At 41.0% G+C, this 144,179-nt stretch overlaps 1 protein-coding gene and 1 non-coding gene across 4 annotated transcripts; both read left to right on the top strand.

Moving 5' to 3' along the window:
• Positions 25,035 to 81,769, top strand: SP3 (Sp3 transcription factor). 3 transcript variants are annotated; one of them, XM_018064790.1, is made up of 7 exons: positions 25,035 to 25,574; positions 26,211 to 26,356; positions 26,836 to 26,970; positions 34,242 to 35,601; positions 71,576 to 71,768; positions 76,973 to 77,169; positions 80,018 to 81,769. In XM_018064790.1, the coding sequence occupies exons 1-7, from the start codon at positions 25,568 to 25,570 to the stop codon at positions 80,332 to 80,334; spliced, it is 2,355 nt and encodes a 784-aa protein (XP_017920279.1). In that variant the 5' UTR covers positions 25,035 to 25,567; the 3' UTR covers positions 80,335 to 81,769. The 3 variants fall into 3 exon arrangements, with proteins under 3 accessions (XP_017920279.1, XP_017920289.1, XP_017920294.1); XM_018064800.1 differs by having other exon boundaries at positions 25,460 to 25,574; positions 26,211 to 26,322; positions 26,952 to 26,970; XM_018064805.1 differs by lacking the exon at positions 26,836 to 26,970 and having other exon boundaries at positions 25,460 to 25,574; positions 26,211 to 26,329.
• TRNAS-GGA lies at positions 60,571 to 60,642 on the top strand. Its single transcript has one exon. It is a non-coding gene; the product is annotated as a tRNA-Ser (tRNA).

The following is a 144,179-nucleotide window of genomic DNA, read 5'->3' as shown; positions in this document are numbered from 1 at the left end:
TCTCGTCCTCTGAGTCTTAAGAGGACCAGGCCCTGGGGAGAGGAACCAGCTGTGTGCTGTCAGATCCAGGGAGACCAGGAGGACCACCAAGGCCAGCCTCCTCCACGCCTTGGCACCACCACCTCTCTTTTCAACTCCTTTCCCTTCGAAAACTAAACTGCATTCTCTAGGCTGCAGGACTCTATTTCCTGGCTCCCAGAAATCCTTGGTGTGAGAACAGGCAGAGGAATCTCCTGGGGTATAGTTGGAAGGAAGCGAGTAAGCTCAGGGTTGGATAACTTCCACGAGCAGAATCTTAACCCTGCTGCACAATGGAATTATCTGGGAGCTGTTGAAAAAAATTGAGACCCTCGGGTCCAGGTCTAGATTCAGTGCATCAGACTTGCACAGAATTTCCTTTGTTTGTTTTTTTGTTTTGTTTTTCTGTTTTGTATAACAAAGGTACTTTTGGTCACCATTCCTGGGTGATTCAGAGATGCAACCAGGGTTGAGCACCACTGATGGAAAAGCTGGGTAGCCTAGACACGAACACAGTCAAGGTTCCTAGGTGCTACATAACGGGCCCAAACCTGTTTCATCTGCCAGAGGCCCTCAGTTTGGGCCAGTCAGGCAGCTCTACTTGGTGGTGAAGACCTCTTTCTCTCTTTATCTACCAGATACCCCTTCTAACTTGTTCCAAGCTTGAGGGAGGTGGTCCTGGGTACAAAGAACCCAGTTCTGTGGCACCAGTATAGTAAGAGAGCTTTTGGAAAGTCAGCAGAGCACTGAAAGGAGAGGGAGCGGTTCGTTGGTTTTTTCTTGGCATTTAAAATAAAGCCCAGAGGAGGGATAGGGCAAAGACAAAGAGGGAAGAAGCAGAACTGAAACAACAGATAGTCTTGAACGAAAATGAAAGGATTCAGGAGATTCTTTCATTACCACCCCCACCCTTCACACCCACCACCCCTCACACCTGTTCTTTGAGACTCTGAGAGGATGGGGCTTTTGACTCTAACAATTAAAATTGCAAGTGGCCTTCCTTGGAAATCAGTCCTAAAATTCTGAATAGCTATAGCTCTGGCAGCTGCTTTGGGACAGTTATTTCAGTGTCCCAGAGGGAAGATATTTTGGGGTTTAATCCTTGCCAGAAATAAGAAGCTAAGGGAAAAGGAGAAACATTACAGAATTTCCAAAAATATTTTGATAGCAATGCAAAACTTTGTAGGAGGCTTAAAGAAAAGTTAGAGTACACTCTTATTTCAAGAACGCCTACTGGCTTTGCATGTTGGCTAGTAGATTAATTAGGTTACCCTGTGTTTTTGTCTGTAGAAGGACAAGTTCACAGATACACATGTGGAAGCGCATATGTATATACATGTGTGTGTATATGCCTGTGTACACTTATTTATAAATTTTTACTCTTACGATTTGTGTATATGAAATAGAAAAGTTCTGTTTAAGTTTTGAAATAATATAGAGCTTCTCCTATTTGAAAAAATAAAAGAGATGATATCAGGGTCTAAGTCTGGCAGTGAAACAGGGAAGTCTTCAGTCAGTGATGTAAACTGGGACTGCACATCTCAAGAAACCAAACATGATCCTACCCACCTGTGGTTGCCAGGGCAGTACTGGCCCTCTGCCGTACACAGGGACCTCTGGTGGGCCTGCTGAGAAGTCATGTGCTCCTGGTAGAGCTTGATGTCTCTTCCTCCAACCCTCTGCCCGTGACCAACTCTGGCTTCTCCTGCATTGCCTAAGCAAAGTCTCTTCTTTCCAGTGCATCCCAGTCTCAGTGGTTAAAGGATGCTGCTCCTCCCCAGTGGCCCAGGAATAAGGCTATTCTGTGGGTTCTTTACTGGGTTTAAGCTATTGTTTTGTAATATTTTGTTATAATGTGCTCATTTTCTCTCCAAGTACCCAACGGCTGTGTTGCACAAGGTGCAATTTTAAAAATAAAATAATGCTAACTATGCCCTGAAGGTCAGCAGATGCGGGCTGAAGAATTACTGCACTGTAAGGGAATCCCTCAGTTACATGCATACTCGTAAGTACCTGCGCGACCGTCGGCTTGTCTGGGCGGAGCTGTAGAATCAGTCTGAGATCAGAAGTACTCAAATGGCAAAGCTTTGCTTATCTCAGCAAAGAGGCGCTTCATGCAGTTTGGGACTAAGTCACAAACGTTTCCATGATGTGAAATGAAAGGAGAGGATGAGACAGCACAAGATTCTGCCTGCAGTCGAAGTGTGAGCCCTTTTGAAGGCTAGGCGGCTACAGCAATTGAGTGAATAATATCTTATCTGCTCCATAAAGTGTATATTAAAAAAATTCACCCCTTTGGCTCTTAAAAAAGAAAAAATGTATTTCTAAAATGATTTATTTCTGGCTGTGCCGGGTCTCTGTTGCTGCTAGGGGTTTTTCTCTAGTTGTGGTGAGTAGGGGCTACTCTCTAGTTGCAGTGTGCTGGCTTCTCATTGCAGTGGCTTCTCTTGTCTCGGAGCATGGCCTCTAGGGTGCACGAGCTTCAGTAGTTACGGCATACGGGCTCGGTAGTTGCGAATCCCAGGCTCTAGAGCAGAGGCTCAGTAGTTGTGGCACATGGGCTTAGTTGCTCTGGGCATGTGGCATCTTTCCAGACCAGGGATGGAAGCCGTGTTTCCTGCGGCAGCAGGAGGATTCTTTACCACTGAGCCACCAGGGAAGCCTCCAGTGGCTCTTTTTTTTTTAAAGAAAAGAAAAGAAAACAAAACTTCTCCTTGACAAGGGAAAGAAATTGTATTTTTTATTTAAAGAAGAAAGAAAAGTTATTTTTATTCATATGATTATATCTGTAGGAATTTTTTTTTGTTTCTTTGAATTTTAAAATATTAATGTTGGTAATATGCAACCATCGCCACCCCTCCAAGCAGTTTCAAGTTCATATTGTTGCTAAAGTTAAGATTGAGTTTAATTAGGAAAGTTTTCAAGTTGAATGTTCATCGATAATAAAATCTTATAGTTCTTTACAGTTTATAAAGCACATTCACATGCTTGCTTATTTAATTTTCGCAATGTAGAGAGGAAGGAAGATGTTGTTATTTTCTGTTGTTGTTTAGTCACTAAATTGTGTCCCACTCTTTGTGACCCCTGGACTATAACCCGCCAGGCTCCTCTGTCCATGGGATTTTCCAGGCAAGCATACTGGAGTGGGTTACCATTTACTTCTCCAGGGGATCTTCCCAACACCGCGATTGAACCCTGTCTCCCGCAATGGCAAGTGGATTCTTTACCCCTGAGCCACCAAGTAGGTTTTACTCTCTCTAGTTTATGAACAGAGAGGCCAAGGCTTAGGAAAGTTAAGGATTTTTGTCCCAACTCATAAAACTGGCACGTGAAGAATGTAAGACTTCGTATCCCACCCCCATGTTCTTCCTTAACCCCTAACTGATGAGTTTGGTAATGATTGCTAAAAGCTAATGAATTATGTATATGTGTCTTGCATCAGATGGTTTCTTATTAAAGTTTTAAAGTTTGTGAGAGTTCTTTAAAAGGAAATCTCGGTGAGTTAGGAAGCTCAAGCTTCCTATGGCTTCAGCTCCCTCTGTCCCATATTTGTCAGGTTTGCTGGCTCAAGCAACTGTTTTTCCTTATCCTAATATTGAATGAGATCTAGAAAAATTCTCTTTCCTCTTAGCGGAGTCCAGCCCAGCTGTGACAACATTGGACCCTTTCAAAATTGGCTCATCCTAGCAAACTGAGAAAGCAGTTGTGAAAACACATACATGGATTAATTTACGCAGCACAGATTTTAAAATTCTAACTTAACAATAGTCTGGCCGATAGAGTCATTAACTTTCAGGACAAACACCCAGCTCCAGTTCCTAGGCCTTGTTTCCATCCTGTTTGGGGTGGATGTTTGATTCCAAGGATTGTGTTATTTATCATATGATAGAAAAGCACTAGACAGGGAGGAAGGAGCCAAGAGTTAAGACCAGGTCCCCATGGGTGATGCTGGCAAGTCACTTTGCCTTCCTCCATCTCAGCTTCCTCATCTGAGAAGTACATGGGTTCAAATATCCATATCTGCCATATTTTCCTCAGCCTTTGTCCTGGAAGTCTCTCCCAGTAGTCACAGATTTCCAATGGCCAGGCTGAGGTGGTGAGGAAAATGTCATATTTAAGCATGCATACAAGAAAGGGTCGACTTGAACCTGGGACCCAGAAATGTAGAGACCCTGCTTTTCTGAAGACTTAGGGAGCTGAATACAAACTCATCTGAGGCCCAGAGATGCAAATAATGGAGACAAGCAAGATGAGGACCCCTGAGAGTTCAGACCTAGAGGATGCAAACCTAGCGCACGGGTTAACAGATGATGCCCGGATGGCACTCTTTGCTGCTGGAACGTGAACTTCACCAGGACAGCAGGGATTTTTGTTCTGTTTAGTGATGAATCTCACACCTAGGCACTCAATACATGCTGTTGAATGACGAGTGAATACTTCAAACCTGTGATAAGTTAAAGAAACAATGTGAGAAGATCTAATTTACCTAACTGCATTCACCCCCAAAATGCCCCCTGTGCCCTAAGGCTGGTCTCTGGACAGTTATGACTCACTAGCTAAGCTACTGTCCACATAGATGCTAAGTGGATTGGCCTTTTCTCCTTCTACTTGCACTTTCTTTGGTGTGACCCTTGTCTGTGCAATGGTTGGTGTCACATTTTTGGCTCTGCCCATCATCAATTAATAAACTTCCCCAGAGCAATCATACTGTACAATTCAGTCATTAAACTGAAATGGTCCACAAGACTACACAACCCTCCAGACTTGACTGTGGAGAACTAAGGGTGTGGTAACATGTGGATGGATATGTTTGTAAGTAAATATTAAACTGAGGTCGAAGAGGAGAAAAAGAGGAGAGAGCTGCTTTGTCTTTGCATATGCCTCGCTCTGATAATCAGGGACGGGCTCAGAGAAGTTGAGAAATTCTCTGCTTGGCTTGTGTTCCACTCTGCAAACAGTCTTAACTTTGTAAAACAAATTCATTAACATCATTGCACGTATAATAACATATTTAAAAAGTCAGGGTTTTTTGAACACAAGAAAAGCCTGACACAAACAGGGAATAATCCAAATAGGGTAACAGTGCTAGGAAAAACCTGGCAGCTCTTGAAAAACCTGCCTGGAGCCAGGGCCAAAAGGCTGAGCTGCGGTCCAGCCACGCCTCCTCGGAGGCAGGGCTGTTTCTGGTTCATACTCCTCTTCCTTATGCAGGTTCCGGCTGTTCTCTTTGGTTTATCTCCTCTTTAGAATTCGGCTCCACAGCTTGATGATTTTGCTCTTCTTTGTTTCTGTTAACAGTTGCTTTTTTTTTCTTTTCTATCAACCTCTGTTCCCTCTGAGTCTATGTCTTCGGATGAAAGATTTCCTCTTGGGTGTGCTGGCCAGGGCACTGAACTCATTGATTAGCCCCATGCATTCTTCCTAAGAGGCATGTGGGTTTACCTAGTTTGAGTTACACATGATCCTTACCCTTTAAGCGATTTACTACCAGGTAAACAGATAAAGCAGGTAACTATTGGATAAGGTGTAAAAAAGCAAATCAATTAACTATGACAATACATTGAATGCTTGAATATATTTAAAATGCATAATTTACAAGAAAATAGGGTTTGTTGCTTTTAGTAGAGAGAGGAAAAAGTCTGGCATATAGGACAGACTTGTGATCTGTCTGTTCATTCCCTCCTTCAGTAATAACTAAGTAAACACGCTATGTTGGACACAGTAACAGAAAGAAGATGGGTATGACACAATTCCTACTCTCAAAGCTTGTAGCTTGTAGAGGAGACATGATGTGTACACATGCCTGTCTAAAACACAAGGGGGGAAGCATTCAGTGTTTCGAGAGGTACACTAACAAGGCTTAGGCAAGGAAGCAATACTTTTTGGCTAAAGAGGAGGTGGAGACATTTGAGGCAGGCGTGAAGCACAGGTGGGATTTCATATTTTCAAGGTTTCACCAGGTCACTGATGCCTCAAGGTGAAAATAAGTCATCGCAACTGGCAACTGAAAAAATAGTATTTTTCTGGCTTTGGCCCACATCTATTATATAAACCTTACCCAATCTTCTTGCCCCGATATTTTTTTTTGGGTCTTACCAGTTATGAACTATTTGAGAATCATATCCTCTTTTCAGCATCTGAGAAAGTTATGGAACCTATTTCCAGAGAAATAAACGTATATACCCAGATAGTTACACACAGTTTTCAAGAGTTCGTGGACCCTTACAGCCTTCTTGGACTCCCGGGAATCCGTGATCTCCAGTTTAAGGATTCCTGATGTAGAGAGTCCCTGAAGTGTGGAAACCATCAGAGTTCAGAGCTACAGAGCAGAGTCTGACTGTTAGCACGCTGGGAGCAGCTCTCACACACAGAAGCCACAGTGTGTTCTCTGGAGTCCTCCAGAGAACCAACCTTGGGGGCCAATCTTGACACCAAAGCAGTGCTCCTTGCTGTTGTACACCTGTGTGTCTACACACACATGCATGCACACACAGTCAGAATGCGGAATGCATTTGTGCAGGGTGCACCTATTTTTTTTTAACATTTCCCTGGTGACTCTGATACCCCTGATGTGTCCCTCCACACCCACTGCCTTAGGATGTTATTATGGATGAGCCTCCTGCGTCCCTGGTGCTGAGACTCCTGCTTGGCAAACCCATCAGACATGCCCAGATGAATCTGAACCCTGGCTGTGAGCCCAGCTTAGGCTCGAGCTGGGACATCCCTCCACTCACCTTGCATGCTGAGTTAATATTGAAGCCAGATGGCAAAGTAAGGTCACCAACAAGGAAACTCTAGAAAGCAGGCCATTTGCAAGTGTTAAAATAATTCTGTCACAACTTCCGTGAGCAGGAGCTGGGCTGGAGCCTTTTAGAATCAGGGATGTGACCCAGGATGTTGAGTTGTTCTGATCTGCAGCTCTGGAATTAGACTGGGCCTCTGGGAGTCATGAGTAGGTGGGGGTGAAAACCACCTCCTTTCCCTATTTTGAAGGCCACTGAACGTCAGTGTGGTATCTCCCTCAGGACCAAGTCTAGATTACCGGATGTGCAGAGTAAGCATGTGTTTCTTACTCTGGGAGAAGGCAATCCCCTCTCCCAGTTGCTGCTGCTGCTGCTGCAGCTGCTAAGTCGCTTCAGTCGTGTCCGACTCTGTGCGACCCCATAGATGGCAGCCCACCAGGCTCCCCCGTCCTGGGATTCTCCAGGCAAGAACACTGGAGTGGGTTGCCATTTCCTTCTCCAATGCATGAAAGTGAAAAGTGAAAGTGAAGTCACTCAGTCGTGTCCGACTCTTAGCGACCCCATGGACTGCAGCCCACCAGGCTCCTCTGCCCATGGGATTTTCCAGGCAAGAGCACTGGAGCGGGGTGCCATTGCCTTCCCCGCTCCCAGTTGCTACTCCCACTTTAATCACAGCTGTATAGTTCTCACCTCATCAGATCCCCTTCTCAACTGGAAATGGCAAATCAAGGAGAACTGTGCCCTGGGGTATAGCGGTACTCCTTTATATTCGGAAGGCCAATCTGTATTTCTGAAGATAAACACCTAGGTCGTATACTCCAGCGCTGCTGCTGCCAAGTTACTTCAGTTGCGTCCAACTCTTTGTGACCCCATGGACTGCAGCCCACCAGGTTCCTCTGTCCATGTGATTCTCCGAGCAAGAATACTGGAGTGGGTTGCCATTTCCTTCTCCATCATATACTCCAGTACTTCCCAAGAATTTCTAACAGTTACTCATAAACACCCACTCTATCTGGGTATCAGGTCAGGCACTTCAGAAAGGAGCTGTTTATGGTGAGTTTGTGGTAGGGAGATGTTCTGGGAAATGTGTGAGGAGGAGGCCTTGACCAGGTTCCTTGATTCACAACACAAAAGCGACAATGTCTACTGTCTGTGAACCAAGAATTCTTCTTGCCTTATGTTTTTCTTTTCTTTAAAAAAAATGTATTTGTTTATTTTAATTGGAGGATAGTTACTTAACAATATTGTGATGGTTTTTGCCGTACATCAATATGAATTGGCCATAGGTATACATGTGTCTCCTCCCTCCTGTACCCCACTCCCACCTTCCTCCCCTGTTTTTCTTTTCTATTATTTTTTCTTGGCTTATATTTATGTAAAACTTTGCTGTGTTAAATGTTTACATTTTTTTAAAAAAAGGGAGGGGGAGAAGAAGTCTTTTGAATCTTTCTGATTCTTTTCTAATAACTTTCAGTCCTGACATCTGCCTTGAGATTGTCATGACTTTGGCAAGGAGAAGGAGAAACAGGAAGAGAACTGCTGGCCTCCCTGAACCTGACTTCAGAGCCCAAGCTCTCCTCTCTCTGTAGGAGCCAGGAGCCCCAGGGAAGGGCTTGAAGGCAGGGGGTGCTCACAGTGGGCTGGGAAGCCCTACTCCACACAGCACGAAAGCTACTGAAACAGATAAATTTGAGGCTTGGGAGCTGAAATGTCTTAAGAGCTAGTCTTTTTTTTTCTTTTTTTCCTGAGAGTTATTACTATCCTTGGAATCTATTTCCTTGGAGGTTGGTGGCAGCCAGAATTTGGCACTTTTCAGGGCAGTGTGCTTTTGAATTTGCTTTCATTTCTTTCTTTCCTTCTTTTTTCTCTCCTAAAACTTGGAGTTCTGAGGACTCAGGGCATTGCCTTATTAGGAAGGAGAACGTGTCAACCTGTGCTGAAACTGCTACATGACAGGGTGCCTAGACTCACCTGGGGTGCCCTGAGCAGGGACAAGCAGGATTCAGGGCTGAGCTCAATATAAAAACAAACCAAAACCATCTATCAAAGGCAGGAAACAAATGAGAACATTTCACACCTCTGAATATCGAAATTAAAAGACAAATTAAAAACTGGAAAAAGTATGTTTAAACATGTATAAGAGAAGCTTAAGGTCATCTGAAAGTGCCCCTTCAGGAGCTCCCTGGGGGCCCAGTGGTTGGGACTCCCTGCTTTCACTGCAAGGAGCGCAGGTTCTGTTCCTGGTCAAGGAACCAAGACTGCAAGCTGTGCATCACGGTGTCTCCCCCTCCTCTGAAAAATGCACTTTCACATCAAGAAGAAAATGGTGAATATCTTGATCTAAGGTATAATAGCGTAATAATGCACAGTATAAGAAATACAAATGGTACTAACTATATAAAAATGCTCACTCTGCCTAGTAATCAAAGAAATGCAACTTAAACAAAAAGGCCATATTTTTGATTATCAGATTGGCAAGGATTAAAAATAAAAACTGGGTTGGTGAGTATGTGGAGAAATGAGTACTTAATGAGTAGCTAGTGAGCATATATATTGGAGGGCAATGTGGCAGTGTATATCAGAAAACTTAAACTTGTGTGCACCCTTCAGTGCCGTAGATCTACTCAAAGGCATTTAACTTTAGGGGATTCCCTGATAGTCCAGTGATTAGGATTCTGCACTTGCAAGGACATGAATTCTATCCCTGGTCACAGAACTAAAATTCCACAGGCCACACGGTACAGCCAAAAATGAAAAAGGTATTAATCTTTAGGAAATTATCAGAGATCTGTGTAACTATTTAGCTACAAGGATGTTAAATATTATACCCATACTATGAAATATGCATGTATTAAAAATGATGTCATAGGTATTTAATTGTATAAAAGGATATTCATAATATATCAAATTTTAAGTTAGCTAAAATTAGCATATAACTGTAATCCAGTTTTACAAAAGAAAATCTGATGAATAGAAAGAAAGACTTCAGTTCAGTTCAGTTCAATCACTCAGTTGTGTCTGACTCTTTGTGACCCCATGAACCGCAGCACACCAGGCCTCCCTGTCCAACACCAACTCCCAGAGTCCACCCAAACCCATGTCCATGGAGTTGGTGATGCCATCCAACCATCTCATCCTCTGTCATCCCCTTCTCCTCCTGCCCTCAATCTTTCCCAGCATCAGGGTCTTTTCAAATAAGTCAGCTCTTTGCATCAGTTAGCCAAAATATTGGAATTTCAGCTTCAACATCAGTCCTTCCAATGAACACCCAGGACTGATCTCCTTTAGGATGAACTGGGTGGATCTCCTTGCAGTCCAAAGGACTCTCAAGAGTCTTCTCCAACACCACAGTTCAAAAGCATCAATTCTTTGGCGCTCAGCTTTCTTCACAGTCCAGCTCTCACATCCATACATGACTACTGGAAAAACAATTGCCTTGACTAGACGGATCTTTGTTGGCAAAGTAATGTCTCTGCTTTTTAATATGCTGTTTAGGTTGGTCATAACTTTCCTTCCAAGGAGTAAGCGTCTTTTAATTTCATGCCTTCAGTCACTATCTGCAGTGATTTTGGAGCCCCCCAAAATAAAATCTGACATTGTTTCCACTGTTTCCCCATCTATTTGCCATAATGTGATGGGACCAGATGCCATGATCTTAGTTTTCTGAATGTTGAGCTTTAAGCCAACTTTTTCACTCTCCTCTTTCACTTTCTTCAAGAGGCTCTTTAGTTCTTCATTTTCTGCCATAAGGGTGGTGTCATCTGCGTATCTGAGATTATTGATATTTCTCCCGGCAATCTTGATTCCAGCTTGTGCTTCTTCCAGTCCAGCGTTTCTCATGATGTACTCTGCATAGAAGTTAAATAAGCAGGGTAACAATATACAGCCTTGACGTACTTCTTTTCCTATTTGGAACCAGTCTGTTGTTCCATGTCCAGTTCTAACTGTTGCTTCCTGACCTGCATACAGGTTTCTCAAGAGGCAGGTCAGGTGGTCTGGTATTTCCATCTCCTTCAGAATTTTCCACAGTTTATTGTGATTCACACAGTCAAAGGCTTTGGCATAGTCAATAAAACAGAAACAGATGTTTTTCTGGAACTCTCTTGCTTTTCCGATGATCCAGTGGTTGTTAGCAATTTGAACTCTGGTTCCTCTGACTTTTCTAAAACCAGCTTGAACATCTGGATTTTTCATGGTTCACGTACTGTTGAAGCCTGGCTTGGAGAATTTTGAGCATTACATCGCTAGTGTGTGAAATGAGTGCAATTGTGCAGTAATTTGAGCATTCTTTGGTGTTGTCTTTCTTTAGGATTGGAATGAAAACTGACCTTTTCCAGTTCTGTGGCCACTGCTGAGTTTTCCAAATTTGCTGACATATTGAGTGTAGCACTTTCACAGCATCATGTTTTAGGATTTGAAACAGCTCAACTGGAATTCCAACACCTCCACTAGCTTTGTTCATAGTGATGCTTCCAGGATCTCTGGCTCTAGGAGAGTGATCACAGCATCATGATTATCTGGGTCGTGAAGATCTTTTTTGTACAGTTCTTCTGTGTATTCTTGCCACCTCTTCTTAATATCTTTCTCTTCTGTTAGGTCCCTGCCATTTCTGCCCTTTATTGAGCCCATCTTTCCATGAAATGTTCCCTTGGTATCTCTAATTTTCTTGAAGAGATCTCTAGTCTTTCCCATTCTGTTGTTTTCCTCTATTTCTTTGCATTGATTGCTGAGGAAGGCTTTCTTATCTCTTCTTGCTATTCTTTGGAACTCTGCATTCAAATGGGTATATCTTTCCTTTTCTCCTTGACTTTTTGCTTCCCTTCTTTTCACAGCTATTTGTAAGGCCTCCTCAGACAGGCATTTTGCTTTTTTGGATTTCTTTTTCTCGGGGATGGTCTTGATTCCTGCCTCCCGTACAATGTCACGAACCTCCATCCATAGTTCATCAGGCACTCTATCAAATCTATTCCCACTAAAAGAGCATAAAAGAAGGTTAACAGCTATAACCAGCTGTTTTTCTAAGATCGTAGAATTGTAGTTAATTTTTCTTTCTTGTCATCATCTCTGTTTTACAAATTTTCTCCAGAGATATATTTTCTTTCCACAGATAGAAAAATAAACCTTCATGGCATTATTTATTTAGTCAAATGTTGATACATTTTTACCCCCTGAGAATGGTGCTAGTGGAAGAAGTCTTATGGCTTCAAAGGTAACTTGAGCAATGAGCTCTGTCATTTTCAAATTTTAAATAAGAATTTTTTGAATTTTGAAGCAATTTGATTTTTCTCTCTGTGAAATTGTAATGTGAGAACTCTCTCTAGAACTAAAACAAATGCTTTAATCCCTTTTTAAAAATTAAAATGATGTTCTGAGGAAATTAAGGTCCACAATGACTAATGCAACCATGAAAATGAGCACTGACATTTGCAGAGTTTAAAAATAAAGTAGGGCCCCAAAGCCCATTATACCAGCCTACACATGAGAAAAACATCAGGCAAACCCAAATTGAGGGCAACCTTCTACGGAATACAATTACTCCTCAAAAGAGTCAAGGTTGCGAGAATCAACGGAAGACTGCGAAACTGCCATGGGCCAGAGGACATGAAGACAGGACAAAAAACACTGTGTGGCATCTCGAGTTATATCCTGGAACAGAAGAACCTTAGTGGACATACAGGTGAAATCCAAATAAAGTCTGGAGTTTAGTTGGAAATAACTCACCAATGTTGGTTTCTTAGTTTTGACGGCTATACCATGGTCATATAAGATGTTAACATTGTAGGGTGACTAACCACCCTGGTTTGCCTTGGGGAGAGACTTTCCATATATGAGATATACACTGCTTGTCTTTGTATTATCTTGCGGTTTATGTTTTCAGAGATATTTGTTTGCAGGGTATTCTGTGTGGTTATTTATTTGGCCTTTTTGTGCATTTACTCTTTACATACTTTAAAAAAGCTTTAAACAGTTTGTACTTCTTTCCATTCCATTGCTTTCTCCCTGGATTTTACGTGCTTTCAAAATATTCATTTCCAAGCCTTTGTTCACATGCTCTCATCTCCTGCTCTAAAAAGTTTCCATGATTGCTTAAACCCCCCTATGCATGGGTCCCTAACCCTAACCCTAACCCTAATTACAGAATCTTCCACTCTCAGTATCCTACTAGATTTTTTTTTTCTACTAGATTTTTTAAAGTGAAGGTTCTTACTTTTTGCCCTCTCATTTAAAAATCAAGGTAGGGACTTCCCTGGTGGTCCACTGATTAAAGACTCTGTGCTCCCAGTGTGGGGGCCTGGGTTCCATCTCTGGGCAGGGAATTAGGTCCTGCACTTGGCAATGAAGATCCGTGTGCCACAATTAAGACAAAAATTAAGACAGGGCAACAAAACACACACACACAGAATCAGCTTTTATTATTTATTTTTTGAAGTCCATTTTTTAATATTGTTATGACAAGAAATTCCAATAATTCAGAATCAGTATATATATATATATATATATTTAATCAAAGTATAACTGGCTGGGTGGTAAAAGAATCCACCTGCTGATGTGGGAGACCTGGGTTCAGTCTCTGAGTTGGGAAGATTCCCCTGGAGAAGGAAATGGCAGCCCACTCCAGTATACTTGCCTGGAAAATTCCATGAACCGGGAAGCCTTCGAAGGCTGCAGTTCATGGGGCTGCAGTTCATGGGGCTGCAAAGAGTCGGACACAACTGAGTGATGGAGTGCAGCATGCTCGGTCATCTAAAGGAGACATCCTTCTAAAACACAAGACTATGAATTTTTGACTACTAGGTTTTTTAAAACTGTAATTCAGATATTATCTTCTTGATTCTTCACAGATGTTTGAATTCATCAATAAAGTTAAAGGTGACTTGAAATACTGATAGACTAGAAAGCATGACTATGAACAAAGCTAGTGGAGGTGATGGAATTCCAGTTGAGCTGTTTCAAATCCTGAAAGCTGATGCTGTGAAAGTGCTGCACTCAATATGCCAGCAAATTTGGAAAACTCAGCAGTGGCCACAGGACTGGAAAAGGTCAGTTTTCATTCCAATCCCAAAGAAAGGCAATGCCAAAGAGTGCTCGAACTACTGCACAATTGCACTCATCTCACATGCTAGTAAAGTAATGCTCAAAATTCTCCAAGCCAGGCTTCAGCAATACGTGAACCGTGAACTCCCTGATGTTCAAGCTGGTTTTAGAAAAGGCAGAGGAACCAGAGATCAAATTGCCAACATCCGCTGGATCATGGAAAAACCAAGAGAGTTCCAGAAAAACATCTATTTCTGCTTTGACTATGCCAAAACCTTTGACTGTGTGGATGACAATAAACTGTGGAAAATTCTGAAAGAGATGGGAATCCCAGACCACCTAACCTGCCTCTTGAGAAATCTGTATGCAGGTCAGGAAGCAACAGTTGGAACTGGACATGGAACAACAGACTGGTTCCAAATAGGAAAAGGAGTACGTCAAGGCTGTATATTGCCACCCTGCTTATTTAACTTCTATGCAGAGTACATCATGAGAAACGCTGGGCTGGAAGAAATACAAGCTGGAATCAAGATTGCTGGGAGAAATATCAATCACCTCAGATATGCAGATGACACCACCGTTATGGCAGAAAGTGAAGAGGAGCTAAAAAGCCTCTTGATGAAAGTGAAAGAGGAGAGTGAAAAAGTTGGCTTAAAGCTCAACATTCAGAAAACTATGATCATGGCATCCGGTCCCATCACTTCATGGCAAATAGATGGGGAAACAGTGAAAACAGTGTCAGACTTTATTTTTGGGGGCTCCAAAATCACTGCAGATAGTGACTGCAGCCATGAAATTAAAAGACGCTTACTCCTTGGAAGAAAAGTTATGAGCAACCTAGATAGTATATTCAAAAGCAGAGACATTACTTTGCCGACTAAGGTCCGTCTAGTCAAGGCTATAGTTTTTCCAGTGGTCATGTATGGATGTGAGAGTTGGACTGTGAAGAAGGCTGAGGCCGAAGAATTGATACTTTTGAACTGTGGTGTTGGAGAAGACTCTTGAGAGTCCCTTGGACTGCAAGGAGATCCAACCAGTCCATTCTGAAGGAGATCAGCCCTGGGATTACTTTGGAAGGAATGATGCTAAAGCTGAAGCTTCTGTACTTTGGCCACCTCATGCGAAGAGTTGACTCATTGGAAAAGACTCTGATGCTGGGAGGGATTGGGGGCAGGAGGAGAAGGGGACGACTGAGGATGAGATGGCTGGATGGCGTCACGGAGTCGATGGACATGAATCTGAGTGAACTCCGGGAGTTGGTGATGGACAGGGAGGCCTGGCGTGCTGCGATTCATGGGGTCGCAAAGAGTCGGACACGACTGAGCAAGTGAACTGAACTGAACTGAATACCAGTTATAATGAATAAAATCTTCATTAAAGTTTTGTTCATTTCTTAAATACCCCTTTTCTCTTGAGTACAAGAATTATTGTAGAATTATTGAGTTTAAATTTCATGGAGGACAAGACGTAAGTAAATTCTATAGGAAAAAATGATCGAAAGTATCAGAAAGTTATGATTTAATTTAAAAAATCAGCATGAATTCACATCTTATCTGCCACAGTTATGGGAATTAATCTCTGGGTCTAACGACAAATATCAGCTCAGGGAAGCCATGAACCAATTATATGGGATCATGCAAAGAATGCTATACAAACAACTAATCTAGAAGTAAAGTATGGTATGGGGATGAACTACTTAAGTAGATTACACGTTGACTTTGATATCAACGTGTGGAATAGTTTGGGATGGATGGATTACAAAGCTCTAGGGATCAATATTAAGACCAATTTTATTCATTTTATTTGTCAGTGACTTAGAAGGAACATGCAGTAAGCTTGTCATACAAAACCAGAGGGAGGGACAGTCGATACAAAACAGGAATGAAATGACTTGAGTAGACTAGGAACATAAGCACATAAGTGGCTTATTCAGTTCAGGGTGGAGGAAATATGAAGTAGGAAGATTATCTCACAGTAATATGAAATCACAATGTTCAAGTAGAGTGAAAGAGTGCAAACTCATTAGGTGAGTAAATAAACATGCTATAAATAAAATAATTCAAATGCTATGAGTAAGAAAGGAATATTGGCTATTGAGTTTAAATATGAATATTTTAAGTAAAAACGTTGTTTCTTTAGTATAGTAGACTAAGAAAATAACTCACTGAAATATGTATAATTAAAGGAAAAATAATGATGCTTTGGGAATCCCCTGGCAGTCCAGGGTTAGGACTCTGAGCTCTCACTTTCAAGGGCCTGGGTTCAATCCCTGGCCCAGGAACTAAGTTTCCACAAGATGTGAGGTGGGGCCAAAAAAAAAATAATAATAATGACATTTGCTGTCAAGGATGATAGATCACTTGCATTCTGGGTAGTGCATCAATACCAGAAATATATTAAATTAGGTTGTAGAGCCACTTACTTTATGTATTATGCTTTATAATTTACATATACATTGGACATATTTTATATATATCAAGTGGTATATAATAAAAATATTTAAAGATTTCATTACAAATTTTTGATGATTTGTTCAGCTGATCAATACTAGTTGTGTGACCTCATTACAATCAGCAGGTCATATTATTAGCAGTTTCTCCATCAAAATAAGATGTCTGAAACTTTTACCTTAACAGAATCCAAATTTGTGGTGTATTGAAATCAGTGAGCCATTCAGTAGATGTTTGTTGATTATCTTTTCTTTGCACAACAAATATAATTGTTTCTTGTACTTAAATACGTCTCTTTTGATAAAGTGTAAAAATCTAACCTTTTCTAAGAGATTTGTCACATGTGTTTGGATGGCTGAGTTGCTCTGCTGTTCACCTGAAACTATCACATTGTTAATCAGCTTACTCTAATACAAAATAAAAAGTTTTTAAAAATCTAGCATTTTCTCTCTTGTTCTCTTTTGGTTACACCTTTATTTATTTGTTTATTCTGGGTCTTCGTTGCTGCGTGAGCTTTTCTCTAGCTGCACAGCTCTCTGGTTGTGATGTGTGGACTTGTCATTGCAGTGGCCTCTCCCGTTGCACAGCACAGCAAGGTCACTCAGTCGTGTCCGACTCTTTTGCGACCCCCATGGACCATAGCCTACCAGGCTCCTTCGTCCATGGGATTTTCCAGGCAAGAGTACTGGAGTGGGTTGCCATTGCCTTCTCCAGAGGACCTTCCGAACCCAGGGATTGAACCCGTGTTTCCTGCACTGCAGACAGATGCTTTACCGTCTGAGCAGGCTCTAGAGCCTATTGGCTCAGCAGTTGTGGTTCCTGGGCTCTAGAGCACAGACTCAATAGTTGTGGAGCACTGGCTTAGTTGCTCCAAGGCATGGGGAATCTTGGGATCAAACTCATCTCCTGCATTAGCAGGCAGATTCTTTACCACTGAGCCACCAGGGAAGCCCTAGCATTTTCTTTTAATATCTGAAATTCAAATAAGTTAATGTCATACCTTAAAAAAACAAAACTTCCAGTGGGACAAATGAAGAGCTGTTTTCTTTTCAAACCATACTCCTCTCCTTCCTTGAGAATCACTGCTTACAAGTCCCAGGAAAAGGGTGAGATAGCATGCTTGGGCACAAAATGTGTAGGATTTAAACAGTGATGACAACATGTTTGTGAATTAAGCGTAATATTAAGGGCACACAGACAGTTAAAAGCGAGAGAATTACTAATTGCTGGATGCAGTGGCTTTATGGAGACAAGGTTAAGGCTTGAACTGAGGCTTAAAGGCTTTTTAGAATTTTCAAGAACACAGGAGAGAGGGCACGACAAGCCTGGTGATAAAGGTTCAGGCTTCCCTGATGGCTCAGATGGTAAAGACTCTGCCTGCAACGCAGGAGACCCGGGTTTGATCCCTGCATCACGAAGATCCCCTGGAGAATGGAATGGCTAACCACTCCAGTATTCTTGCCTGGAGAATTCCATGGACAGAGAAGCCTGGTGGGCTACAGTCCATGCAGTCACAAAGAGTTGGACATGCCAGAGTGACTCACATAGGAAAGGAAACAAAAGGTTAGTATTCTCCATATTCTCTCTCTCTTGGTCTCTTCTGTCTCAGACTTGGCTTGAAGTGCTATAATGCGAGAAATATCCCATGCAAACTACTCCATACAATATTTTTGGGCTTCCCAGGTGGTGCTAATGGTAAAGAACCCGCCTGCCAATGCAGAAGGCATATGAGATGTGGGTTCAATCACCGCACTGGGAAGATCTCCTAGAGGGCATGGAAATCACTCCAGTTTCTGGCCTGAAGAATCCCATGGACAGAGAAGCCTGGTGGGCTACAGTTCATGGGGTCACACAGAATTGGACACGACTGAGCAACTTAACACACAGCACAGAGTGATTACATATAGGGCAGTGAAGGGTTTTGAGAGAGACCCTTGTATAGGTTAGATAATGGGAATCACTAACATTTTTGAGGCAATGGAAGGTTAATTTAGGGGTGGGAGCAGGAAAGTCTGGAATACTATCTAGAGCTATAGAAGTCCAGACAGGGCAAAGCATGCTCTGATTTCTTTCAGAAGGAGCCAACTAACCCTCAGTGATTTCTCAATTTGGAAGATACTCCCCTATCAATGCATATAGCCAGCTTTAGACTTTGTTATTTCTCTTCTATTTTATCTGAATGTGTGTATGTTTATCTTTCTTCTCATAAATGGATTATCTGCAGCTTGGAGGTAGGGGCTATGCACTATCTTACAGAATTTGTTGTTCAGTCGCTATGTCGTGTCTGACTCTTCGCCACCCCATGGACTGCAGCACGCCAGGCAGCCCTCGTCATCTCCTGGAGTTCGACCAAGTTCATGTCCACTGAATCGGTTGGATTGATGCTATCCAATCATCTCATTCTCTGCCACCCTCTTCTTTTGCCTTCAGTCTTTCCCAGCATCAGGGTCTTTTCCAATGAGTTGGCTCCTTGCATCAGGTAGCCAAAGTATTGGAGCTTCAGCTTCAGCATCAGTCCTTCCCAGTAAATAGTCAGGATTGATTTCCCAAAGGATTGACTGGTTTGATCTCCTTGCTGTCCAAGGGACTCTCAAGAGTCTTTTCCAGCACCACAGTTCGAAAGCATCAGTTCTTTGGCACTCAGCCTTCTTTATGGAATAAAGCTCAATAAATTACGTGGTTTCAGTGGGTAGCTGAAGGAGATTCTGCAGGAAAACTTGTTAGCACCTTGGAACTGGCTGCCAGTGAAAAAGAAAAGAGAGGAATGTGTCCAAGGCAATTTCATGTATGGGCATGTGAGAAAAGGATGAGGAAATTGCTGTCAGAGACAGGAATGTCACAGGGAGAAGGGATCTGGTTCTGTAGAAAGTTATGGGTTTAGCTTTGAACCTCCTGAGTTTGAGGTTAAAGAGACATTCCAGAGGAACTGACAGTGCTTGATGTAATGGAACTGGAACTCAGGGAACAGGAGACATACAGAGCTTGGGGATTGAATTTAGAGACGGCTGAAGTTGGAGGAACGGTGGTGCTTCCTGGGGATGAGTTTGTTAAGAAAAGCTCAGGGAATCCAAACCCAAGTCTGGAGTAACGTTCATCACTTAGGGGCTGGAAGGAGCGAAAGAAACCCTAAAAGTACACTGGAAGTATGGTAGGCAGTAGCCACATGCGGCCATCTAAACTTAAATTACGTGTGCTCCTGCTCATTGTGTCTGACTCTTTGGAGCCTCGTGGACTGCAGACCTCCAGACTCCTCTGTCCATGGAATTTTCCAGGGAAGAATACTGGAGTGGATTGCCATTTCTTACTCCACGGGATCTTTCCAATCCAGGGATCAAACCCTCACCTCTTTCGTCTCTTGCCTTGGCAGGTGGGTGCTTTACTACTAACCCCACCTGGGAAGCCCATAAATTTAAATGACTTAAAAACAATGAAAAAACTCATTTTGGGTCACAATAGCCACCTTTCAAGTGCTCGCTAGTCACGTGTTACTATAATGCAGTGGTTACTATAATGGATGGTGTCAACAAAATACTATATTAAAGATTCCAATGACTTCCTCATTGCCAAATCCATGGATTGCCCCTACCCTGATTCTCATTCTTTTTCAGCATTTGACACTGTTAATATTTCCTCCTTAAATTTTCTCCTCCCTTGAAAAGTCACCTGGCCTCTGACTTTCTCTCAAATGAGTATTTCTCTATATCTTTGTAATGCTGTCCAATAAAACAATCTATGATGCTCAGCCCCATCCAGGAGCCCCACTCAAAGTCCACTCATTAGAACAAAAGATACTCCCATCATCCAGGAAATTTCGAGGGATTTAGGAGCTCTGTGTCAAGATACAGGGTAAAAGACCAAATATTTGAACAAAAGATGCTCCTAGTGCCCTTATCACTCAGGGAATCACAAGATGTTAGGAGCTCTGTGCCAGGAAGGAGGGGTGGATGGGGGGACAGAGAGCAATATGTCTATTTTCTGTTATTTTATAGGCTCCCAACTCCCTGACCTGCATTTGCTTCTCTTTTTAGCTATGGGTTTAAGTCCATAATAGGCTGTTGGATATCTCATGGATATCCTGCTAGCACCTCCAACTCAACACATCTAAAATCAAACTCATGATTGTTCATCCCATACTCATTCAGTTTTTTATATTCTTTATTCCAGCTCATCTTTCCAGTTACTAAAGCTGGAAAACTTAGTCATATGTGAATCATCCTCTCCCTCCCCTCTACCCCTTCAGTCAATCAGCTGCCTGGCCGTGCTGATTTACTACCTCTACCATACACTCGTGTATTAATTTATTCTTTTTTGTTTAAAATAATGATTATGAAATATTTAGGCAAACAGGGTAGTAATAAACAACACTAGCATAAAATAGTATACTCAGCTTAGCTTAAGCAAAACTTGCAAATGCAAACAAAGAAAGTGAAAGTGAAAGTGAAGTCGCTCAGTCGTGTCCCACTCTTTGCGACCCCATGGACTGCAGCCTATCAGGCTCCTCCATCCATGGGATTCTCCAGGCAAGAGTGCTGGAGTGGATTGCCATTTCCTTCTCCAGGGGATCTTCCCGATCCAGGTCTCCCACATTGCAGGCAGACGCTTTACCTTCTGAGCCACTAAGCCCTTGGCAAATCCATTCGTATCCCATCCTCTTCTCCATGCCAAGGGGGATCCCCATTTAAAATTTAGATTCATCATTCCCATGCAAGATTTATAGTTCTTCTCTACATGTATCCACATATGGCATAGATATATGTTGTGTTTTTAAACCTTAGGTAATTGTGGTATTCTGTTTATCCTATTATAAGTTTTTTCACTTATTATTTTTGAGATTTATCTTTGATGAATTACCTGGTGGGCTGCCGTCTGTGGGGTCGCACACTGACGTGACTTAGCAGCAGCAGCAGCAGCAACACAGATTATTAAAAATGTTGAAATACATAATCCATCTTTTTTTGGAAAACTACAACAACTTAGAAATATGTCAGTGGACTAAGTTTCCTGGACTGACATGAAGATGACTTTAGAAGTGTTACAAATAATTGAGAAAATTTAGAATACCCAGGGATGGCAATAGCCTGGATAAAGAGAATGGGATTTCATGAATTATAATAATATCTGTCCTTTTGCACCACGGTGATATCATCAGTATGGAGCTTTAATGAAAATGAAGGTCTAACTCAGTTGGAAAAGGTAATCTTGAAAGAGGTGAGCTATCATTAGGTCAAAGAAATTTTATCATATAGTATTTATTGGTTAATTGTAATTTTTTTATTCATCATTCATTTTTCCACAAGATAATAGTCTTGACAGTTTTTTGGTTTAGTATTAATTAAACATCCACAGTGTGTTCTGTATTGGTTAGAGCATTCAAAATATATGACCCCTAACACAAGTAGTTCACATTCTAAGATTTACTTTAAAAATGATCGCCATTATAAATATGTATTGTTTTTACCTACTTTATTGTTTTCTTTATTTTTTCTCATCTCTTTATTTTTTACATAATGGATAAGTCTCTTAAGCTGATCATTTAAGACTTGATTTTGATTTGTGAGACTGACATGTGGATTTAAAGCCTGACTCCGCTATTTATTTGAAAATGACACTAAGTCTCAAAACCTTGCTAGCCTCGGTTTCCTCATCTATAGAATGATGAACCCATGATACTTATGATACTCATGATTCTTAGGGCTGTGATGGTTAAAGATGCAAAGGAGTTGGCACATAGCAAAAGCTCAAAAGTGTTAGTTCTAAAGGATAAGGCTTTTGAGGCATATTTTTGAGAAAGCAGGGAAGATGTGAAATATGAAAGAGGTTAAGTACACCTAGTCAATCTCAACTAGAATATTCCTGAAATATGTTAGTGATTACGTAAGGCGAACAAGTTGAAGATTCTTGAAATCCAGTGTGCACAGGTTAAAGAGATCCAGAGGTAGGTAAAAGGTGGATCAGGATCATAGGAACAAAGGTTATGTTAAGTAGACATGGATTTAGGTGCAACTATACAAAATTGCCAGAGAAGTCAATGGCACCCCACTCCAGTACTCTTGCCTGGAGAATCCCATGGACAGAGGAGCCTGGTAGGCTACAGTCCATGGGGTCCCTAAGAGTCAGACGAGACTAAGCGACTTCACTTTCACTTTCATGCATTGGAGAAGGAAATGGCAACCCACTCCAGTGTTCTTGCCTGGAGAATCCCAGGGACGGGGGAGCCTGGTGGGCTGCCGTCTATGAGGTCGCACAGAGTCGGACATGACTGAGGTGACTTAGCAGCAGCAGCAGCAGCATACAAAATTGCCACCTTTTTAGACAACAATGGGTGAATACTGGTGATTTTATATTGTTCACTTAACAGATATTCAGAAGGGAAGAAAGGTAGTAGGGACTGTGAAAGAAAGGGGAGTCCTTTAGGTGTGGTGCAGTTAACCAGGGCTGTCGCTGCTTTTAATACAGAATGGCTAAGCTCTTGCAGATGTGAATCAAGTATTATTTAGTGGCTTTTCTTTGGAAAGAAAAAGGGTACTGCATGAAGATGGGTGAGAGAGTTCATGACAGTGGGTCTATAGAAGTCTTTGAGGCACTCTGACATTCACCATAGTTTCCAAAAGATTTAACTTATAAAAACACATGTAAAAAAAAACAAAAACACACATGTAAGGTTAAAAAAAATAAGTGAGGAAACTGAGAAAAAGGGAAAATAAAGTGACATTCAGATCTCCTGCTGTGATGTAAACAGTGGCCAGCAAGAGGTTCCTCAAATCATCTTTGGAAAGAGGACAGTATAAATAATACCTAGCACAGTGATCCCTTTCTGATAAGCAAGTGCGATTTCTGAGTTCCTATGTAACGTAACAGCGGGTACCTTTGAGAAGCTATCTTCCACAGAGAAAATACCTTTTAATTAACACAGACTGCATTTCAAGATTTGGCTACAGTACTGAAATAGCTAAGAGAACATGTTCTTTTCAGAGACTACCTTCATTTCCAGGTTTCTTAAGATATTCCACAAGTAACTCTTTTCAGTGTGGTCTGAGCAGGTCCTCTGAATCTGATTATGTGGTAGTGATACTTTTGGTAGTTGAGTCTCTTAAAAGCACTGTAGTTATAAAAGTAGAATAGTTAGCTCTGGTAGGTTGTTACGGTTTTTTCAATTAGATTACATTAAGTGTTTCTGCATCTTGTCAGAATGGTATATGGACCAAAAACGTTTGAAAATGATTTTTTTTTTTTCATTTCCAACTGTCACTTGGTATCACTGAGGAAACAAACTGAGTTTCTGTGGCCAAGTACTTTGCTTCCTATGGGTGGCTACACTAAGGCTTTGTGAAAGGGGCATGGAAGTCGTATGCTTAGACTCATAAACCACATCCCCATTCCTAGAAAAGCACCTAAAAATGTACTATTCTCTACTCAGTACATCCACGTAAGTAGAAAAAGTGACAATGCTGTGACTTCCCTCCCTCTCTCCCACTCCACTAGTTTTCACTTGTCCTCGCTCAAGCTTTCCATCTCTTTTTCAATTATCAGCTTATTCTATAACACCTTCAGAATTTAAGTATAAAATGGTACAGGGTTTATACAATTTGCTTTAAAAAGTGATTCTTGTACTTATGTAAGACCCAAAATTGTGTTAGATCAACTTCATTCGTGGATTCAGAACTTTTTTTGTTTTTGCTTGTTTGTGGTTTTTAAGTAATTTCCTTGGGAATTCTATCTTTTGCACAATTAAGAGCCCATTAATCATACAATGTTTCTGATTCAGTGAGCAGAATATGGAAATAGAAGAAATGAGATGCAAACTCAGTTTTTCATATAAGGGTTTTTAAATTCTTGTCAGTGCACACAAAACCTTGTTCAAGTCTTTGGACTTTACAACTCCAGCCCCCAGTACAACTTTATTTACCAATCACAATTGGAACACTAATTTTTGGAGCCAGAGTTCTAATAAAAAGTGTATTGTGGGCACCATATCCATCTCTTTGAGTTTAACCTCTTTCTTGGCAATTAGATCCAGTGTGTAATAGGCAGAGATGTCTCTTGGCAAAACACACACAGATAAAATTGACGATTTCTCCTACCCCGATGACATCAAGGTATCATGGATGCCAAAGAGCAAAGGTGTGTTAACCTGGCCAGTAAGTGAAACGAGATTTCAAATGAATGGTCCAAGAAAAAAAAAAGATACTTCACTGAGATTCACTGTTTTAAAAATGTTGGCAATTATTGCTGGGATTTTTCAGATATTTCACTTGCTACCAAGACGATTAAATAATGTTTGTGCAACAAAACGATTATGACTGAATTTTTTTTTTTTAAGGATTCTTGTCCTTTTGAATATATACACTATATGTTAAATGAATTATACTTGTCTGTTTCAGTGCCACTGGCCAGAATGAAAGCTCTCCTGTGAGGTGAATTTCCAAGATTCCTGTTCAAAATGCCTGCTTCCAGGGTACGTAAAAGTGGAAGACAGTTTGGAAACCAGGGGCAAAGGGCGATGAGAACGAGGTGGCTCAGACTGAATCTAAGAGCTGAACGTGTGTGAGAGAAAATCCTCCTCCAGCCTCGGAGGGGGTGTCTCCCCCAATACCAGCTCCCTCCCCCCGGGCTCGCGGGGCGGGCCTGGTTTGCTCAGTAGCAGCAGCGGCCGCAGCAGCAGCCCCGGGGCTGAGCGGCAGCGGCCTCCCGGCAGCGAAGGGAAGCAGCGGCTCGGAGAGCGAGAGGCCCTGGGGAGATCCGGCTACTGCCAGGATGGAGGAAGCGTCGAGTGGAGCCCGAGCCTTCGGGGACGGGATCTCCAACCCAGCTCAGCTCCCCCACGGCTTGCCGGGGCGTGCTCCGAGCGCCTACAAGGTGGAAGAGGCCTGCGTTTTGCCCTGGCAGCGGCAGCCGACGAACGAGGCGGGCACAGCGGGGTAACAGGCTAGCTTTGGCCGCTCTCGGGAAGCTACGCCGCCACGGCCGCTCATTGTCTCTCCCCTTCCACCCGAGGGGCAAACAGGAAGCGTGCCGCCAGGCAGAGTGACGGACGGGCGTCTGGGCCAATGAGAGCTGGCGACGAAGAGCGTGATGGCAAATGAGCGCGGAGAAGAGGGGCGGAACTTCCGGGCGGGCTGTCACCCTCTTCCCCCCTTTTGGGCTGGAGGCTCCACCTTTTGTGTTTCCCGCACAGTCAATCAAAATAGGAAAAAAAAATCCCCGGACCGCTCCGGCCGTGTCCGCCGCCGCTTCCCGCATCCTCTCCCGCCGCCGCCGCCTTCGCTCCTCACCATGTGTAAGGCGGCGGGGAGCCCCGCCTGAGGTGCCCTATAACACACTATGACCGGTACGTAAAACCGAGAGAGAGCAACCCTTGCTGCTGCCGTCGCCGCCGCTGCCGCCGACAACAGCCAGCCGGGGGCTGCCTCCGCCGGCTCCCGGCCTTCTGTGTGCGACCGAGTGTTTGTGAGAGGCAGAAAGCCGCAATCCCCTCCGCCTTCCTCCCCTCCCCGCCAGCTACCGTCCACCCTTCAAGCCCCAGCAACGCAGTGTCCCTGCCGGGCCCGGGGCGGGCGGCCCGGTCCGCCGGGAGCGCATCCCCCTGTGTGCGGGCGCGGGCGGCGGTCGGGCGGGCGTGTGAGTGACTGACGGTGCGAGAGGAGCGAGCGCGAGTGAGAGCGAGCGGCGCGAAGGGAAAGGGGAGGAGAGGAGAGGAGAGGGGGCAGGGGCAGCGCGGGGAGGAGGAGGAGGAGGGAAAGAGGAGGAGGAGGAGGGTTACAGGCAGCGGCGGGCGGGGGCAGCAGCAGGAGGGGAGGAGGGAGCCGCCGCCGCCGCCGCCGCCGCCGCCGCCGGGGGGCGGGTGGGGGAGGGGAAGGGGACTCGGTCCGGGCTTTCGGAGTAATTTCGCCTCGGCCCGCGGGCCCCCTCCCTCTCCTCCACCCGCCTTCCTCCCCACCCCCACCCCCCCGCGCTGTGCCTGCAGCTCCCGAAAAGCCCGTGAAACAAGAGGAAATGGCTGCCTTGGACGTGGACAGCGGCGGCGGCGGCGGCGGCCACGGCGAGTATCTGCAGCAGCAGCAGCAGCAGCACGGAAACGGCGCGGTGGCGGCGGCGGCGGCGGCGGCCCAGGTGAGGAGCGGCTTAGCCCCGGCCCGGCTCCCCCCTCGCGCCGCTTTCTCCTCCCCTCGCCTCTCCCCTCCCTCCGCGCCTCTCTCCTCCCCTCCCCCCGCCCCGGGAGCTGCCCGCCCGAGGCGCCAACGCTCCGACCCCGCCCGCGCTCCCCCGCCCGCCGCCTTTTTGTGTGAGAGAGTGAGTGTGTGTGTGCGTGCTTGTGAGAGTGTGCGCCCTCCCGGGGGTGGGTTCCGGGCGGAAGGTGGAGGCCCGGCGCGCAGTCCGCCGCCCGCCTTCCCGCGGCCGGTGCGGCCGGTGTGCGTGCGAGCGGGAGGGCGCGAGCCGGAGTCGCGGAGGAGGAGGAGGAGAGCGCGGGCTGGCGCTCGCCCGGGCGCTGCCTGCGAGGCCAGAGTCGCACTTCCTGTGCGAGCGGCGGCCCGGCCCTAACCGCCACCCCCTCCCCTGTCTCCCTCTCTGAACCCGCCCATCGGGGGTAGGACACTCAGCCGTCACCGCTCGCTCTGCTGGCCGCTACCTGCAGCAAGATAGGGCCGCCATCGCCGGGCGACGACGAGGAGGAGGCGGCCGCCGCAGCCGGGGCCCCCGCCGCCGCCGCCGCCGCCGCCGGAGCGGTAAGTCTCGCGCGCGCGGCCCGCCCCCGCCGAGGCCCAGCGCCCGCCATCCCGGGCCCGCGGCGCGCCCGCCCGCCCTCCAGGCCTCCCAGGCGCCCGCGCCTGCCGCGAGACGGACGGCCGCGCGGCCGGGGCACCCTTTACTGCTCTTTGGCGTGCTTGGTTTGGATCAGAAGCTAGCCCAGGCTCTCTCTAAATTGTCACTGCAGCACCTCCATCCACATTCACTACAAAATGAAGTCTGAGAGGGTGGGGGTAGAGGCCTCCAAAATGGATGTTTGAGCAATTCATATCAGTGCTGAAAACTCCTTCGCCGAACGCTACAAAAATTTCAAGCACAGCCTATCGGCCATAGATAGTATCAACTACAGAGCCAGTGTCTTTAGCTTCTAGTGTTTTTTTGGACTTGGAGCTTTTTTTTGCTGGGAGTTACTAGATCTTACTGACTTAAATGTTAAAAAAAATTTTTTTAAAGGAATGAAGGTTTACTCTTGTATACAGGAATGAACACCTTTTGAGTGCTTTTTTAATGGCCGTTCCAAATGATCGAATTTTAGTTTTTGCAAGCTACTTAAATTTGCAGTAATTGTTCTTAAATGGAGTTTTAAGTGATCGTTGGAATCGGTGAAGTTATTTAGATAATATTTTGGTTTTTTAAGTTGAATAAAAAGAAACAAGTATGTGTAAGGGATTATATTTACATGAATACTAATGCAACCATGCTTACAGTTGAATTTGGTTGGCAAAGCTATATTTTCATTTATTGTGGTTGCTAGTCTGATGGAATGTGGTGGGATTCTTTTTGGGTTTTTAGTTTGTCTGGGGCAGGGGGAGGAGCTGGTCAGAGTTGGAGGAGGGCTTAATACAAATTAGCTATAAACAGTTTTTTAAGATTATTGTGAAGTTTACATTCGTTTGAATCTTTGTTGTTGCATTAGTTTAACATGTAGATGTGTTCACTTATTAAAATAATTGAAACCGCTTATATTGTGTGTTTTTTTAATGTGGATTATAGGAATTGGTCTGTGTTTAATATTTTGAATTGTCACTGTAGATGAAAAAGTTTGTTGTAGTGTGCAGGAAATTCTTAGTATTCCACGACATTAAACGTGAAGCTGTTGTTCAGCTGAATAATTATTGTTAAATATTGTATTTGTAATTTTAATGTTTGAAATTATACTGTAGAGGGATGTGAATAGATTTACTGACTTAAAAGTATGATTTTAGGTTTTGTTCTTTTGTAACCAGGTTGAAATGTAAAGGCATAAAATTGTGTATATGAGATGCATTGCTACTTTTAAACAAATTTATGAATTGGTAAACCTCTTTTATGAACTATGTCCCTTTAGGTCCACAGTGCCAAAAAAAAAAAAGTTAAAAAACACTACATGAGTAAAATTGCAAGGCAGATTGCTTCTACTTATCTTTTTAAGTATTTCAAATAAGAACAAAAAACTTTTTGTAACTGCAACTTAACCAAGTTTAGGTATCAGCTCAGTGAGGGGGGAGAGAAGTGAAGGAGGAAGTTAGGAGCAGAATATATGTGTGTGTGTGTATATATATATATATATATATATAAAATATATGTAAGTCTAACAGGAGGAATAGAACACTATCTCCAGCTTTAGCCTACTGTGGCCTTAGACTTGTAGGGAAGTTGTTTCCCTGCCTCTTCAGCTCCTCCTCTGAACTACCAAATCTCTACTGACATCACATTTCCCGCCAGATGAACATGAACCACAATCACTCTAAACACTTTTTCTTTGTATGTTTGACATCTGTGCATAAAATTTTTCACTGAGTAAAAATTAGTATGACTGTCTTGAGTGTGTTTGCCTTAGCAAACGGGAAAATTATTTTTCCAGTTCAAAAATGAATTTTGAATATGGACATCTCAGTAGATAAGAGAAGTTTTAAGTGATTTCATAGTTTTCCCCACTTTAAAAATGTGCTTGGATATTGTGACTTCCCTCAAATTACTAGGAATTATGAGAGATTTACGGAGAGCTTTTGTAAGTGTGCTCTCTAAAAATTTTATTTTGGGTTTATTTCGTATTTATAGAAAAGTTGCAAAGACAGAACTGAAAGTTACCTTTTATCCTTCACCCAGCTTCCTCTAATAATATAACTAACCATGGTTCATTTGTCAAAACTAGAAAATTAACATTGGTAATGTTATTAATTATAGACTTTTTTCTGATATCACTCCATTTTCTGTTCTAGGATCCAATTCAGGATACCACATTGCGTATAGTATTATTGTGTTTAAGGCCAAGTTTGAAATATACAACTTTCTACTTTAAACTTTTTAAAATGCAACTTTATACTAGTTTGATATTTTAGGATTAAAGGGGCGTTGAAAAGCCAATAGCCGAACTACAGATTTGCTTTACATATTTTCAGTTTAGAATTTGTTATGATTTGTGTTCATTCTGGATCCTGGCCAAGAATTTTTGGCACCCTCAGTATAGTGCTGAATAGGTCTAATCACAAAGCAGTCTCACCTGTAAATGTCCCACAGCATAGACTCTCAAAATTGATTTGATGGCAAGATTTTTATGTTTTATTATTTAAAGTTGTGTAGTTAGTAATCAAGAAATAGAAAAGGATGAATTTTATGAGGTACTAACTCATCCAGTTTACATTTGTGTGAACCTGTGAATTACTCATTTGCTCATTTGTTCTTTAGTATTAGTAAGCTGTATAAGTAAGTGTTAGGAAAGACATTGCCTAAATTTTAGTTTAACTTGTAACGTTTCATTTATTACATAAATGTTCGTGAAATACAAAGTGAATAATAACATATAAAAAAGGTTATTTTGACTGTTACTTCAAATAAGACTTACACTGTCATTGTAAGGAATTCATTGGGTAATCGATTTTGTATTTGTAGTCTTTGCTCTTTACTGTTCCCTTTGAAGATTTTAAGAAACTTCAGTACTTGCTCTAGAATGGTTCTTGTTTGTTTCCACCTTAGCTTCACACTTGTTTCCAGTTACTCTTTTCTTGCCTGTCTCTGGCTTTTGTAAAGTCATTTGTGGGAACTGAGGGGTTATTAATTCTTTCCAAATGGGATGTAATAAGTATGAATTTTTTCTTTTTTCCTTTACACAGTTATTACCTGAAAAGATAAACCCTTGGATTTCCCCCTTCTCCACCATCCCCCCATTTTATGCCTGGTTGCAGTGGAGAATGCCCTTGTAATGAATCTGCTGTAGTAATGTCCCAGGGCTGCTCTTGGTTGTGGTCTTTTTTTTTAAACCGTGTGATTATGTGTTTGTATACAGAGGGAAACTTGGACTACCTTCAATTACACCGTTTTAAATAATGCCAGTGTCCATGTTAATTGGTGTTTTGTCAGTAAGAATGTCAGAATTACTGAGAGAAGCACGCGTTTTCTCTTAGGATGTGAGCTTAATGTGGAGGGTTATCTTGACCCCAGAACTCTTGCCTGGCTTGTGTGTGTTTATGTCTCTGTCTACTGTTTCGAGTAGCCTAACATCAGACATTCTCACAACTTTTTTTTTTGGTCTCAGATGTTCTAGTGTATTTATTTTGCTGTTATACTACTGATGAAATTTCTGTTAAGAATGAATCATCTTTGTAGGCTTTGTGGTTTTGAAACATTTGGGGCATATTCTTTGTGGAGTTGATTTAAAACTGGTGTAGAGTTTTTCATTGAAGACACTAATATCTCAAGATCAGTTTTATTGATCCATTTTTTCCTATCATTTTCTTTGCAGTTATGTTAAAGTAAAATATTTTTATTTACTTAAAAAATATTTATTGATCTTTCTGCTAGGCACAGTTGGATGTTTTTCAAATCTGTCCCATAATCGTAGTCATCCTAAGGATACTTTAGGATTATATAGTGCTTTATAGTTTATAAAGCGTAACACTTTCTTTAGACTCTTATGACCTTGCAAGGTAATATTTTTCCCATAAGGAAATTGAGTCCTGATCTAAATCACCTATAATTCTAGGTGATTGTAGACTAGCTAGGGCTAGAACCCCGTTTTGAAATTTTTCTTTCCTAGTGCAATATACTCCTTCCGTCTAAGCATTTGATGTCTTAGCTTAAATCATGAAAGTCTAGTATTTTTCTGTTTCCGTGTTCATAAATATTTTTTACATATGTTTTAACCTTAGGTTTACTCAGAAGTTCAGATACATCATTTTAGCCTTGGTTTGGGGACTTCCCTTTAATTAATGGCTTGCGTTGTTGGGAAAAGTACTGTAGTTAGTTTCTGGAGAAGGGGGTGATTGCATAGTATGTCATCTGAATAGTTGTGTTTATTTTCAAGGAATTTCTTGAACTAGGAAGCTGTTCACTGATGGTTTAAGACCTGTTCTTATAAAGATTTTGTTAAAAGAAATACTCGGTGCCATAAATTTTAAGGATGAAAAGGGAAAACATGCCAGTACAGTTGTCCCTCTTATTTGTGGGTTCTGAATCCTTGGAGGTCTGCCTGTTGTATCTCACTTTATGTAAGGGAATTGAGCGTGGGGGATTTTGGTATCCACAGGGTCCTGGAACCAATCCCCCGTGGATACCTAGGGTTAGCAGTATTGTAAAATTAACTTATATGTGAAGTATCTTCTTTGATGTAAGTTGAAAAATGGTATATATAATGCTGGTCAGAAAAAATTCAAGTTCGATTCCCCAAAGAATAACCTAAAGAAAATAAGAGTTGGATTTGAAACACCATACTTTAGATTTCGGTATGAATGTCTTTAGTTTAAAATGCCAAGAGACTAAAATGAAATGTAAATTGTTACTCTAATCCTGTGAAAGATGACTTAAGCTTTTAACTTCTATACCAGGTAGAATTTGAAGAATCATACATGACTTTAATGTCCACTGCGTCATTTCAACAATTTAAGTTTGATAGGTTTAAATGTTTGTGTTTAAAAGATAGACCATTATTCTTGTTCAAGCCTGGACATTTGTACCTGGTCCCACAGTTTCTGTGACCTTTTTGTCTTCAGCCTTTCAGTCTCCTTCACTTGGTCTTAGTTTACCTTTATAAAACACAGATCTGATTGTACCACTCACTCTCCTCAAAACCTTTTATAGCTTTCATTCACTATCTGTAGGATAAAGTCCAAGCTCCTAAGTATGATCTATGAAGCCATTTACTACAGGACCTGCTAAAAATGTCTAGTCCTGTTCCCCATTATTTTGTTCTATGAATTAGTCTTTTCTGAATTCTCTCTTCAACTCCAAACTATACATTTTTTTTAAGTTTCTTTTTGTCTGTGAGTTAATTAGTTCTATACCTTAATGCCTATCTCTCTTCTTCCTAACTGCCTGCAGTGAAATCTTAAATTTTATTCACGATAACCTAAAAAATCTCTTCTGTGAAGTCTTGCCTTTTTTCATTTTTCTATTTCCCCAAAGTGTTTTGATCCTATGCATAGTGTACACCACTATTCACATAGTAGTATCATGTATGTGTATGTCTGGTTGGATAGATAGTGAATCACTTGAAGATAAAGATTGTATCTCATGGGCTTACTCATGGTTATTTCATCTTGGCAGATATGCTCAAATATTTGGAATTGAGTCATTAAACTGTGGTTCCTCCATTGAAATATACATTTCATCTGTGTGTGCACATGAAAATTAGGTAGTGAGTCTCTATAAAAAATTGAAAGGTCTTCTGGTTCTATAATATTTGTATTAAGTTTTGTGGAATGGTTTCCTTTGAGAGAATACTATTTGTCTTCACCTGTTTTTAATGGTCACAGACCCTCCCCCCTCCCCTGCCAGCCCCTTTGAGAATATGAAGAAACTCTAGATGCTCTCTCTCCACTCCCAGCCCTGTCTTCCAATTGAACTTTCTCAAAAAGTTGATATGCTGTTTTAGAGGATTCAGAGATCCTTTGAACCCCAGGCATGGACTGTACATTGAGAATTCTGGGTTAGGTATGTTCATGTTCTCATTGTTTAGTGATGTGTGGAGTTACAGGAAATCACTTACAGATCTAGAAGGAAATGGGGTAGGGATGGCATTATTTTGATGGTGATTAAGTCATACAGGTCTCATTCCCTGTGTGTTTACCTTTGGTCTTAGTGAGAGATAAGTATGGTATAGAATTTGAGGGCATGGATTCTGGAGTTAGACTGACTTAGTTTTAAATCCTATTTTGGACATTTGATAGCTGTCTGATTTTGTCTCAATTTTGTCATCTGTGATATGGGGATAATCATACTACCTCATAGGATACTTGTAAGCAATAGATTATATAATCTTACAAATTCCTATCATGGTACTTGGCATATAAAAGAACAGTTCAAATGTTAGATGTTACTGTTACTATTCCCTTAGAAATTTTACCCTTTGACATTAATATGTTGGGTTTTATTGCTTTGTACTTTCCTACATTGATATTTTTCTAGTCTTGTCTAATCCACAATAGAAGTGATACTTGAAATTCTAGCAGATAACAGAATTGCAAAATATAATGGCTAGTATCCTACGCAAACTTAAAGAGAAATAGTAGGTGAAGTGTCAATCCTCCAGCTTTTAGATTCTAGAAAAACCTTTTAGATGGACTTACTTTGCAGTGTGGTCATAGGGCAATAACCTTTTCTCATTAAAAATTTTTAAGGTCTCATATATTTTTTTAGTAGTACATGCAAAAGTAAAGAATTTGATGACTCACTGAAGGAAGCACCCACATCCTGTGTTTACTCTGGAGTACCTTACTACATGCCATGAAAGAGTAACTTTAATTGTTGGATTTAAAGTTGATAGCAGTAATATACAAATCTTATTTCTGATTCTAGGAACTGATGACACTGCTCTAATATGTTTCTTTTTTGTACACAAATATGATGCACTTGATTTAGTGATACGTTTTTAGTGGGTTTTATGCTTTTTGAACTCTCTTCCATGTTTGAGGTATATTTGGTTTGAGCTGTTCATAATCTTTTCTGCCTATTTCTACTTTTATTTTTAACTGTATAGCATCAGAGAGATCATAGATGAGGGATTGGAAAATCAGTTTGTAGTCATAAAATAAAGAATATTCTAATTGAACTTTTTTCCTTCTCAAATAGCTGGGGTTATCTTAGCAGTAACTAGCAAAAATTGAAAATGATAATTATCGTAGTTTATATAGTACTTCTGTATTTGAGCTCTGTTGTGTTACTAAGAGAACTTTTCAGGTGATAAGGGTTTTTATCATTTTTAAAGTTTTTTGAGAATTGGATTAAGTATGCTACAAATATATATCACATAACATTTTCTGTTTTCTTCATCCAGACAGGTGATTTGGCTTCTGCACAGTTAGGAGGAGCACCAAACCGATGGGAGGTTTTGTCAGCCACACCTACAACTATAAAAGATGAAGCTGGCAATCTAGTGCAGATTCCAAGTGCTGCTACTTCCAGTGGGCAGTATGTCCTTCCCCTTCAGAATTTGCAGAATCAGCAAATATTTTCAGTTGCACCAGGATCAGATTCATCAAATGGTACAGTGTCCAATGTTCAGTATCAAGTAATACCACAGATTCAGTCATCAGATGGTCAGCAGGTTCAGATTGGTTTCACAGGCTCTTCAGATAATGGGGGTATAAATCAAGAAAGTGGTCAAATTCAGATCATTCCTGGCTCTAATCAAACCTTGCTTGCCTCTGGAACACCTCCTGCTAATATCCAGAATCTCATACCACAGACTGGTCAAGTCCAGGTTCAGGGAGTTGCAATTGGTGGTTCATCTTTTCCTGGCCAAACCCAAGTAGTTGCTAATGTGCCTCTTGGTCTTCCAGGAAATATTACCTTTGTACCAATCAATAGTGTCGATCTAGATTCTTTGGGACTCTCGGGCAGTTCTCAGACAATGACTGCAGGCATTAATGCTGATGGACATTTGATAAACACAGGACAAGCTATGGATAGTTCAGACAATTCAGAAAGGACTGGTGAGCGGGTTTCTCCTGATATTAATGAGACTAATACTGATACAGATTTATTTGTGCCAACATCTTCTTCATCACAGTTGCCTGTTACTATAGATAGTACAGGTATATTACAACAAAATACCAATAGCTTGACTACTACTAGTGGGCAAGTCCATTCTTCAGATCTTCAGGGAAATTATATCCAGTCGCCTGTTTCTGAAGAGACACAGGCTCAGAATATTCAGGTTTCTACAGCACAGCCTGTTGTACAACATCTACAACTTCAAGAGTCTCAGCAGCCAACCAGTCAAGCCCAAATTGTGCAAGGTATTACACCACAGACAATCCATGGTGTGCAAGCCAGTGGTCAGAATATAACACAACAGGCTTTGCAAAATCTTCAGTTGCAGCTGAATCCTGGAACCTTTTTAATTCAGGCACAGACAGTGACCCCTTCTGGACAGATAACTTGGCAAACGTTTCAAGTACAAGGGGTTCAGAACTTGCAGAATTTGCAAATACAGAATACTGCTGCCCAACAGATAACTTTGACGCCTGTTCAGACACTCACGCTTGGTCAAGTTGCAGCAGGTGGAGCCTTGTCTTCAACTCCAGTTAGTCTAAGCACTGGTCAGTTGCCAAATCTACAGACAGTTACAGTAAACTCTATAGATTCTACTGGTATACAGCTACACCCAGGAGAGAATGCGGACAGTCCTGCAGGTGAGTCTTCTAAGTCATGTTATGCCATAGATAAGTTCACCAATGTGTTAATATGTAGGGAAATTTTTTCCTCTAAGTGTTTATCAGAATCTGGCTATCTTTAAAGATGATGATACATTTCCCTGTGTCTGTATAAAAAATCAACATCAAATTGTGTTCTGAATTGTTCTTCATTGAAAGATGATAGTTTTTGTAAGTCAAGGATTTATTTCTCTGTTACGCCAGTTACATTTGTTTCTTGTCACTCTGTTTTATGTATTTTCTTAACATCTGATTGGTATTCTGAAGCATCACAGAATTTTTATTTGTCAGGTAAGGTGTCTTGGCTGTCTTTGGTGTGATGTAAATTATATGTTTTATGCATTTTATTTGGTGGGGCAATCAGACTGGCATAGTGAAACTATGGTACTGGGAGTAGGTAGTGTTCATGCTGTCTTACTCACTAGCTAGCTGGGTGGTTGTGGCTAGGTTACTTTTACTCATACAAACTCAGGTTTCTCAGCATGTAAAATGTGCTTGTTGCACTATGTAACTATGCCTAGGGTACCTTGTAGACCTAAAATTCTTCGCTTCTGTGATAATTTATTCTTACAAGCGTGAAGTAGTTCCTAAACATAGGTGTGCTAGATATGTTATAATTGATAGTAGGGGTAGAAATTTCAGAAGTGACCTCTTGTTTTGTAAGAATGAAATAATACAATTTGAAAAGAGACAGTATAATCATTACTTTAGTAATGTTAATTGCTTAGTATTTTATTGAATGCTTTGTTGTATACTAAGTTCTTACTTTCACTCTTATTTTGTTGTTTTGACCCTTTGAAACTCAAGCTGGGAACTTGGATTTAATTTACTGAATTAATGGTATTACCCTCTTTCTTTAGAGAAATTTGTGATACGCACACAGAAAATGTTTCCCAGGTGACTCAGTTGTTAAGAATTCACCTGCCAATGCAGGAGACCTGGGTTTGATCCCTGTTTTGGGAAGATCCCCTGGAGGAGGAAATGGCAACCCACTCCAGTATTCTTGCCTGGAGAATCCCACGGACAGAGGATCCTGACAGGCATAAGGTCACAAAGAGTTGGACGCAACTGAGCACACACATGCACACAGAAAATTGGCATTGTCCTGAAGTCTTGATGTGTTCTTAGGAAGCTTTTAATTGCATTTGAGCCTTCTGAAGCGGTGCTTTAAAGCTGCATTCTCAAAGTATGGTCTGTGGACCAGTGAGGATTCCTGAGACCCTCTCAGAGGTCCTTGATGTCAAACTGCTTTTCATAATAATAGTAAAATTACTTGCCTTTTTTGTTGTGTTGACATTTTCACTGATAGTTGCTAAAACTGTTGTGTCTTAGCACAAATCAAAGCTGTGATGATAAACTGTAATAGTATCAGTATTCTGTATGACCATCCACTTGGAGTTAACGAAAAATGCTAGTTTCACTGAACAATAACCTTGATGAAGACATCAAAAGAGTTATTTTCACTAAGTCTTGACCCTTGAATGCTGCATGTCCTTTTTAAAATAATAGCTTTATTGAAATATAATTCACATATTATAAAAGTCACTCTTTAAAGTATGCAATTTAGTGGTTTATAATACAGGGACAGACTTGTCCAGCCATCACCAGTGTATAATTTTAGAGCATTTTCACCACCACCCCCAAATCCCTTCCCATTAGTAGTCACTCCACATTCCCCCATTCCCTGATCCCCCAGGAACCACTAATCTGCTTTCTGTCTCTTTGGATTTGCCGGTTCTATCTTACCAGTCGAATCATACGATACGTGGCTTTCTGTTTCTGACTTTCTGCATATTTTCAGGCTTCATCTGTGTTGTAGTCTTTACCAATACTTTGTTCCTTTTTGTGGTTGAATAATAAATATTCCATTGTAGGGATATACCACATTTTGTTCACTTATCCATTGATTGACAGCATGTCCATTTTTTAGCTATCGAGAGAATGCTGCTGTGAACATTGTGTACAGTTGTTTGATGTGGACATACGTTTGTTTCTTTTGGGTATATACTTAGGAGTGGAATTGCTAGATTGTATGTTTAACATTTTGAAGAACTACCAAAATGTTTTTCCAAAGTGACTGTATCATTTTACATTCTCACCAACAAAAGGGTTCCAGTTTTTCTACATCCCCACCAACACATCATTGTCCTCCTTTTTGATTTTAGACAATGGGTGTGAAGTGGTATCTCATTGTGTTTCTGGTTTGTAGTTCCTGCTGCATGCTTTTGTAATATTCTTTGTGATAAAATGGGAACTGTACTTTAATAAAGCACATACCAAAATAAGGTGATTATATTTTAAAAAACATATATTGTTTTCACTTGAGCAGTCCTATGAGTTGCAAGCTGAACTAGATGCTGTTCTCAGGAAATGCAATACTTGAAAGACTGACAAACTGATTATTGAGTGATTCATGTATTTAAGTGACAGATATTTTCTAAAAAAATAAGTGAGCCTGTCCTTCAAAGGAAAAAAAAACCTATTTGCTTCCAATGATAAAATTTGGACTTTACAGTGAAAATAAGAATTTAAGAGAACTACTATGAACTTGATAATGTATTAATAATAGGATTCTTTTCTGATGAGATGGACAGTGTTATATTAATAAAAAGGATTTTTTTGAATATTGTATTGTAATGAAATATATTTGCAAGATCTTTATGATAGTTCAGTGAACCAGTGGTTTTCAAATGACCAACTTATGTTACAAATCGTGCATGGGTGAAAGATAGACTAACAAGAAGCATATGGAAAGTTTATCAATATGTTTTCAGATTCTACACTGCAGCTGACGTTTAAGAAACTATCACTAGTCAGATTTGGTATAATATCAAAGAATACGCACATTTGGCTGAAAGACTATCAGATTACTTCTTCCTTTTCCAGCCATGTATCTTGATATTCTTCATATGCTTTAGCCGAAACCACATACAGCTGCAGACTGCAGAAGAAAATATGAAACCCCAGTTGTCTTCTTTTAGCCTAGACGTTAAGGAGATTTGCAAAAATATGAAACACGGACTTTCATTAACTTCTATATATATTTTGGGAAAATAGTTGTTTTTCACAAAATAGTAATTTGTGTTAACGTGTAATGGATTTATTGTTTTCATATGAATTGAAACATTAAAATTTTCTCTTAATTTCTACTACAGTAAATATCAAAAAATGTATCATACATGAACAAAAGCTTTTTAGGGACCTTAGTAATATTTAAGAGTTTAGAAGGAGTCCTGAGACCAAAACGTTTGAAAATGCTGGTAGAATGAGACTCCTGAAGACATAGTTTTTAAATCCAGTTTTTAAAGCTTCCACAAAGTTAAAATTATAGAGATCTGTACGTGTTAGAAAAACACCTCTAGAGAATTTCTTTGTGATTTTGTGAATTTATATTGGTCATGAAATTAGATTGATACAAAGCAGTAAGTGCTCAGTAATTTATTTCCAAAATAGTATCAAAATAGCAACACTGTTTGAGGTAAATGCAAAATTGAATTTTTAAGATGATGATTTAGTTGATTGAATGTTGGGCAAGGAAGAGTAAAATAAGCACTCCAGAAGGCCATTAAATTAGAATTTTCTCCCAATTTTAAAGGAATGAGAAAACAAAAGTTAGAATGATAATGAAAATGCTGCTTAGTACATTGTAGCATATTTAAAAAGAAAAACCAAAAAATTGGAATTTGGGGATAATTTAGTAATAAAACTGTTCCTTGGTATACTGTCTTTTTAATTGACAGAAAACTTGTAAGATGTGTTTTCTTATGTGAATAATCGGTTTGAAAAAAAAACTGTTAGAACATAGTATGGCCAGATGAACTGCTTAAATCTTTGATATCATTGGTTTGCATTTTATTTTTGTTTAGTATGGAAACCATGAAACACATTTCCCAAATAAAAGAAACCACACAGTTTGTTTTTTTTTTAAAACCAGGGTTCTGGAATTTAATCATCATCATTTTTTTTTTTTTTAAAGCTCCCCTTAAACAGAAATGACCTCTGTTCTGACCCGTTTTAAGATGTGAATCTGATTCAGGGCCCCTCCTCATGAGGGGTATGTTTAGTGCTCTTTACCCCTTAGAAACCAAACCCATTTTCCTTGCAACACAGAACTCGCTGGGCCCCAAGCTGCAACCCCAGTCATTCCTTTATTTCTGTTCCTTGCCCACTGAGAAACGCATGCTGTTTTTGAAATTTAATTTTTACTCTGTCTACCATTTGCTATGTATATGAAACTGAATGAAAAGAGACAAAGTATGAATTTACTTTTGGAAATTGCCTTTCCAACATCTTTTCTAGTCAGAAAATGTCTGCCAAATTAAGCCAAGGCTTAATCCAGTTTCTCAGATTTGAGTCTTGTCAGATTTTGACTTACCCTTTAAGACTATTACATATGTTTTAAAATATTGTCACAACTACACTGCTTGTACAGTTTCTTTATCTTTAATTTTTTTTGGTAGAGTGAAAATGTCCATTAAGTGTTTATGTCAGGAATTATGTCCTATTTAATTGCTTTTTGTTCGGTTGCTCAGTCGTGTCTGACTCTCTGCGACCCTATGGACTGCAGCACACCAGACTTCCCCGTCCTTTACCGTGTCCCAGAGTTTGCTCAAACTCATGTCCATTGAGTTGGTGATGCCATCCAAACATTTTGTCCTCTGCTGCCCCCTTCTCCTTTTACTCTCGATCTTTCCCAGCATCAGGGTCTTTTCTAATGAGTCGGCTCTTCACATCGGGTGGCCAGAGTATTGGCGCTTCGGCATCAGTCCCCGATGAATCCTCAGTTGATTTCCTTTAGGATTAACTGGTTTGGTCTCCTTGCTGTCCATGGAACTCTCAAGAGTCTTCTCCAGCACCACAGTTCAAAGGCATCGATTTTTGGGTGCTCAGCCTTCTTTACGGTCCACGTCTCACATCTGTACATGACTACTGAGAAAACCATGGATTGACTATCTGGACATTTTTTGGCAAAGTGATATTTCTGCTTGCTAATATCTTGTCTGGGTTTGTCATAGCTTTTATTCCAAGGATCAAGTGTCTTTGAATTTCATGGCTGCAGTCACCATCTACAGTGGTTTAGGAGCCCAAGAAAATAAAATCTGTCACTGTTTCTACTTTTCCCCCGTCTGTTTGCCATGAAGTGATGGGACTGGATGCCATGATCTTAGTTTATTGAATGTTGAGTTTCAAGCCAGTTTTTTCACTATCCTATTTCACCCTCATCAAGAGGCTCTTTAGTTCCTTTTCACTTTCTGCCTTTAGAGTGGTATCTGCATATCTGAGGTTGTTGGTATTTATCCCAGCAATCTTGATTCTAGCTTTTGATTCATCCAGCTGGACATTTCACATGATGTATTCTCTGTATAAGTTAAATAAGCAGGGTGTCAATATACAGCCTTGATGTACTCCTTTGCCAATTTTGAACCAGTCCATGTTCCATGTCTGGTTCTAACTTGCTTCTTGGCCTGCATACAGATTTCTCAGGAGACAGGTAAGGTGGTCTGGTACTCCTCTAAGAATTTTCCACAATTTGTTGTGATCCACACCATCAAAGGCTTTGGCATAGTCAGTGAAGCAGATGTAGGTGTTTTTCTGGAAGTCTCTTGCTTTCTCTATGGTCCAATGAATGTTGTCAATTTGATCTCCAGTTCCTCTGCCTTTTCTAAACCCACTTGTACATCTGGAAGTTTTTAATTCACATACTGCTGAAGCCTAACTTGAAGGATTTTGAACATGACTTTACTAGCATATGAAATGAGCGCAATTGTATGGTAGTTTGAACATTCTTTGATGTTGACCTTTGGAATTGGAATGAAAACTGACCTTTTCCAGTCCTGTGGCTGCTACTGAGTTTTCCAAATTGGCTGACATACTGAGTGCAGCACTTTCACAGCATCATCTTTTAGGATTTGAAATAGCTCAGTTGGAATCCCATCACCTCCACTAGCTTTGTTTGTAGTGATGCTTCCTAAAGCACTTGACATTCCAGGATGTTGAAAGTGAAGTCGCTCAGTCGTGTCTGACTCTTTGCGACCCCATGGACTGTAGCCTATCAGGTTCCTCCATCCATGGGATTTTCCAGGCAAGAGTGCTGGAGTGGATTGCCATTTCCTTCTCCAGGGGATCTTCCTGACCCAGGAATTGAACCCGGGTCTCCTGCTTTGCAGGCAGACACTTTACCGTCTGAGCCACCAGGGAATTGTGGTTATATGGGTCACTAAGACCTTTCTTGTACAATTCTTCTGTGTATTCTTGCTACCTCTTTTTAATCTCTTCTTTTAGGTCTTTGCTGTTTCTGTCCTTTATTGTGCCCATCCTTGTGTGAAAATTTCCCTTCCTATCCCCAATTTTCTTGAGATTTCTAGTCTTTTCCATTCTATTGTTTTCCTCTATTTCTTTGCATTGATCACTGAGGAAGACTTTCTTCTTGCTATTCTCTGAAATTCTGTATTCAGCTGAGTATATCTTTCCCTTTCTCCTTTGCATTTCACTTCTTTTCTTAACTATTTGTGAGGCCACCTCAGAAAATCATTTTGCTTTCTTTCATTTCTTTTTCTTTGGAATGGTTTTGATCACCATTTCCTGTACACTGTTACCATCCTCCATCCATAGTTCTTCAGGCACTCTATCTACCAGATCTAATTCCTTGAATCTATTCATCACCTCTACTGTATAATCATAAGGGATTTGGTTTAGGTCATACCTGAATGGCCTAGTGGTTTTCCCAACTTTCTTCAGTGTAAGCCTGAATTTTGCAATAAAGAGCTCATGATATGAACCACAGCTCTAGGTCTTGTTTTTACTGACTGTATAGAGCTTCTCCATCTTTGGCTGCAGAAAATGGAATCAGTCTGATTTTGGTATTGACCATCTGGTGATGTCCATGTGTAGAGTTGTGTCTTGTGTTGTTGCAGGAGGGATATTTGCCATGACCAGTGTGTTCTCTTGACAAAACTCTACTTAGCCTTTGCCCTGCTTCATTTTGTACTCCAAGGACAGACTTGCCTGTTATTCCAGGTACCTCTTGACTTGTACTTTTGCAGTACAGTCACCTATGATGAAAAGGACATCTTTTTTTGGTGTTAGTTTTAGAAGGTCTTGTAGGTCATCACAGAGACGTTCAGTTTCAGCTTTCTTCGGCATTAATGGTTGGGGCATAGACTTGGATTACTGTGATGTTGACTTGGAGAGGAACTGAGATCATTCTGTTGTTTTTGAGATCGCACCCAACTATGGATTTTGGACTCCTCACTGTGAGGGCTACTCCATTTCTTCTATGGAATTCTTGCCCACAGTAGTTGATACAGTGGTCATCTGAATTAAATTCACCTACTCCCATCCATTTCAGTTCACTGATTCCTAAAATACTGATGTTCACTTTTGCCATCTCCTGCTTGACCATGTCCAGTTTACTTTGATTCATGGATGTAATATTGCAGGTTCCTATGCAGTATTGTTCTTTACAGCTTTAGACTTTACTTTTGCCACTAGGCACATCCACAACTAAGGGTCATTTCCATTTTAGCCCAGCATCTTCATTCTTTCTGGAGCCATTTCTCCGCTCTTGCCCAGTAGCATATTGGATACGTGCCGACCTGGGGGCTCATCTTCTGGTGTCATATATAATTTTGCCGCCTTTTCATACTATTTAGTACAGTTAAAAAGACCCCACATGAGAAAAAGCTGAGAGTCAAATTCATTGCTTAAAAGTAGTGGCTGGAGTAGGCTTCCTTTTTGTAGCAGTGAGCTAAAAGCAAAGTTGCAGGCTGTTACTCTAAAAGTCAAAGTGGCTCAGTCGTGTCCAACCCCGTGGACCATAGCCTGCCAGGCTTCTCCATCCATGGGATTTTCCAGGCAAGAATACTGCAGTTGGTTGCCATGGCCTCCTCCAGGTATCTTCCCAGCTCAGGGACTGAGCCTGCATCCCTCATGTCTCCTGAATTGCAGGTGGATTCTTTACCCGCTGAGCCATCAGGGAAGGTCTGTTAGTCTAAGGTTCAGCTTAAATGAGGCTGTACACATTAGAGATGAGAAGAGGACATGGGAAATAGAGGACCCTAGCAAAGTCTTGTGATCAGTTTCTGAACCAATCTGAACCATTCAGCTATAAACTGGGTGTCTAGGTTTATGATACCCAGTACAATCTCTGAAGCCAATAAAAGACCTAAGTCTGCACTAGAGCTAGAAGGACTTGATGGAGACACTTGGGAGAATAGAGTTGTAATGCATAGAGAAAAATTTTACTCAATATAAGTCTGAAACCAAAATTCCAAAGTAAGTGATGAAGGCAGACTCTATGACAGCCTGTAAAATCAACAATTAAGAGATGAATTCATGTCCAACTGAAGGAAGATAATTTAAAAATCTGAAAAGCTAAGTTGTCAGTGAGAAAAAGGAAGCTGTAGCATCTTAGGAAAAAAGTTGTGAAACAGAGAAGATAGATATGGAAAAGAAAAAGCCAGTAATCCTAGAAAGGAGAAACATATTTCGTTGATTCTAAGACGCATGATGTTTAACATTTTAACATTTCTGAGATCTTGAGTTTATCTTACCATGACACGTCAGTGTTTTAATCTATAGTACTTTTTATTTTTTACTGGTAGTGGAATGTGTTCTTTGTTGTTCGGTTGCTCAGTCGTGTCTGACTCTTTGCAACCCCATGGACTGCAGCACACTAGGCTTCCCTGTCCTTCACCATCTCCCAGAGCTTGCTCAAATTCATATCCATTGAGTAGGTGATGCCATCCAACCATCTTGTCCTTTGTCATCCTGTTCTCCTGCCTTCAATCTTTCCCAGCATCAGGGTCTTTTCTAATGAATCGGCTCCTCACATTAGGTGGCCAAAGTATTGGAGCTTTAGCATCAGTCCTTCCAATGAATATTCAGGCTTGATTTCCTTTAGGATTGACTGGTTTGATTTCCTTGCAGTCCAAGGGGCTCTCAAAGAGTCTTCTCCAACACCACAGTTCAAAGCATCAATTCTTCGGCACTCAGCCTTCTTTCTATGGTGGGAAAAACCATAGCTTTGACTAGACGGACCTTTGTTTGCAAAGTAATGTCTCTGCTATTTAATATGCTGTCTAAGTTGGTCATAACTTTTCTTCAAAGGAGCAAGCGTCTTTTAATTTCATGGCTGTAGTCACTATCTGCAGTGATTTTGGAGCCCAGAAAATAAAGTCTGTCACTGTTTCCCCGTCTATTTGCCATGAAGTGATGGGACCGCATGCCATGATCTTAGTTTTCTGAATGTTGAGTTTTAAGTCAGCTTTTTCACTCTCCTCTTTCGCTTCCATCAAGAGGCTCTTTATCTTTAGTTCTTCGCTTTCTGCCATAAGGGTGGTGTCATCTGTATCTGAAGTTATTGATATTTCTCCCGGCAGTCTTGATTCCAGCTTGTGCTCCATCCAGAATAGCATTTCTCATGATGTACTCTGCACATAAGTTAAATAAGCAGGGTGACAATATACAGCCTTGATGTACTCGTTTCCCAATTTGGAACCAGTCCGTTTTTCCATGTCCAGTTCTAACTGTTGCTTCTTGGCCTACATACAGGTTTCTTAGGAGGCAGGTCAGGTGGTCTGGTATTCCCATCTCTTGAAGAATTTTCGGCAGATTGTTGTGATCCACAGTTAAGGCTTTAGCATAGTCAGTGCTTATTAGCATTGTCTTAATGAAATAGAAAAATTTGGGGAGACAAACAGGAGAACCTTGAGGCTGGACATAGGAAAAAATGAGTGAATAGTAGTGTACTAAGACATTTACCCAGAGCTTAGAGATAATGAAGAGGTAGTTAAAGAGAATTGAAAGATTGAGAGTCATCAACGTAAGAGTTTCAGAAAAATAGAATAGAGTGAATGACAAGAGAAGCCATATTTGATAAGCAGTGGCTGAGAATCTTTTTGTGTTGGAGATAGTTTACAGATGAAAAATTTTCAAATATTAAGAAAGGTAAAAAATAAGTGCACTCATGTCTTGAAATTATGGGGAGAGATCTTAAATTTTAAGAGAAGTCAGATTGCTATCAAAGAAATTACAGACGTACAATCTTCTCATCAGCCACACATAGCAGAAGATCGTGTAGTAATATGGTATGAGAAAAAAACTGGCAGCCAAGTATTCTACATGCAGTTAAAATCCTGCTTAAGAGTTAGAATATAATGATGTTTAAAATAATCAAGCACTGAGAGTTTATTATTCAAAGACCCTCATAAAACTAACTACTGAAGAATTAAGTAGAAAAATAGATCCAGAGAAAATGAGGACATAATAGTGATTAAAGTGGGTAAAAAATTAATAATGACTAAAATGCTAGTAACTTTAAAAGTTAACAGAAAAATTCAAAGATACATAAAAGCAGAGAAATGTATTATGAACCTTAATGTGACTATCTCCCAGCTTGAACAGTTATCAACATTCTGCCATTCTTTCCTCTGTTTCCACTATGTAAACTTTTGCTTGAGTATTTTAAAGTAAACTCCAGACAGTGTATAACTTTACCCAAAGTATTAATAAAATGATTTGCAGTGTGTGGTCTCGGAGTCCCCAAGACCCTTTTCATAGGTATCTGTGAGGTCAAAGTTATTTTATTAATAATAGCAAGATGCTATTTGCTTATTTCACTTTCATCTCACAAGTGATACACATTGGAGTATTTCAAAGGCTGTGTGATAATGTGATAACACAGCAGATTCAGCACAGAAGCAGATATAAAGATCTAGCTGTTTGTTTTTTTTAATTGAAGTATAGTTGATTTACAATATTAGTTTCAGGTGTACAGCAGAGCAGTTCAGTTATGTATATATAACAATGCATACACACACATGAATATATCTTTTTTCAGATTCTTTTCCCTTATAGATTATTACAGTATATTAAATATAGTTTCCTGTGCTATGCAGTAGGTCCTTGTTTATTTTGTATATAGCAGTGTGTATCTGTTAATCCCAAACTCCTAATTTATCCCTTCCCTCTCATTTCCCATTAAGTAGTAACCATAAATTTGTTTTCTATGTGAGTCTATTTCTGTTTTGTAAATACATTAATTTGTATCAGTGATAATCATATATTTGTCTTTCTCTGACTTATTATACTTAGTATTATCTAGCTATTTTCTAAAGGCCAGATATTAAAGATATTTGCAAGAAAGGCGAACTAGCCTAATTTTGAGAATTATGTGTTGGTTTCTGGCCGCGCTGGGTCCTCACTGCTGCCCGGTGGTGAGCGAGGGCTGCTCTTCACTGCAGTGCGTGGGCTTCTCATTGCGGTGGCTTATCTTGTTGTGGAGCATGTGCTCTGGGGCACACAGGCTTTAGTGGCTGTGGCTCCCAGGCTCTACAGCAGAGGCCCAGAAGTTGTAGCACACAAATCTAGTTGCTCTGGGGCGCTTAGGGTCTTCCTGGACAAGGGATTGAACCTGTGTCTCTTGCATTGGCAGTCGGATTCTTTACCCCTGAGCCACCAGGGAAACCCTATTCTGATTTGTTTTAAAAATATATTCCCCCCCTCAAAAAAAAAAAAAATATATATATATTTCACATAAGAAGATGTTATTTATGCTAACATCAATGAGTTTGTTAACTTTACAATTAATAAACCTTTTAAATGTTCCCAGTTCTGATTTCTAATATGGTAAATATTGAGATAAACAAAGACCCTTTGAAATCTTCAAATTTTTAAAAAATGAATCTTTCCCATTTTTATAAAGATATAATTTACATACAGTAAAATTCACCATAAAATTTTAGTGCACAGTCACGCAGTTTCATAGTGCATAGTTAAACGCAGTTTCGGTAACTGTACATGGTTGTAGAAACACCACCATAATTAAGGTGTAGTATCATTTTGTCTCCCCTCCCTGTTCCAGTATGCCACTTCATAGTCAGTCATTCTCTTTCACTCTCTGGTAAATAGGTGTAACTTACATAAACAAAAACTCCTTAAAGTTTTCAGTAATTTTTAAGACTTAAAGTTTGGAGACTGCTGCGCTAATGAATAAGAATTCTAAGAAACATAACCATAGTACCGTTATATGCAGTACCCTAAATTGATAGTAACCCTTTAAATATTTAAGTAAATAAATAATATTTGGGCAATATCCTTGCAATGCTTAGTTTTCCTCAAATGATTAAAAATATCTTTCTAGAATTGATCAAATTAGGATTCAGATAAGGCCTGTGTCTTCAATTGGTTTATGTGCCTCCAAGTCTCAGCTTTTCCTCATTGTCATTTGGATTCATTATTTCATTAAGATTTGCAAAATAGTGATTTTTCTAATTTTCTCAGTACATTTGTGTTAAGCTGTGGTTCTTTTTTCTGAACACAGTCTTCTCTTGTTAGCTGTTTGGTTACCCCCAAAGCATGGTTTGTACAAGAAAGGCAGGATAAGCTGTTAAATCCATTCCTTTCATTTGTCTATTTTCAGAATGGGTTGGTGTCTTAGCGGCCATCAAAGGTTCTCTTTATTTTTTTTAGTATATCATTATGAACTCATTTTTAAAATCAATTGTATTTTAATACATGGTATTCATTATTCTTGGTAGTTCATGCTTATTTATATCGTTAAGAAATGGAATGCTAATCCTAAAACAAAATAGGGGTGTGGGACTGGTAGGGGTTGGTTCCTGGTTAAAGATTCTTGTCATTTTTAGGAGGGTCATCTTTATAGAGAATAATTTTAGTCTTTTTACATGTATTTATAATTTGGATATAAGTATCGAGATCAGAAATGCGGTCATATATGTATATTTCTAAATTTCTGTATATTTCTAAATTAAGAATTTTTTTTAGAGTAGTTTTAGATTCATAGCAACACTGAAGAGAAGGTACAGAGACTTTCCATGTACCTTCTGTTCCTACACACGCATAGCCTCCTCCATCACTGACATCTTTCACCGTAGAGGTACGTTTTTAAAATATGAAAACATTGGATGGTTTTATGTTTTAAAACGATCACTGACAGATCCTGTGGCCAAGATCTGGTGGTTTGAGGTTGGAATGGCTAGTAACGACAAGGCTGCTGCTGCTAAGTCGCTTCAGTCGTGTCCGACTCTGTGCGACCCCATAGGCGGCAGCCCACCACGCTCCCCCGTCCCTGGGATTCTCCAGGCAAGAACACTGGAGTGGGTCACCATTTCCTTCTCCAATGCATGAAAGTGAAAAGTGAAAGTGAAGTCACTCAGTCGTGTCTGACTCTTAGTGACCCCATGGACTGCAGCCTATCAGGCTCCTCTGCCCGTGGGATTTTCCAGGCAAGAGTACTGGAGTGGGGTGCCATCGCCTTTTCCAAAGGATAAGGCTAGTGCAGTAATATAGGCAAAAGGAGATAATGAATTTGGCTAGGCTAGTAATAAGAAAAGTCTGGAGAAGGGTGGGGTGAAGGGAGAATGAAGAGTTCTGTTGTGGCTTTGTTATGTTTGAAATACCTATTAGATTCCAAGTGATTGGTTCAAGTAAGCAGTTGTTTATCAGAATCTGGAACTCAGATTGGGCTGGAGAAAAGTTCTGGGAACTATTAATGTAGATAGAAGTGACTAGATGAAAAAATTTGGGACATAGATTTTTAACATTTGGCTGCATAGTAGACTCTCACAGGGAATTAAAAATGCAATCGACTTGTGTTCACCCTCTTCCCAAATCTTAATTTACTTACTCTGTTAGGTTTAGAAAAGATGTACTGTGAAGAAGGCTGAGTGCCGAAGAATTGATGAGTTTGAACTGTGGTGTTGGAGAAGACTCTTGAGAGTCCCTTGGACTTCCAAGGAGATCCAGCCAGTCCATTCTGAAGGAGATCAGCCCTGGGATTTCTTTGGAAGGAATGATGCTAAAGCTGAAACTCCAGTACTTTGGCCACCTCATGCAAAGAGTTGACTCATTGGAAAAGACTCTGATGCTGGGAGGGATTGGGGGCAGGAGGAGAAGGGGACGACAGAGGGTGAGATGGCTGGAGGCATCACCAACTTGATGGACATGAGTTTGGGTAAACTCCGGGAGTTGGTGATGGACAGGGAGGCCTGGTGTGCTGCGATTCTTGGGGTCGCAAACAGTGTGACACAGCTAAACAACTAAACTGAGAAGGTAAAAGCCAAGCTTAAAAAATTTTAGCACAGAGCTGGAAATTATAATGAAAATGGCATGGCAGATTTGTAAAAGAACCAAACATAAATTTAGGAACTGAAACTTGAAATAACCAAAATTGAGGGAAATCCTTGGCTGAATCCGAGGACATTTTCAACATTTAGAGGATTAGAAGTAGAGAAGAAACCAGTAAGGCGAACAGAAGGCAGAAGGCACTTCCAGCAGAGTGCAGTATCCTGGAAGCCAAGTGAATGAACCACTTAAAGGAGCAGTTCTTAACTTTTCAGATATTGTGGAGATAAGATAAAAGAATTGGAGTCTGGTTGTTGGTAACAGGTGGTTTCAGTGGAGTGTTAGGAAGAAAGGCCTAGATAGAGTGATTTAATTAAAAGGAAGTGAAGGGAAGAGGGAGTAGCAACAGTAATTACAAACAAATATTTTAAACTTTTTTTTTTTTTTTCCTGTTAAGATAAATGTTGAAATAGGACACAATAGTTGGAGGTAGGCTTGAGATCAGGGTGGGTTTTTTGGGAATGTCTCAGTAAAGAGTAAGAAATTGATGACTCAGGAAGAAGGTATAATAGAGGAAGGTTATTTAAGAAGGCAAACCAGATGAAATACAGGACACAGGTATGGAGATTGGCCACGTGTTAAGATGGGGAATAATCATATGGAACAGTTGTTTGGAAGATAAGATAATTCTTGTTGGATTGCTTCTAATTTCCTTTTGAAATAAGAGGAGGTGGTTGAGGACAGGTGTTAGAAATGTTAAGAAGGAGAAAGGCATGAAATGGTCATCTGAGAGAACTGGGAAGCGAGGGGTTCCTGGGTGCTTTCTTGAGTGATTAGTACCATTGTTTTCCTTCTCCTGGTACCTTTAGTTGCTTGCGTGCAGGTGCAGGGTTAACTCTTTATCTGTTTCCTGGTAGAAAGTTCCAAGTCCTTTTGGTTTTCTCTCTGCCATGTTTCTGTGATTGTTTTTCTTCCTGTCTGTTTTCATTTTACTAGTCTGGCTTTTACTGTTCTCCTGGGCTGTTAAAATAGTTAATTTGTTTTTCATTCTTCTAATCTTTCCTCTCTCTAGTACATTCAAAATTCTTTTTTGGAAAATTTATTTCTTGGATAATAAGTAATACCTGCACAAGACATACATTCAGGAAATATATTAAAGGGTGATTTAAAGATCTTTCCCTCCTTATCTTAACCCTCCGGTTCTTCTCCCTAGAGATAGCCACTGTTACCAGGTTTGTTTGTTTGTTTAACTGTATGGAATATCTGATAGAAGGATACGTTTACCAACACTACCACACCTATATATTCTCTAATAGAGCTATCTCATTCTTTGCAGTTGCAGTAACAGTATTCCGTTGAACAGGTATCTTGTTGTTTAATAATATCCCTACTGATGTGTATTCATTTTCTATCTTACTTCAAATTATACTGCAGTGATTATCCTTATACACATATTTTTCCCCATTAGGGAATGTATGTGTATCTGCAGAATAGATACATATCTGGTGATTATATGCATTTTTAATTTTGGAAGATACTGGACATCATTTCAGCATATCCTTTACATCAGTTATCTTCCCTAAACATAGGTCATGTTGTTGCCTGCTATAAAATCTTCACTGATTCTTCCGTTGCCTTTGTTTATTTTTTATTTCATCTGTATTTAGGTATAATTGACATGTAAATTGTATTCCATTGCCTTTAAAATGAGGCTTATTGAGCCTATGAGTGAGTGAAAGTTGCTGAATTGTGTCCGACTCTGTGACACCATGGACTGTATACAGTCCATGAAATTCTCCAGGCCGGAAATACTGGAGTGGGTAGCCTTTTCCTTCTCTAGGGGTCGAACCCAGGTTGAACCCAGGTCTCTTGCATTGCAGGCGGATTCTTTACCAGCTGAGCCCCCAGGGAAGCCCAAGAATACTGGAATGGGTAGCCTGTCCCTTCTCCAGTGGATCTTCCTGACCCAGGAATCGAACCAAGGTCTCCTGCATTGCGGGTCGATTCTTGACCAGCTGAGCTATCAGGGAAGCCCTTATTGAGTCTAGCACCATGTATAGACTTCCTGCTCTGTCCAGTGGTGGGCATACAAGGATAAATAAGATACTTCTTACACCAGAATTGTTCATACTCTAAAGGTTAGCCTGGGCATTCTCAAATCTCCATATTGTCGATAGTTTAGACCTAGTAATCCTTTACTGTGGGGGCTGTCCTCTCCATTGTATCCATTTGTCCTCTCCATTGTTTGGCAGTGTCTCACTGGGCGCCAGTTGCACCCCTAGCCCTTCATTTGTGACGATAAAAATGACTTCAGACATTGCCAAATGTCTTCCAAAGGACAAAATTTCCTCTCTTTTTTTTGAGTACCATTGGGTTAGGCGGTCAGCTGAAAGATTCTAATGTAATGTGGTAAATGGTATACTAATGTTGAACCACATTTAGGAACAGAATAGAGGAGTAACCTTTGAGTTGACGTCTTCTGAGGCTTAGCTCAGATACTACCTCATCCCATAGTCTTTCCTGATTCCTTTAAATTACTACTTTTTTAAATAGCATGTATTTCTTTTGTTGTGTTTTGTAGTTAACATTTGTCTTCTTTTGGACTTCAGCAATTATTTCTTATTCATCTTTCAATCTCTGTGCTTTTTTTTGGAGAATAAATGAAATATGAGTAATAGGTACAGAATAAACATAGGTTGGTGTGGTAACATGATGTGAATTTTACCTGTTTCTGAAATAATTAACTTTGTTCAGTTGTGTGAAATATTTGGTACTTGTTTATTGTATACTACTACCAGTTGTATAATTATGTTCAATATGTAGCTTTTTAAAGACTCGTGACATTGAGAATTATGTTTTAGAAATGAATCTTTGAATCCGTGGGGGGAAGAAAGAAGCAAAAGGAATTTTGAGTTAGTCTTGTCTGCATATGAGGAAATTTAAAAGAATTAAAGTTCAGAGGAGTCTAATATCAAAGAGGGTTTTGACAGGGAAGATTTTATGGAAAAGTGAGAGCTTCAGAAGATGAATATAGATTTGTATAGGTAGAAACATGAGGGGAAGATGTGTTTTACAAGGCAAAAAGGCATGTAAGCGAACATAGAGGCAGCTTACCCAGAAGACAATTTAATAGCCCAGCACTTTCCCCCCCAAAATGACTTGTGAAGATATTAATGGGGACTTCCCTGGTGGCTGAATGGTAGAGAATCTTCCTGCCAATGCAGGAGATGTGGGTTCAATCCCTGGGTCGGAAAGATCCCGTGGAGAAGAAAATGGCAACCCACTTCTGTATCCTTGCCTGGAAAATCCTGCGGACAGAGTAGCCTGGCAGGGCTTCAGTCTCTGGGGTCACAGAAGAGTCAGACATGAACTTAGGGACTAAACAACAAAAGATACCAAATGGGTATTATTAAATAGGTTATGAACATTCTCATTAGCATAGTGGAAAATAAACCTGTCTAAGGAAAGGAAGCAGAGCTTCCCTGGTGGCTCAGCTGCTAAAGCATCTGCCTACAGTGTGGGATTCCTGGGTTGGGAAGATCCCCTGGAAAAGGAAATGGCACTCCACTCCAGCACTCTTGCCTGGAAAATCCCATGGACGGAGGAGCCTGATAGGCTACAGTCCTTGGGGTTGCAAAGAGTCAGACACGACTGAGTGACTTCACTTTCACGGAAAGGAAGCAGCTTCCTTTTTCAATTATACCTATCTGGAGTTGAGCATTTCATTGGGTGGATTGTGAGACACACTTTGGGAAGCGCTGTAACAGTGTAGATAGAAGGCTTCAATGGTGTTGGGGACTGGAAACTGATTGGGCTCATTCGGGTAAGAGTAGAAGCTCTGAGTACTGTTGGTGAGGATTTTAATATTTTTAACTTAAGCCCTCAAAGGTTTTAAAACAAATAACACGAATAAATGCAACCCTTGGAAAATATACTTCAGGAATAGATTGGAATGGGAGGAAACTGGCACTGAAGATGATAGGAATAGTAGGAAGCTATTTCAGTTATATGAGAATAAAGTAATGAGGTAAAAAATGCTAGACATTTCAAAAGACGAATCTACGGGATTTAGTGATAAGCTAGTGGGAATAAAAGCTGAGTCCTTTATTTTAAAAATATCATGTCATTGGCAGAGTTGGGAAGGGAAACTGATCTGGGGGAGGAAAAGGATACCAGTTTTAATGGATTGAATTTGTGGTGCTAGGTTGAAAAGACTTGGTAGTAGAGAGAGAGGGCTGAGCTCAGGACAGAGGACTGGAATTCTGTAGAACAGAGGTGAAGACATGAAGTCATAAGTAGGCAAAATGAATGAGAAAGTTACAAAAGAAGATTTATGGGAGACTTTTGGGGATGGAGACTACAAATTAATAAAGTATTCTGTTAGCATCAATAAAAAATACAGAAAAATGTGTATAACTTGTGCCATTCTAAGATATTCTTATAGGTAGTAGTTTTAGTGCAGAAGTGGAGTTCTTTGAGTAGCGTGAAAACAGATATTTCTGTCTTCTGATGACTGGCATCAGAAAGTTTAATTTGGAATCAGTGTAGTTTTGGGTTGGTTTGATTGGTTGCGACTTGGCTTTGTCTTACTATTTTCTCAGAAAATCATCTACATTGATTATCAGTTTGAGATATTATCCCTTGTGCTTTATTTAAATGCTTATTTTATCCTGAATCACAATAAGAACACCCAACTTCAAAGATTTTGTAGGGAGCTATTTTAATGGTTATATGAAACCAATCCACATATATACCAGCACACATTTATTCCCTAACCAAAATTTCCTGTGTTATTTACAGTAGTCCCTCCTTGTGATGTTCTATTGCTTACCATTTTTATCTCATTGGGATACCCTTTAATTCCTAAAACTTCATGCCATCCAGCCAGTATATTGGGCCCTCTAATAGGCTAAAATTCTTTCTTTGGATGCTTAAGTGAACATAAAATAGAGTGTAAGCATTTATTTTTAGAAGAAAGGGGTTTTAGCCTTAGACCTATGAAAGTAAGGCTTTAAGGTTTGAAATAATGCCTTTGTTTTGGATGAGTAAATAGGCAATTGATTGTTCTGTTATAGTGTTAAATGACAGAAGGTTAACTTCTACAGGTGATAAGGAAATCTTTTTGAAAAAAGTAGTAAAATTATCTTTAGTCTTGATTAATGTTACATTCCTCTCTTTTATCCACTTTAGAGGAATAAATATGGCATTTTCTCTTCCATTTAATTTTTCTTCACCTTGTTTCAGTGGCAGTAGTCACTTGAAAATAATTGATAAGAGAAGTTAAAGAGGATTTGAAGTACTTTTTTACCAAAATGAAGTAAAAGAAATAGTATTTGAGCTCTAGTCATATATTTTTGATTGCTTTAACCGAATCTCCAGAAACTCTGTTGAGAAAGTTAGGTTTAATGGCAAAGAAACTGCATTTGTCCTAGAGTTCTGTTTTATCTAGCTAGCTAGTAGTAGTAGTTTACTACTTTATTTGCTTTTTGAAGTAGGTGTCCATTGGGAAAAAAGGAAAATTTAAAAGATATAATTCCTTGATGATCTAATTTGAAAGTTTTAAATTGTGACTTAAAAATTGGATATGATAGTCATTAGAGTTATATCCACCTAATATTTTTGGTTTTCTTTCTGGGCACAACCAAGTTGGGTGCAGCTATGTATGTAGCTTGCTTTGGTCAATGAAATGTGCCATACTGACTGTTCTCCCAGTCTTGATCCGTAAGTCAGGAAAGCACGCAGTGCGCTCTTGGCTAAATCATGGTGGACAGGAATAAAAAATAAGCCTTTGTGTTAAGCCACTGATTTCAGGGGCTGCTTGCTACTGCAGTTTTATTTTGCCCTGCATGGTCTAATATTGGTAGCCACCAGCTCCATGATACTGTTAAGCACTTGAAATGTGGCTAGACTGGTTTGAGATGTGATTAAATGTAAAAATACAACTGGATTTTAAAGGTTTGGTATGAAAAGGATATAAAATATCTCAATAATTTCTATATTGTTTGCAGGTTAAAATGTAATTATTTTGTATATTTGTGTTAAATGAAATACATAAAAATTAATTTCACTGTTTCATTTTGCCTTTTAAATGTGGCTACTGAAAACTTTAAATTGTATATGTGACTTGAAAGCTATTTCTATTGAACAAAATTCATGTAACCTATCTTGACTTAAAAGCAAAGTTGATAAAAGCAGTAGAGTTCTCTAACAAAGCCCCTCAAATGTGGCATTGGTCAAGGATCAGGGCAGCAAGGAAACTGATACTAGAGGCTGGGAAGATGCAGCATAGGGAAGAAGCATTTGGAAAACTTGCCTGCAATAACTTGGAAGTCTAGTAATGTACCTAACTCATGTATAGCTTTAGGAGATGAGGTTGGAAAACAAACTGTATTTTTGCTGCTGTTAGCTCCATCTGAAAAGATATAAGAAAGAAATGAGCTGTAACATACGATTAGCTAGTTTGTAAGTAGGAAGGAAGAGCAGTAAAGAGACTCCAGAAATTTGGGAAATTGTAGGATTGGAAAAAGCATTTGTTTCTTACTATCAGTAAGAGATGAAATGGAGACATCTTTTGAGCAGATAATTAAAACTTCTATGGCAATCAAGGTTATGACCATTACTTACTGTTAAAAAGTCTGAATGGATTAAGGTGTTTCAGTTGGGCTAGGGAAAAGAGACTTTTTAAAGAAGTATGTTTTTTCCCTACTAAAGCCAAGTAGTTCCAAGGCACCCACAATTAAGTAGAGAGAAGTAGACCCCATACAGTCTTACGGGACACAAAAGAAAAGTGTAGAATGTCTAAGAGACATGTCTAGAGAAACAGTTGTGGTTCTAGACATCAGCACTTGAAAATGGCAAGCTTTTGGGAGAGTTGTACAGCCCAAGAAACAAGAGTGGAAAGTGTGAAAGAGGGTGTCATTGCACAAGCTGATTGTCATCCACTGATCTTCTGCCAGCAGAGTTAGCTAAAGATGCTCACTCCCTTTGTCCACTTCACTTGTGGAGGAGGATAGCAGGCAAGGAAAAAAATCTGGACGGTAGAGCTGAAAGAGAACACTGGACAGAGAAGCTCCTCCCAGAGATCAGAGAATCCTCTGCCCCAGAGCAGAGTACACTTACACTACCTGTTCATCAGGGTTTATGGATTGATCCAAACTACTGACAATTTTATCTCCTGGACAAGAATATATCATGAACTCCTTATTGCCAAATTCAGACTTAAATTGAAGAAAGTAGGGAGAACCACTAGACCATTCAGGTATGACCTAAATCAAATCCCTTATGATTATACAGTGGAAGTGAGAAATAGATTTAAGGGCCTAGATCTGATAGATAGAGTGCCTGATGAACTATGGAATGAGGTTCGTGACGTTGTACAGGAGACAGGGATCAAGACCATTGCCATGGAAAAGAAATGCAAAAAAAAGCAAAATGGCTGTCTGGGGAGGCCTTACAGATAGCTGTGAAAAGAAGAGGCGAAAAGGAAAGATATAAGCATCTGAATGCAGAGTTCCAAAGAATAGCAAGGAGAGATAAAGCCTTCTTCAGCGATCAATGCAAAGAAATAGAGGAAAACAACAAAATGGGAAAGACTAGAGATCTCTTGAAGAAAATTAGAGATAGCAAGGGAACATTTCATGCAAAGATGGGCTCGATAAAGGACAGAAATGGTATGGACCTAACAGAAGCAGAAGATATTAAGAAGAGGTGGCAAGAATACACGGAAGAACTGTACAAAAAAGATTTTCACGACCCAGATAATCATGATGATGTGATCTCTAATCTAGAGCCAGACATTCTGGAATGTGAAGTCAAGTGGCCCTTAGAAAGCATCACTACAAACAAAGCTAGTGGAGGTGATGGAATTCCAGATGAGCTATTTCAAATCCTGAAAGATGATGCTGTGAAAGTGCTGCACTCAACATGCCAGCAAATTTGGAAAACTGAGCAGTGGCCACAGGACTGGAAAAGGTCAGTTTTCATTCCAATCCCAAAGAAAGGCAATGCCAAAGAATGCTCAAACTACCACACAATTGCACTCATCTCACATGCTAGTAAAGTAATGCTCAGAATTCTCCAAGCCAGACTTCAGCAATACGTGAACCGTGAACTTCCTGATGTTCAAGCTGGTTTTAGAAAAGGCAGAGGAACCAGAGATCAAATTGCCAACATCCGCTGGATCATGGAAAAAGCAAGAGAGTTCCAGAAAAACATCTATTTCTGTTTTATTGACTATGCCAAAGCCTTTGACTGTGTGGATTACAATAACCTGTGGAAAATACTGAGAGAGATGGGAATCCCAGACCACCTGACCTGCCTCTTGAGAAATCTGTATGCAGGTCAGGAAGCAACAGTTAGAACTGGACATGGAACAACAGACTGGTTCCAAATAGGGAAAGGAGTACGTCAAGGCTGTATATTGTCACCCTGCTTATTTAACTTCTATGCAGAGTACGTCATGAGAAACGCTGGACTGGAAGAAACACAAGCTGGAATCAAGATTGCTGGGAGAAATATCCATAACCTCAGATATGCAGATGACACCACCTTTATGGCAGAAAGTGAAGAGGAACTAAAAAGCCTCTTGATGAAAGTGCAAGAGGAGAGCGAAAAAGTTGGCTTAAAGCTCAACATTCAGAAAACGAAGATCATGGCATCTGGTCCCATCACTTCATGGGAAATAGATGGGAAAACAGTAGAAACAGTGTCAGACTTTATTTTGGGGGGCTCCAAAGTCACTGCAGATGGTGACTGCAGCCATGAAATTAAAAGATGCTTACTCCTTGGAAGAAAAGTTATGACCAACCTAGATAGTATATTCAAAAGCAGAGACATTACTTTGCCGACTAAGGTTTGTCTAGCCAAGGCTATGGTTTTTCCTGTGGTCATGTATGGATGTGAGAGTTGGACTGTGAAGAAGGCTGAGCGCCGAAGAATTGACGGCGTTTGAACTGTGGTGTTGGAGAAGACTCTTGAGAGTTCCTTGGATTGCAAGGAGATCCAACCAGTCCATTCTGAAGGAGATCAGCCCTGGGATTTCTTTGGAGGGAAAGATGCTAAAGCTGAAGCTCCAGTACTTTGGCCACCTCATGCGAAGGGCTGACTCATTGGAAAAGACTCTGATGCTGGGAGGGATTGGGGGCAGGAGGAGAAGGGGACGACCCAGGATGAGATGGCTGGATGGCATCACGGACTCGATGGACATGAGTCTGAGTCAACTCTGGGAGTTGTTGATGGACAAGGAAGCCTGGCGTGCTGCGATTCATGGGGTTACGAAGAGTCAGACACGACTGAGCGACTGAACTGAACTGATACATATATATATATATTTATTGTTATGCTTGCTCTTCTCTGTCATTGTATATTGTGTCTGTGAAAGCAGGTACATAACTTGTCTTAGAAAATAGGTCTCTGTAAAGAAAGGCCATACCTGGACCTAGGAGCTTTGAGTTTGATACTGTTAACTACATGGGATTTAACTAAAGGGACAAATGTGTCCAAATGTGGGAGGGAAAGTAAATTGAATATTTGAGCAGCATGGGGACTTGGGAGCCACGATTCTTCAGTAAATATATCATTTCTTTCTAAGCACATGATAGGATTGCCGTTTCATGTCATTTTTAAAATCAGCATAGCCGTCCAGCTTACTGTGGCCGTAAAATGTGAATGGAAGTTTTAAGAGCAGAATGATTTACCACATTGCCTTCTACCTTCTTGGCAAGACAGTCTTGGAAGCATGTGTCAAGTAGAGTCCTGAGGGACTGTGATAGATTTTTTCTCCTGCCAGCCCAAGTTGGACATGTAAAATTGATGGGAAACAAACTTTTGTTGTGTCAAGCCACTGAGGTTTTTGGATTGTTTGTTAACTGTAGCACCACCTCACTAATTCTTATTGATGTATTATGTTATAATTTTAGTCATAGTAGGTGCTCAGTAAATGGTGAATACACTAAACTTTGAGGGCATAAGAAAATGAACAAATTCTAAAACTGCCAAGTAGCTTTTTGGCTTGTATTTCTTATCAAGCCAAGCCCACCCATGGACTCTTTTATGTGTAACATGGCAAAGAGATTATATCATGTATTGTAGAAGACACAGGAAAAATTAAGAGAACAGTGAAACTTGTAGCATTTTAATTAGAAATAATTGTTAAATAATTGTAAAAACTAGAAATAATTGTTGAACTATATATGGTTTACTGGGTCTACGGTCCCCAACCTTTTTGGCACCAGGGACCAGTTTCATGGAGGACAATTTTTGCATGGGCTTGGAGTGAGGTGGTGGTTTCAAGATTATTCAAACGCATTATATTTATTGTGCACTTTATTTCTATTATTACGTTGTGGTAATTTGGTAATGCCAGCAGTGGGGAGTGGCTATACATGCACATGGAGCTTGGCTCCTGCTGTGCGGCCTGGTTGCCAGCAGCCACAGACTAGTTGCTGGTCCTTGACCCGGGGCTGGACCCCTGATTTAAAGCATTGTTTCCTGCTTCTGGTGGCAGCAACTAAAGTTAAGATTGTTGAATCTGTAGAATGTGTAGTGAATAAACCTTAGGAAGAAAGTAATAGGCATTTTAAACACAGGATTGAGGAAATCAATTGAGGGTATCTTTTGTTTCAAGGCAGTATTTTTAAAAATGAGGTGATAGGGGAAAAACCCCAAAGGACTGTTTTTTCTAACGCTAATGTCAGTGGCAGCAACAGCAGCTTTAGTTCAGTGCCAGAGTAGAACCTTTCCTCATGAAGCCTTAGGTAGAACTCCAGTGTATAAAGCTGAGCGTATGGGGTTGCGCTGATTTATATAAAGGCCTGAGGCTTACACATGGTCATCTTTCTGCTGACATTTACAGTATCCTTGGCTTCCCTGGTGGCTCAGAGGTTAAAGCGTCTGCCTGGAATGCAGGAGACCCAGGTTCGATCCCTGGGTCGGGAAGACCCCCTGGAGAAGGAAATAGCAATCCACTCCAGTACTCTTGCCTGGAGAATCCCACGGAGGGAGGAGCCTGGCAGGCTACATTCCACGGGGTCGCAAAGAGTCGGACATGACTGAGCGACTTCACTCCACTTCACTTAAGGAACTGTAATTAGAAAATCCCTGTTCTGGAGCACGTATGGCTGCTGTGGCCATCTTCATTTTGGGGGTTTGGGTTTCTTAGGAAAAGCCTTAAGTTCTTTCTTTAGGCATAATTTATTTTATATACAGTTTTAACAATTCTGACAAATTTCCCAGTTTAAAACTGGCTTGGAAGATACACATTAGAATGGGCAATGAATGTGTAGCCTGGGAGACAGGATTGGAAGAGTTGGGAAGAAGGCAAAAAACCAAACCAAAACAAAACCCACAAGTAGATAGAAATAATAATAGTAAAAACAGAATTCTGTGTGTCTTTGACACAATGTAATTAAGTCTGGAGCGATTTCCATTCAAAATATGGTAACCTGTAGTTTATCTGGTGAACTACCATCCTAAACAACTCATGCCCTGCAGATTTTGAATTTTAGAAGTTTTCTATTTTTTTTTTAGCGATAAATAATTAAAACATTGAAGTAGATCACACTCTTCCAATGTTTACTTTTTTAAGGACTTTCTGATAATTAAAACTTGTGAGAGACCCCCCTTGTTTAGATTTGAGAGAATGAGCATATAGTGATGTGCTATATGCCGTTGCCTCTGTTACTTCAGTGAGTTATGATGCAGATACATAGTATCTATCTTGTCGGTTACTTTCTAAAAGAATGCTTTAAGAGATGACTGCGAACACAGCTTTTTTTGTGTGAGGTGGCCATGTTGCATGGCTTACAGGCTCTTAGTTCCTTAGCCAGGGAGTGAACCCGGCCCCACTCCCACTTCAGCAGAGAAAGGGCCACGCCCTGACCAGTGGACCACCAGGGAACTCCTAAGTGCAAACCAATTTTGAAGAGAATTCACTTGCTGTGTGAAATTAGAATGGATTAGTGGTAGAATTAATGTAGTGCCATCTTTTACTCCCTTGGTGAGTAACATAATATATATGTGATCATGGGAGAAGATATGTTTAATATCTACTGGAAGGATGATATGAAAACTGAAGCGTCTTAAGATTGTGAGAGGTGAGGTAACAAAAAATCATATGAACTTACTGCTGTTTTTGTATATTTTCCTTCTTAGTCTTACTAAAGAAGATTAAAAAAAACCCCAGTGTATTTAGTCCTGAATTGCTTAGACTAAGAAGGTGTTTTGCTTATTGCAGTGACTCTTAGGTGATTGGGAGGTAAACTACTATAGGGATCCAGTTTATATTATGATCATGGTTTGTTTTGAATGAAGAACAAAAATTAGATCTTACAGTTTAAGTACTAATATTACTCATAACGTGTGACTTCTGATCATCGTTTTGTCTCTAAAAATTGAATCTCCTTTTAGGATGAATGTTTGGTACTATTAGGATTTGAATAGTGACAGTTGTGAGACCTCTTGTAACAAATTACCGTTTTTTAGATGGCAGTCAGGGCTTTATTGGGAACTCTCTTTTGGGTATTATTTTAACCTAGGGGAGTGGTGGAGGAAAACATCTTTTTCTTTTTTAAGAAACTTTGGAATAGCTTTAAAGTCTTTTTTAATCTGAAATTAACGAGGAAAACTAGTCTCTTCAGCTTAATGGAGGAAGGGATGAGCCTTAGCAAAGAATACTGCCTGCAATAACATTGATGTGTATCCTTCATAGTTAATTTGAACTTTTATCTGTGACATTGAAGATTTATCAGTAAGATTCCTAAAATGGGTCATCTGTGGGAGTTGGAAGCAACAAGGGAAATTTCCCCAGATTTTAAAAATTGTTAGTAAAAAGCACATAACATATTTTCAGTGTTTTAGGTATATAGTTCAGTTCAGTTCAGTTTCAGTTCAGTCACTCAGTCGTGTCCGACTCTTTGCGACCCCATGAATCGCAGCACGCCAGGCCTCCCTGTCCATCACCAACTCCCGGAGTTCACTCAGACTCATGTTCATCGAGTCAGTGATGCCACCCAGCCATCTCATCCTCTGTCGTCCCCTTCTCCTCCTGCCCCCAATCCCTCCCAGCATCAAAGTCTTTTCCAATGAGTCAGCCAGTACTGTTAAATATATTCACACTAGTGTACAACGGGCTGTAGAGCTTCTCACCTTGTGAAACTGAAACAGTGCCCATTCCCTGTCTTGCTTTGCCTTTGCCATTTGGTTGCTCAGCCGTACCTGACTCTTTTGCGACCACATGGACTGTAACCTCCCATGGACTGTAATTCTAGCACCACTGGCAACCACTGTTCCGTATTCTATTTCTGAGATTTTGTATATTTCTGATACTTCATATTAGTAGACTCATACAGCATTTAATCCTTTGGTGACTGGCTTGTTTCACTTAGTATAATGTTCTCAAGATTCATCCATGTTGTGTAGCACATGACAAGATTTCCTTTTTTAACGCTGCACAATATTTCTCTGTGTGTATATACAACATTTTCTTTATCAATAGATTTTTTTAAAGTCACTAATTTAATTTGAACAAGCTAAATTAAAACTGCATATTCAAATGTAAAGAGGCTAGACTACTATTCCTGGACATTAGCCCCGGGAGGGAACTGATTTCTAGCAATACTTGCAGTACGTTTTTCTTAAATTTCTGTTTGGCTGTGCTGCATCTTCATTGCTGAGTGCAGGTTTTCTCTAGTTGCGGCGAGTGGGGTTTCCTCTAGTGGTGCACAGCCTTTTCATTGCAGTGGCTTTTCTTGTATATCACCGGCTTCAGTAGCTGTGCAAGGGGTTAGTTGCCCCTCTGTGAGTGGAATCTTCCTGGACCAGGGATGGAACTCGTGTCCCCTGCATTGGCGGGTGGATTCTTAAACACAACCACTGGGGAAGTCCCTGCAATGTGGTTTTGCATAATTCTTTGTCTTTTGTCCTGGCTCCAGCTGTGTGACTTAAGGGAAACTAATAACCTCTTTGTTTTCTCATAAATAGGACGGAAAAAGTACTGCTAAAACCTTAGGGTAGTTGGGAGTATGAAGTCAGTTAATGTATATTAAGTACTCGTAATAGTGTTCAACAAATAGTAAACCTTACATTTTATCACCTGGTAGAGTAGAACGCTGTTTCTTTAACAGTAACATATATTTAGTACTGCAGATTAAATAAATATTTTACCGTTTACAGTGTATTAATTGTAGGTCATAGGTTTTCTTCTATTTGTGGTATGTCTATAACATGAGGTCTTCTATAAGGCATATTAGAAAATCAGTCATTTCCAGTTATATCTATGTGTGTGTATCTTATAAAAGCTTTTGTTTAGATTTACTAAGAAGAATAATTTTATTAATGTATAATCTTTAGTTGGGTAGAAAAGCTTTGAAAATAATTTGGGAAAAGACTATAAAAAATAGAGGGTTGGACTTGAAAGAGATTAATAGAGATGAAATTAAAGATTAAATTTGAGGGGAAGGGAGCAGTCATAGAAGAGTAATGATCCAAAGCTAAGAATATAGGGTTTATGGGAAAGAGATTGTTTCATGTTAAAGCAGAGATTTCATATATATATATATATATAGTTTATATTTGGTAAAGAAATAAAATTTGGTTTTAAAACTTTTCACTAAAATGTTAATTCTTTTGATCAGATTAGAGAAGTTACATTTTTAGGAATCCATGTCTATAGTTTAGAACTATCCCCTTGAAAGAAAAACTAGAAAAAGACATGGTAGCCCTGAAATGTTCATAGGAATTTAAATAATTATGAATGTGAAAATCTAATTAAATAATATATGAGATCTTATAGGATTATCCTGTAATTCTGTTTAGGTGATTTTTATAGCAGGTGAAACTGATTAAAGAGAAAACAAATAAAATTTTAGAATCAAAGGAAGTAATATCATCAGTACTTTAAAAATTGAAGGCAGAAAACATGAAAGCCTTTGATAAGAACAACAAAGTCCTAATGATATCCTATTGATAAAGGAGAATGTCTCATTTTATCAATAGTACTATAATTCATATTTATCTAGTGTTATTAAAATTAAATATGCATGTTTCAGACTTGATAAACCAGCAAAGAACTTATTGTAAATACTCTGTTAGCTCTGTTGACAAGTAATTAGCAAATGGTCTTCAGAAGAAGCGTTTAGTATTTCTTCTGGTAATATTTTTATTAGAAATCTAGACACTAGATTTATGAGTTATTAATGCTTCAACTAATGCTTCAACTAATATTGATTATACAGCCTCTATTTTTTCTTTATTTAAAAGCGTATTAATGACATGTTAAAATATATCTTTCTATAATTTTGTATTTGTCCATTGACTATACAAGAAAATTGGTCCTATCTTTGTAACCATACTGTGTGTGTGTGTGTGTGTGTGTGTGTGTGTGTGTGTGTGTGTGTGTATTTTTCATCATTTGATGTCCCTGTTTCTTTTTCTTTTCCTTCAGCTCTTACTGAAGTGTGCAGGAAATTGGGAAAAAATTCTTGTCAATTTTTTTAATGTCTGACTGCAGTTGGTCTTCATTGCTGCTCGTGGGCTTTCTCTAGTTCTGTGTAGAGAGTGGGGGCTACTCTGTTTTCAGTATTGTTCTTTGCAGTAGCTCTTCTTGTGGAGCATGGGCCCTAGAGGGTGTACACTTCAGTAGTTGTAGCCTGTGGGCTCCAGAGCTCAGGCTCAGTAGTTGGTGGCGCAAGGGGTTACTTGTCCCTTGTGTGGGATCTTCCCAGACTAGAGATCGAACCAGTGTCCTTTGCATCACAAGATGGATTCTTAACCACTGGACCACTGGAAACACCCTGGAATTTTTTTTTTTTCATTTATATATTTCTTGTACAAACTTGTTTTATTTGGGTAGACTTCGAAAACAGCTTTATCTATGGGACAGAGCTATAGTTGAAACTGTAAACTAACAGTAGCCTGTTATGTATCAGGCCAGATGAAGAGGAAATTTAAGCATTTTGAGGTAGAAAATATTAATAGGGACAGTAAAAAACCAGTGCTGTTAAGTTTACAAAGTTCTTAAATGTACACACAAGTGTCCTTGAGAACTTACGATTATGTTGTTCTTGAAAAGATTTCTTCACATGGCTTTTGGACACCAGTTTCCTCCTGTCTCACTGTTCTTTTGTTTTAATCTCCTCTGTTCACTTTAGTGCCCCAGGGTTTCTTAACTGTATACACTCCATTCCAGGTGACTCTAAGTAACCAGCTATTTATGTTGATGATGCCCCAGTTTTTATCTGTGGACCATAGTTCTCTTTGAACTCCAGATCTGGTAGCTGCCTAATCAGCATGATTATTTGAGTATTTCATAGGTACTCAAAACTTTCATGTCCAGAAACGGACCCCCGAGTGGCAGCTCTTTGCCATAGTTTCTCTGCCTCTGCGGCTGCTGTTGAGTTGCCTCAGTCGTGTCTGACTCTTTGGGGCCCTGTGGACTGTAGCCCGCCAGGCTCCCCTCTTCATCGGGATTCTTCAGACAAGAATACTGGAGTGAGTGGGTTGCCATGCCCTCCTCCAGGGATCTTCCGCACCCAGGGGTCGAGCCCGCATCTCGCGCGCCTCCTGCACTGGCAGGCGGGTTCTGTACCACTGGTGCCCCTGGGAGCCCTTTTTCTACCTCTGCTCTGCTCTATTTCAGTTAATGGCAGCTCCATCTTTCTAGTCGCACAGGGCTGAAACCTTGGAGTTGAATTTAACTCCTTGCTCTCACACCTCACATAAAATTGTTATCAAATCTGTTCACAAATATCTTTGACTCTACCTGCAAAGATTTCCTAACTCTGACCATTCCTTACTGCATCCTCATTAACTAGTTTCAGGCCGCTATATCACCCTCTTACTCTCAGTGGCTTCAGTCACTGAATAAAATGTAAGCTTTTAGTGACCTACGAGGCAATACACAATGTATGACATCGTATATGATGGTATCCCCCATTTACCTCAGCTGTCTTACCACTTACTCCTCTTCCTTCCTATTCATTTGCTATCTAGCCTCATAGGCCTGCTTGTATTTCTCTGAACACAACAAGCATACGTCCACCTTGCTCTTCCTTTTACCTGGAATTCTCACCCCCACCTTCTTGCTCTTCGTCTTCCTTCAGGGTCAGATGCTCTAGTGTCAGCAGAGCCTTTTCTGGCCACTGTAGTTGAAACAAGTACTTCACTCCTTTGGCTTTTTGTCTGTCCCTACTCTACTTTTTTACCATAACAGTTCACCACCACACAAAGCATTATGTATATTTGATCCTTGAACATGGGTTTGAACTGCTCAAATCCATTTATACACAGTTTTTTTCAGTAGTAAATACAACAGTGCTACACGATCTGCGTTTGGTTGAATCCTCAGATGTGTATAGAGGGACAGACAGTTACACCCCTGCCTTGTTGAGGAGTCAGCCGTATTAACTTGTTTATTTGTCCTATTGTCTCTCACTAAAAAGTAAACTTGATAGAGGTATGAACTTAACTCTTATGAACTTTTATCCTTGAAACCTAGAACAGTGACTGGCATATTGTGATCACTCACATATTTGTAGAGTGAATAACATTATATTCTAAACTTCAAATTAAGGACTTAGTTTTTGGAGCACAGTCGTCTTAAGGTTTTTTTGTTTATAAATTCCAGTGGTGGGAGAAGGGGGTCATTGGTTATATAGGAACTAGAGTTGAAACTACAACAGACATTGATTGACTGTCTTTAAGACTCCCTAAGTAATCTCCTGTAGGTTACTTTAAGTTTTTGTATTTAGAATCTTTCAAAGTATAATATACATTCAGAAAAATGTACAAATCATATGTGTATAACTTGATGAATTTTTATAAAATGAATACATAGGAGAAATTACCACCTGGGTCAAGAAATAAGATATTGCCAACAATTCAACAGTCCCCCTGTACCTGGTCATTATTCGTTGTAAAGGTAGGCAGTCACTGTGTAGTAGTATTTCCTGTTGCTTTGAGCTTTGTGAGCTTTATTTAAATGGCATACCTGTCTATAGATATAGGCATTATATGTAAGAGAGTGTGTGTGTTTGTCTCCTATTTAAAATTACATGTTGGTAATGTTCCTGTTGCATATGAGTTCATTTTCATTGTTCTAACATATTCACTGTATGAATGAATATATCATGATTTTCCCCCTATTCCGACACTAACATGTATGAGTCACTTCCAGTTAAAGGTGAGTTCCTGTAGTTTTAGTGTCATGTGCATATACATTTCTGTTGGAGTGAAATTACACGGTTTATAGGGTGTACGCACGTAGGCTCAGCTTTAAGAGATATGGTCCAAAGATTTCCAAAGTCGTCTTGTGGATTTACATGTCCACCTGCAGTGTGGGAGTTTCTGTTGCTGTACTGCTTTGCTAACAGTTGGCCTGGTCTGTTTTAAAAAGTTTTAGCCATCTTGGTGGATGTGTGTTTCACTGTGATTTAAATTTTTCTGGTGTCTAATGATATTGAATACCTTTTCATACTTACTCTTCTCTTGCGCTTTATAAACAGTAGATTTCTAAGAGTAACTGGATACCATGTGGGGCTCTAAGAACAGCTTGGTAAAAAATACTTTCCTATTATCTCTACTTAGATACTGAGGAAGATACAAACTTGACTGCTAGTACTAAAGATTTAGTTTGAAGGTTTGTCTGTCTTAAATTGATAATGCAAGTTGGCAAAGGGGTTATTTAGAATTAGGTAAATTTATGATTAATATTCTAAAATAACCCAGTGTGTGTATGATCAAGTAAAATGAAAAAATTGGGTATAACACCTGTTGGGCAGTTTAACTTACTGTTTTTAGTGAGCACTAAGTGGTCCTGTCCATATGAACTGATTTTTCTTTTTTTTCCACTAAGTGATGCTAGGAAATTAAGTATCCATTTGGGATAAAATGAAAAATTTTAAGTCTTATCTATATGTGTTATTTATAGATAGAAGGAGCATAGTGAAGCCAGAGACAGTCTTTGCAGGTAGATTATTAGCTATACTGGAAATTCCTCCTTAAGGAAGGGTTTTTTAATTTAGTCAGATTGTATTTTCTGAGCACTTTTGAGTGAAGCATTATCTAAAGGGATGTGTGAACCAGTAAATAGAATTAATTCCAACATAAGCGTGTATGAAGGAGATGGCATTTGAACTAATCTTGAAGGATAAGTAAAGGTTAGTGTTAGTTGCTCAGTCATGTTAAAATTATTTTGTAGGTTCCATTGAGAGAATTAGCAATAGGAGTAGGAATGCCCTTTTAATATTGTTATCCTCTCAGTCAGGTTGTAGTTCATTCTTGCCCTATCTCATCAGTTGCTTTATTTGTTCTGTGTGTTGTCTTTAAATCTTTCTTCTGTCTCTCTAGACTTCTTTATCTGTATTTAGCATTCTGTGCTCCTTTTTCCTTGCTGTCTTGTTACAAATAATGTGAAATGAGTAGCTTTAAAACCATCAGAGAGAGAAAAGCAAATCCTGTCTATTAACATGCACATGTGAAATCTAGAAAGACCGTCCTGATGAACCTCTTTGCAGGGCGTGGAGGCCCAGACATAGAGAATAGACCTGTGGGCCCAGTGGGGGAGGAGGGGTGGGGCGAATCGAGGGAGCAGCATGGAAACACACACTACCATGTGGGTGCGATGGCGGGAACATGTGTATGCCTTGAGCTGATTCATGGTGGTGCATGGCAGAAGCCCACACAGTATTGTAAAGCAATTATCATCCATTAAAAATATTTAAGATTCCTCATTTCATGGACTCAAAATTTATCCAGCATGGGATACGTGCTATTTGTATGCTGAGACTTTTAATTAACTGGTAAAAAAGCTAATACTATGAAGTGTTTGTGCAAGTATTTAAATGTTTGTCATAATGATGCAGGTGGACACCTGATTATAGAGTGATCAGTACTCATTTATGTTGTGTGTTTGGATGAATTTTATACGTATCTAATTCATCTTTTCGCTAGGGAAATAGAAACCAGCTTTCCCCTTAACTTCCAACCATCAAATTCTCTCTGCCTCTGAGGTCTAACACAGTTCATGGCACATAGTAGCTAATTATTTATTAAATGAAAGAAGGTGCTTATATCTTTTCTTCTCATGTAATAGAAGAAAAGATATAAGCACCTTCTTTCATTTAATAAATAATTAAGCCATAATTAAGCCATCACCCCCTCCTGACTTCTCAAAGACTTCACCTCTGTGTTTGCAGTCTCTCCCTCTGCAGTGGAGCTTCCTCGTGAACAGTTACACATGTTCCAGTCTCTCCTGCCTCCACAAACTGAACGAACCTCTCCCTCCCCAGCCTCAGCCTGTGTTCGCAGGTTTCCATCTCCCTCTCGAACCAGATGTTTTGAAAACTTACCTGTACCTGTTACTAAACACTTTTTCGCTTCTTGCCCGTGTTCTTAGTTTCTGTCTTGATGTCTTGATTTTTCTACCTGATGTTGGTACCTGATGTTGACCACTTCCTCTCTTTCCTTTCTTTTAATATAGCACATTTTCCTGGGTACTTCTTTCTTTCACAGCTTCCTCCTCTTCTGTCTGTTTAAATACCTGCATTCTTCACAGGCTAATTCTCTTCTCATTCTACTCGTAGCCTTTGCATTTTCTAACCTACTTCTTTGGATGGACCCCATCTGTGCAGGTCCAACTTTTTTTTTTTTACTGGTTTGTCTGACAACAGTTCAGACTCCATGACCAGCAACACTGAACTCATTAACTGTCCCTCTTTACCTCCACCTGAACCTTTGCTAGTGTTTACTATTGCAGTGAAAGGCACCACCATCTACCCGGTTGCCCAGGCCAGAGTGCTCTCTCTTCCCATTTCCCTCCTTGATTTTTAGTTGTAGTTATTCTTATAAATTTAAACTATTTGAGGCATTTTTCTTGGTTTCACATTCTAGTTTTCATTAGTATAAATTCAGGAGATATTAGATAAAGCATATTTTATTCTTCATGCTACTTTTGGCTCTAATTATTAATGACTAATACAGATCTAAAGTAATTTTCTATTGAGATTTTTAGTTTACATAAATCAAAATAAAAATGAGCAGAAATGTATGTTTTACCAAAGGTGATTTTGTTCAGTATTCTAAATCATGTATTGTTTTTTAAAAGAATTTGCTTTTTTTGGAATTGAAAAAACCTCTTAGCTCACTTAGAAAATGATGTCATGTCATTATTGATATAAAGAAAGATGTTTGGCTATGTTGAGAAAATGATGTAGCTTCCTTCCGTATCCATCTTCTTCACCATTGCATGCTCATTTTGTTTCTCAGTCTGGTTTATAATACAATTCCTTGAAAATAAAAACTCTCTCATACATAGGTACCTCCTTCCACAGTGATACTGTGGTTGTGCCCATTATGGATGTTTTTGCAAGGATTGACTTTAAAGGTTAGGTTTATGAGTAATAATTTCATAGTACCTACAGGTAGGCATAATTGCATTCCCATAATACCTACATTTTGAATTCCCGTAGTTTCTACAAATGGGTATAATTGATATAGACTGTACAAGAGAGGTTTAAGGCATTAGAATTTGTTCCAGTCTGAGTTGACCGTTAGATATATTGACTATTTGAACAGTTATAATTAAGTTTCAGATTGTTTTATGACTTAGCTTGCTCAAAAAAAAATTGGCTTTCTTACTGAATTTTAAAAAACAAGCTCTCATGCTTTCTTTTTGGCTTAATCTCTGATATTTAGAATAAAACAAGTTGTTTTAGAAGAATAATCCACAACAGGGAGCAATGATTATGCTCCACCAACAGAGGATTTTTTTACGTATACATAGTACTTACTCATTTTATCTTAGAGAGGCTCAGATCTCTTGCTGTCTTTTTGGGCCAGTGGGCTGCTTCTCATCTGTATTTGTTTTTTTCTTTAGATATTAGGATCAAGGAAGAAGAACCTGATCCTGAAGAGTGGCAGCTCAGTGGCGATTCTACATTGAATACCAATGATCTAACACACTTAAGAGTACAGGTGGTAGATGAAGAAGGGGACCAACAACATCAAGAAGGAAAAAGACTTCGAAGGGTAGCTTGCACCTGTCCCAACTGTAAAGAAGGTGGTGGGAGGTATGCACACATGCAACATCCTTTTTTTTTTTTTTTTTAGGCTGCTGATATCATCATCCTAATTTTTTAAATGCTGCATGCCCTGACACCTAATTAAGGGAAATTATTCACTACATGATCATCTTGTGTGTTTGTCTGTATGAGTGTGGCAGAAAAAGTTAGTGCACAAAACATGTGAAATCACATTTTTAGTTCTGAATGCCTTTTTTAAAAAAAACTAAAATTAGTTTACTTTAAAAAGAAGTATAGTAAGATGCCATTTAATAGGCCCATATCAGATAATTTGCAACCCAGCAATGAGATTTGCCTAAACACTGATAAGTTGCTTCTTGAGAATAACTTATATAATATAAAAATAAGTTTAGAAATTGGTGATAAAGTGTATTTTCCATTTTCAACAGAAATGAATAATAAGCATTAATGGTGGAATTTTTTAAAAAGTGAAACTGTAATATTTCTGTTCAGTGTTTTTAAAAATTTAAGAAAAAAATGACAAACTCAAAACCTATCAGTAACTGTATTAAATGTGGATGGATTAAGCTTAATAATTAAGAGATTGAGTCTCTGATCATCCTTAAACTCCAGCCTTACATTGATTATAAAGAACATCTTAAATTGGCACAGAAATACTGAAAATAAAGGAATGAAAGAGATTTATTAGGCAAATGTTAACAAAAAGGAAATATGCATAGCAGACATGGTATTATTTGATATCTGTTTGATTTTTTCGCCTAATCAAATGGATAGATAGGGATATATTTCTTAATAACATGAAGTTTTCATCAAGAAGTTTACTAGCCATGGTACCTTTTTCCCACAACTTTGAAGTGTATAGAGAAAAAACTGATAGCACTCTAAAGACATACTAACCAAATCCTCCAGTCATAGTGAAATATCTTAATATACCTCTGTCAGAAATGAGCTATTTAAATAGACTGGGGGTGGGGGGATCTATGAATAGAGTTAATGAACTTGATCTAATAAAGCCTACCTGCCTTTGAAAAGTTGATTTGTACACTGGCCAGCCCATTCACATTAATAATAATAACTAATTGTTAATACTGAGAGCTTACTGTGTTCTAGATAGTCTTATATGTGAGGCATGGAGAGGATGAATGGTTTTTAAGAGCATGTACAACTGGGATTTGGACCCAGTTTCTTACTCTAGGACCTGTCTTAAACCACTATACTGCTCCTGAGTAAATTTGCTTCTGCATCTGATCCTTAGGCATTTGTATTTACTAATGGTAATTATTCACTTGTTTGATTTATTCTTTGAAATGTTTTGGTCAATTTAAATAAGTTAGTGTGGAATTTAGTTAGACAACAACTTTTCTGAAGTTTACTCTCATTTTTAGAGGAACTTTCAAGATAAATTTTTCATGAAAGTCAAATCTGAGGATCATGGCTTTGCCTGTGTTTTGCTTATTATTTTTCTTTAAATGGAAAGTTTCAAATTTATTAAACTAAAACATGCCCCCAAAATTCAGAAATATAGAAGAGTATTAAAATAATACTTAATTTCCAGCCCACTTCAAGATGACTGTTGTAACATATTTGTATTTATCTTTCTAGACTTTAAATATATTTTAAAGTAGGATCACCTTCTCTGTTTTACATGTCTGTTCTTATTTTGAAAATTCTTGTGATCATACTTCCAAGTCTACAAAAAGCTTGCATCAATTTTTTATGACTATAGTATTCTAGTGTGTGGATGTATAAGAATTTAAAACCTTTTTGGGAGTTTATTGTCAGTTAATTCTTACACATATGTCTTTGCACGTTTGTCTGATTATTTCATCAGTATAAGTTGGCAGTGGTGGAATTGTTGGATCAAAGGGAAATGTCTCCTAGAAAGTTGCATCAATTTGTATTCCATCGGTGGATAGGAGAGTGTCTGTTTGCCCACACCCTTGCCAACAATGAATTCTGTCATTTTAAAAACCTTGAAAGTCTGAGAGATGAAAAGTAATGCCTCACTATTATTTTACTTAGTAGTATATTTTTGTTACTTTGTGAGATTGAACATTTTTTGTTGATATTTTACCATTTAAAAATTTTGTAAATTATTTCTGTCTTCTGTGAATCTGTTACTTTGTCTGTGTCATATGTGCAGATTTTTTTTCCAGTTTTACATTGCCTTTCAATTTTTTCAGTGGTTTGCAAAATGTGATTGTTTATATAAGTAAGGAGAATTCTCACAGTTTGCAAACTTTTAAGCATAAAAGTTTTACTTGAGATGCATTGTTATCATGCTGTTAAGTCTTCTCAAACTGAAGATTATAAAAATACTCATTTTTCTAGAACTTCTATGAGTTCATTTTAAAATAATTTATTCTGAGCAATTAAAATTGAAGTTCTTAAGAAAAAACTATATTGTTTCTTAGAGCTCATTTGCACAAAATTCAGCTAATATATTCATGATAGGCACAATCATATCATTGGCAGTTGCTACATCCAGTTAATAGAAGTATAACATATATTAAATCCCATTCTGGAAAGGTGAGATAGATGGCATTTTAAGCATTTTAGAATATTGGCCTTTTTCTTTCAGCAATATTCTTTAAAAGAATATAATAGTGTGTGTAAAGTGGCATCTTTAAAGAACTAAATTTTATCTTTTTGAGCAAGGTGTAAAATATAATTAAATATTTAAAATTATATTCATTTGGGCATTTAGCCAATATTTATTAAGCAGAACCAGGCTTCAGGAACTTTATACTCTGGTAGAAGAGATGATAGTAAAATAAATTCTAAGGACATTATTGTTATATAGGTTTTGTGTGAATTAGACCTCAACCCATTCTTTTGAATCTGTTATTTCCCCTGTCAGCATTTCAGTTTGTGTTTTGTTTCTCCTGTCCCACGCAAAAGACTCAATTTACTTTTCTTAATCCTTCCACTCAGAATTTAGCTTGCTTCATTGTATCATTCTGTCTTTGCATTGTTAAAATTTTGGGAGCGAGTTTAAGAAGTCAAGAATATGAACTTAAAATTGTTAGATTTTTTTAGGTCATGTAATAGGTATGGGGTGTAAATATATAAATCAAGAAGAAAACTTACAGTCGGTAATCTTTTATTACTTAAAGGTTGTTAACAAATTTACTTAAGTTCTCTTTCTTCATATCACATACCATAGTCCATATCTAGCATACCTATATCTTGAGTAACATTTTTCTTTGAATAGAAACTTGAACATGGGTATTGGGCTTTTCCCTTATATTGTATATTTTTGTGTGCCCTGTCTTCATTTTTTTCTTTATTATATGCCTGTCTCATTTTCAAACAATAAATATGTCTTATTTCCTTATAATTCAATTGATGAACAAATATCTTTCCCTGGAATTTTGGTTCTTTGAAAACTTATTTGTTGCAATAATTTATTTTAGTCTTGTGCTTTGTTCCTGCTCTCAGGCTGAATTTTGCAAAGTTAGTACAATAATAGCACTTTTGAATTTATAAAAGACGGTGATTCACCTGAGTGGTAGGCTTAGAAGAGAGGCAGGAAGTTATGAGTGTAGAATCAACTGAATTGGGTTCTCTGTGAAATTGCTATGGTGGACACAATATGTAAAATCAGTTTGTACACCAGTAGCCACAGACATTGCTCTTTTTCTTTGGGCCATTCAAAAGTAAATTTAAAAGAGCTAAACTAAATGGAAATACTGTTGGCTTTGGTTAAGACTTTGGCATTGCAGGTGAGCCAGCAAAACCTATCTCACTCAGCTCAGCTCTTCAAAGAGAGTTGTAGAAATTGGGGGTGGACTGGAGCTGAAACTAGAATTGTGTTAGATTATGACATCCTTGCCCTTGAGACAACAGCATGACTCCTCCTTGTCTTTACTTATGCTATTCCTCTGCCTGGAATGCCTTCCCTCCTTTCTATCTAAATCCTACCCACCTTCTCCACGAAGCCTTCTCTAACTACTGGAGCCCATTGATGTCTCCCTGTTCAGAACACCTATGGCACCTAACAGCCAGCACTGCACCGTTTAGCACTGTTTGTCCTATGGCAATTTCACATGCTACTGAGTGTGAGTACATCAAAATATAAATGTGGGGAAATATGCATTTTTCCAGTAAAATTTGAGAAACAATAGGTATATTATATACAGGAGGATTTGCAGGCTTATGGACGGTTTACAGGCTATATATCTAGACTGAGATTGTGGGAGGAGGGGAAGTTGGGTGGGGGTCTTAAATGTATCTTTTTTAATCTCAGAGAAACTGCGAAGTTTATTAAATAAAATTTCGACTGTTGATGAGTCTAAAATGTCATTTTTTAAAATATAAACTCATTTATTTGTCTTTATTCAGTAACCTTTTTTGTTGTTGTCGAGGTTGAGTAATAACATTTTCTGTAGTGTTTAATACACTTTGAATATCATTTCTGGAATCAAAAAAGTTTCCTTCTTGCTTAGGCTAAGATACCTGTGTTCACCCATCTAAGCACATACCTTCTAAGCCTTGTTCTTGCCATCAAGTACTGAAATGTAACAGATGTAAAACTTTGCAGTGTGGAGAAACTGCATTTTATTTATGTCTCTGATTTATACTTTGGGGTATCTGCATGGTTATTAGTAAGGGAATTTTAACTGTAAGATAACTTTTATTTCATACAGTTCTAGGGATCTAGGATGACAGCTTTGTCTAGATTTTTTCCTCTGGTTTTCTGTGAGTCAGTGTATATTCAGGATATGGCCATGCAAATATGTGAATACATAATGTATATATCATATTAACTTAAAGCCTGAGTAAGGCACCTAATTAATTGTACCTGTGATGAGTTATTGCATCTGTTTGTTGATTTATTTACTTTTTAAATTAGCTGACATCGTGACTTTGAATAGACCATTTAGTTTTCCTGTTCAGCTAATTTAATTGAATTGGGTCTATGCATAGTATTTGTGAATGGTTCTGACAAGATAATAAATAGCTTTATTATACACTCTGTATGAAATGTCCTTTTAAATTATGTATTTCTTGAAATATTTACATTTGGACAGCATTCACATTAGTTGTGGAGTAAAAGAACATGTAAAACTTCCAAATTCTTATTTAAATTGATTTTAAATGGTTTTGGTTTCTGATTGACCACATGGTGATGTCTTCTGTTTGAAATTCAGCATGTTGAATATGATGAGTGGTATTGTCCGTTTGAATATTTTCATATAAGTATATATTATTCTGTGTGTGTTTTTTAGAGGTACCAATCTTGGGAAAAAGAAGCAACACATTTGTCATATACCAGGATGTGGTAAAGTCTATGGGAAGACCTCACATCTGAGAGCTCATCTTCGTTGGCATTCTGGGGAGCGCCCATTTATTTGTAACTGGATGTTCTGTGGTAAAAGATTTACTCGAAGTGATGAGTTACAGAGGCACAGAAGAACACATACAGGTTACTAATCTTTACTTTTAACAGACAAAAATTAATTATAGGGCTGCATACTACCTTGAATTTTTTTAAAGCATAGCTTACTGAACTGAATCTTTTAAAATATGATTGTTTACATCACATTTCTATCTTCAGCAACATCAGTTTAAAAACACTTTAATTCTAAACAAGCCATATGGCTTATCTTATAAAATAATGTTTTATCTTATGCAGACTGTGTTTTCTTTTTCAGTTTTTTTGTTTTCATTTTATTCAGTGTCTTAAGTCACATTTATCTTATTATTGTTAATTATGTCAGTGTTCTAAATTAGTTGTATGCTTTTACTCTTGATCATTATTTTCTTCCTCCTTAACACTGTAATAATAATTCCTTTTCCTCTGATAATCTCATGTTTTAATATATGTGAAATAAGCAGAAAACTATTTTCTTTGAGGGGTAATAACCACAGGATCTTTGATGTCAGGATTTTCATTTAATTGTGTTTACATAGTGTTTGTATTGGAGAATGCAGTGACACCCCACTCCAGTACTCCTGCCTGGAAAACCCCATGGACGGAGGAGCCTGGAAGGCTGCAGTCCATGGGGTCGCTGAGGGTCAGACACGACTGAGCGACTTCACTTTCACTTTTCACTTTCATGCATTGGAGAAGGAAGTGGCAACCCACTCCAGTGTTCTTGCCTGGAGAATCCCAGGGACGGGGGAGCCTGGTGGGCTGCCGTCTCTGGGGTCGCACAGAGTCGGACACGCCTGAAGCGACTTAGCAGCAGCAGCAGTGTTTGTATGGTCATTACATGGAATGGACCTAGGAATGACCCAAATTGAATTCTAACTTAATATAACATACACAGATAGTTTTCTCAATATAGTGATCAAGATGATCATCAGTCTGTGCTCAGCATTTGAAGAATTGATAAATATATAATGTATTTACAAAGCCTAGAGAGCTTAGAAGGAAGAATTATGGTGAGACTTTGAATTCTCTGAGATCTAACTATATAAAGTAACCCATGAAATATGTAGCAGTGTACTATATGCTCTACTTGTTTTAATTTCTGTCTCATCTGGTAGGTAGACAGGTGAACTTCACCTGTTTGAAACTGCAACTGACAATATAAGAAAGTAGATAAAGTATGCCCAGAGGCAGAGATCATTATCACTGGGCTAGTAAGGCATTGTTGGGCATTAAAACCTTAAAGTGAAAGTGAAGTCACTCAGTCATGCCTGACTCTTTGCGACCCCATGGATAGTAGCCTTCACCAAGCTCCTCTGTCCATGGGATTTTCAAGGCAAGAGTACTGGAGTGGGTTGCCACTTCTTCTCCAGGGAATCTTCCCAACCCAGGGATTGAACCCAGGTCTCTCACATTGTAGACAGACGCTTTACCGTCTGAGCCACCAGGGAAGTGAGTATTAAGACCTTAAGATGGGCCTATACTAGAATTTTCTTCAGTGGAATTTGATTAGCAGGATATGAAAAGATACGGTGTAGAAGGGAAGAAAGGTCTATGATCAAAGTGTAGGAAATGCTGTGTTAAAGAGGTTTACTGTGCAAGTACCTTCAAGGAGCACCTTCAGTCGCCTGTTAGTGAGCACTGCATCTTCAGGTAGGGGAGGGAGTGGCAGCCTCTCATTGTGCCGTTTTGTCATTGAGCGTCTCCCAGAACTAATGTTTCAAGGGAGACTTTGGGAAATAACCTTCCCGGAAGAATAGAATAGTATCTAAATAGAAGAAGTGAGAGCTCTATTTGTCATGAGTGAAGATGAGATTCTCTTAATACCTTTCTTTTATGTAGGATTGAGCCACATTAGAGAGCCCTTGGAAGTTAACTAGTGGAGACCTTAAAGTATTTAGTTATCTACAGATTACTCTTACATCCCCGTACCACTTAGTACAGTGGTAAATTTCTGTACTCTAATAAAATTTGGTATTTAAGGAAGATTTTTCTGGCATTTATTTGTTGGGTTGGAGAGGGAAAGCCTAGCATGTCACTGTAATAGTTCAGGCATGAGGTCTGATGAGGACCTGCTGAGAGGAAAGTTGCTGAAATGAGATAGGTAAGACATTTTGAAGAAAATAAGAAAGTATTGGATTTGTTTATTGTGTAAATTCTGTGTATTCCTTGCCTTGCCTTCTAGTAATCCTCCCACATAGTGGGTCTTCAGCATAATAGAAGTTTTGTCTGTCTTTTGTGTTTAAAAAATGTAGTTTTAAAATACTTTAAAAATATTTTTTATTCATGTTGAAAAATAAATTTAGGCATCAGAGTCTTACTAACTTTAACATCATGATGTATTAGGCTTGCTTTTGATTATTCCAACTGAAATCAGATCAGATAACCATCTCCAGTTCTTGGGACTACCCAGTCTTTATTAGATTTCAAGCTTGTGTCTTGGCTTTAATCTTGAAGTACTTTGTGTAGTTTCTTGAATTTGCATTTATAAGTTGAAAGGTTAAATATCAGGATCTGACATGTTAATAATATCTGAAGTATAGCTTAAAACTATAGTTTTCTTTAAAGAAGTATGTTACAGGTTGTCATTTTTAAGCTGGTATCTTATAACAGATGTTTGCAAACAAACTGTTAGCATAGTTGAGGTATTAAGATTCTTATCTGATATCAGTGTATAGTTTAATTAATAAGTTTGAAGATTGCTTTTCATCCAAAAATAAAGATGATAAATTTATTTTGAAGAAAAAATATTGCAGGGACAGCTCATGAATCGAATACAATTCTAATTGAATTCTGCTCCCTGTCCCTAAAACTGTCAGTCTTGGCTTATTTTCTTTCTCAGAGAATGAGTCTACTAATGTTGCATTTAAAAAACTAAGTAACTCAATTTCTTTAACAGGTGAGAAGAAATTTGTTTGTCCAGAATGTTCAAAACGCTTTATGAGAAGTGATCACCTTGCCAAACATATTAAAACACATCAGAATAAAAAAGGTATCCACTCTAGCAGTACAGTGCTGGCATCTGTGGAAGCTGCACGAGATGATACTTTGATTACTGCAGGAGGAACAACACTTATCCTTGCAAATATTCAACAAGGTTCTGTTTCAGGGATAGGAACTGTTAATACTTCCACCACCAGCAATCAAGATATCCTTACCAACACTGAAATACCTTTACAGCTTGTCACAGTTTCCGGAAATGAGACAATGGAGTAAATATTACACAAATACTTATTCATTGTGGTTATTTTTATACAGTAGTGAGAAGAATATTGTTCCTAAGTTCTTAGATATCTTTTTATTGATGTGCAAAAATTTTTGGATTGACAGTAACTTGGTTATACATGACACTGAAATGCCTTACTTTGTATGATATTCCATAGTATATTAAAAATGGTAAAATTGCATGGGTTTTGTAGGTACTTTTGGAATCTAGAAGAAATGAAATTTTACCAAGTTATATAAAGAGAAAATTGAATTTAACAATGCGAATGGTAGTCTAACCAAATGCACCAATCCTGTGTGGTTTAGTGTAAAAATGAGAACATGTTGGTATTTATCTATTGTAAGATAAAAAAGTTGGTGGGTGAAAGAAATCATGTTATGATAAAAAAAAATTTTTGTAATTTTCTTGATGACTGGAATTTTTATTATGCATAACTGACAAATCAAGTTTCCAAGCAAATGTTACATAGTGTAGGCTTTACTTAGCTTATCAATTTGTCATTTTGAAGCTAATTATTTTAATTAGGTTAACTATGTACAATATTTTAAGCATTACTCTTGTAAGATTTTGAAAAACACATTTTAACATGGAACTCTAGGGATAGTCACCTTTTAAATCCTGTTGAAAAGCCATGTTTAAGATTTAATTTGCCAAAATAATGTCTTGTTAATATCCTTTCAATAACGAAGTTGGGCAATATAACCAATGTTTAAAAAGGTTTAAAATGTATAGGTTGAGGCATTTGGGTGGTAAGAAAATGTTATAGTGAATTATCCCTTTTCTTGAATATTGGAGGACCAAAAAAATAAGGTTTATTGCGTCTTAGCAGTGATTTTTTTTTTTTTTTTAAATCCAATCTTGTTTCCAAAAACCACATGTCTGCCAGGGCCTTAAAAGCCATCATGTAAATTACCAGTAAAGTATAACATATGCAAACATAACAAAATCACTTCCATAGTGACGATACTCCAACCATATGGATATTAGTCATAGAGAACTAGAGGTTTTATGATATTTTTTTAAGTCTTTTTTTTTTTTTTTGGTCTAGGTAGTCAGTCTGCACTTAAATATAAACCATTTTCCTTTTTTTGCTTTTTCCCTTAAAATTTATATGTATTCAGTACATTTAATTGAGAAATGTATGTTTTTTATTATGCTGTATTTTCTTTTTATTTTTTAATTATTGTTTATATTTTCAATTATTAAAAATGTACAAAATAAAGTTTCATTGCTGGTCTTGTAAGAGCTATACAATTTTCTTAAATGTATACCTATAACTGCAGCAGTTCACCTATTTCAAAAATTTGGAATTCTGTTCATTTGTTATTCTTAAGACCACCTCAAATTTAAAGGCTACCTTATTGTACGTTTAAAGTGTATTATAACAGTGTGGTAGTTAATAAAACACTATTTTTTTTCTTTTGAGTTTGTTGTATTCCTGTGCATTTAAAATAATTGCAGTGGTATGGGGTGAGAAAATTGGTATGGTTTATTTTTCTTAGCATTTTATTTGCAGATTCTTGATTTCAGACACTGAAATTATTATAAACATATATATTTACTTATAAAGGGAAGAGTAGAGGCTCCTGGAGATAACTTTTTTTTTTTCATCTAAGAATGAGCTTATTAAATAGAACTTCTGAAAAAAATCTTTTAACTCTTGGCCCACATTGATTCATAGGAATTTTATCAGTCCATTTTGCAAACCTTGTTTTTTGTTTCCCCTGTTAAAGCAATGCAGAGTATTTTGATTTATCAAAAATTTGAGTTTACTTGAAGATTCTTAAAAATGATAACATAAAACAGCTTTGGTAACCATGACGAGTTATTTGAAAAGGTTGTTTTTTAATTTACATATATTTAATCATAAAGGCAGGGTAAGAGGGAAGGAAAAATAGGATATCAGTGTTAATATCTTAGATATTTTAAAATAAAATACCCCTTTACTTTCTACATGCATAGAGTAGGGTGAAAGGTTTCCATTGTCTGTTTCCCAGGCCCAATCTGATACTGTCAGTAATACTAACATTTTTGAGTGCTTAGGACAACACTAGATACACATAAAAACAGTTTTTCTAAATGTGAAGCTTAAGCTTGTGATGAATAAGAAGTATTACTTGGAATAGTGAAAATTAATGAATGTACATTTGTTTTGAAGTTACAGGGTTAGAATTTGAATCTTTAAACTCCTTTAAATAATTTTTAGAATTTAAAAAATAACGTTGAGTGTGTGAAGAGAATTACATGAGAAGGTTGGTTGCTCACTTGAGAAAAACACCCATTAAATCAGGAGATTAAAAAACCTTTTTAGAGTGATGGTATAGCTGCTGCTGTTGTTTTTAATTGGAGGGTAATTTACAATGTTGTGTTAGTTTCTGGGGCTGTTTTTAACACTGAAAATTTACAATAAGTTTATAGAGAGTTTTCAATCTGAGTTTCCATGCAAATTTTATCACTTCTTAGAGCATGAATGTAATGAAGAAAGTAAGTAGTCGTAAAAATTGTTTAAATAAATTTTTAGATTTTTTTTTGAGAGCCTGCCTGGAATATACCAGTAAATTTTGGGTGTTTGCCTAACAAAGAAATGAAAGTTAGTATTCAACCTCAGCCAAGGTGACTTTAAATATTTCTGTTTTTTTAATAGAAAAAATGTTGAGTACATTCTGGAAACTTAATATTTGAAGAATTACCCTAAAGTAATTTTTTTCTAGTTAAATAAAATCTCTCAGTATTACGTATGGGTGTAATGTTTTAGTGTAAATTTGCTCTTCAATAGGTGTTTTCAGCAATAGCTTTGTTCTTGTCAAAGCTAGAGTTAGTATATACTCAGTATGTTTACATACAAATAATTCCTGTTTATCAGAACATACTCATTTAGTGGACTCGGTGTCTATACACTGTACCTCAATTTAAAGAAAGTATCACTTGAGAAAATTTTATTTTCTATAGATTGATACTTAATAACTTTGAGAAGTAATTCACTTAACTTTAAAAAGAACATAAAGCTTTAGAAAAGTACCTCAATTACAAAAAGTCAGGTGCCCTGTAAGTAACTTTGGGCAAAATAATGAAGATGCTTAAATTATTTCAAAATAGTGAAAACACATTCTAAGTAGTAAAAATACATTTAAGGTGAAGGCATGTCAAACATATTTCAAATAGTTCTTAGTATTCATCAGAAAATGCTGGGAGTATTTAACAATCCACAGGCCTAACTTCATCCCTGACCTAAATCTGCATATCTGGAGATGGAGAGTATATACATGACTATTGAATGGTGGTGGGTTTGAACTGCAGGGGTCTGCTTATACATGGCTATTTTTCAGTTGTAAATATTACAGTCTGGTTGCTCGAATCCACATGTTACAAGTCAGAGAGGGTCAATTATAAGTAATACGTAGATTAACCCCCGTGTTTAAGGGTCAACTGTGTTTTTAACAACTCAAGTAGCTCTAATAAACACTCCTGAGTTAGAATCATAACTAGAACAAGTGTCCCCTTGTATCTTAATTGTAGTTAGGATCCTATTACTTGAAAATTTGTCTTACTAAAAATTTCAGTATTGTTTGAAATGTGAGGTTACTACTAACATTTTTAAAATATGTGTTGGTCATGCTACCCTACTAGTAGGCAGTTTGGTTCTCAGTTTTAATTATGTTAAGTAGATAAGAATTGTTTTCAATGTAAGAACAATTTGTTCACTACATAGTATTTTTAAAACTTTTTGCCATGAGTGAGTAAGAAGTAAGTTTTTTATAGTCCGATAATCAGCACAAAACGAAATTGGTTGCTACCTTGGAAACAAAATTTGATATTTAGTGAAGTCTCTCAGTCGTGTCCGACTCTTTGCGACCCCATGGACACCAAATTCATGGGATTTTCTAGGCACGGGTACTGGAGTGGGTTGCCATTTCCTTCTCTAGGGCATCTTCCTGACCCAGGGATCAAACCCAGGTCTCCCGCATTGTAGACAGATGCTTTACCGTCTGAGCCAGGGAAGATATTTAGTAAAATCATCTTTTTTTATTTAGTGTTGGGAGACAGGTAATACTTGGCCCCTTGTCTTGTTCAGGCAGATTTGTGCATAATCATATATATTGAGTATGTGCTAGTGGCAGATACAGAGTACTTGAAAACTAGAGGGAGAATTCTGCATGTAGAAGTCTGAAAAATTTAGGCAGAGGGAATGGCTCAATTCGATTTGCTTTGGATGACGGCGAATTGTGAGAGATGGCATGGGAATGTAGTGGAGGAGGGGCTGTCACATTGAGGAGTTCAGAGTTTAATCTTTACCAGGGATTCCTAGTGTTTATGGGATCATAGGCCTTCTTAGAAAATGGCCACACTTAACAGAATTGGAGGAAGAGGAGTTGCCAAGGAGGCTGACATAGAAACTCAGTGTCAAGATGGTGACAAGGTGGTCCAGAGGTGCGGTCAGATGAAAAAAGATTTTGGCCCGGTGATGAGTTGTCAACTGATCTTTGTTAGTTTCGAGTAATTGGGTCAAAGATGACACATGGAAAGAGGCTATGGAGACAGCAAGCATAGGCTATTCATAAGTAGTGGTGAAGAGGAGAAAGATGGGCAGATGTACGGCTCAATCAGGATTAACAAAATAGTTGAAAAAGTTCCTGATTATATAAAGTGACATGCTGATAAATATTAAGAAAATAAAGAGTATAAAGGAATTTAGCCTCTGGGCTACTCAGAGAGAACTTACTTCCTTTGAAAAATATCAAAACTGGAGTTGAAATTTAGAAAATACTGCATGGTTTGCTGACATGTGACGTTTATACCATTTTATTTATAAGTTTAAGACACATGATACACTGAAAAAGGTCTCCATTTCTTTTGGCTTTCCTCTCCCCACTCCCCAGCTGTTTAACAACATTGCCTCTCCTAAGTCCATATTAAGCTGCATATTAGATGTGATATTGGGTAGGTTTCTTGCCTTTAACACCTAATTTTCATCACCCATAAAAAGGGGATAACAATAGTAATCCTTCATAGGATTGTTGGGAGGGTTAAAGTGGAAGCAGAGAATAAATGGTGTCTCCTCCCTGCATACCCCACACATCTATTCTTTGACTCTGAAGACTTCACTTTTCTGTAGTGAAGGGGTGTCCATCGTTTAAACGTGGCTCATGGACTGATTCTCATCTTGAGAATGGGGACATTTCAGTGCCAAAATCTGAAGAGTGCTATAGAGTCTAAATTGATAGTGAACAGTGTGTCTAAAGTGACTGCCTCATCAGAAAGAAAGGAAGAAGGATGAAGCACAAATTATTTCTCCAAAAACAGGGTACAGCTTTTAGGATATCTGCCCAGCTTAGGTCCCATTTTCTGAATACTACTTTTTGCCACCTTCAGGGGCGAGCTGTTTAGATGATTGGACAAGGAGTGGATATCTGGTCAAATTTGAGCCAACTAGGTGTTTTCTCCCAAGAGTTTGAAATGGAAAACGAATGTCCTGGGAAGTTGCCTTTGGAACATACATGTGAAGCAGAAGGAATAAAAGATGAGAGAGCATATAATTCCAGAAGAAAAAGACGAAGAGAACAGCGCTGCCTTGATTCTTGCTACTTTGTGCTTTTATTCCAATTTTTCATGCCTGTTCATTTCCTGCTCCTGGGTTCTCATGAGATAATCTCAAAACCTTACAGAGACCCCACTTTTACCTTTGGTATTTCTTAAATTTGAGAAGCTGGTTTCCAAATAGTGCCAACTAAAACATCTTGAGATACAATTTCTACTTAAATACACTGCTTGAAATAGTTGATGAGTTGGTACTGTAGAAAATACTAACAAAAAGTCATGGTTAGTGCCAGACCAGTCAGATTTAGACAAGGAGGAACTCAGTGTAGAGCCTGAATGAGTCAGAGTGCGTCTTGAAGAGCTAATAAGATGTGCCCAGGAGAACGGATGAAAAGGCCTAGGAGTCCATCTGTAATCTGAGGACTCCTATCAAAGGGCTGTATCTTTATTTGTGTCTGTTTTTGGTCTTTAGGATCACTGCCTTGCCAACATTCGCTTTCTGGTTAGCATCTCTCACCACGTGGTCTTTATATTTTCATTTTGTCGTTGGACTCAGGTGCAGTTTGATTTGCTTTTAATTGTGTGTACTCAGTTGCTTAGCTTCCTCACGTGCAGATCCTTTAAAAATTCTTAGTTATTTGCATCTCCCATTTTTACTGTTGATAACTTTGTGTAGCTTTTTCCTCTTGAGTCATTTAGTAAAGGTGAAAACTTGCACAGTATAATAGAGTGCACAGATTTTGGACTTGGGCACACGTGGGTTTATGTCCTGGCTCTGCTGCTTACTAGCTGTGTGACCAGTGACTCTACCTTTCCACCACCCTTGGCCTCAGTTTTTTAGAATGTAAAGTGTGGGTAATAGTAGTATCATCTTCATAAGGGTAATGGAGGACATTAAATAAGTTAATGCATGAAAACCACTACCCACAGTGCCTGGCACATAGTTAAGTATTAGTAAATGTTAGCCTTAAGAGAAATCAATAATCTTCCTACACTTGGAAATAATTATCCCCATCTTGTATACTTGTTCATTCACTTAGATCCACTTAGTTGTCAGCAAACATTAACAAAATTGCTAGTGTTGTGCCTTTTTGGTGAAACATTTCAAATATATAGAAAAAATACAGAAAACCATATAACAAATAACCTGTGTATCCAGTATCCAGCTTTTACAGTCTTAATCATTTTACACATAGTTGCTTGTTTCTTTTAAAGAAACGATTATAGTTGAAATCTATATAGTCCTATATCATTCTGTCTCTCTTCACCCACAGGGGTAACTGCTGCTCTGAATTTGATGTTCACCAGAATGATACCATGAATGATTTTAAATGCCTACATGTGTATGTGTGCATATATAGGGTGGTTTTTATGTTTTTGAAACTTTATATGAAAGGGGATCTTACTGTACATAACCTTCGGGGGCTTGTTTTATTTTCACTCATGTTTTTGAGATGTATTTGTGTTACATGTTTCTCTAAATTACTCATTTTTAATGCTATATAGTTTGTTGAGTATATCACAGTTTATCCATTTTCTTGTTGATGCACGTTTCAGTTATTTCCAGTATTTGTCTGTTGTAAACAATGCTGCAATGAAATACTTGATATGTTTCCTTGTGCATGTGTGTGAGTGTTTCTATGTATCTACAAGTTCAGTCACTGGCCAGTAAGATATTCTTATCTTCAAATTTGCCAGATACTGCCAAATTGATCTCCACTGTATGTGCCAAATTCCATTCCTAGTAGCAGCGGTTAGGAGTTCACATTTCCCCACACTCTTCCCAAATTCTTGGCCTCAGCAGATATTTCTTTCCAATGGAAAAAAACAATGCAATTTTATTTTGCAGTCTGACAGAGTGCTTTAAAATCCATCTGCGAGTAAAACAAGCAGGTGTAAGAGGTTAAAAAGGAATCAGAAAAACAGTCATGTATTTATAAAGATAACCAGTACTGATAGGCATTACCAAACATAATGTTAACTATAGCAGAAACAATGCATGTTTTTCTTACTGGTTCCAGCTTTTAGCTCTCATTCAACCCCTGCCTTGGTATGGCACTCCCCACAGCCTCTCACTGTAGGCGTCTCTTCGCACAGTATACAGCCCTCTTGGATTGAATATTGGAAAGACGGCTCAGGCCCAGCCGGGTGTTTGCTTCACCCAGAGGGAGGCTGGGAGTATAGTCGGCTGCACTGGGGCCCTGTTTTCTCCAATTCTTTCTCCTCCTTTTCCACTCCTGTTCAAGCTCAAGTAGTCAGGTCAGCCTACCAGCTACAGAAGCCCACTTCAAACTGGGGTAATCCTTCCTTGCAGAGACCCTAGTGTTGCCACTTAAATGTATTATATATGCATATGTATATCTCCACCCCTATATGAATGACAAATCATGACTTTGATTCTGATTTCTCTGTATTCTGGTGAGGTTGAGCAATCATATTTTTATTATTAACCCATGTTTCCTCTGAAGTAAATTATCTATGACTTTTTCCCCATTTGCTTTTTTGGTGATTTTTATTTTGCATTGATTTTTAAGCATTCTTAACAATAGTAATATTCCAGATACATATTATTTTATATATATATGGGAAAATAATATCTTTTCCCAGTCTGCACTTATCGTCTAACTTTGTTGATGGTGTCTTTTATGTGTGGTAGTGTTCTACCAAAGTTTTATTGAATCTCTAGTTGTAGCTTTTCTGTCTTTCCCAATATATTCTCTGTCTGGTGTCATAAAAATATTTTTCTCTAAAAATTTTATTATTTTGCCTTTCAGCTTGACTCATTAGTCCACTTTGAAATTGTTTTTGTTTCTGGTGTGCAATTCCTAATAGTGTTCATGTGGATTACCAGTTGTCTTAGCACAATTTACTGAATGACCCAGCATTTCCCCACTAATCATAATGCTGTGCTGTGCTTGCTTTGCCCAGCAAATTGTAATGTTACCTCTCATTTATCAAGTTTTCATTTGTGTGTGGGTCTATTCCTTGATTTCCTTCTGCCTGTCCTGTGCTGAGACCATACCGTCAATACCATGGCCTTCACATCTTGATGTCTTATAGGGCTTGTCTCTGCTCACCCTTACGTGTCCTTCAAAGTTGTTCTGACTGTTCCTATCCATGCACGTTCTTTATCTCCAGTTATTCAAGTCTATTTTAATGTCCTTTTTATAAGTGACTGTTTTGTCTTTGAAAGGTCTTAACACATCTTTCCTTACATTTATTCCTATGTAATTTCCATAATTTCCACCCCCCCCCCCAACCTGGGGAATGGGCTTTTTCAAAGTTATTGTTTAAATTGATCAGTGTTTATCTATGCAAATGCTACTGATCTTTATAAATTGATTTTGTCTGACTATTCCACATAAATCCTTTGCTAGTTCTAATAATTTACCTATAGATGCTCTAAGATGTTTCTTATGGAGACAGTCACATTGACCTCAAATAATGAAGATTTGTCTCTTCAATTCCAACTCTGATACCTCTTTTTTTTTTTTTCTTCTTTTTTAAAGTAATTTATTGTATTGGCAGCTTAATACTAGCTAGAATTGGTGGTAAGAGATATTTCTGTTCTAATACTTTTTCTTTCCCACCCGTAACCCTGTTGATTCTTCTGCTCCCTGCTTGGTACTTGGGATAAAAAATGATCAGTTCATAGTTCCTGTCCTGAAGGATATAGTTAGGCTGATGGCATTCTGACTACAATTACCTTTCTGACTAAAAAGATTTTTTTAAATCTGGTTTCTCTATTTTCATGTACTTTTTCCAGTATAGCAATGTAGTCCCTTTATTTCAAAGTTAGGGGAAGATTGACTCTTTTTTAAAAAACATGATCCTCTAAAAGCTACAGCATAACCCTGCTAACTGTCCACAGATGTGACATCTGGAACATCACACGCCAAGCATGCCAGAGCCTGATGTGGGCCCTCTGTCTGCTTGGCACAGGGTTATATACATGAGGGCACCTAGGAAAGCTTTTATGACATTCAAAGAAAGAGCATAGCAGCTGACTTACTCAGGCTCTACTGTTAGGCTCAAGGCTTACTTGACAGGCCAAATTCAGGGTAGGGAAAAAGCAAAGTAAGAGTGGCTTATGGGGGCTTTCTGGCCAGAATCTTTGCAAATTTATTCCACTACTGGAGACAGTGAGTCACCCCTGAAGGGGAAATTAGAGACTACAAGACAGCAGTGAACGCACCCAGCCAACCTTCTCTTCACAGTGGATGAAGAAGGAAAAATTAACAGTCCTGCTCAGTAAAGTCATTACTCGGACGGCACAAGGCGGAAGGGGCAGGAGGTGTCAACGCCACCCAAAGCCAGGGGGCCTGTACTGTCTGGCTCCTCTTGGCTGGCCTGCTTTCTTCTTCAACTGCCAAAAGATAAAGGGACACCTTTGAGATATCGTATGTGTCCTAGGATTTTAGATTGGGACGAAGGAGAGGCTTGGAGAAAGGAAGTGAGCAGTTAAGAGTCACTGATGTGCAGGAGAATCGTAGGATGGGACTTGGCCTTCAGCCTTGGTGCTGGGCATGCTCTGACCCATCTACACAGAAAGAAACTGAATTTTCACAGGAGTCAACTTCCTGATGCTGGTCTAGAGTTTTACCAGTACTTGAAGGTGGCTTTTGGGACTCTCCCCTGGAGTCTTTGTTCTTTTTTTTTAAAATTTTTATGTGCCTATTTATTTACTTTTGGCCGTGCTGGATCTTTGCTGCTGTGCAGGCTTTGCTCTAGTTGTAGCGAGTGAGGGCTACTCTAGTTGCAACGCGCAGGCTTCTCATTGTGATGGCTTCTTTCACTGTGGAGCACAGGCCCTAGGGCACGTGGGCTTCACTAGTTGCGGCCCCTGGGCTCTGCAGCACAGGCTCACTATTGTGGCCCAGGGGCTTAGATGTGCTGTGGCATGTGGGATCCTCCTGGATCAGGGATTGATCAGTGTCTCCTGCATTGACAGGTGGACACTCACCACTGAGGCCCGGGGGAAGACCAAGGCTTTGTTGTTGAGGCTTTCCCCCACAACTTGAGAGAGCTGATGGGGAACAAGCTGCAAACTTTTATTCCCCTTTGGTTAGGCTTTGTGAGGACAGAGAAAACTGTCCCTTTGCACACAGTCATAAAGCTAGTAGGACCCCTGGGTGGCTTCTCTCAAGCTCCTAGACGGTCGGGCCTCTAGCTGCAGAAGGGCTTTGGACATGCTTATCCTGGATCTCTAAGAATTAGCAGCACCAGATTGCTGGCTCCTTTGCTTTTGGCCAAGTTCCTACTGCCTTAATTTCTCTCTTGCTGGTTGGGCAGGCAGTGAGGAGTGAAGCCAGCTTCTTGAAAGAGTGGTCCTCACTCTCTACCTCCCCTCCTTTCACTCTTCTCAGTTCCCTTGCAGCCGGCTTCTGCCCCATCACTCCACTGAAAATGCTCTTGAAGAGGTCACTAATGACCTCCATGTCACCGAACCCTGAGACCAAACATTCACATCCTACTTGACCCCAAGGGTGTTCACGTCTGTTCGCTGTTCTCCACTTCTTGACACAGTCGCTTTCCTTGACATCTGTGGCCCTCCTGGGCTTCCTTCAGCTTCTCTCTGTGTCACCTCTTCGTTGCTGGCTTTTCTTCTTTTTCTACCTGACACTTCAGTGTTGCGTTTTCTCAACGTCTTGATCCTAAGCCAGTCTCTCTTTTCACTTTATGCTCTTCTACTGGATGACCTCATTTATTCTGGGGATTTCTTTTTCCTCCAGACATGGACAGCTCCCGAGTATTCTGTCTCTACTCCTCCTCACTTGAACTGAGATATTGAACTATCTGTTAGGCTCCTCTGTTGGAAATCTCACAGGAATCAAAATTTATGTGTTCAAAACTCAATTTCTGAATGGCTGCCCCTAAACCTGGACCTTTAGGATTTGTCTGAATGAGCAGCATCATCATATGTATCTAGATGCTTATGCCAGCCAAGGCCCCTCCTCATCCCCTGTATCTGTTCTGTTGATAGTCCAGGTGTCTCAAAGGCACGGACCTCTCTGCATCTCGGCCAGCATTCTGGCAAGCGGCCAGCATTTCTGCCTGGATGATGGCAATATCCTCTAATTTGGGCACCCTGTAACTACTCTTCTTGAACCCTTACTAATCTACTCTCCACATAGCAGCCCAGAATGATTTTAAAAATATATATATATCTCCTTAAAACTCTTTATTGGCACTTCAGATAGCAACTTGAGTCTTTGCATTGGCCTGGTTGGGCCTCCTCAGAAGTGTCCCTCTCTCACTGGGTGTTTCAGCCACAACCGTTCTCTCACTTCCTCAGACACCTTACGTTCCTTCAGCTTGCCTCTGGGTTCATGCCTTCTGTCAGGGATGCATTGTGACATTTGCAGGCTCTAGACACTGTTGCCTTTATAGACTCCATAAATAGTAAAAAACCAAAAAAAACAAACAAACATGTATTTAATGACTACATTGGTACCAAGATGAATATAATCCAGGTTGGATTTTTTTCTTTTTCTGCTTTCTATCAAGATGAAAATCACTTAACACAACCATTTAAACATGTCCAACTCAGTGGCATTTAATATAGTCACAGTGGTGTGCAGCCACTCCCTCTGTCTAGTTCCAAAACATGGCCACAGAGAGAGAGCCTGTACCCATTAAGCAGGTACCTTCCTCCTAGTCTCTGAGAACCACTCTCCAGCTTTCTGTCTCCATGGATGTACCTATTCTGGATATTTCATGTAAGTGGAATCATACCTATGTGGCCTTTTTTGTCTGGTTTCTTTTCCAGGGATATTGTCTGGGAGGTTCAACTATATTGTAGCATGTATCAGTAACTGATTCTTTTTCACAGCTGAATAATATTCCATTATTCAGTTGCTAAGTTGTGTCTGACTCTTTTGCAACCCCATGGACTGTAGCCTGCTAGACTCCTCTGTCCATGAGATTTCCCAGGCAAGAATGGAACGGGTTGTGACTTCCTTCTCCAGGGGATCTTCCCAACCCCGGGATGGAACCCTGGGTCTCTTACGTCTCCTGCATTGGCCTGTGGATCCCTCACGACGATTTACCAGATTTTATTTATCCTTTCATCCACTGATGGGCATTTGAGTTGTTAACCTTTCTACTATTGTGAATAGTGCTACTATGAACATTTGTGTGCAAGTATTTATTTGAATGCCCATATCAATTTGGGGGGTGGGTATGTGCCATAATTGCTAGATTTGTTATTCTCCTGATTTTAAAAGAAACTGAAAACATTTTCGTGGACCCCTAAACATATTGTGAGCCTGGGCACTGCGCCTGCAGTGCCTGACCTTAAGTGATGCTGAATTCTGTTCCTTCTGTCTGAGATGCTTCTATTGCATCTTTATTGCACCAGAAGAGGAGCAGCCCCAGCTTGTGAAATGTCATTGAGAAGACACGTCTATGCCTTGTAGAGCAGATGGGGCCCACTGAGTAGGACAGAGAGTGGATTTATTCTCAGCTTCCATCCCAGGGAGAAATATGAGTTGATGGCACTGGTCAGTCTGAGCTCAAAGCGAAGAGCATCCCTGCCTATCTGTGTCCTCGTTCACTGTCCGGCTCTCTCAGCCGGCGCCTGTCCCCTATCCCCCAGCTGCTGGCACCAGGCTCCTCTCGGGCCTCACCCCCTCACCCCATTTCACTATCGCACCTTGAGGAACCTGATCTCAACAAGAGGAACCTGGCCAGCCTCTCTAGTCCTGAGGATGGCACTGGTGGTGGTAGATAGTAAAATACAACCACGATATGCTGCCCTAAATATTTTTTCAAGACCTTGTGCTTATTGGAAAATCTCAAGTAAAGTTGGAACTTTATGAAGAAATTCCAAGTAGAATAACATAGAGATCATGGTGCTTTCCCTAGCATTGTATCATATATCTCTTCTGGCTGTTTTGCAGCAACTTGTTGATAGCAGAAGAGGGAGGGGATAGTCATGTTTTATTGAAACATGTCTTTTCTATTTATGTTAACCTCAAGTTTCGTCATTTTCCTTCTCTTGACTTCTTTCTTCTCTTACATGTTAGTTCAGTTAAAAGACTGAAAGGAGGCTGGTACAGGATTTTTATCAAGGGGATGAAGTATCTGAATTTACCAGCCTTCCCATTTAGAGTTATGTCTGTCTTTCTCACTATTTGTCTGCATACCAGGTGGTTAAGAGGGAGAGTTTGCACAGGTCTGCCGTCGCTTCATCTTCTTTGCATCCATGCTTCCTTATGCTGACATTTGTAACAAGAGAAGATTATAGTCAGGAAAAGTCCCTACCCACTTTTAAAAAGTCAAACCCACAATATTTTCCATTCCCCCTTTTAATTACATTTGCTCTGTGGTTTGGAAAAGCAGACCACATTGCTTGCACCTAAATTATTTTCTAACTACCAAATTGCTCTGTCCCTGAACACATGCCCAAATCATCTCCTCCATGTTTTCAGGCAAGCTGTCTTGTAGGACATTGAATTATATCTTTTATTATGATATATAATTGCAGTATCGGTGTCTGTACACCTTTTGTACAAATATATGCTAGTGATCTTTCTGTTTCAAAAATCGTAAAGCAGTTCTTAAGCATTATGAGATATTGTCAACAGAGAAATATGAACAGAAGATTATTGGAGGGGTGAATCTAGAGAAATCAAAGTTTCTGTAGATTAACCTAATAATGTTACTCTTGCCATGATACCTCTTAATATATTTTGACAGTTATTAATTAGTGCATTTTAATTAGTGCATTTCCCTTCCTCCCTTTGAATTATTTTGTGAAATCAAATGGGTCACATTATTGTGACTAAGATTACTCTGTAGTCTTATTTTATAATAGTCAAAATTGGCTCCTCTTGGATATGTGCAAATAGTATTTGTCAGAACTTAGCAAATGTTTCCCCATGATGGAAAAGTGCCTCTACTTTTATCAAGAGCTCAGGATGATAATAGACACCATGGTCATACAGAATGGCTAATGGGTCTGGGAAATCTGAGAACACAGGCCAAGCTTATTATGGCTTTAAAAGAAAAATGCAAAAGAGGAGAAAGAGTTAAAAGGGCTTCCTGAATCTAGAACTCTGTGGATTTCCCCAAGACTCCCTACTTCATGAGAGAAACTAGACATAAAAGAACTTTTCTTACCTTGTTTGATAATTTTTCTCCCTTCTACTTTAGTTTCACATCTTTCACTATGATTTATAGGTCTGGTTTTTAATTTCAATATTTGAACATGGGATTTGGGTCCTTAACAGTCGTAATTCTCCATAACAGGATCCCTTTACTGAAAGCATTCTACCTGGTGACCCAGAAATGTGAGGAACACAGAACAAGGCACATTGTGAAACTCACAAATGAAACCTGGGCTGCACATCTGGTGGCAGGAAGAGCTCTCATCCTTTTGCCCATCAGTACTGGAACCTGGGGGCTTCCCCGGGGACGCTAGTGGTAAAGAACCCGCCTGCCAGTGCAGGAGACATTAAGAGATGCGGGTTCAATCCCTGGGTCGGGAAGATCCCCTGGAGAGGGGCGTGGCAGCCCACTCCAGTATTCTTGCCTGGAGAATCCCGTGAACAGAGAAGCCTGGCGGGCTACGGGCCTAGGGTTAGAAAGAGTCGGACACGACTGAGTCAACTTAGCACACACACACACACACACCGGAACCCAGGCTGGAGGCAGTGTCGATGGCGCAGTGTTCAGATGCATCTAATTAAGACAATAAGGCCGAGCTTTGCATGGCTTTGCCAGAGTTAATTAGCACTTCCCATTGTCTGGTGTTTCATTACCTCCTAAAGTTTCTTACAGAGTCTTACAAGAGGTGTTTTATGAACACACTGTAACTATTTTTATGGGTTTTAGTGATGTAGATCAGATTCATGACCCACAACCACTTTTGCCTTTTTGAGCAATGTAGATTTTATTTTTTCCATATTTTGTGCAATGAATATCAATTTTTCCCTCCCTTGAGTAGCACTTAAGAATGATGCTTCTAGAGTGGTTTTATCTGGTCCTTTACAACTGAAGTGAAAATGAAAGGCAATTTTGAGATGTACGATTACCTTTGCCCCTATTTGAAATCCTCGGAACTGAGAGTTCCCTTTAAGTGCTGGTGCCATAGGCAGATAGACAGATAGATCAGTCTGCAGAGACTGATATGGGAGAATAGCAGAGGCTCACTTAAACCTGAGTTGGGGCTCACAGAAGGCTTCCTGGAGCAGTAACACAAGCTGAAGATGAAAAAGCTGGATAGACATGACTGGCAGATTAGGTGGGCAACTCCATGGTCCATGTGGTTAGCACTGTCTCCCCAGGGCTTAGCATACGACCCAATCGGGCAGAATAGGTCATCAGTAAATACCTGCTGCATGATTGTAACAAGTCTGTTAATGTACTGTCCCTCCAAAGCGGCAAGCTTGCATTTAACCATTGAGACAGACAGCCCCTTAACCCTGTACAAACATTTTGGGCAGTGCAGACAGTTGGGAAGAAGAACTTAAGGGCAGTTGGTGCCTCTGATTAAAATCTCCTAGGTGGCTGCTTTCTCTACAGTCAGTGTCTGCATTATGCCATTAATTGGAATATTGAAAGAAAAACCAAGGAAGTAAATGCAATGGCGATCGCCTAAGCTTCTCTCATGACTGGAATCTGGTCTCCCATCTGGGCTCACCAAGGATGCCCACAGCTCTCCAGAGGTGACAGCAATCCTGGGGGACCCCAGATGACCACAGGTCCAAAGTGAGCCTCAGCTACAGAAAAGTGTGTGGGCAAACCACAAATGAGCATTTCCTGGTTATCTTTATCAGGTAAGATAATCTAAGGCCAGGAGGATTTTCTCTTGAGCCTCTTAGTGCTCTTCTGAAGAAATAATGAGCTAATAGGCTACTTCTTCCTTGTCAAAATATGATAGAAACAACCCTGCAAATTAATGTCCTGAAAGCATTGGGAGAAATAGCTTACAGGGCACAGGGATCTCCCTAACATAGATCCTGGATTTGGAGGGCGGGGGTGGGGGGTGGGTTGCAGTAAATAATATAGCAGGAAAGAGAGCAGATAAAAATGTTTCACTTTCACTTTTCACTGAGTAGGAGTCTAGTAAAATGGAAGCTTCCTCTGCTGTCCTCTTGACCACCCTGACGACAGATCGGTGTCCAAGATGTTTCCAGTGCATACTTGGCTTCAGTAACTCTGTCACTGACAGTCATTGAGAACTGCTGCGGTGTTCTTTCCTGGGCCACAGCCTCCCATCCGCTGCCTTCTGCCACCTCCCAGGTAAGCCTGAGTGTCAGGAGAGCAACTGGGGGATGGTGGTCTGGGGGCACTCTTGCCACGGAAGGCCATGAGGTCCCTTGGCACACTCCCCAGGTGGGAGGAGATTGTGCTGCCAGGAGTATCAACACGCTCGCATCCCTCCATGGGTGAAAAGCTTGAAATCATCGATGATGATGTGATATTGTGATAGTGATAGTGATACTATCACTGGCCCTGCAAAGTGTTGGCACCAACTAGAGAAGGTTGTAACTCCTGGGAGATGCCGTCCCTCCGGGGCTCAGGGCTTGGCTAGGGGACTCGTCTGGATTTCAGTCCCTACTTGCGTCCTTGTGCAGGTCCTGTCCTGCACAGCTGTGTGTGCTGGCCTGAATCAGTGTGCTTCAGCAAGGCTGATGTGATTAATGCAAATGGTGGCTGTAGACAGGAATCTTGTTCTTGACACTGTGGCATTCTTTTTTCTCTGTTCCTTTTTCTCTCTGCTCCTTGCTCCTCTCTCCACCTGGTACTTGTTAAATGGACCCCCGAAGTTAGCAGACAATCTAGGTCTCTCCCCTTAGACTTAAAATCCTGCCTTCTTCCTAGCCATGCTTACATTCTGTCCCATTTCTCCAAGACCCCTCCCAGGGGACAGATATTAATCTGGTTAATAAATTGGTGCCAAGTTGCTAATGGTATCACTCTTCTAGATAGAACTTGGGTGAACATTTATAGATTGGGCCACAGCATGGGCCTCACACCAAAAGGAGAAATTCTATGAAGTGGCCTCTAGACTCTTATTTATTTCTAGCAAGTCACCCAAGATTTGGACAGCTGCCACTTGTGGCCAGGACTGCCCCATGGGGTTGGAGAGGCCATTAGGCCTTCTTGAGTTGCTGCCCTCCAATTCTGAGATCATTTTTTTTATGTAATCAAATCTCTATAGCTTTAAATAATAGCTTTACAATAAAAAAATTTTAAATTCAATCTGTTTTTGTAAGACTGGAAAGCCACAGAAAACGAAATAAGATATAGAGTTTTGGAGTTTATTTTACAAGATGTAGAGTTAACCATTGCTGTTTAGTCTTGGGGGGCTTCCCTTGTGGCTCAGCTGGTAAAGAATCCACCTACAATGTGGGAGACCTGGGTTCGATCCCTGGGTTGGGAAGATCCACTGGAGAAGGGAAAGGCTACCTACTCCAGTATTCTGGCTTGGAGAATTCCTTGGACTATATAGTTCATGGGGTCACAAAGGCTGTGAATTTATTCTAAATCTTTCCTTCAGGCCAGACTTCTTTTGAGGTTTGACTTTCTCCAGTTTTCAGTCCTAAAAAAACCAGCCCCTGTCCTCAGGTTGAGAGAGAGACTTCCGGGGATAGATGCGGATCTCTGTTAGCCTCCTTCTATCCAGGCAGGGGTAATGTTGTTCCTGAGATGCTTGATAACCTTGCTGCTATCACATTTTAGTAAGACTTTGTATCCCCCAAACTCTTTTAAAAGTGACTAGTATCTCTTGCCCCCTTTTCTGAGTTAGAGTGTCTCCACCACAGAATACAAGTTTTTTTCTGCAGCTACTCAGTGTTTTAATCACAAAGCAAAAACCACGTTGCTAATCTGAACAATCTACATGGATGACAATTTGCTGAAATAACTATCAATTAACAACATAATTGTCACTTATATGTTGCCAACAGTAAAGTAGGCAATTGTTACTTCTATGAGGCTTTTGTGCTTTCTTTTTTCTTCTCGTCTCAGATGTGGATATAGGGCAGGGGCCTGGGTTGAAAAGTTTAAACTGATGACCAAGTTAATTGTTGTTTTAATCACTGGATCATCGTTCTTTTAGGTCATTGAGAAGTGAAAACAGTGGTACTAGTCATAAAATTTCACTCTAGGCTTGGCGGGTGAAACTTGCTTTGGTTCTGAAATCTCTACAGCTATCAAATGCATTGCCAGGTCTATAGTCTTAATTTAATCAGGGGGCTATCGAAGACAGAGGATGACATGTGCTATTTTGTTTGATCAAGACCACGGTGCTATTTTGTTCGATCAAGATCACAGTGAAGAACACCCATCCTCTGTGTGAAAGCAGTCTACTTTCCCTAAAGCAGCTGGAAAGAATTTAGCCAGTGTAGTCAGGGTAATAGCCCTGGTGTCTTCCTCGCTATCCTATGTCAACAAGAGCACCCGACCACCCCAGCCTCTGTGAGAGAGTGGACACCAATAACAGAAGGAAACGAATCAGGAGGAAGAGCACTGAAGAGACGGTGAGTGACGTGCCAGGCCCTCCTTGGGTGCTGCAGAGCTCTCATTTAGCCAAAGATGGTCATCAGGGTGGAGCCAGGTTCCTAGTGCTACAGGAACACCTTCAGGAAGAGCTGCTTCAAGGTAAGACCTCAGCCTGTGCTTGGGTGCAAATCACTCTGTGGTGCAAAATCATGTCCCACTAGCCAAGACCTGGAGCTAGCTAAAATAGGAATTAGGACATAAAGAAGCTGGTTGTTTTGCATTGGGTCAATTCATCTGCACACCGACAGGTGGTACTTCTCTATGAACACAAAAGTTGGACTCAGAACTTGCAAGAAGTTGCCACTCCCTCCTTGGTGGCATGGCAGTGGTGTGGAGAGAGAGCAGCCTTCCAGCTGGACCCCCGGGGTCTGGAATAGCAGTGCTTTGAGTTCCTGTCCGTGTGGCCAGACTCCTTTCTTGGCTCTTTAATTTAATACCTTTGAAATGATGAGAATCATTTCACATTCTAGGATTGTTTAGAGGATTAAGTAAGTTGACACGTGTAAAGCGTCAAAGGTTATGTGTTATTGGTGCTTACAAGTGGCTTGTGTTAATCTCTCAGTTGTGTCTGAGTCTTTTGCAACCCTGTGGACTGTTGCCTGCCAGGCTCCCCTGTCCGTGGAATTCTCCAGGGAAGAATACTGGAGTGAGTAGCCATTTCCTTCTCCGGTGGCTTGCTCACTAATAATTTAAAGGAATAGCAACAAAGGCACTTTTACTGACCTAAAAGTATTTCAGTTAATGAAGTAACTTTGCTTCTTTGATTTTAATGAAGGGGATTTAAATTCTTAAAAAAAAATTTTTAAGTCATCAATTGGTGTTTACATTTTTAATTCACTTTTAAAATCCAGTGAGCTATTGCTATTATTACTATGCATGATACCTTCACTAATCATCAGCTTCTGAATCAAGCTTTTCTGTGCAGTTGAGTAGGTGCTATTTGTAAGTCAGCCAGTTTTGCAAATAGACTGTGACAGGTACAGGTGGCATTTAATAATAGTATAACACGTATTCTTTGTTTTCCCCCCATGGTTACATTATTCCAATGCTTATAGTATAGTCAGCATTCCAAAGAAAGAACTATTATCCAACTAAACTGTCATTTCCTACTTGGAGAAGACGTGATTCTGTTTTTTATGCCCATTGGCTTAGAGTTGAGGGGAGGCATATTTTAGGTGCCCCCAAACCAAGATTTCCGATTACTTAATATTTTGCATATTTTCCCTCTGTAAACGCTTCCCTTAAGCCAGCCCATCTTTCTTGTCACTGAGTACTTTGGTGATTCCAAACATGGGTAGGCTTCTCCAGGTGTGCAGAGATGCGCTTCACCTAGGGGCTCTGCCCTTTGGAGGTGATGTTTGTTGCACAGCAGAACAGTTGCCTCTCCCGATAGGGAACATCTCATTGCACCCCTTTTCCATACCATCTGGCTGACCTGGACCCATTCCAGAAACTACAGCTTTGTTGGCAGAATGGTCTTCCTGCTACAGAAGTTTTGTAATCTGCTAATTGACAGGGTAAGGAAAATTTATATTTGGGTTACAGCTGAAAAGTTGGATGTTTCTTTGATGGGGCTTTAAATACTGACATATGCTGCACTGGTTTTTGATTTTAGGCATCCTCGTTTGTGCCTGAGCACGCACTCTTCCCCATGTTCTCTGGCTCATTGAGAATATGGCATCCTTTGGAGAAGAGCAAAGTACGGATCTAGTGGGGAATTATCCTCCACTTAGTTTACTCATTAAGCAATGGTTTTATTATTATTATCTCTTTGTACTATCAGACAGATGGCAAGGAAGGAGTTTGCTTTACTGCACAAGATGTAGTGTTGGGCATGGCGGATCTCCCTGAATGGTTGATATCTGCAGTAGCCATTCTAATAAACATCTCAGCTTTTGCACAGGGCCTGGCTCTATCCTCAGCTCTTCATTTGAATGCAGAGTTTTTCTCAGTCCTTTTGCCCTACACAAGGCAGAGGGCAGAAGAATCCTAGAGATGGAAGTATCAGTAAAATTGTGTTGTTCAAGTTGACATTTGTGGTCATCCTACCCTGAAATTGTGCATTAGAACTCAGTGTGAGCAAGGCCCACTTCGGTGACCGTGGTTGAGCTTATAGAGTCAGATCCACGTCCCCAAAGCACAGAAGCCCATGCATGTGTTGGGGGGCACTGCATGAGTGTGGGGTGACATTGTGTCTCTGGACCCTGGGGCCCTTCTCTCTGGCAGCCCCTCAACCTGCACTGAACAGCACCCGGCACAAAGAAGGCTGATGAAAGAGGATTTCTTCCCTACCTTTGAAAACTTCAAAGAAAGCCTTCCCAATCTGGTTCTGATGATCCATGTCTCAGGCAGAGCATGCACAAAGGTTGGAAATCTGCACACTGATCGGAAATAGTTCTTGGAAAGGAGGATTTAATCCCACGAGCCAAATGATCACTACCAACAGCGATCAGGGAAAAACCAAAGTCCACAGCAAATTTTAATTTGGCAAGTGCGTAAAATGTTCAAAAGAGCAGAGGTCTCATTTACATTCCTCCCTCTTATATGGGATTTTCTTCTATATTAGTAATTAAAGGGTGCAGCCTATAGAGCGCAACTATATCCCATAATAGCCATCGGGGACACACTAACAACTTCCTTGAAGTAACGCACACTAGGGTGTTTATGGTTCAGTGTCACAGAGTCTCTCTTTGATCTAAATTAGGATTCATTGGCAAACTCGCAATAGGCTCCACATGTACCCCTCTCAACCTCTTTCTTTTAATCATGGAAATTAGAGATGGAAAATACCCATTAAGTCACTTAGTCCACTTCCCCGCCAGGGTGAAATTGTTGCCTGTGATACAGGGGTAGTGCTTGGTCCAGCTGAAATTTAAATGTCTCGGGGGATAGGCAGCCTTCTGATTTTACAATTTTTTCTCTTTCCCTTAAAATTCAGAGAGGAAAAAATGCAAAGCAGAGGAGGAGATTTCCTCCCGCTCCCCCTTACAGGTAGGAGGTAACGTTAGCTGGTGGGTGAGTGTGCGCACATGCACAGTGGCAGGTTTTTGGAAGCCACACCTCTTGTGATAGCCTTTTCATTACTGGTTAGAGACCAGTTATGGGCTGGTCTGATAGCTTCCCTGATAGCTCTGTTGGTAAAGACTCAGCCTGCAATGCAGGAGACCCTGGTTCCATCCCTGAGTTGGGAAGATCCCCTGGAGGAGGGATAGGCTACCCACTCCAGTATTTTGGCCCAGAGAATTCCATGGACTGTATAGTCCATGGAGTCACAAAAAGTTGAACACAACTGAGCGACTTTCACTTTGAGAAGGGACCAGGTAAATCCAACCCTGGTCCCAGCATGTTTTATTTAGTCTTCAGTTCAATGGAACTCTCCAGACTCCTGGACTTTCCCTGTAAAGTCGAGCGGGCAGGCACTCCAGGTTTGGAGTTCTCCAGGTGAAACTTTGTCTGTTTTTGGCTCGCAAGTTGATTAGTTATAAACTACACAGGCCCTCCTGGTTAGAGTGTGATGTCACCCATGAGCTGTGAGCTCTTGAAGGCAACACCACCTATCTTATTCCATTCAGTGACTGGTCAACGTATTTTTCTACTTGGAACATTTGGCATCTGAGACATATGTGAGGTTCATGAGGACTCCTCTCCCAACTCATGTTCAGCAAAAGAAGCAAGACCACCACTCAGCATCTGCCCACATCTCTTGAGCTGACAGGTCGACACGGAAGTAGCTAAACCCAGCAAGCATCTCCCCAGTGGGGCCTCTACTGGAGAACCCCTGGCGGTGGCTGAGATGAGACTTACAAAGGGAAACGGGGACCCCGATGAGATTCACATTCGAAGTTTGTTTCAAAGGCTTCTCTTTAGTTTGCTGATAGGATCATGAGATGGCATTAATTTAGGAAAATCTGATAAGTGACCATTTCAAATTCTGATACAGATGTGTTAAGAGTGTGATTATTCATATTATAAGATGGATGTCTCTCCCACCCCCAAATCCCTGCCTCAGATTCACTGTGGATGCCACAAAGTAGCTAACATTCCGAATGCATTTGAAGGAGGGTCAGGTTTGCAAAACTTGATGCAAAACTGTATCTTAGGAAGGTGCTCATTGTGGTTTCTATTAGACGGGAAAAGTTGGTCTTTTGATGTGTTTGTATCAACCAACCATGCATTCACAGAGACATATTTCAGGGCTTCTACAGTGTACAGTGTTTTCCTGGGATAATTCTCTTTGTTTGATTTTTAATTTTTATTGGAGTGTAGCTGCTTTACAATGTTGTGTTGGTGTCTGTGGTACAGTGAAGCGACTCAGCTGTATGTATACATATATCCCCTCTTCGTCACCACAGAGCATTGAATAGACTTCCCTGTGCAATACAGTCGGTTCTCATCAGTTGTCTATTTTATGTACAAGAGTGTATACGTGTCAATCCCAACCTCTCGGTTCGTCCTACCTGCTTTTTTCCCCTTGGTGTCCATATGTTTGTTCTCCGCGTGTGTGTTTCTACTTCTGCTTTGCAAATAAGTTCGTCTATATCATTTTTCTAGATTCCACATATATACATCAATATATAGTATTTGTTTTTCACTTTCTGACTTGCTTCACTCTTCTAGGATGATTCCTGTTTTGAATTACCCTGATGGCAATGGATAATGGGTCTTCAAATAGGAAAAAAAAAAAAAAGAAGATTGCTATCAGTTATAAGTTGATGGCCTAGAATTAGAATTCTGCTGGATGCAGCTCTAGTATTGGATCCTGTGCTTTGCTAATGAAAAGCTTAAGTTTTCAAGCAGATGTGGCTGAGACTATTCTCCCAAATCCATTCCCTGTAATTTTAGTGCCTCCGTTTCCCACCCGCCTGCCATCTCACTATGTTGTGGCTGAGAAGACATGAAGGACACGGTGTGGAGTCCCCTGTGGTGCAATCTCAGGGACACACGCCCTTCCCCTCCTCCCCGTGCTGTCAGCCTGGAAAGCGGACCAGGCGGCTGGAGCTCCAGCTACCGTCTTAGGTCTCAGGGGTGGAGGCCACACTGTGTGGGGGATGGGAAGTGGCTGGGTCCCACGTCCCATGATTCTGTGCAGTTGCCAGACCCTAGAGAACCCTCCTCTGGACTTCTTTCACATGAAAGAATAAAACCTAGTGGGTTAAAGTCACTGTTTTCTCAGGATTTCTGTCACCAAACCTAAAGCTGAGTAGGTAGATACTATCGAACATTTCCGGTTCCGTTGAGAATCGACGCCAGCTTACATGTATTCCTCTGAACTTGGCCTTGACATGTTTGGAGACATGGGTGTACGGAATAACCCCAAACTTTACAGATCCCCAAATATATGATCAGCTAAAATAGCAATAAGGGCACTGAGGGAAAGTGTTCTCATCCAGTTTCTCACATCTGTTCTCTTCACAGCATGTCGGAAGGGACACACACTCTCATTCCATAAAGGATTTAAGGAGAACCCAGGCCACAGTAGCGGGTAGTGCAGATAAAAATAGAGGGAAGGTGAGGAAAAGCATGAGTAGGGGGTCAGGACCCGGAAAATGTAAAAGCAGACAGGTCCAGGTTGGTTCCAGAGACCTGTTCTTACATGAGAACAATTGTGATTTGGGAAGAAAAAACAGTAGAATGTTTAGTTAGAGACATTTTTTTTAATCCAGAATGAGAGGCATGAAGATTTAGTGCCATTTAACACGTGTTTGTCAGGTGCTTCCCTCGGGGGCCCCTGACACTTCTGGAAGGTGTCTGAGGAGCAGCAGGCTGACACCCCACAGCCAGGGAGCCCCCAACACTTGCTGCAGGCTGGGGCACCTCGCAGTACACATGTGTCCAGTTAAGTGGCTTTCTGGTTTGTATTACCCGTGTTTAAGTAGATCCTCACAAAAGGAGGAGAGTAGCTTAAAAATATTTCTGCAGAAAAATTGCTGGTTTTGTCCTGCTAGTATTATCTGTGCTGCCTGGCAAGCCCTTTGTCAGCCTCATTAGAAGTAAATACAATCTAGTTGGGACGGAGAGAAGAGGCTTAAGCAATTCTGAATTTATTAGAGGTCCCTTTGAAATATGGATTTATATCTTCTTTCATTAACAAGGAATTTCAGCCTCTGTATATTATGATTTAAAGTATCAGGAAATAATATATAATCAGATGAAAGTGTTGAAAGTCGCTAAGTCCTGTCTGACTCTTCATGACCCCATGGACCATAGCCTGCCAATCTCCTCTGTCCGTGGAATTCTCCAGGCAAGAATACTGGAGTCAATTGCCATTTCCTTCTCCAGAGGATCTTTCCGACTCAGGGATGGAACTTGGGTCTCCTGCATTGCAGGTGGACTCTTTACCATCTGAGCCACCAGGGACGCTCAGGTATGTGCATATAATTTATAAGTAAAGGAATAAACATACACCTTCTAGGTAGTGCTTTCAGGTTGATTCAAGTGCATTACGTTTACTGTGCACTCTATTATTATTACATCAGCTCCAACTCAGATCGTCAGGCATTAAATCCCGGGGGCTGGGGTCCCCTGGTCTAGAGTATGGTCAGGACAGGTGCTTGCATGAGGTAAGCTCTCCACGGCTGCTCTTTGTTATGATTGTAAGTGCTGTGTCGATAACTGGGATCTCTGAAGCACTGACATTAACTTTTAGGTGAATTTTACATCCAGAATGTTCAATGTTCACTGTCAACCTGTAACCATTGACAGATGGTTTAACACCTGGCTTAAAATTCAAACCAGGGTCACTGGAATTGGATGCTCCCTTTTCTAGGGTCTTATATGCTTAAATCTGTGTAAAATGATTGCCAGAGCATTACAGAAACAATACATTCCAGTCCACATTTTCCTTTAGGAACCTCTGTGCCGTGATTTGGCTAACAACTTGGAAGCAGCAAACTCGCGATCTGTTTTCACTGTAACCCCCAGATCCTCTATCCTCCCCATGGGTCTCATCCCCGCCCCTCCCTTCCAGCTGGAGGACAGAAGTTGCCGCTGTGATACCTTGCCTGGCAGACAGGAAGCTTGTGACATTGAAGCAATGAGCTTCTCCTGTTGGTGATGTTTTGGGTGTGTTTCTCCAGCTCAAATGTGAAAGTTGAGATCAGTTTGGGTTGCGAATCTCTCCCTTCTCTCCCTGACACTGGCCGCACCAAGTCATCAGGAGTGATGAGTTTGCCTTGGGTTCCAATCAGAGCCCCCAGGACGGCTTTCACGTGGAGGGACAAGAGCGGTGTCCTCTTGGATGCAGTCAGATGTGCTTATTCTCGTGGCCCAACTGAGACATCTGGGACCTCATTAAAGATGGGTTAAGGAGGATGCCCAAGGGCTTTTACAAAATTTAAATCTCTTAAACCACAAAAAATCCTTATGCTCTGTGTCTGTGCCGGGTTAAATCAGGAGCCATCCTTTGCTGGTCCACACTCACGTGTGTACTGGTTGCTCGAATGTGGAAATCTGTGTCCGCTGGTAGATGCCCCTGTCCCAGGCCCTTGTGCCATGCCCCCTCCCTCACCCTGGCTGCTCTGGACACCGTCAGAAGCCTCCCTTCACTCCCCCATGATCCAGAATGTGACATCCAGACTAAGCCACATGGTGAGGTTAATTCATAAAGTGTCACCATGTCACAGATCTGACCCCAGTGAGCCTCAAGCATCCTTTGTCTGCCCTTTCTGAGTCTCTTTCCTGTCCTTTGGTTTCCTTGATCCTTCAGCCACCTCTGCCACTTGACTGGTGAGTGTTTCTGCCACCCACAGGTATGCCCCGGGACAAGCGCCTACCCTGCCCTGGCTCCACATTGCCCTCTGCAAAAGGGAGATAAGAAGATGACTGGGGCCCAGGGCTTGACACATGGGAACCTCTCAGGAATGTCAGAGCTCCTCCTCCTCCCGCCTTTTCCTTCCCTCCCCCTCCTCTTCTTCCTCATCATCACCTTATTCTGTACCCAGGGCCCCAGTTGCTCAGTAGCTATTTACCAAGCCCAGCTAGGGATTCAGATTTTTTTTAATTAATTAATTTTTTAACTGAAGGATAATGCTGTGTAGAATTTTGTTGTTTTCTGTCAAACATCAACATGAATCAGTTATAGGTATATATGCTCATAGTATTTAAGTGTGTTCATGAAAGGGTCAAAGGGCAGGGGTGGGGAGCTTCGTCCTTCTTGTTCTGATCTACCCATTCCTGCTGACTCTGGAAGAATACTCGACAAGGTGAGAATGTGTTCCCAATTCTCCAGTAACTCCTGGGAAGCATCTTCTAGTCATTCTATTCCATAAAGGATAGTCTCCCTGCTGGGATAAAATAAAAGCCCTATTTTATCCAGCCTCTTGTTTGCAGTTTATCTTTTCTGGAACTTTGCTCAGGGCTTCTCCAGGGGTTCTTACACTTCTCTGCACACTAGCATCATCCTGAAACCAATCCTGGTGCTTGGCTCCCTCTCTCTCCAGCATTCTGATTTAAGCAGAATGGGGGGCCACATGGGCAGCAGGAGCTCTCAGATCTTCCCAGGAGATCGTAACATCCCGCAAAGTCTGGGAACTGTCGTCGCAGCAACCTCATGCCCTGTCGGACACAGGGATACATGGTGAATTGTTGTTAAGTTCTTGGGTGCAGGTGGAGTGTGGATCCATGAGTGACATCTAGTTGGGGTAAACTTTCATCATTCCCTGCTTGTCCCTTCCTGAGAGCAGTTGCTCTCAAACTTCAGTGTGCATCAGAATCACCTGGAGAGCTTGGTCAACTCCACATCACTGGCGCCACGCCCACAGCTTCTGAATCAGCAGGTTCGGGGGTTGGGGGGGTGGCGGGCGGGCGGGAGTGGTGGAGAATTTGCATCTGCCGTAAGTTCCCAAGTGACAGTGATGCTGCCGGCCCAGAGACCGTGCTGTGAGAAGCACTGCCATGAAGCAGCGCCTCCCCTCCTTCCCTGGGCACCTGTTAAGGAACAGATTCTTGGGTCCACACCAACCTGACGAGCCTGACTGTCCAGGGGGGGCCTGGGCTTAGTTTTGTTAACACATATCTAATGGTTCTTATCTTTGGGGAGATATGGAAATGTGACCTTAAAACAACAGGAACTGAAGAAGGAGACCCACAATCCTATGTTAGAAAAATAAACATTTGAGGTTGGAGTTTTGGAGTTGCTCGTGGTCTTCTGATAACTTTTTTTTGGTTGTGCTGTATAGCATGCAGGATCCTAGTTCTCTGACCAGGGATCAAATTCGTGTGCCCTGCAGTGGAATTGCAGAGTCCTAACTGCTGGACCACCAGGGTAGTCCTGATATACATATATATATTTAGTGTTGAAATAGATATATTTATAAAGAAATGCTAAAAGTGTCTTAGGACTCCCCCCTCTTTTCATCCCAGTCTCAGCCTTGGGCCTTAGTACTGGATCTCCTAATGGGTGGTGTGGAATGACTTAGCTAAAGCAGCAGTTCTGTAGTGGAACATGGGTCAGCATCATAGGGTTTTCCTTTATAGAAAACAGTTTACCTCGTCTTATTTCTGAACCCCATCCCACAGATGATTTAGGGGCTGGGGAAAGGTTTTAAACCGGAAACAAAATCGGTACCTCTATTTTCTGGTTTAAAACAGTTAACTTAGGCTCTTACTGGTAAATGCTCAAAAGTTGGACTTTTCTCCCCCTTTTTCCTCCTCTAGCCAATCTGGTTTCTGGTGTGGGGGGATGCTCAGGCTCCGGTGTGTCAGGAGGGAGAGGGAATGATTGGTCCTTAATTCTGCGGATCACCTGTCAGTGGTTTTTATGTCCCACCCACATTGTCATGATAATCCCGGCAGCCCTCAGGCCTGCATGTGATTTTCTCCTGAGGTAACAAAGGTCCGTCTAGTCAAGGCTATGGTTTTTCCAGTAGTCATGTATGGATGTGAGAGTTGGACTGTGAAGAAGACTGAGCGCTGAAGAATTGATGCTTTTGAACTGTGGTATTGGAGAAGATTCTTGAGAGTCCCTTGGACTGCAAGGAGATCCAACCAGTCCATTCTAAAGGAGATCAGTCCTAGGTGTTCATTGGAAGAACTGATGTTGAAGCTGAGACTCCAATACTTTAGCCACCTGATGTGGAGAGCTGACTCATTTGCAAAGACCCTGATGCTGGGAAAGACTGAGGGCAGGAGGAGAAGGGGATGACACAGGATGAGATGATTGGATGGCATCATCGACTCGATGGACATGAGTTTGAGTAAACTTCTGGAGTTGGTGATGGACAGGGAGGCCTGGCATGTGGCAGTCATGGGGTCACAAAGAGTCAGACACGACTGAGCGACTGAACTTAACTGAACTGAGCAAGTCTTTTGTTGGGTTGACAGTGGGTCCAAGATAAGGCTTTCAAATGGATGCTGGAATTTTTTCCACTAATGGAGAGGGGGAATTTGTATACACATTGGTAGATGTCTATGAAATTTCTTGGGTTTTCCCTAGTGGCTCAGTGATAAAGAATCTGCCTGCAATGCAGGAGACATGAGTTTGATCCCTGGGTAGGGAAGATCCCCTGGAGAAAGAATTGGCAACCCACTCCAGTATTCTTGGCTGGAAAATCCCATGAACAGAGGAGCCTGGTGGGCTATAGTCCATGGGGTCACAAAATAGTCAGATACAACTTGGTTACTAAAGAACAACAAAAACGATGAATTTTCTTGGGCTTGGCAAGATTCAGTGTCTTGCCCTAGATCACAGAACCTGCTTTGTAGGGATTGACCAGGGTCACATGGTTCCTGGATCCAAATTTGGGATATTTGTGCACCCCGTATCACCATCTTCACATCTCTGCCTGGCCATAGCTCATCCCTCATAGCCTGCTGTTTCATCCCATCTCCATATGCTGACCTTAGTGCCTCCAGATCCATGAGACAATTTGTTTTAAGAGAAATTGACAGCATTGAACCAAAATCTGCTGTCTTTAGATCTAAATCTGACATACACCCCAATTCCCAAAGGCTTAAATGCCAACTGGTATAGAACAGCATTCTGTTCACTCACTCACTCAAGCACGCTTGCATTTATGAAGTCTCTACTATGTATTGGCCTTGTGCTGGGTGCCAGGGAACAAAAACACAGCAAGGACCCACACACAAGCACATAAAGATGGAAGTGCAATAACCCTGCACCATTTGATTAAGATCAAAGTACTGATGCTGTAAGGTTAAAGCATCTGCCTGGAACGCGGGAGACCCGGGTTCAGTCCCTGGGTCTGGAAGATCCCCTGGAGAAGGAAATGGCAACCCACTCCAGTACTCTTGTCTGGAGAATCCCATGGAGGAGGAGCCTGCTAGGCTACAGTCCATAGGGTTGCAAAGAGTCAGACACGACTGAGCGACTTTACTTCACTGCCTGTGTGCTGGAACAGTAAGGCATGCGTCACTGAGGGGCTGGGTCTTAGGGCCAGGCTCTGCGCTGAGTCAAACCTCAAGGGGGTGAGATGAACCTGAGAGGTGCTGAGGTTAAACTGTGCAGGATGCCACACACCATGAGTATATCCTGGGGCTGGTAAATTCTAGTGAGTTGTCAGACATCATGGTCATTTACGAACTGGAGGAGGAGATGACATGGGGACGAAGGAAGGAAGGGACAAAGAGCCGGGAGAGGGGGTAGAGTTTGATCCTGTGCCCCCAGGAAGACATTAAATTTCAAATTGTGTTACCAAGAGCAGATGTTGGTGTGAGTTGTGTGCATGTGCAGTCATGTCTGACACTTTGTGACCCCATGGACTGTAGCCCACCAGGCTCTTCTGTCCAGGGGATTTTTCAGGCAAGAATGCTAGAGTGGGTTGCCATTTCTTACTCCAGGGGTTGCTGTGAGTTAAATTGATTCAAATGCAAAACTCACCGATTCTTAGGTGTAATAAACTCTCTAAGCTTTGGGAAAACTGGAGGTTTTTACAATCTATTGGTTTCAGTACTCCATTGGTGTAGTAATCTTACCTAAGAAATGTGTAATATGAAGGCTATTTTTCCTCTCATAAAACTTGAGGTTGAAATGGATGAGGGAAGACAACACAGGGAATATTTTTGTAGAACTAGTAGTAAATTCAAGTTATCCCACAGCTGGGTCCATTCATTGGCCTGACTCCAAAAAGTTATAAAGGGAATGTGAGCAAAGGCAGCTTCTGCTCCTCAGAGTTCATCAAAATCCAAATCTTTCACAATTCCTTTTATGTTGGCCCTAAAATGTTACTTTACTGAAATAATCTTCCCCTGGATAGCAGAGAATGTCTCACAAACTACAGATTGATTGATCCACTTGACATTCCTGCTTCCCAAAAGCTAATGTTGGCCCCCCCTTTTTTCTAAAATGTGGATCTGGTGTGTGATTTATGGGTAGGAGTGATTTAAGGCTCAATTACCCTCTTTTTAACAACTCCTGTAGTGCCTCTTACTCTGAATTGTCTAGCATTTCCCATTTGGTTCCCTGTGCTCCAAATAATTCTCCTCTCCATCTTCACGTACTGATTTCTTCCTCGACTTTAAGACTCACCTTGGAAGAAAATGAACATTTATTGATGCTTCATATATACCAGACTCTGCACCAGCCCTTGACATTGGTTATCTATGTAAAATGTTCAACAGCTCTTTGAAGAAAAGATTATTTTTGACCCCCCACCCAAACTCATTTTTCATATTACAATGAAGAAAGCCATGCTCAGAGAAACTAAGGAAATTGCTCACTGTCCCGTATGGTGGGCGGGGGTGGGGGGGGGTGAGTCTGGGTGACTTTGGGGAGCTCCATGGTTTCACCTCCTTTGAGAAAAGCCCTCAGTACCCAGGCATGGAGAACTTATTCCTTGGGGGGTTTTGCAGCTGGAATTGGGGACAGGGAGCTAATCTCTTCCCTGGTGGTTATACTGGGGATGAGGAAGAGCTCATGGATCCACTCTAAGAACAGAGCCAGCCTGGGGGAAATAATGCTGACTCATCATGGGAGGGAGAGGAGAGCACTGGGGGCTTTCAGGCCCTGGGTCCCGCCCCGTCCGACACCCAGTGGCCTCCCTGCCCCTCCCAGCCTTCCAAATGTTACTCGTGTCCAACTCTTCGCAGCCCCACGGACTGCAGCACCACAGGCTTCCCTGTCCTTCGCTATCACCCGGAGCTTGCTCAAACTCGTGTCCATTGAATCCGTGATGCCATCCAACCATCTCATCCTCTGTGGTCTCCTTCCCCTCCTGCCTTCAATCTTTCCCAGCATCAGATCTTTTCCAATGAGTTGGCTCTTCGCATCAGGTGGCCAAAATATTAGAGCTTCAGCTTCAGCATAAGTTTGCCTTTTTTGCTCAAGCTAGTTTGAGTTTCTATCGTTTTCAATCAAGTGTCCTAATTTTCCTGGTGAGCAGCACAGAGGTTCCAGAACACATGCCTTTTCCATCGGCTGTAGGACAGGAATGAAGGTGGTCCTCCCCAGGCCTTCCCTGGCTCAGTCTCACCAATACCCTGTAAGTGACGTCATCTGGCCACACCCACCTCAAGGTCTTCTTTTTACATTTGGGGAAACAAGGAAGAAAGGTAGAGTCTGATGATAGCAACCTGCACTCCCTGCTATGACCACAGCAAGTACTGTGCTTGCTCCATGTGAGTTACCTGAGTGCACCGACCAGGTCTTTTATCTGTTTAAATTAAAAAAAAAAATTATTTAGCTATTTTTGACTGTGCTGCCTTCATTGCTGTGCAGAACACACTCTGGTTATGGTGCGTGGGCTTCTCCTTGCAGTGACTTCCCTTGTTGAGAAGCACCAGCTTTAGGGCGCAGGGGCGTCAAGAGCTGCAGCACGTGGGCTCAGAAGTTGTGGCTCTTGGGTTCTAGAGCACAGGCTCAGGAGTTGTGGGGGCATAGTTGCTCCAAGGCATAGTTCCCGGATCAGGGATTGAACCCGTGTCTCCTGCATTGGCAAGTGGATTCTTTACCACTGAACTGCCAGGGAAGCCCTGCTCTTTTTTATGGGAGGCTCATTGCTTCCTAAGGTTGTGTTAGTTTCTGCGGTACTTCGAAGTGAATCAGCCTTGCGTATACATATATCCCCACTTCCTTGGATTTCTTTCCCATTCAGGTTTCTACATAGCATTGAGTTCCCTGTGCTGTACAGTAGATTCTCATCAGTTATCTATTTTATTCATAGTAGCGTATATATCGGAGAAAACAATGGCACCCACTCCAGTACTCTTGCCTGGAAAATCCCATGGACGGAGGAGCCTGGTAGGCTGCAGTCCATGCGGTCGCTGAGGGTTGGACACGACTGAGCGACTTCACTTTCACTTTTCACTTTCATGCATTGGAGAAGGAAATGGCAACCCACTCCAGTGTTCTTGCCTGGAGAATCCCAGGGACAGGGGACCCTGGTGGGCTGCCGTCTGTGGGGTCACACAGAGTCAGACACGAGCGAAGCGACTTAGCAGCCCCAAGCTCCCAATCCATCACACCCTCTCCTTTCCCCCTTGGTACGCATACCTATGTTTTCTATGTGTCTCTATTACAGACCAGGAATTTTGAATTATTGTATCTGATAATGTGTATGTGCATACTTCAGTCACGTCAGACTGTTCGTGACACTATGGCCCATAGCCCACCAGGCTTCTCTGTCCACAGGCTTCTCCAGGCAAGAATACTGGAGTGGGTTGCCAGCAGCTCTGAGGTGCGGTCATTCAGAGAGCAGGAAGAGGGAAGAGCAGCACAGGCTGTTTCATAATGGAATCTCAGTACACATCAGCTTAGACAAGGTATCTCTTCTAGAAAAGGCAGAGGAGACTGGGTTAACATTGGTGCTTTTCTGCTGAGTGGTGGCTGATAGAGGAGATGCAGGCATGGGAGCCAGAGGCAGTGTGACTCCTATTATTTTCTATGACTGATTTTTCTTTGTCATCTGCTTCTAATTAAAAAGAAAAAAAAAGTTCTTCCCATCCCCACCCCTGGCCCTTTATGAGGAGTAAAAATCAAATCTAAAAATAACAGGAGGGGGGAGGCTTAACTGGCAGACAAGGAAACCCTGGAAAATCAGAAGTGGCGTGTGGAGGAATTTGAGCTGGTACTGTGTGCCAGGAATTGCCTGCGTTGGAACAGATGATACGATAAGAGAGGTCATCCCTGTGACCTCCCTAGTGAAGAGCAGCTAATTCCTTCTTTGGAAGAGGATAGAGGAGTGCAGACAGAGAAGGCAATGGCACCCCACTCCAGTACTCTTGCCTGGAGAATCCCATGGACAGAGGAGCCTGGTAGGCTGCAGTCCATGGGGTCGCTAAGAGTTGGATACGACTGAGCGACTTCACTTTCACTTTTCACTTTCATGCACTGGAGAAGGAAATGGCAACCCACTCCAGTGTTCTTGCCTGGAGAATCCCAGGGACGGAGGAGCCTGGTGGGCTGCCGTCTGTGGGGTTGCACAGAGTCGGACACGAGGGAAGTGACTTAGCAGCAGCAGCAGAGTGCAGAATTACAGATGCTCGCTTATGAACTAAAGGAGAACTAGCCTCTCTCCTCCGTGTACCGAGGCAGGTCTTTGGCTGCTTTGTAGAGAAGTGGGCTGTGAATTGAATTCAGTGAGGAGCGTGGGGGCCAGCTGAGGACAGGATCGTTTCCCCCAGGGAGAAGGTGTCTGCGCATGAGCTACCCAGGAGGAGGGTCCTGCCAAGGACTTCTAGTTGCGTAGGGATTCCCAGCAACTGTCTTTCCAGGTGGCCCATAAGTGTGTTTAATACAAAATGTTTGTGAAGAGCAGCAGAGGTGTGCTGAGGTGGACTGGAGGAAGGTGGTGATTCTCCAGGTAGAAGTTACCTCCTGAAGGTGTCCGTGCAACTAAATGTATGTCTTTCCCCAGGCTGGGAAAATAGAGATTCCTGGAGAAGGTGCAGAATGCTTATCGGGGCAATACCTGGTACAGATGGCTGAGAATCAATGCCAGCTAAAGTCATTGGATTCATCAGGATGCTGTAGAAACGAACAACGCCAAAGCTTAGCAGTCTAACACAGCAACCTGTTGCGTGTTCCCATCCATCGGCAGGAGGCCTTGCAAACATGGCCACTTAGAAGCTCATGGGAATGGAGCTGCCACCATCTTGTATTAATTTAATTAATATATAGCCGCACTATTGGAGTCAGCCGTCCCTTGTCACCCGAGGATCTCATGGGGTTTTCTGTGCTTTCTCTCAGAAAGGGTACTCCCTCCTCCCTTCAGGCCACTGGTCAGGTATAATCACAAGGCCATGCCCAGCTGCGAGGGGTAAGCCTTGGGAAGTCATCTGTGTGCTCCAATCAAGGAACAGTGAGGTTCCCACAGGGAGGAAACACTGATCACTGAGTGTTTTGAATGGTGACAGATTAAAGGACTGTTTAGCATGATTCTCGACAATACAGAGAGATAGAAGATGGGTAAGGATTAGAATGTGTACTTACAAATACAATACAGTATTTCAGAAGTTCCTTGACAGACGTCAAACTGGTCATTTGGCAGGTGTGATGAATTCGTTGTGTTTGTGTGGTAAAGGGGCAGGATTTTGGGCTGGAATAATTCCTATGGTACTGTTTTGGTGAATACTCCTGGGAACTCACGTAGTTAATTTGAGGAGATAAGTGTTTTTTTCTTTTTTTACATATATATTAATATATGTATATTTGTTGAAATATGTTGATTTATAATGTAGAGTGCTTCTTTGTGTCTATGTGTGAATGCTTATTCAGAATATGAAGAGTAACAAAGACTTAGTTTTATGAAGAACATATTTTAATTATTTTGGGTTAATATTAATTGTATGAGGCTTCCCTGGTGGCTCAGATGGTGAAGAATCTGCCTGCAATGCAGGAGACCCGGGTTCCATCCCTGGGTCGGGAAGATCCCCTGGAGAAGGGAACGGCTGCCCACTCCAGTATTCTTGCCTGGAGAATCCCATGGACAGAAGCTACAGTCCATGGCATTGCAAAGAGTTGGACATGAGTGAGCTGGACACTTCACTACTCACATTGATTGTATATCCATGTGACATGACATGCTGAGGACTTCTAGTTCCCTCCTTCCCCAAAAAAGAAGCAAAGCGGACTTTCCTGCTAGTTTGGTGGTTAAGACTCTGCTCTTCCAATGTAGGAGACACTGGTTCAATCCCTGGTTGGGCAACTAAGATCCCACATGCTGTGCAGTGCAGCAAAAAAAAAAAGAAGATGAAGAAGCAGCAAAGGAGGACCTTAAATGTAAGAACAGAGATGAAAGCTTCAACTAAATAACTCTCCAAAGAAATCAAGTATTCTGTGTGCAATTGAGATCGTGTGAGTGTGCACAGTGGAACAAAGTATATAAGCATGTCTCACTTACCATTGTATATGTCTAGCTAGAAGGCTTGGCCAGTATTCCAAATATTACAGTAATTTCAATGTAGCTTACATTATCCTTGGATAAAAAATAAGTGGTGATTGAGATATTCTACCATTTGGTTATTTGGGTTTTTTTTTTTTTTTGCAGGTTATAAAGCTAATATTCTACATCACATCACACCATTCTGGTGATAACGCACTGATGACACCTGCTGAATTTAGACTCAGTCTTTTCTAAGAAGTTAACCTTTTAGCAAGTGTTTGCCATTTTGTGTTACTGAATGAACCCATTTACTATTTTTTTACAACTAGAAAAGTCCTCTGGAACACTCAGTTAAAGCTGATAATGAGCATGATTACTTATTTTATCATATGACTTTATATTTTAACTACAATTTGCTTTCAACACACATTTGTCGAGCAGATCCTTCAAGCCAGCCTTTCACACAGCTTATGTCTAAGATTAAAAAAAAAGATCTAGAAGACTTTAAACAATGAACTTAGAATGAAGAAGGAAAGACTTCAAGAAAAATGCAAGTATTTCAGAGCTTCAGAACAGCCTTTCCCACAAGGAAACCAAGTACATTCTAAAGGAGGTCCGGTTGCCACCTTCTCATGGTATCCAAGTGTCTCCTGACATGGTCCCATCGCTGTGACTGAGGTCTGAGCGTTACGTCCTCTTTCCTTCCATCGTTGGCCATACTGAGCATCTTTCCTCTGCCTTGAGTAGAGGCTGGTCTGAGATGACTCTCAGCCCAGCATTCTAAGAAGCAAGAAAGACTGTCAAGGAGTTGATGGTCTAGAAAGGAGGGGCCACTAACATTGGTGTATTTTAAGGTTAGTATCAAAAAATAAAATATAAAAAAACAGAAAAGTTCTCAACCCTTCTCATATCATGGCAAAACCCACAGTGTTCGAGCCACATAACAGGGGGGTAGGAGTGGGGCGGGGGGAGGTGTGCTGTGAAATGTGGCCACACTGAACAGTGCTCTGGAGGAAGACACTACCCTGAAGTCTCACAGGGCAAAATGATAATTAGGAATTTAGGATGTTTCCATGGGGAGGGGTATAGAAACCCTGTTCAGTTATAGTCTCAACTGTATATATAAGAAAACAGGTTCAAAGCGTTCTCTCTAAGAGCTGGTGGACAGGCTCTGAAGGCTCTGCTGTGATGGGGGTCAGGATGGTGGAATCTCTGTTTCAGCTCTGCCCCTAACTAGCTGTGTAACTCTGGCTATAGGTTGTTTTGCATCATCTGTGAAATTATCAAGTTGATGATTTTACAGGATCCTAGTGCTGAAACTGCACAATATTAGCTAAATGTTCTCCACAGGGCTGTGTATAAATGTGAATTTTTAAAGGGGGACAACAGATTTAACATGTCAAGTGGCCTTGGCATGTTCCTTGTTGATTTTCATAAAGGTTCAATCAAGAGGTCTCCAACTGCCAAGAATATGCAACAGAGAAGGGACAGTGTCATCAATTTTCCTAATGGTGTTGGAAAACCTGGACAGTCACTTGGAGGAGAATGAAATTGGACCCCAGATTACACCACTCACAAAAATTAACTCCAAAATGGATTAAGGATTTAAATGTAAGAACTGAAATTGTAAAACTCCTAGAAGAAAATGTAAAGGAAAAGCTCCCTGACGTCAGTCTTGGCAAGGAAGTTTTTGGATGTGATCCCCAAAACATAAGCAACAAAAGCACAAATCAACAAATGGGACTACATCAAACTAAAAAGCTTCTGCACAGTGAAAGAAACAGTCTAATAGCTGAAAAGGCAACCTATGGAATGGGAGAAAAGGACTGATGCTGAAACTGAAGCTCCAGTACTTTGGCCACCTGATGCAAAGAACTGACCCATTGGAAAAGACCCTGATGCTGGGAAAGATTGAAGGCAGGAGGAGAAGGGGATGACAGAGGATGAGATGGCTAGATGGCATCACTGACTTGATGGACATGAGTTTGAGCAAGCTCAGGGAGTTGGTTGAAGGACAGGGAAGCCTGGCATGCTGCAGTCCATGGGGTCACAAAGAGTTGGACACAACTGAGCAACTGAATTGAACTGATATATCTGAGAAGGGCTTCATATCCAAAACATATAAGAAACTCATACAACTGAAGAGCAAAACAAACAGAACCCAACAACATACAAACAACCCGAAGGGCAGAGGACTCGAATAGACATTTTTAATATATTTTTCTAAATAAGACATACAGATGGCTAACAAGTACATGAAAATGTGCTCAATATCACTAATCATCAGGGAAATGCAAATCAAAAACGCAGTATCACCTCACACCTGTCATGATGGCTATCATCAAAAGTCTACAAATAACGAATCTTGGCAACAGTGTGGAGAAGAGAACCCTGAGAGACTGTTGGCTGGAATGTAAACTGGTGCAGCCACTATGAAAACCAGTAGGGAATTTCCTCATAAAATCAAAAATTGAATTACCCTATGATCCAGCAGTTTCACTTCTGGGTATTTATCTGAAGGAGATGAAATCACTATCTTGAAGAGATATCTGCACTCCTGTGTTCTTTGCAGCGCTATCTACAATACCCAAGACACGAAGACAACATAAGTTTCCAATGACAGATGAAAGGATAAACAAAATGTGATACATATATCACACTAAAAAAACCCTAATTATGGTTCCTGTTTAATTTCTTGTAAAGAATTCAGGAAGCAACTGGGATCTTGAAGAATCTAAGTAATAATCACTAGACTACTATCTAAAAAGAAGCATCAGTAATAGAGATTCTATGTTAATGAAGGTGGTAGAGGGTCTGATAACAAGGCTTTCACTGTGGATGGCAACTAAACCATTCTGGTTTATAAAGAGATGTTCTCAGCGAGAACAACCTTCACAAATCTACTTGAAATGAACCAACGATTGTGGTGGAATGTGTTATGTGCACACAATTCTTTCTTCCCTTCCTGTTTACCACGGGGACTCCCCCCACAGACCAGTCTGCTGACTCTGGAGTGGGCCATCTGTTTATATGTGGACATCCTCTCAGGACTCTAACTCCTTGAAGGCTGACTCTGAGTCCAATACACCTTCCTCATGTCTGTCAATGAGCAAACTCTCAGAATGCACATATATATATAAACTGGAAGTGGTAGTCACTCAGTTGTGTCCTACTCTTTACTACCCCATGGACTGTAGCCCTCCAGGCTCCTCTGTCCATCGGATTTCCCAGGCAAGAATACTGGAGTGGGTTGCCATTTCCTTCTCCAGGGGATCTTCCTGACCCTGGGATTGAACCTGAGACTTCAGTGTCTCCTCCTTTGGTAGGGGGATTCTTTACCACCGCACCACCTGAGAAGCCCCACACTAATACTATACTGTACATTTGAAAGTTGCTGTGAGAGGAGTGGTTTAAGCGTCTCACCATAGCAACAAAAGCAAGATGGTGATTAGATGAGGTGAAGGATGTATTAACTAACCTTCTTGCGGTAAGCACTTCACACTATATACACCTATCTATTCATCACATTGTATATAAGATTGAACCCAGGCCTCCTGCATTGCAGGTGGATTCTTTACCAGCTGAGCCACAAGAGAAGCCCGGGAATACTGGAGTGGGTAGCCTATCCCTTCTCCAGTGGATCTTCCCAACCCAGGAATCAAACAAGGTTCTCCTGCTTTGCAGGCAGATTCTTTACTAACTGAGCTATCAGGAAAGCTCACCTTAAACTTACACATGATACATCAATTATATCTCAATCAAGTGGGGGTAGAAAAGAGGTCTCCAGCTGCCAATCAAGCCTGGCCACATAGTCCCCAGCACAGGTCCTCTCCTGGCCCCACTGGTGGCCCTCGAGGCAGAGGAGGGCTCTTTTCAGCTGTGACCGAAGAAGTCAAACACCAAGCACCATTAACTAAAGGTTCATTCTGAGAGAGTGAGGCTGGGCCCCAGGCGGTGCCAGGCAGTATGCCCTGGTGCTGACCTGGTTTCCCGATTCAATCCAGCCCTGCATGCCTATCTCAGTGTGCTGGATCTTCACTGTTTGTGCTCAGGGCGATGTATTAGCTCACATCGTTTGGTGCCAGCCAACTGTTGACGTTTGGTGAGGACTTAGTAATCTGATAGTTTAGTTCATCCTTTTAAGTGGGGGAGTGGGAAACACCTAAGTACCCTTTCCAATTAAAAGTAAAAACTGCTTGCTCCCTGAACGTCTGAAATGAAAGCATGACATGTTCTCCCTTGAGTGCTCACACCGGGCTCTGCGCCTCCAGATTCTTCAGTTTGGTTTGCTCTGCCTGCAATTGTCCCTATTTCAGAGATGCCAACTTTGTCTTCCAGTTACTCAGGCCCAAAGCCCTGGCGTCATCTCACATCCAGCTGGCCAGGAGATCCTTCTGGCTCCACATTCACTCAATATCCAGAATCCAGCCTCTTTCCACCACCACTGCCTCCTAGCTCCAAGTCCCCAGCATCTCTTGTCTGCACCCTTTCAGGAACCTCTCAACCATCCTCCCTGCTTCTGCTCCACCTTCACACAGCAGCCAGAGGAATCCTGTCACAACCCAGGAAAGACCTCATCGCGCCTCTGCTCAAGCCCTTTGACGCGCCATCTCACTCCTGGTAAAAGCGAAAAGTCTAACTGTGCTCTAGGAGGCCCAACAGGACTGGCTCTGTGCTGAGTCTCTAGCCAGCTCTCCTACTGCTCTTGTTCATCCTCTCCAGCTATACAAGGCTCCTTGTTCCCTAAGTGAGCCAGCCACCCGCCTGCCCCGGGGCCCTGGCACTGGCTGCCTATCGTGTCTGCAAGGCTGTTCCCACCATAACCGTCTAGCTTGCTCCCTCACCTTCCTTGGGTCTTGACTTTACTGTCATCTTCTCAGGGAGGCACACCTGGCTGACACTAACTAAAACTGCAACCACCCACACCCGCTGATATTGTCTGTACCCTTTCCCGCTTTACATTTCTCCATCGTACTGACACTATGTAGCAACTATATCTTTACTTATTTGCTTTATTTTCTTTCCGCCTGAGAATGGAAGCTTCTTGGAGGCAGGCATTTTTGCCTGTTTTGGTTGCTGTGGTTTTCCCAGCAGCTAGGAGAGTGCCCGACACTTGGAGGTGCTCAGTTATAACCGGGTGATGCTGGGAACACTGCCCAAAGCCACTGGATTGGAGACAGGAATGATCTGCCCAAGGCTGCACCTTCAGACCAGCTTTTTTCTTTCTCCTTGCAAAGAACATTTATGAAGTCATCCACGTTCTCTTTCATCTGAACATTGACATCACGACTTTGTATTCCATCACTGATATAGGCTTGAGCACTGCTGGTTCACCTGAGGTTTGTCTTGAGAAACACGATAATGAGACTGTTGACCCCAAGTGACTTTGAGGCTTAAACAGCTGCTTTGGGGCTGCAGAAGCAGTGCTTCTCACCTGCTAAGGCACACACGAATCAAGCTGGGCAACTTGTTAAAAATGCAGATTCTGATTCAGTACGTTTGAATGGAGGCCAGAGTCCACCTTTCTAACAAACTTCCAGTGCTGCTGCTGAATTGGGGCAGCATCGAAAACAGCTAGTTTTTTAAATGTCCATCCATAGAGGAATGGATAAAGAAGACATGGTACATATATACAATGGAATATTACTCAGCCATTAAAAAGAGTGAAATAATGTCATTTGCAGCAACATGGATGGGACTAGAAATCATCATACTGAGTGAAGTCAGACAGAGAAGGAGACATATCGTGCATGCTCAGTCATTTCAGTCATGTCTGACTCTCTGCGACCCCATGAACTGTAGTCCATGAGGCTCCTCTATCCATGGGGATTCTCCAGGCAAGAATGCTGGAGGGGACTGCCATGCCCTCCTGCAGGGGATCTTCCGAACCCAGGGATTGAACTTGCGTCTCCTGCACTGCAGGTGAATGCTTTACCGCTGAAGCCCAGAAGTATCGTATGACATCCCTTTATGTGGAATCTAAAAAGAAATGATACAAATGAACTTCTTAGAAAACAGAAAGAAACTCACAGACTTAGAGAATGGATTTATGGTTGCCTGGTAGAAGGATGGGGGGAAAGGATAGTTAGGAAGTTTGGGATGGACATGTACATACTGCTATATTTAAAATGGATAACCAACAAGGACCTACTGTATGGCACATGAAACTCTGCTTAATGTTACATGGCAGCCTGGATGGGAGGGGAATTTGGGGGAGAATGGATACATGTACATGTATGGCAAAGTCCCTTCGCTGTTCACCTGAAACTACCACAACACTGTTAATTGGGCTATAGCCCAGTCCAAAATAAAAAGCGTAACATAAAACATGAGGTCTAGACCATTCTCTCCATGGGCATAGGGGCTTACGTCAGAGGGTGGGCCCCCACAAGTATTGTCTGTGTTGGACTTCTGGATCAGCATTTTAAAAGGCTAGTGCTCTGGGGCTGGGTCTTCTTAAAGGCGCCCAGGGCTTCCTGACTTTAGAAGCTGCACTTGATCTGGAAAGCCCACTCTTGCTTGGGTTAGAAACCAGAGGCAACCCTTCTCCAGCCTTGCAGAGCCCTGGGCCCCTTCCAGGAAATCCTGAGAACATGTTTCCCCACCATCACCCTCTGCCAACTCTTTCACACAAACCAAGCTAGGCGTTTCAGAGAAAAGATAGGCTGTTAATTCTCAACAACAGCAGCATCCTTCCTGTCCCCCAAACTCCAAATTAGTTAACCATCCCCACTTTCTCTTCCACCTCAAGGGAAGAGGCATCCGTTGTCCAGGCTGGGCTTCCATCTCTGCCTCCTGGCCCTCTACCCGAGTCTCGCCCCAGCACGAGGCAGTAGAGCAGATGGGGTGGGGGTCCCTGGCATCAGACAGCTGGGATTGTACAGGCTAGACGACCTCACCCAGGTTACTCAGTAGCTCTAATCCTCACCTGACTCACCTGTAAAATGGGGATGAGGATGGTGTCTACTTGATGGGGTTGTGGAGATGAAAGGGTTAATACAGCTAATCATCTAGAACAAGGTCTGGCAGATCAGCTCTCACTTTGTGCAACCATCTCTCCCCACGTGTCTCCAGTCTTAGAGGGGAAAAACAATGAGAATGACCGAATGCTGCCGCTGTTACCTTGAAACCGGTGAGATTCTTTACAACGAGAGGCTCTTGGGTCTTTTCTTGGCAGGGGTCCTCAGGGTCACTGGTAGGTGTTGGTCCATGGTGTCTGATCCAGCCCTTCCTGTCTTTTAAACCAAGTTGACCCATCAGGGCCATCCCTATCCTGGGCTCTTCAGCCCTGTCCACACAGCAGTTGTTCTGAAACGTCGTTTTCTTTACAAACCTTGCTCTGGGCTTATTACTCCATCCCTGCATCTGCCTGACCTTCTTGCCTTTGTTTTATATTTTGGCCTCCATGCTAGTCTCTTAACCTTGATGATACAGTTTGGCTTTTCTAGCTTTGACCCAGGGATACCCAAACAACACTTATTCCCTGGCTTTCTGGCTCTTTGACTCCTAGGCTTTCTGGGTTCCCTTGCCCACTGAGTCCTGGTCTACACTGACCTTATGCCAATGTCAAGTGGAAAGGTCATCTTCTCTTGGCTCTGTGTCCTCAGGGAAGATTGGATAGGAGTTCGTGATAATAGAAATGATTTTGATATATTTGTTGAATGCTTACTATTGTCTTGAGTGGTTTAAGTGGATTGTGCCATTTTAAGTGCAATCTGAAAAGTTTTATCTTCATTTTGGAGGTGAGGCTCAGTGAGTTTAAACTCAAAACCACACATGCAGAGCGACAGAATATGCCACCTCCGAGTATACCAATTTGGCATAAGGATACTCTTGAGCTGAAGGCAATCAGAATCAACAGATACAGGAAGAGTTCCTGCCCTTCTTTTATGTACCTAAAAGGAGGGCATAGATTTTCCTCTGTGAAGGTACCTGCCCCACCACCAGGAGGGGAAGAGCAAGATGGGGTGCTGACACCCAGATAAACTTGCAGAAATAAAACTAAAAGTAAAATAAAATAAAATAACTTATCTTCCACTAGTTTCCCTATATATCCTGGTCACTTCCCCATGACTGATCCTCCCTTAAAGTTCAACCCCCTTTCCCATGTTAAAACGGAATAAAAACCTTTGAGTCTGGTCACTTTTTTTGAGTTTCACTTCTTTTCTGTGGACTCCTATGCATGTCGACACTAACAAAAGTCCTGTGCTCTTTCTCTTGTTAATCTGTCTTGTTTCAGTCTAATTCACAGGCCCCTAGTTCATGAACCTAAGAGAGTAAAAGAAGAGGTTTTCCTCCTCAACGTGATAAATGTAATTCAGTTCTTCAGTTCAGTTCAGTCGCTCAGTCGTGTCCGACTCTTTGCGACCCCATGAATCGCAGCACGCCAGGCCTCCCTGTCTATCACTATCTCCCGGAGTTCACTCAGACTCATGTCCATCGAGTCGGTGATGCCATCCAGCCATCTCATCCTCTGTCATCCCCTTCTCCTCCTGACCCGAATCCCTCCCAGCATCAGAGTCTTTTGCAATGAGTCAACTCTTCGCATGTGGTGACCAAAGTACTGGAGTTTCAGCTTTAGCATCATTCCTTCCAAAGAACACCAAGGGCTGATCTCCTTCAGAATGGACTGGTTGGATCTCCTTGCAGTCCAAGGGACTCTCAAGAGTCTTCTTCAATACCACAGTTCAAAAGCATCAATTCTTTGGCGCTCAGCCTTCTTCACAGTCCAACTCTCACATCCATACATGATTACAGGAAAAACCATAGCCTTGGCTAGACGGACCTTAGTCGGCAAAGTAATGTCTCTGCTTTTGAATATGCTATTTAGGTTGGTCATAACTTTTCTTCCAAGGAGTAAGTGTCTTTTAATTTCATGGCTGCAGTCACCATCTGCAGTGATTTTGGAGCCCCCCAAAATAAAGTCTGACACTGTTTCCACTGTTTCTCCATCTATTTCCCATGGAGTGATGGGACCAGATGCCATGATCTTCGTTTTCTGAATGTTGAGCTTTAAGCCAATCTTTTCACTCTCCTCTTTCACTTTCATCAAGAGGCTTTTTAGTTCCTCTTCACTTTCTGCCATAAGGGTGGTGTCATCTGCATATCTGAGGTTATTGATATTTCTCCCTGCAATCTTGATTCCAGCTTGTGTTTCTTCCAGTCCAGCGTTTCTCATGATGTACTCTGCATAGAAGTTAAATAAGCAGGGTGACAATATACAGCCTTGACGTACTCCTTTCCCTATTTGGAACCAGTCTGTTGTTCCATGTCCAGTTCTAACTGTTGCTTCCTGACCTGCATACAGATTTCTCAAGAGGCAGGTCAGGTAGTCTGGTATTCCCATCTCTTTCAGAATTTTCCACAGTTTATTGTGATCCACACAGTCAAAGGCTTTGGCATAGTCAATAAAACAGAAATAGATGTTTTTCTGGAACTCTCTTGCTTTTTCCATGATCCAGCAGATGTTGGCAATTTGATCTCTGGTTCCTTTGCCTTTTCTAAAGCCAGCTTGAACATCAGGAAGTTCACGGTTCACGTATTGCTGAAGTCTGGCTTGGAGAATTCTGAGCATTACTTTACTAGCATGTGAGATGAGTGCAATTGTGTGGTAGTTTGAGCATTCTTTGGCATTGCCTTTCTTTGGGATTGGAATGAAAACTGACCTTTTCCAGTCCTGTGGCCACTGCTGAGGTTTCCAAATTTGCTGGCATATTGAGTGCAGCACTTTCACAGCATCATCTTTCAGGATTTGAAATAGCTCCACTGGAATTCCATCACCTCCACTAGCTTTGTTTGTAGTGATGCTTTCTAAAGCCCACTTGACTTCACATTCCAGGATGTCTGGCTCTCGATGAGTGATCACACCATTGTGATTATCTGGGTCATGAAGATCTTTTTTGTACAGTTCTTCTGTGTATTCTTGCCACCTCTTCTTAATATCTTCTGCTTCTGTTAGGTCCAAACCATTTCTGTCCTTTATTGAGCCCATCTTTGCATGAAAGTTTCCCTTGGTATCTCTAATTTTCTTGAAGAGATCTCTAGTCTTTCCCATTCTGTTGTTTTCCTCTATTTCTTTGCATTGATCGCTGAAGAAGGCTTTCTTATCTCTTCTTGCTAGTCTTTGGAACTCTGCATTCAGATTCTTATATCTTTCCTTTTCTCCTTTGTTTTTCACCTCTCTTCTTTTCACAGCTATTTGTAAGGCCTTGCCAGACAGCCATTTTGCTTTTTTGCATTTCTTTTCCATGGGGATGGTCTTGATCCCTGTCTCCTGTACAATGTCACGAACCTCATTCCATAGTTCAGCAGGCACTCTATCAGATCTAGACCCTTAAATCTATTTCTCACTTCCACTGTATAATCATAAGGGATTTGATAGAGGTCATACCTGAATGGTCTAGCAGTTTTCCCTACTTTCTTCAATTTAAGTCTGAATTTCATAATAAGGAACAGTATGAAAAGGCAAAATAATAGGATACCAAAAGAGGAACTACCCAGGTCAGTAGGTGCCCAATATGCTACTGGAGATCAGTGGAGAAATAACTCCAGAAAGAATGAAGGGATGGAGCCAAAGCAAAAACAATACCCAGCTGTGGATGTGACTGGTGATAGAAGCAAAGTCCAATGCTGTAAAGAGCAATATTGCATAGGAACCTGGAATGTCAGGTCCATGAATCAAGGCAAATTGGAAGTGGTCAAACAAGAGATGGCAAGAGTGAACATTGACATTCTAGGAATCAGCGAACTAAAATGGACTGGAATGGGTGAATTTAACTCAGATGACCATTATATCTACTACTGTGGGCAGGAATCCCTCAGAAGAAATGGAGTAGCCATCATGGTCAACAAAAGAGTCTGAAATGCAGTACTTGGATGCAGTCTCAAAAACGACAGAATGATCTCTGTTCGTCTCCAAGGAAAACCATTCAATATCACAGTAATCCAAGTCTGTGCCCCTGCCAGTAACGCTGAAGATGCTGAAGTTGAACGGTTCTATGAAGACCTACAAGAACTTTTAGAACTAACACCCAAAAAGATGTCCTTTTCATTATAGGGGACTGGAATGCAAAAGTAGGAAGTCAAGAAACACCTGGAGTAACAGGCAAATTTGGCCTTGGAATGCGGAATGAAGCAGGGCAAAGACTAATAGAGTTTTGCCAAGAAAATGCACTGGTCACAGCAAACACCCTCTTCCAACAACACAAGAGAAGACTCTACACATGGACATCACCAGATGGTCAACACCAAAATCAGATTGATTATATTCTTTGCAGCCAAAGATGGAGAAGCTCTACACAGTCAACAAAAACAAGACCGAGAGCTGACTGTGGCTCAGATCATGAACTCCTTATTACCAAATTCAGACTTAAATCGAAGAAAGTAGGGAAAACCACTCTACCATTCAGGTATGACCTAAATCAAATTCAGTTCTTGGGCCCTGGGAAAAACTTCTTTTTCTTCAGTAGCACCTGTCTTCTCTCTCCTTTGCCTCTGTCTTAATGCAGACCCTCACCAGCTCATTCAACTATTAATGCAGGAGCCTCCCACAGGGTCAGTGTCCCTGTGCTCAGCCTCATCTCCCTTGATCCACAATCCACACTGCTACCAGGAACCTTTCTATAAAGCAGGTCCCAGCGTGCCTAACTTCTGTGTGCAGCCCTCTAGCGGCTCTTCCTGCCAACAGGAGAAAGTCCTCATATCTGCCCCACTCTTACCAAGACTTCCTTTCTTGGAACATCCTGGGCTCCTTTGGCATGTGCTTTCTGCCCTGTCCAGCCAGATTTTTTTTCCCCTCAAACTTGGCCTTCTGCATAGATGGCCTATTGAACTTGCCTTGTCAGGCTCATTGTAGACAGCGCCTCCTCTGTTCAGCATCTCACAGGGTGAGTTATCCACTTCCTCCCCTCTGCCCATCTGCTCTCCTCCCAGCGCCCTTGCCACATGGCCTGTTAATGATCTGTTTACACACCTGTCTCCCCTCCGCAGCCCCAGCCTTTGTCCTCCCTGAGGACAAACACTGCCCTGTACTCATTCTGTGTCCCTGACGCCCAGCCCAGAGGGCAGCGATGAGAGCCTGACAACTAGCTTTCCTCTCAATGGTAAAGTAACTGAGTCTTTGATGTGTTCCAATTATGCTATGTTATTTTCCATTAGAATTATATTTTAGAACCGGAAAGCACCTTAAAGTTTATCTACCCCGAGGCTGTCATTCTAAAAGCCAAAGCAGTCACCTACCTGCAGTAATGACCCCCAGCTCTCTGGTTCCGAGTCCTGTGTGTCAGTGGTTATGGTGTCCCAACACTATGCAGAAAAGACACCTTTATATTAGCTCCTAGTATTGCTTGCTTATGTCTGTGTGCTGAGGGACACAGCCATCTCCACTAATAAAAGGTGTTTATAGTGTTTTCATTTAGTGTCTTGGGCACTGCTGACATAGCTGAATTAGAACAATTCTAGAGCATTTATTTTAATGTGGAAAGATTATTAATGGTACTCTAAAAATATTAATGTAGCCTAGTGTAAATGAGACAATGCCTCAGTGTTTTATTTTATTTCCAAAAAGACCTACTTGAGTAAAAGATCCTCAAGAGAATGCTAGAAATGGAAAAAAAAAAAAAAAAGGCCAGCTTATGTCATTATAGAATTATTCCTTTAATTGAAGAAATGCTAAAAATGAACTATATCAATTTATTTCTTCAGATTTAAGTATAACTTACAAATAAAAACTGTATATATTTAAGATATACAACGTGATGTTTTTATACATATATACACATTGTGAAATGATTACCACAATCAAGCTAATGAACATATCCATCACCTCACATAGTTACCATCTTTGTGTGTGTGATGAGAGCATTTAAGATCTAATCTCTCAGCACGTTTCAAGAACAGTATTATTAGTTAGTCATCATGCTGTACATTATATCTCCAGCACCTATGCATAATTGAAACTACATAATTGAAACTTTGTGCACTTTGACCTCCCCATTTCTCTGCCCTAGAGAATTACTTTTTTTTAATGTTACATCATTATTAATGATTCACTCAATTATAATTGTGTTTTGGGGAAACAAGGCCTCTCGTATGAAATAGTTTATAATAATTTAATCTCTGTCATCTTACATGTCAAACCAGGGCAAAAGCGGCAGCGGCAGCAGCGGTGTCATGATAGCCACATTAAATGGGTAAGCATTTGTCATTTTGTTTGCTTACTACTCCCCCTTCCTTCTGAGACTGTATTTCAGGAAGCTAGAGTTGCACTTTTAAAATTTGACCTCAACTGTCTGGCACTGTGCTTGCCACCAGACAAGAAGTTGGTGCCGAGTTGGGCCAATCACAGCACCTTATTCTCTGGCAACAATGATTGGTCCGAGAATGTGCATGCGTCCTCAGCTAGACCAATCAGCGTCTTTCTTTGGCTTCTACAGAAACAGAAGCGCGTAGGAGAAAGTGGTTCTTTACTCTCTTGCCTAGATGCTGGGAAGATGAACCTGGGTGAACTGTAGGTGGCTCCGGTCTTAGCCAACAGGTAAGGGTGATCAGCAGGAGTGAAGGCAGGTAGCAGAGAGGTAGGTACAGAGAGGAGGAGAAGCGGGTAGAGAGAGATCTTTGGCTGTGGGAGTCTGGTTCTCTTGCTCAGGAGGCTCCCCTCTTTCTGTGGTCTTTTATCAGCTAGTGGGATCTATTTCTTTCTTTTAAGTTTGTATTTTGAAGCTTTGCAGCCAACCAATGCTTTGTTAGAACCAAACAGTTCCAACATGCAGATTTTGTTTTGCTTTGTTAGATAAATAAGTTAAGCAAATACGCCTTCTTTACCCTCGAATGTAGATGACAGTCTGCAGATATGTACGAGCACACTATATTTCGTCCCCCTCTAAGTTCTATCCTACTTCGACATTTCTTCTATATCATTTACATAATAAGAAATAAGAAAAATAAAGTTTGAGAAATGTGTTTAGCCACCTGGCTAAGCTCATGCAACTGCCAGGCAGTCAAGTCTGCCAGACTGATATTAATCTGGAAATTTTCTTTTAAAACTAATCAGTTTGATTCAAACTTTTTTGTTGAAATGTGTTATAGGTCAAAGAAGAACTGGCTGTCTCAGAAAGCAGCCTGCTCATAACAGTTAACACCCCTAGGGAAAAAAAGTGTTTTTATCTTGAGCACAGGATCAAAAGTAATAAGAGAACACTGAATAGGTGGACTAATGAAATAAAATGTTGCCTTTTGTATTAAGTTCTGGAACTTTGGAGGCAGGACAACTGAAATGGATTCTGCACAGCATAGTGTCAATTCCAGAGTTCTTGTTAGGGGAGGAGACTTAAAAAAAAAAGAAAATCTCCCTGGCTTTGGTTTCTTTGAGATTTTTCTGCAGGAGAGAGTAGGGGCCTGGTGAGTGGACAAAAGATGAACAGAAAAAAAAATTATTGCGAGAGTTCTAATTCTGGCACAATGTGAATGGACACCTGGGCATGGTAAGGGTAAGGGAGACCACTTTTTCTCAAATACCATCTACCAGTTTTTGAACTTATTCTTGTCCGAAGTGTTCTTTCCACATGCAAAAGGAAAAAAACAGCAGAAAATGTGAACATTTTTCTCGAGTTCTGCAGAGCTAATGGCCAAACCAGTATTTGCATTCCCTGACTCTCACGTTTAAAACTTTATTCTGAATGCAGAAGTATTTAGAAGGTTTATGCAAGTTTGAAGGTAGACAGGAATGGAGACATACACTGAATTTAAACTGCAAAAAACTGTTTGCAGCCCTTCCCTTGCCTGGAATTCAGCAGATGCCTGATGGGCTAGCTGGCAGGAGGCTTGGGTGAAGTCACCAAGGGAACTGTTTGGCTTGTGGCTCATGATTTAATTCTGTTTAATTGTTTTGGCACGGTCAATATGTTGTTCATGGGTGGAAATAGAAGTAATGAGGATATTTAGGTTGATGCTGTTTCTGATTTTCCTGAAGGAGCCGCAGTAGGATTTTTTGATCTTTAACATCCAGAATGGAGATTCAGGACCACCCCCCAACCCTGCCACCAGGAAAGAAGATGTTGAGTGATGACATCCACTCCTTTAATGAAAACTGGATTCCTCCAGGGAAAGAAATCCAATCCCCTGGAAAGCAGTCTTGGAGAGAAAGTGGCAAAGTTTGTGATAACTGATTCATTTGTGAAAATTAAAGACACTCTGTAACTGGACATTGTGAATAGAAGCTTGTACTTTTCTTCATGAGGTTTCCTATTATATATGTGTGTCTTTTCATGGGGACACCTTACTTACTAATATTCAGTTATCTGAGACTTTGCCATGATCCCAAAAGTGAGATAAAATCGGTTGAGCTAGATGCCCCTGAGTCCATTAGCCAAAGCCCTTGCACTTCATCTGTGGATGTGCTTGTGGTTTTCTTCTAGTGTGTTCTCACTTGAGTAGAACACTAGTGCACTACTGTCTCTCCACTTGCATGATCCAGACCTCTAATAATTATCCCAAGGCTCTTGCCTTCATCCTAGCACACCCATCCAGACCATGTTTCACTGACCTTCTAAGTAGCTTTCAAATGGTCTTCTCCCTTTCACCCACAGGACTTCATTTATTTTGTGCAACAGAGACCTTGGGCAGCCTGGTGAAGCCCATGGGCCTCTTTTCAGAATAAGACTTAAATTCATGAAATAAACACATAGGATTACAAAGGAAGCCAATTATGTTAAAATGCAGATATCAAAATATGAAAAATGGAATTATAATAAAATATGTGTTTCTTTATTAATGGATTGCATAATAACATGATGTAGTGGCAGGCCTGACAGCTCTAGTAATTTTCAAGCAATGTTGAGTGTAAATGATATCGTGGTGTATCCACAGCAGCTGTAATGTGACCTGAACACACCTGTGACTCCTCTTGGTTAGAGGAGTGGATTACTATCTATTACACAGTCCTCATGGAAGGAGATTAAATTTCAGTCAGAAGTTGGTGAAAATAAAGAAGTGCTCATTTTCCCTTCTAAGTTCACAGATTCTGTGGAGCCCAGACTGAGAACTCTGGCCTTAGTCTAAGCCACCGGATGTTCTTCCACGCTCTCCTGTTAGACATACATATGCATCCAAGCCATCCTGCACTCTGTGGCTAAGGCGGTGTTTCCAAATGCAAAATTTGTTGTCACCTGTCTCTCACACACTTATACCTCAGCCGCCCCGCATTGCTCTTAGACTAGAGACTGAAAGGCCTGGGTCTCAGCCTTGGGGGTTCTGTGTCGTGGGCTCTCTTGGTCCTCTTAGACCATAGGGGTTTTGCACACGTGTTAATGGCACCCCACTCCAGCACTCTTGCCTGGAAAAATCCCATGGACTGAGGAGCCTGGTAGGCTACAGTCCATGGGGTCGCAAAGAGTCGGACACGACTCAGTGACTTCGCTTTCACTTTCCTGCTGCCAGGAATGTTCTCCATGCTCTTCTTCACCGATTAATGCTTTCAGATTTCAGCTTAAACACCACTCGCTCAAAGAAGCCTCCTTTGGTCTCCCTGACTAGTTCTGGGTTCCCTGCTGCACCCGAGTCTCTCTTTCCTCAGAAAGGCTGTTGCCTTTATTTGTGCAGTTCTCTGGCTAATCTCTGCACCCATTGGCTCTGGGTTCCACGAGAATGGGATCTACTCTGTCTCCAGGATGGTGCCTGGCACGTAGGAGAGGCTTATTCAGTACTAGCAGGATGAAGAAATGAGTGAATGAACAGTTCCAACAAGCATTTAGCATCAGAAAATCCAGAGGTGTTGTAGGAAGTGAGGTCGAGGAGGAAAGAAGAGCACAGAGGCAGACTCGTGACAGTGATGATTATCTCTCGTTCTCTCAGTTGAGGAAACAGAAATCCTCAACAGCAAAGAAGTGAATGAAACAGACACCTTCTCCCCTGAGACTGAAGCTATTTCAAATCCTGAAAATGATGCTGTGAAAGTGCTGCACTCAATATGCCAGCAAATTTGGAAAACTCAGCAGTGGCCACAGGACTGGAAAAGGTCAGTTTTCATTCCAATCCCAAAGAAAGGCAATGCCAAAGAATGCTCAAACTACCACACAATTGCACTCATCTCACACGCTAGTAAAGTAATGCTCAAAATTCTCCAAGCCAGACTTCAGCAATACGTGAACTGTGAACTTCCAGATATTCAAGCTGGTTTGAGAAAAGGCAGAGGAACCAGAGATCAAATTGCTAACATCTGCTGGATCATGGAAAAAGCAAGAGAGTTCCAGAAAAACATCTATTTCTGCTTTATTGACTATGCCAAAGCCTTTGACTGTGTGGATCACAATAAACTGTGGAAAATTATGAAAGAGATGGGAATACCAGACCACCTGACCTGCCTCTTGAGAAACCTATATGCAGGCCAGGAAGCACCAGTTGGAACTGGACATGGAACAACAGACTGGTTCCAAATAGGAAAAGGAGTACGTCAAGGCTGTATATTGTCACCCTGCTTATTTAACTTCTATGCAGAGTACATCGTGAGAAACGCTGGGCTGGAGGAAGCACAAGCTCGAATCAAGGTTGCCGGGAGAAATATCAATAACCTCAGATATGCAGATGACACCACCCTTATGGCAGAAAGCGAAGAAGAACTAAAGATCATCTTGATGAAAGTGAAAGAGGAGAATGAAAAAGTTGGCTTAAAGCTCAGCATTCATAAAACTAAGATCGTGGCAGCTGGTCCCATCACTTCATGGGAAATAAATGGGGAAACAGTGGAAACAGTGTCAGACTTTATTTTGGGGGGCTCCAAAATCACTGCAGATGGTGATTGCAGCCATGAAATGAAAAGACGCTTACTCCTTGGAAGGTAAGTTATGACCAACCTAGACAGCATATTAAAAAGCAGAGACATTACTTTGTCAACAAAGGTCTGTCTAGTCAAGGCTATGGTTTTTCCAGTGGTCATGTATGGATGTGAGACTTGGACTGTGAAGAAAGCTGAGCACTGAAGCATTGATGCTTTTGAACTGTGGTGTTGGAGAAGACTCTTGAGAGTCCCTTGGACTGCAAGGAGATCCAACCAGTCCATCCTAAAGGAGATCAGTCCTGGGTGTTCATTGGAAGGACTGATGTTGAAGCTGAAGCTCCAATACTTTAGCCACCTGATGTGGAGAGCTGACTCATTTACAAAGACCCTGATGCTGGGAGGGACTGAGGGCAGGAGGAGAAGGGGACAACAGAGGAAGAGATGGTTGGATGGCATGACTGACTCAATGAACATGAGTTAATTGAGTCAGTGGACTCAATGGACATGAGTTTGGGTAGACTCTGGCAGTTGGTGATGGACTGGAAGGCCTGGCGTGCTGTGGTTCATAGGGTTGCAAAGAGTCGGAGACGACTGAGCGACTGGACTGAACTGAACCATGGTCAGGGCTTGATAGCAGGTACTGAGATGTGTTGAAATCCCATAAGAGCATTGGATCTGTTTTCTTATATGATTGGGTCTGTTCTTACCGAGCATGGACTGCTGTATGGGGTCTCCTTTACAAGAAAAAGGTGTGAATAGTAGTCCTTGGCTGGCAAAAGGCAGGGCATTTTTAATCTGATGGCCCACAGTTGAAGATGAAACATCGGGTATTTACCCTGCACACCCTCTGCATGTGAGGCAAAGCTTGGAGCAGCATCTCTGGAGGGGTTGTTCTCTCCAAGATATTCCAGGAAGGACAGGAACCACTTTGCATCTCTCAAACACTGGTCAAGATTTGGATGCAAAGAGTTAACTGATAGGCTTGTCTGTTGCTCATCTCTTACTTAAAGTAAAACTACATAGAACCCTCCTTCCTTGAGGAGGAGGTGAGTCCAAGCCGGGAAAGTGATTGACTGTGTGGACTGGAGGGAAAGGCCTGGGCTCCAGCCATTAGTGATTGCTTGAGCCTACCTTCATTCCATATTTTTTGTGCTGAGTTTGGACTCAGCAGCCTGAAACAATGCCAGAGAAGCTGTCACACACTGTTGTGTCAAAGGGACTCAAGCATCTTTGGGCTGGGACCACTGAAATGATGGAGTGTTATGGTCTTCTTTCTTAATGCTCACTTAATGCCTATTCAGGGAGCGCTTTATTTACACATCATTTACATGCAATTTTGGGTGAAAATTCAGTATGCTCTTACATGGGAGCCGTGTTTTTATTTAAATAAGATGAGCTGTTTATACTTTACGTGCAGGGCCTGTGTGTATATTTCTAAACTATTTGCAGTGAGACTTTATCATAGAATTACATTACAATTTTTAACAAAAATAATGCTCAGGTTTCAAAGGAAGAAAAATAGGTTGAAACAAGAAAAGATTCATATGACAATTCTTAAGAATAATTCAGAAGAATTACAGTCTTATGTAAGTAAGCTTTAGCCTTATCTATGTCTTAGGTTGATAGATAGAAATACAAATGCCAATATAATACAAACCTTGGAGAAGTGAAATCATTATGTATTATATTTACTGGACAATTTCAGAGATTATTTATATTGTTTCTGATTCCTGGTTCATAGAGTTAAAAAGCATGGAATGAGGCTTTATGCATATACACAAATAATCCAAATATAAAAGTAAATATCATAGAAAAGAATAATAATGGTTCATGGAGATCTCATCATACCCAGATATTGAAACAGAACAAGATTCTTTTTCAAGTCAGAGTTTTATTATCTTGAAGCAATGACTCGCAAACGAATGAAGTGTCTTAGTAGTTAAACAAATAGAGACCCGTATTTCACTTATTTATGATGCTTATAAGTGACCAGGGCAAGAATTTTAAAGCCATTATCACAAGGATAGTATCAATCACTCCTAATCCATTTCTGTTTTTTAATGGGTATGTAAAGCAACAGAACATGTAATTCATAGACAGTTCTTTTAATTAAAGTTGGAGATGAAAGAGTTATTTGGGAGCTGTTTCTCTGAATGAAGCTTATTGATATTTTTAATTGAATTCTGAATTGAATTTCCAATAAACTGGAATGCAGGGATTTCTCTCCAACTACATGGAATATTTTAGAGATTAATGACCAATCATTTTAAGAGTCAAACGGACTTGAACCAGCTTTTGATGTGAGAGAAGGAACCCCTGTATTTCCATTTTAAGTGTTTATTCAGCTGTGGTTTGAGACACATTAAGAATAAATTGATTTCAAAGTTAAAGCTGTTGATATTATTAATTTATAGTAGTTGGCAATTATTTAACCTGTGTAAGAGCGCCTCTGTCCTATGCCAACTTCATTTCCACACCTATGGTTTAGAGATGCCATTTCCTCTTAGTAATTAAGAAGCTGGAAAGGACTCTTTGCACCTGGTTCTTGGTGCTTTTTGCCATTCACAGTGTTCCATGAATATAAAACCCTGGGGTTTGGTTGATTTGGGGGAATGTTTATTTCTGGTCCACACCTCTTGTGATAGCACGTGTAAATGGGCCTGCATTTTGTAGATGACTGAAGACCATGAGGGGATTTGTAGTCCCTGCATAAGAGGTATTATAAAGTGGCAGAAGAAAAAAATGGAAAATAGAAAAATGCAAAGAAAATTCCCCCAACAGCACAACAAAAAGATTTTCTGTAGCCGTGGATAGCCCTTCTGCACCCAAGTCCCACCTGAATGGAGGTGTTGACTCACACGGCTCGCGGACAGCCGAGTGCAGAGCTGCTCTGGATGACCGTGGCGCAGGCCTCTGGCTTGTCTGTGACTTGCTTAACCTCCCAGGTCAGCACTCGCCTCGCCCCTTCCCCACCAGGAGCCTCACTTCCACTCTTCTTCAATGTCAGGCTCTCAGCATCCCTTTCTCTGTGTTAATCTTTGTTTAGGTAGCAAAGCCTGCTCGCCAGGACCCAGGGGCACAGAACCCAGAGGAGCTGTTACTCAGCCCAGAGACACAGCAGACTGTAAGAATTACGACAGATACTGTAAGGTCACTTAATCAGTTGTGTGCTTTGCTCATTTAGGCTATAATTTCACACACAACCTTTCAGCTCACATAAAGCAAGAGAAATGATGGCTGGAGGCACAAGATGTAGGAACGGAGGCCGTGAAGAGGGAAGCTGAGATGAAACTTGGTGTATTTTCGCTTGTTCACCTTTGTTAAAAATTGATTTCACAAAGAATTTCTTATTTTAATCTTATAGAACCAATACTTGGCCTTGCTGATCATCTCTCTATTTTGTGTTATTTTCATTTCATTTACTTCTGCACTTATATTTTTAACAACATCTTGTTTTTTTTCTCCTCTTTTAAATTGGATGCTCAACTCATTAATTTTTGGTTTTTAAATTATCTAACCATAAGCATTTAAAGATATATTATACATTTCTCTCTATGTACTATTTTTGCTACATCCACAGGGTTTGATGTGTAGTATTTTCATTACTATTAATTTCTGAGAATGTCTAAATTTCCATGACTTTTATCTTGAGTTATTAGAAGTTTGATCCTAAAAGTTTCAAGTATGTTGTCCCCACCCCCACCCCACCTCATCCCGCCATCTTTTTGCAATTGACTTCTGATTCTTCTGTATTGAATTGTTTTGTGGTCAGAGGGCAGGTTCTATTTGACATAGATTTCTTGAAATTTTCTGGGACTTGTTTGGCCTAAAATTGTGGTCAGTTTTTATTAATGTCCCATATGTGTACTTGGGAAAAATACATATTCTTAAATTGTCAGATCCAGGGTTCTCTTTGCACCTGATGAACTAAACCTGAAAGTGACGTTGTTCAGGAACTTCCTTGGTGGGTCAGTGGCCAGGACTCTGTGTCCCCAGTGCAGGGGGCCTGGGTTCAGTCCCTGGTTAGGTAACTGGATCCCACACTGCAACTAAGAAAATGAAATGAAAAGGATATTGCTCAGATCAGCTCTGTCTGTGCTGGCTCTTCTCTCTTTGCCCCTCCAGATGTCCTTTCTAAGCTTTCTCACCCTACTTTGTGCTGCAGGAGGCTGACCTGTATGAACTATACCAAGGACTCCCTACCCCTGGCTCCCTTGGCTCAGCAAATGGGGATGTAGCTAGGAGAGGAGAAAGAGATGGAGGGAAAGGTCAGAGTAGTAACTCATCCAGCTGTCTTCTTCTAGGCCGTTTTGGCAAAGGCTGCAATCCTGCAATCCTCTGAAGAATTCCACTGAGATTGTCAGGCAGTCGTGTTGGTGACCAAGTGCTTTAGGCCTAGGCGGGATAAGCAGCCTTGTTGCTAGCCCTGGCTGTTCTCCATCCATCCCTGCTTGCTGCTGCTGCTGCTGCTGCTGCTAAGTTGCTTCAGTTGTGTCCGACTCTGTGTGACCCCATAGACGGCAGCCCACCAGGCTCCCCCGTCCCTGGGATTCTCCAGGCAAGAACACTGGAGTGGGTTGCCATGTCCTTCTCCAATGCATGAAAGTGAAAAGTGAAAGGGAAGTCGCTCAGTCATGTCTGACTCTTAGCGACCCCATGGACTGCAGCCCACCAGGCTCCTCCATCCATGGGATTTTCCAGACAAGAGTACTGGAGTGGGGTGCCATCGCCTTCTCCCCATCCCTGCTTGGGGTCCCTTAAACTCGCCATACTTTGTGAATATTTCAACTCTCTTTTCAGCTCATGTGAGTGTGACATCACTTTTTTGCTAAGATCTGACTGACAGCGGCCTGGGTACATTTTGCCTGTGTGACTTAACAATAATTGAGAGAGATGGAATGAGATCTTCTGTTAGGACAGTGAGCTTGCTAAGTTCTATGCTTTCTGTATTTGGGGCAGTTCTTTAAAAGTGCATGTAAGTTTAGACTTGTCCTATCTTCCTAGTGAAGTGAATCTTTTATCATACTTTTTTGGATTCTTTGACATTCTTAATCTCAGGGTTAGTCTCCGGATCTTTGACATTCTTAAGAATTATTGAAAACCTCAGAGATTTATCCTTAAATGGGTTATATTTAGCCATATTTACCATGTTAGAAACTAAAACTGAGAAAATATTCAATTCAGTTCAGTTCAGTCGCTCAGCCGTGTCCGACTCTTTGCGACCCCATGAATCGCAGCACGCCAGGCCTCCCTGTCCATCAACAACTCCCGGAGTTCACCCAAACTCAGGTCCATCGAGTCAGTGATGCCATCCAGCCATCTCATCCTCAGTCGTCCCCTTCTCCTCCTGCCCCCAATCCCTCTTAGCATCAGAATCTTTTCCAATGAGTCAACTCTTGGCATGAGGTGGCCAAAGTACTGGAGTTTCAGCTTTAGCATCATTCCTTCCAAAGAAATCCCAGGGTTGATCTCCTTCAGAATGGACTGGTTGGATCTCCTTGCAGTCCAAGGGACTCTCAAGAGTCTTCTCCAACACCGCCATTCAAAAGCATCAATTCTTTGGTGCTCAGCCTTCTTCACAGTCCAACTCTCACATCCATACATGACCACTGGAAAAACCATAGCCTTGACTAGACGGACCTTAGTCGGCAAAGTAATGTCTCTGCTTTTGAATATACTATCTAGGTTGGTCATAACTTTCCTTCCAAGGAGTAAGCATCTTTTAATTTCATGACTGCAGTCACCATCTGCAGTGATTTTGGAGCCCCCCAAAATAAAGTCTGACACTGTTTCTACTGTTTCTCCATCTATTTCCCATAGAGTGATGGGACCAGATGCCATGATCTTCGTTTTCTGAATGTTGAGCTTTAAGCCAACTTTTTCGCTGTTCTCTTTTACTTTCATCAAGAGGCTTTTTAGTTCCTCTTCACTTTCTGCCATAAGGGTGGTGTCATCTGCATATCTGAGGTTATTGATATTTCTCCCGGCAACCTTGATTCCAGCTTATGTTTCTTCCAGTCCAGCGTTTCTGCATAGAAGTTAAATAAGCAGGGTGACAATATACAGCCTTGACGTACTCCTTTCCCTATTTGGAACCAGTCTGTTGTTCCATGTCCAGTTCCAACTGTTGCTTCCTGGCCTGCATACAGATTTCTCAAGAGGCAGGTTAGGTGGTCTGGTATTCCCATCCCTTTCAGAATTTTCCACAGTTTATTGTGATCCACACAGTCAAAGGTTTTGGCATAGTCAATAAAACAGAAATAGATGTTTTTCTGGAACTCTCTTGCTTTTTCCATGATCCAGCAGATGTTGGCAATTTGATCTCTGGTTCCTCTGCCTTTTCTAAAACCAGCTTGAACATCAGGGAGGTCACGGTTCATGTATTGCTGAAGCCTGGCTTGGAGAATTTTGAGCATTACTTTACTAGCGTGTGAGGTGAGTGCAATTGTGCGGTAGTTTGAGCATTCTTTGGCATTGCCTTTCTTTGGGATTAGAATGAAAACTGACCTTTTCCAGTCCTGTGGCCGCTGCTAAGTTTTCCAAATTTGGTTAAAACATAGCAATAAACATTACATGTAACACAACATTAAAAAAATTTTAAGTTCTATATTCTGAAACAAAAATTAGTGGAAAAAAGTGGCATTGCTTTATATTTTTGTAAATCTCTTTAAATTCTGGTTTATTTAAAGATAACTAAATTCTCATTACTGCTTCTGCATCTAATCTGTTTGAATGTGTTGTTTTGGTTGTGGGTAAAGTATATGAAAGAAATCCAGCTTCACAAGGATATGTGGTTGGAAAAGGCAACAGCATTGCCACAGGCTTTTAGGACAGCCATGGACATTCATGTTTGTTACTCCTCTGAAACTCAACAAGGGTGTCCCAGGTGGCGTGGTGGTAAAGAATCCACCTGCCAATGCCGGAGACACAGGAGACACAAGTTCCTGGGTTGGGAAGATCCCCTGGAGAAGGAAATGGCAACCTGCTCCAGTATTCTTGCCTGGGAAATCCCATGGACAGAGGAGTCTGGTGGGCTACCATCTGCGAGGTCCCAAACAGTCAGACACGATTGATTGACTAAGCACAGCACAGCAAAACTCAGCGAAGGGTGGTTCCTTAACGGTTAGTTACAATGTGAAATCTGAAAACAGACCCATGAACTTTTCATATTCATTAAAATTCATTGATCTGTCTTGCACTTTGAATGGATCTCTTGCCCCTCCATGATTTTACGTTGTTATTCACTGTTGTTTGGGAAATATTGGTTCACTGAGCCGTGCACATCTTCTAAATGTTGACACATTTTGTTATATGATATAAAACCCTCCATATTTGTGCTGTGCATTGGACATAAAGAACCAATTCTAGCTTCCACTCTGCTCCCAATTTACTGTCCTTAGACAGTTAGCTTTCCCATGTGTAAAATGAAAGTGATGAATATGCTTTTCTCCCAGTGTGTCTTGGAGGAGAAATGATGCCATGGCATGAAGGCATCTTGTGAGTGCTCAGATGCAACTGACACAGCTTTAAAGCTGGAAAGTTTAGGAACCTGTGTCCTCATTGTCTTTTCTCAGATATGTTTAGATGTTAATATGTTAATAAACACAATGATTATTTTATCATTAATATTCTTCTATTCAAAAGTAATTGGTATAATATTCACTTTTTGCCATGGGAAATCAGCAAAGTATTGATAATTTGTATTTTGAGTGAATAAAAGAACACATTTGGCTCATTGATGTATTTGTTTTTCTTGAAATTAGCTCTTTTTTTTTGCTGCTTTTAATTTCAGCAAAGACTGACTTTAAATTTATTTTTATATATTTATCTGTTTATTTTTGGATGTGCTGTGCAGCATGCAGGATCTTAGTCCCTGGATCAGGGATGGAGTCAGTTCCCTCTGTAGAGGAAGCTCAGATTCTTAACCACTGGACCCCCAGGGAAGTCCCTTGAATTAGCCCTTTCTGAGAGAGGCTGCTTTCACTAATCGGTGTTGACCTTTTCATTGTATGGATAAGGGAGATGAGAATCTAAGAAGGTTGGTGACTTTCCCAGGGACCTACATCCCGTGAAAGGCAGACTTAGGTCAAAGTCTTCATTTTCTGACTGTTTGCCTCACTATACCATTTCTCAAAGTTCTATTGGTAACATTTTGAGTATCTTCAGAGGGAAGAAGAGAATATACATATATATATTTTTAGTTTTTAGATTTCTGAAATCCTATCATCTGTTCCACTGGTTCTTTCCAATTCATGGCAACCTTTTGAATACTTGAATTTTCTGGTAGCACCCGTGAAGGTAAAAAAAAAAAATTGAAAAAAGTTTTAAACAGTCATCACATTATTTGCCTACTCTTGTAGCACCAAATGCTGTTTGCATAGACTTGTTAGCTGGCTGGTCTATACAGTCTTTTAAATTTATAGGGGGAAAGGCCTAGTTTTGCATTGAACACGGGATCTCCTCCAGGCTGGCGTGACGTTTACCCTATACCTATTTCCTTCTACTGACAGGAACTTGCACCAGACCCCAGGCTGCCTACTGTGACCCGTTCAGCTCAAGATTTCACCTGACAGACATTGCTAGTATGTGTTCTCAATTACAGCAAAAGTACAGCTTACACACTGATCGAACTTTGATGGCACCCCTGGCAGGGTTCAGGGTTCACCAAGGTACCGTGAAGACAGAGGAGAATGAGTGGGCTGCAAGCGGTTGCCATAGTAAAAGCCCTAAGGATGCCAGGCCCTGTCTCACTGCCTCTGCATCCCCCAGCTCCTTTCTGAGGGATCAATGTGATTTCCTGTACAATCTGTCCTGCCCTGTCTCCTGAACTAGCCAAGAAAGGGAGTGAAGATTCAGTATTATCTCTCCATCACTCCTTTGCTTAGTCAGTGGGGTTTAGGATAGATTTTCTCTCTGCCTGTCCCAACAGACACAGTCAAATAGTCTCATTTGTTCTTAAGGCACACTAACATCCGTCAACTCCTTGGCCCGAAGAGAGGACCCTCAAGTGTCCGAGTTGCTTGTGGACTATCTTCTCCACACCCCAGGCTGCCTCCTCATCTCCAATCCCTTTCCATGACTCAGCTGGCCTCTTCTGAACCCCCATGTGGTCTTTCAGGGCCTAGTTTCTGCCCTAATTTTGCTTGCGCTCCTCTCTAAGGTTGGAGTCTTAACCTTGAGAGGAGGCTGGGACGAGGGGGTGGGGCTGGGGGTGGGTAGGGGGAGTGGGACTGAGAATTTTTCCTCAAGTCTTGGTTTATTTATAGAGAAGATATTGAAACTCATATTCCAGCCCTAGTGAAATATTTTCTGGACTCATTACCAGGAGCCTCCCCTCACCCCCAACACACACGTTGAGTTTGGCCTAAGGGGCAAACTCTTTATGAAGGATACGCATGTGTGTGTGCTAGGTTGCTTTAGTTGTGTCCAACTCTTTATAGCCCTATGAACCGTAGCCCACCAGGCTCGTCTATCCACAGGGATTCTCCAGGCAAGAATACTGGAGTGGGTTGCCATGCCCTCCTTCAGGGGGTCTTCCCAATCCAGGGATAGAACCAGCATCTCTTTCATTGCAGGTGGATTCTTTACCACTGAGCCACCAGGGAAGCCCATAAAGGATATGACTTGGTGAAAAAGAACACATTTTAAACTTTAGCCCCTAAACTGGACCCAAATAAACATCCTTTCCCCCTAAAATCAGAGGATGAGATGGCTGCATGGCATCACCGACTCGATGGACATG

The sequence above is a fragment of the Capra hircus genome, chromosome 2 (genome assembly GCF_001704415.2).
Source record: "Capra hircus breed San Clemente chromosome 2, ASM170441v1, whole genome shotgun sequence".
Lineage (NCBI taxonomy): Eukaryota > Metazoa > Chordata > Mammalia > Artiodactyla > Bovidae > Capra > Capra hircus.
Note: the sequence above shows the minus strand (reverse complement) of the source record. Positions and strands in the feature narration are given on the sequence as shown.

Bases quoted from the DNA above. Each gene is read 5' to 3' on its own strand.
- SP3 (XM_018064790.1), top strand. The intron at 71,769-76,972 runs GTATGCACACAT...TGTGTTTTTTAG, and splicing joins TGTAAAGAAGGTGGTGGGAG to AGGTACCAATCTTGGGAAAA. The intron at 77,170-80,017 runs GTTACTAATCTT...TTTCTTTAACAG, and splicing joins GCACAGAAGAACACATACAG to GTGAGAAGAAATTTGTTTGT.